Consider the following 144,179-nt stretch of genomic DNA (forward strand, 5'->3'; position numbering starts at 1 on the left):
CCTTTGATATTCGTTCGGAAGATGATATTGAAGACATCTGGGTCGATGTGCAGACGCCTCCAGTTCTACCATTATGTGAGTTTCTCAACCATATTTATGTCTTCGATATGAGATTATTTGAACCAGTTGAATAATTAATAGATCTCAATTTATATTGACAGCTTACTTCCAATCAAGCAAACATGTCCGACGCTTGGTAGACAGGACCGTCCACTGTCCCAGGGCTGAACTAAACTGCGAGGAGACAAGTCATTATGTTTCATGGCTTGAGGATCTTGATGCTGTCAAGACAAATTTTTTTCCTACACTTAGAAATGTTAGTACTCAAAACGTGCGACCAATAGTGTTTGTACCGAACTACGGTCACATATATTTAGGAAAGATGGTAAGATTTCTACTATTTCTCCTCAGTGCATCTTTTGCATACATTATTTTTTAATCTAAACTTCATTGCTAAGTATGTTACTATACAATGTTCTTCAACAGGGACTCCCGATGAATGTTGTGCCTGATTGGATCGAGACTAAAGGTACCATGAATATTGTTAGCTTATGGCCAAGATATCCTCTAATGCACTTTAGTGCATTCAGGATTTCTAATAGCGAGGAATGCTTAATAGTAAAAGGCTGGAGCAAAATTGTGAACGATCACAGAGAAGTACTAGGGGGAAGCATTCAGAAGCGCAACCCACGATTAGGAGACAGGTTCATCTGCATGCTCCAATATGTTGAATCAGGAAAGCTATACATGTTCTATGCTATTTTACCTGAGAGAGCAGCAAGAGTGATTAATTAGCTAGTTCATGCTCTTAGTACTTGTCCTCTCATGTCCGTGTTCTTTGTCCTGAACTTAATCTCAAAGAGTGATTTGCTTTTGTGGTGTTATGAACGCTTATAATATCATTACCATGTTGAACTCGATGATATCTTTGCTTCTGGTACAAGTGGATGTTTCTTCTTTAAGCTAGTGTTGGTGGTGATTAGATAGCGGTAATGACTATATGATGATTAAGTAGTGGTAATGAGACAACTATTATATGATGATTTTTAGCTAGCTATGAAAACTGTTGTTGGTGATGATATATATGATGCAAGAGTTTTTATATTAATATGATGATGATGATGATGATGATGATGATGAGTTATTATATCATTTATGAAAGAAACTGCATATTAGTTTCAACTGGATGGATTCTAGCTAAGTGATCAAGTATATTCCATATCCATATTACCTCGATCACTTAATTAGGTGATCAAGTATATATAATATGGATATGACATATACTTGATGACTTAGCTAGGATCCACATGCATCCAGTCAAACTAATCTGCGGTACACTCAACTAATGATTTAACAAATCATTATAATGTAAAACAATCACTAAATTAAATTGAAAACACAAAATTAAAGTAAAAATAAAAAATAAAACCAAAACACACCCAAACATTTAGTATCGGTTGGTGTTACGCGCCCACGGAGCTGGCTCGTGCCACGTGGTTGCCCTTTAGCACCGATTCGTGCTGAACCGGTACTAAAGAGGGGGGGCTTTAGTGCCCACACTTTAGTGCCGGTTACCGAACCGGCACTAAAGGGCCTTACGAACCGGTGCTATTGCCCGGTTCTGCACTAGTGGCAGGGCGTTGTCAACTTGGTCAACAAATGATTGTGTCATCCACAGCCATTGGATTTATATCCAACGGCGGACATGCACCTTCAATCTCTCGTCTTCTTCCTCCAGCGTCGCCGGGACCGCCTGGTCCGGCCTCCAGCGGCTAGCGGTTTCTGCTTAGCACGCATCGCTGCGAAGCGCCACCCCACCACCGGCCAGGCTATCCCTCCACCCCTCGACATCTCCTGTAATTCTCCACAGACTACAGCCCCACGCCGCAACAGAACCAGTTATAACCCTTCTCCTCCTCTCAATCTGCGACTCCACTGCCACGTTTTCCCATCTCCGAGTCGTTCCCGTCCGGGGCCTCGCCGTCGTCCACCGCCTCGCTGCGTTCGGTGCGGCGTGGTCAACAAACAAGAGTCATCGGAAGAGGACTTTACATGGAGAGCCTGATGGCTGGGACCCACGAGGTCCATGGTCGCACGCAAGGAAAGTTCCTCCTTATTAAGCTGAAAAATGTTTCCTCCACCTGACAGCTGGGACCCACCGGTTGTATCTTCGCACAGAAGGAAGTGCCTCCTTGTTTTGTGAAAAAATTTATTCATCCCGTTGACAGCTGGGACCCGTCAGATTTGGTGACTGACTTGTGGGCCTACTAAGCGGACGTGTACGCACGACTTTGTCAACTTAATCAACAAATGATTCTAGCAGCTGGACCGTTGGATGTTAATCCAACAGCCGTGCTCCTTCTTCAACCTTTGTTCTTGCTCCTGTCTCCCGTGGGCGGCACCACAGCTGTGCTGCCGCGCACCCGAACCAGTGAATTTTCCCACTCCTCTCCATCCGCGACTCCACTACAGCTTAATAAATAGTAACGTCTTCGGTTTTAGCCCGGTTTTCCGTAGATTAACCGGGCAATTCACTTCTTCTTAATTAATCGACGAGGCAATTCTTTTGGCCCCGTTTCGAAAAATAAATAAATAGTAACGTCTAACTGAGCCAGTTAGTTAGATGCGTACACTTGGTGTAGTAGGATCTTTATTTAGTTTGATGCATACACTTTTTCTTTTTTGGTAGCCCTTTTGTAATGATGGCTGATGTTTGGTTTGGAAAATAGATTTGCGTCTTCACTCTTCTGGCCTTCTTACTACTTCTGTTGCACCCCCAGCCCTGGTTGCTGATGCTGCTGTTTTCAATGTACAATCAGTAGTATATTTCGTCTGTTGGTTAAATAAATGTGTTATTAGAACGACAAACACAATGTTTTGGAAGTCGTTGCACGGTTCGATCCTTTAGTGCCCCGTACCGTACGTAGCGCTTACTATTTATCGTACGGAACACATTTTTTTTTGAAACTCGGAACACATTTTCCACTTATTGATAACATGCAACCCACTGCTGAAGGCCCAATAGAGAAGCCCATAATTAATTGGAAGGGAGGCTCTCACATGAATCCGGCCCAGGTACATGATCATGGTCCCCTAAACATAAATAAGTAAATAAATAAATAAATAAATAAATAAAGCTAAATGCTCATGCACCAGTTCTTTGGGAAAACAGGTAGCCCAGTATTTCTTTTTGAAGAATACCCAAGCTAGGCCTATTTGTTTTCTCCGAATTACTGGGCTGCAAATCTTTCAAGACGAGGAGGGATGCATTCCGGCCTGGCTTAAGAGTATGGTCAATGTCTGTTAAAAGTAATATCAAAAGGGGTTGAAAATTCCAAAAAAATATAGCAAATGGGATATAAGTTTCTTTTTTTGTTTTTGTTCTTCACTGATATCTTATGCGTATTTTATTGGATTTAACATGATATAGTACTAATTTATTTTTAAATTTGTTTTAGTATGGCTATTAATTTTTGGATTAAGAATATTTCGTTCCCCAGCAAAAATTTGCGAATTTTCAAAATTTCCCACATATTTAGTTAATTTTTTGACCCTGGTACTGACCAGAAAATAGCCAGCAATTCTAAAAATGGAAAACGGGCTGCAATAAATTCCATATGAATTAGAAAATGAGTAAAAATTATAAAAATAATAGCAAATGGGCTGTACACGCCACAGATTTCGAGGCTGACTTGTTTACGCAAGGCTTTGTTAGTGAACACATGATTCTAGCCGCAGTTAGTGTTGGATGTCCATCCAACGGCCGACGTGCTTCTTCAATCTCTGATCTTCCTGCTCCAGCCGCCTAAACTAGCGCCGGCGGGACTGCCTGCTCCCTCCTCTTGTGGCCCGCTGGCATGCCGCGCAGGCTTCCCCAGCCCACCCTACTCCCTCCGCTGGCCTGGCCGCACGCAATCAACTGCCTCCTTATTACGCGAAAAAATGATTCCTCCCACTGAAATCTGGGGCGCACCGGTTGGGAGGCTGACCCGTGGGCCTACTAAGTTGACGCGTACACAGGGCTTGTCAACTTAGTCAACAAACGATTCTAGCAGCAGTAACCGTTGGATTTGAATCGAACGGTCCTGCTGCTTCTTCAATCGCTGCTCTTCTTGCACCAGCCGCCCAAACCAGCGCCGGGGAGACCGCCTGCTCCTGCCTCCAGTGGCCGGATGTGCTGCCGATGAGGCCTCATCGCCCCCTACTACTCCCACCGCTAGCCAGGCCCTGCGGCAACGGCAGCCTCACACCGCAGCCGAACCAGTGAACCCTCGTACTCCTCTCCATGTGGGCATCCACTGCCACGTCTTCCCCGGCTCCGCACCGTCCCCTTCCTAGGCCTCGCCGTCGTCCACCGCCTTGGTGCTCTCGGCGCGGTGTGGTCAACATGGTCAACGACATTCCATCGGAAGAGTACTGTACGGGGAGAGGCTCACAGCTGGGTCCACGGCCACAGCCCAGTTTCATTTCGAGATTTGAAATTACATTAATTTTTATGCATGGAGAATTTGTTGGATTTTATATTGATATATATTTATTTTTAAAATCAGTTTGAATGTGAGTCGAAATTTCGGGATTAAAAACAGTTCGGACCGCACCGAAATATGCAAAATTTCGTATAATTTTTTAACCGTGGCCACAATATGGGTTGTAATGCTAACAAAAAGAATATGGGCTCCAAAAAAACCTTAATAATTAGCAAATGGGCTGTAAATTATTAGAAATAATGGCAGATGGGCTGTATGCTGTTTTCCACAGATTTGAGGCTTTCCTAAAAAAAGGTTGACGCACAAGCAGTGACTGTTGGATGGCCATCCAACGGCCGTCGTGCTTCTTCAATCTCTGCTCTTCCTGCTCCAGCCGCTCAAACAAGCGCCGGCGGGACTACCTGCTCCCTCCTCCCCGCGGCCGGCTCTGCTGCCGCGCAGGCCTCCCCGCCCCATAGTACTCCCATCGCTGGCCTAGCCATCCCTCTACTCAGCCACACCTGCTGTTATTCTCCGGCGATGGCAGACGAACCAGTAAACCCTCGTACAGTCGTACTCCCCTCCGTGTGGGAAACAACTGCCGAGTCTTCCCTGCCTCCGTGTCGTTCCGTTCCTAGGCCTCGTTGTCGTCCACCGCCCTGGTGCTCTCGGCGCGGCCTGCTCAACGTGGTCAACGACCGACATGCATCTGAAGTGGACTGTACGTGGAGGGGCCGACAGCTGGGTCCACAGCCGCACGCAAGGAAATGCCTCCTTATTACACGCAAAATAATGATTCCTCCACCTGACATCAGGGACCCACCGAAAGGGCCTCTATATTTCGTGAAAAAAACGTTACCGCCGCTGATAGCTCGGACCCACCAGCTATATCTTCGCATGCAAGGAAGTGCCTCCTTATTACGGACAAAAAAAACGAATACTCCCCTGTTAGCTGGGACCTAATATAGTGGCAGGCTGACTTGTGGGCCTACTAAGTTGACGAGGACGGAGGGCTTTGTCAACTTAGTCAATATGCACGATTCTAGCTCCAGTGACCGTACGATGTCCATCCAACGGCCGTAGTGCTTCTTCAACCTCTGGTCTTCTTGCTCCAGCCGCCCAAACCAGCGCCGGTCGTGCCTCGTGCTCCTGCCTCCCGTGGCCGGCTACGATGCGGCGGATGCCTCACCGCCCCCTACTACTCCCACCGCTGGCCAAGCCATCCCTCTACTCACCCACACCCCCTGTTATTCTGCGGCGACGGTAGCCTCACACCGCAGCGAACCAGTGAACCCTCGTACTCCTCTACGCGTGGGCATCCACTGCCGCGTCTTCCCCGGCTCCGCGTCGTGCCCTTCCTAGGCCTCACCGTCGTCCACCGCCTTGGTGCTCTCGGCGCGGCGTGGTCAACGTGGTTAAGGAACGACTTCCATCGGACGTGGACTATACGTGGAGAGGCTGACAGCTGGGTCCACGGCCGCAGCAAGGAAGTGCCTCCTTATTACGTGCAAAAAAAATATTCCTCCACCTGACAGCGGGGACCCACCGGACGGGCCACCGTATTTCGTCCCCCTGACTGCTGGGACCCACCAGCTACATCTTCACACGCAAGGAAGTGCCTGACAGTTGGCACCCACCTGGTCGAAGCGTATGTAGCATTGTCATTCTGGTCGCGAACGTGTACGTACATATATACTGGTCGATGTAGAGGCGCGCACGTGTCGTAGTAGAGGCGCGCACGTAACATGTACACGTACGTACAGCGGTCAGGTTGCAAGAAAGAAAATACGGCCACGTATGTGTACATACATGCGGGGTCTCGAATGCCTACTCGCGCATACATACGGCGAGGGCTCGTGTACATGGATGGGTCGGAACGGAGAAACAGCGTCGTCGTCGTGTTCATGGGGAGGCAACGGAATGCGTCGTGTTCATGGGAGTGACACATCTCCGTCGTACCTACTTTTCCAAACACTTTTGCCCTTGTTTTGGACTCTAACTTGTATGATTTGAATGGAACTAACCCGGACTGACGCTGTTTTCAGCAGAATTGCCATGGTGTTGTTTTATGTGCAGAAAACACATAATCTCAGAATGACCTGAAACTCCATGGAACGTCTTAGAAAAAATAATAAAAAATCCTCGCCAAAGAAGAAGACCAGGGGGCCCACACCCTTCTCACGAGGGTGGGGGCGCGCCCCCCCTAGGGCACGCCCCCTACCTCGTGGGCCTCCTGGAAACCCTCCGACGCCAACTCCAACTCTATATATAGCCGCCGCCAAGCCCTAAAACCTCTCGGGAGGGCTGATCTGGAGTCCGTTCGGGGCTCCGGAGAGGGGGATTCATCGCCGTCGTCATCATCAACCATCCTCCATCACCAATTTCATGATGCTCACCACCATGCGTGAGTAATTCCATCGTAGGCTTGCTGGACGGTGATGGGTTGGATGAGATTTATCATGTAATCGAGTTAGTTTTGTTAGGGTTTGATCCCTAGTATCCATTATGTTCTGAGATTGATGTTGCTATGAATTTGCTATGCTTAATGCTTGTCATTAGGGCCCGAGTGCCATGATTTCAGATCTGAACCTATTATGTTTTCATGAATATATGTGAGTTCTTGATCCTATCTTGCAAGTCTATAGTCACCTACTATGTGTTATGATCCGGCAACCCCGAAGTGACAATAATCGGGACCACTCCCGGTGATGACCATAGTTTGAGGAGTTCATGTATTCACTATGTGCGAATGCTTTGTTCCGGTTCTCTATTAAAAGGAGGCCTTAATATCCCTAAGTTTCCAATAGGACCCCGCTGCCACGGGAGGGTAGGACAAAATATGTCATGCAAGTTCTTTTCCATAAGCACGTATGACTATATGCGGAATACATGCCTACATTACATTGACGGATTGGAGCTAGTTCTGTGTCACCGTATGTTATGACTGTTACATGATGAACCGCATCCGGCATAATTATCCATCACTGATCCGGTGCCTACGAGTTTTGCATATACTGGTTTTCGCTTATTTACTTTCCCGCTGTTACTGTTACAATCACTACAAAATGCCAAAAACATTACTTTTGCTGTCTTTACTTTTGTTGCCGTTACCACTACTATCATATTACTATGCTACTAAACACTTTGCCGTAGATACTAAGTTTCCAGGTGTGGTTGAATTGACAACTCAGCTGCTAATACTTGAGAATATTCTTTGGCTCCCCTTGTGTCGAATCAATAAATTTGGGTTGAATACTCTACCCTCGAAAGATGTTGGGATCCCCTATACTTGTGGGTTATCAAGACTAATTTCTGGTGCCGTTGCCGGGGAACATAGCTCTATTCTTTGAGTCACTTGGGCTTTATATCTGTTTATCATTATGAAGAACTTGAGAGATCCAAAAACCAAGATCTATCCCTCAACTACGAGGGGAGGTAAGGAACTGTCATCTAGCTCTGCACTTGATTCACCTTCTGTTATGAGTAAGCTAGCGACACCTACACCTGCTTCTGCTATTCGTTCTGATATGTCGCATGTTATTGACGATGCCACTTCTGCTATGCATGATACTTATGATGAAACTGCTTCTATGCCTGATACTACCGTGCCCCTTGGTGAATTTCTTGATGAACAAATTGCTAGGGCTAGAGAAAAAGAAATTATTGAATCTGAATACGATGATGATAGTGATGATGAAAATATGCCTGTTATTCCTGAGGGCTATCTTTTTGATATGGGATCTTCTGTCGCTATTTTAGCTTGCAAAGATAGATATGAGCTTAAGAGGTTATTAATTAAATGGAACAAAGAATCACTTAGAGATAAAATGAAACCCGACCCTGCTTTTGCTACTTCACCTATATGTGTTCCTGATAAGGATTATGAATTCTCTGTTGATCCTGATATAATTACTTTGGTTGAATCTGATCCGTTTTATGGCTATGAATCTGAAACTGTTGTGGCACATCTTACTAAGTTAAATGATATAGTTGCCCTGTTCACTAATGATGAGAGATCGCGTTACTTTTATATACTCAAAATATTTCCGTTCTCATTAAAGGGTGATGCTAAGATATGGTTTAATTCTCTTGATCCTGGTTGTGTGCGTAGTCCCCAGGATATGATTTATTACTTCTCTGCTAAATATTTCCCTGCTCATAAGAAACAAGCTGCTTTGAGGGAAATATACAACTTTGTGCAAATTAAAGAAGAGAGTCTCCCACAAGCTTGGGGGAGGCTTCTCAAGTTACTTAATGCTTTGCCTGATCATCCTCTTAAGAAACCCGAAATACTTGATATCTTTTATAATGGACTAACTGATGCTTCCAGAGATTACTTGGATAGTTGTGCTGGTTCTCTTTTCAGGGAAAGAACACCGGATGAAGCTGAAATCTTATTGAATCAAATGTTGACAAATGAAAATAATTGGGCACCTCCTGAGCCAGCTCATGCTCCAATTGCTGAGTCTATTCCTAAACCAAATCCGAAGAAGAGAGGTGTTCTATTTCTAAGTCCCGAAGATATGCAAGAGGCAAAGAAATCTATGAAAGAGAAAGGTATTAAAGCTGAAGACGTTAAGAATTTACCTCCTATTGAAGAAATACATGGTCTTAATATACCGCCTGTTGAAGAAACATATGATCTCAATTCTTTATTTATTGAAGAACCTCCTAACCCCGATATCCCGACACAGGTAGTAAAGGTAAATTCTCTCTATAGATATGATAAAGCTGAAGTTCCTCCTGCTAAAATTGCCAGTCAGTGCTTGGATGAGTTTGATAACTTTATGTATAAACAAGACGACTTCAATGCTTATTTTGGTAGACAATTAAAAGAAAATGCTTATATGATTAGATGCTTGGGTGATTATATGGCTAATATTAAAGGTGGACTTAAACTTGTTAGCAAACATGCTTCTATGGTTACCACTCAAGTAGAACAAGTGCTTAAAGCTCAAAAAGAAGTGCTTGCTGAAATGAATAGTAAGAAAAATGATTATGCTATTAGAGTGGCTACTAGAACTAGTAGAATGACTCAGGAACCTTTGTATCGTGAAGGCCACCCTAAGAGAATCGAGCAAGATTCTCAGATAAATAATATTGATGTTCCTAGTTCTTCTAAAAAGAAGAAAAAGAAAAATGATAGAACTGTGCAAACTTCTAGTGAACCTATTGCTGAACCACCTGATAATCCAAATGATATCTCTATGTATGATGCTGAAACACAATCTGGTAATGAACATGAACCTAATGAAAATATTAATGATGATGTTCATGATGATGGTTAACCTAGTAATGACAATGATGTAGAAATTGAACCTGCTGTTGATCTTGATAACCCACAATCAAAGAATCAACATTATGATAAAAGAGACTTTGTTGCTAGGAAACATGGTAAAGAAAGGGACTTGGGTTCAGAAACCCATGCCTTTTCCTCCAAAACCATCCAAGAAAAAGGATGATGAGGATTTTGAGCACTTTGCTGAAATGATTAGGCCTATCTTTTTGCATATGCGATTAACTGATGTGCTCAAAACAAATCCTTATGCTAAATATATGAAAGATATCATTACTAATAAAAGAAAGATACATGAAGCTGAGATTTCCACCATGCTTGCTAATTATACTTTTAAGGGTGGAATACCAAAGAAACTTGGAGATCCCGGAGTCCCTACTATACCTTTCTCCATTAAAAGAAATTATATTAAAACTGCTTTATGTGATCTTGGAGCCGGTGTTAGTGTTATGCCTCTCTCTTTATATTGTAGACTTGACTTGAATAAGCTGACACCTACCGAAATATCCTTGCAAATGGCTGATAAATCAACTGCTATACTTGTCGGTATTTGTGAGGATGTGCCTGTTGTGGTTGCAAACGTTACTATTTTAACGGACTTTGTTATTCTTGATATTCCCGAGGATGATAGTATGTCTATTATTCTTGGAAGACCTTTTCTTAATACTGCAGGGGCTGTTATTGATTGCAACAAAGGCAATGTCACTTTTCATGTTAATGGTAATGAGCATACGGTACACTTTCCGAGGAAACAACCTCAAGTTCATAGTATCAATTCTATCGGAAAAATTCCATCGATTATATTTGGACGTTTTGAATTTCCTCTTCCTACTGTCAAGAAGAAATATGATATACTTATTATAGGGGATGTGCATATCCCCGTTGAGGTAACTTAGTGTTATTCGAAATTTCTCCGGTTTCATGTTAATCGGAATGAGTTTGTTAACAAGACTTGATCAACCTTGTTAGTGGATTCCTTTTGATGAGCATGAGATGGATGAAACTAGAAGCACAACCTTCTGTACCCTCTCTACATTTTCTGTTATTAGTAGAAATAAAATAAAAATAGTATTTTTCTGTTTGTTTCCTGACTTATCCGTGCAATATAAAAATATCCCAAAAATAAAAGTCCTTAGAATGACATGCCAATTTAATATGATTTTTTCGGGAATATTTGAGGATTTACTGTTCAAAAATTACCGCGGGAGGAGCTGCCACCTGGCCACGAGGGTTGTGGGTGCGCCCCCCCTCTAGGGCGCGCCCCCCTGCCTCGTGAGCCCACGGTGGCCCTCCTCCACTTATCCCAGCACCCATTTTCTTCCTCTGTCTCACACAAACTCGAAAAACCAACTCAAGCACGAGTTCCAGCCACTTTTGCTGTGATTTTCGATCTCCTTGCTCAAAGCACCTCTCGCAAAACTGCTTGGGGAGATTGTTCCTTGGTATGTGACTCCTCCATTGGTCCAATTAGTTTTTGTTCTAGTGCTTTATTCTTTGCAAATTTGTGCTGCATAGGTGACCATGTTCTTGAGCTTGCATGTCAAATTTATATGGTTCAAAGTAGTTCTAATGCTTGATATAGGCTCTAGGCACTTGTAGGAGTAGTTGCTATCAGTTTTATTGAAGTTGGTTCACCTTTGTTTGAAGTTACTAAAAAAATTCAGATTTTTTCAGAATATAATGAGGAGATTCTTGAGGGGCTCATTGAGCCAAAGCTCGAAGGAAAAGGCATCGAAGCCTAAGTATAATTTGCCGCGCACCGCGGAGATTCGTGCGTGTGAATGGCCTTCTGATGATTTCTTGAGAGCAGTCGGTATCTATGAAGATTTTCATGAATTTGCTCACAATGCAGGCCTCACCGCTTTCCTCCACGACCAATGCGATCAGTATCTCTTACTCATAAATACCTTTGTGCAAAACTTTCATTTTCATTCTAGGAACTCACCACCCACGGTGGAGTTTCATTTATATGATGAGCATAAGGAGATGTCACTTTATGATTTCTGTCAGATTTGTTTAGTCCCTTTTGAGGGCAAGACAAAAGAACCACATCATGATGATGTGGAGGGATTTATTAATAATATCACTGTAGGAGAAACCAGGAAGGTTTCCGATGCACGAATCACTAGCATACACTTTCCTGTTTTACGTTACTTTGCATTATTTGCTAGTCGTTGTTTAATTGGACATGGAAACTATGGAAACCATAGTATCCCTGATATAATTATTCTACTCCAAGGTTTATACAGTGATAACACTTTTAGTATGGGCGGTATTATTGCTAGAAGGTTAAATATGAACCGTACTAAGGGCCCCATCTGTGGAGGCATCTATGCTACACGCCTAGCCGCACATTTCAACATACCTATTAGGCATGCTGAGAAGGAAGAAAAGGTGCTGCCCCGTGTTTATCTAGATCATAAAAGTATGGTGGCACATGATTTTATTGTTAAGAATAGGGCAGGGGAGCTTAAATATCAATTGTTCTTTAATAAACATCATCCTGAGACTATTACCTTGCCTGCTCCTTCTTCGTTTGATTTGACTATAGGCACGTACCTTGTTCCGTTGACGACTATTCACGCCTACCGGAACCCTCCACCAGCCGAGGAGCCAGAACCAGAACCACAATTTGATCCTTCACGACAGTCTAACTATCAGTGGGATCCGGAGATGATTGCCAGCCAGTGGCAATCAGAACCTTCTTCTTCCTCATCGCAGTACGAACCCAACTATTATTATGGATATCCGCCAGGCCAGCCGTGGCCATAGACCAACTTAGGCCAAAAGCCTAAGCTTGGGGGAGTACGTATTTCTCACCGACATTACATTTATGTTCACACACACTCATTTCTAGATGTTGGTGCTCATACTTTTTCACTGTAATATCCATGCTAGTTTATTTTCTTTTTCCTGCTTTCTTCTTGTGTGTTTAATAAACCTTAAGAAAAACCAAAAAAATAGTAGTAGTTTATTATTCTGCTGTAGTAGTAATAATTAAAAAGAAAACCCAAAAATATTTCCCGTTCTTCTTTTGCTTGTTGGGAGCTTTCCCGTGTAAATAGTTTTATTTCTTTTCTTTTCCTTGGGGGTCAGTAGGAGAAGACCATAATTAAATTATTGAAGTGGCTCTTATATGCATTATTGTTGATTTAACCCAGAGCCCATATTGCCTTGTCTTCTCCTGTTTATTGAATGCTCGCAGATTCCAGCTTAGTCCAATGCACGTACACTCTTATTATTATTCACACCGTTTGGTCGTGCAAGTGAAAGGCAATTATGATGATATATGATGGACTGACTGAGATGAGAAAAGCTGGTATGAACTCGACCTCTTTTGTTTTTGTAAATATGATGAGTCCCTCGTTCTTGATTCAGCTTATTATGAATAAACATGTTTGCAATGACAATTAGAGATCGTAGTTGCTTGTGCCATGCTTGATTAGCAATGAGTTATAATGATTTACCTTGTGTGCCAACATGCTATTGAGATGATTATGATGTGGTATGATGGGGTGGTATCCTCCTTTGAATGATTTAAGTGACTTGACTTGGCACATGTTCACGCATGTAGTTGAAACAAATCAACATAGCCTTCACGATATTTATGTTCATGGTGGATTATATCCTACTCATGCTTGCATTCAATGTTTATTAATTTTAATGCATGTACATGGCTATTGTCGCTCTCTAGTTGGTCGCTTCCCAGTCTTTTCTAGCCTTCACTTGTACTAAGAGGGAATACTGCTTGTGCATCCAATCCCTTAAACCCCAAAGTTATTCCAGATGAGTACACTATACCTTCCTATATGCGGTATCTACCTGCCGTTCCAAGTAAATTTGTATGTGCCAAACTCTAAACCTTCAAATAAACATTCTATTTTGTATGCTCGTATAGCTCATGTATCAACCAAGGTTCTCCTTATCTTCCATGTTAGGCGGGTTATTCTCAAGAGGAGTTGACTCCGCTCCTCACTCACGAGAAAATGGCTGGTCACCGAGATGCCCAGTCCCATGCTTTATGCAAACTAAATCAAAATTAATTGCAAAACTTAACTCCCCCTGGGACCTGATGTATGTTGGAGGCACTCGTTGTTTTGAGCAAGCCATGGATTGATGTTTGTTGGTGGAGGGGGAGTATAAACTTTACCATTCTGTTTGGGAACCGCCTATAATGTGTTTAGCATGGAAGATATCGCCGTCTCTTAGTTGTTATGTTGACAATGAAAGTATACCGCTCAAAATACAATTTATCTCTATTGCCAAACCGAGCTCTGGCACCTCTACAAATCCCTGCTTCCCTCTGCGAAGGGCCTATCCATTTACTTTTATATTGAGTCATCACCCTCTTATTAAAAAGCACTAGCTGGAGAGCACAGCTGTCATTTGCATTCATCACTATTAATCTATGTTGGGTGTGACTATGATTGGATCTCTTTTACCATGAATTACAATGTCTAGTCAGTCCTTGATCTTTAAAGGTGCTCTGCATTTATATTTTGCGGTCTCAGAAAGGGCTAGCGAGATACCATCTTGTTATATCATATTATGATTGTTTTGAGAAAGTGTTGTCATCCGAGATTTATCATTATGACTTGCTAGTTGATTATGCTATTGATATGAGTAATTATGAGACCTGAGAATTATTGCAAATGTGGTTAGTTATGATCTATGCTGAAAACTTGAATGTTGGCTTGACATAGTTACAACAACCAGAGCAAACAGAGTTTGTAAAAGTTTTTCTTTATTTCTTTCAGTTTGTCAACTGAATTTCTTGAGGACAAGCAAGGGTTTAAGCTTGGGGGAGTTGATACGTCTCCGTCGTATCTACTTTTCCAAACACTTCTGCCCTTGTTTTGGACTCTAACTTGTATGATTTGAATGGAACTAACCCGGACTGACGCTCTTTTCAGCAGAATTGCCATGGTGTTGTTTTATGTGCAGAAAACAAATATTCTCGAAATGACCTGAAACTCCACGGAACATCTTAGAAAAAATAATAAAAAATCCTCACCAAAGATGAAGACCAGGGGGCCCACACCCTTCTCACGAGGGTGGGGGCGCGCCCCCTACCTCATGGGCCCCCTGGAAACACTCCGACGCCAACTCCAACTCTATATATTCGCTTTCGGAGAGAAAAAAATAGAAATAAGAAATCATCGCGTTTCACGATAGGGAGCGGCCGCCAAGCCCTAAAACCTCTCGGGAGGGCTGATCTGGAGTCCGTTCGGGGCTCCGAAGAGGGGGATTCGTCGCCGTCGTCATCATCAACCATCCTCCATCACCAATTTCATGATGCTCACCGCCGTGCGTGAGTAATTCCATCGTAGGCTTGCTGGACGGTGATGGGTTGGATGAGATTTATCATGTAATCGAGTTAGTTTTGTTAGGGTTTGATCCCTAGTATCCATTATGTTCTGAGATTGATGTTGCTATGACTTTGCTTTGCTTAATGCTTGTCACTAGGGCCCAAGTGCCATGATTTCAGATCTGAACCTATTATGTTTTCATGAATATATGTGAGTTCTTGATCCTATCTTGCAAGTTATAGTCACCTACTATGTGTTATGATCCGGCAACCCCGAAGTGACAATAATCGGGACCACTCCCAGTGATGACCATAGTTTGAGGAGTTCATGTATTCACTATGTGCTAATGCTTTGTTCCGGTTCTCTATTAAAAGGAGGCCTTAATATCCCTAAGTTTCCAATAGGACCCGCTGCCACGGGAGGGTAGGACAAAAGATGTCATGCAAGTTCTTTTCCATAAGCATGTATGACTATATGCGGAATACATGCCTACATTACATTGACGGATTGGAGCTAGTTCTGTGTCACCCTATGTTATGACTGATACATGATGAACCGCATCCGGCATAATTATCCATCACTAATCCGGTGCCTACGAGTTTTCCATATACTGGTTTACGCTTATACTGTTACAATCACTACAAAATACCAAAAACATTACTTTTGCTGTCTTTACTTTTGTTGCCGTTACCACTACTATCATATTACTATGCTACTAAACACTTTGCTGCAGATACTAAGTTTCCAGGTGTGGTTGAATTGACAACTCAGCTGATAATACTTGAGAATATTCTTTGGCTCCCCTTGTGTCGAATCAATAAATTTGGGTTGAATACTCTACCCTCGAAAGCGGTTGCGATCCCCTATACTTGTGGGTTATCAGGGAGGCAACGGAATGCGTCGTGTTCATGGGGACGCAACAGAATGCATCGTGTTCATCAGGAGGGCTTGGATGGAACAGGCGATGGAAACGAGTCCTGACGTATCGCAGAACGGAGGAAACGGCCTTGTGTTCGACCGGCCACGTTCGAAACGGGATCCTGTTCATCGGGAGGGGTGTCGCATGATACGTCTCCAACGTATCTATAATATTTGATTGCTCCATGCTATATTATCTACTGTTTTGGACTATATTGGGCTTTATTTTCCACTTTTATATTATTTTTGGGACTAACCTATTAACCGGAGGCCCAGCCCAGAATTGCTGTTTTTTTGCCTATTTCAATGTTTTGGATAAACAGAATATCAATCGGAGTCCAAACGGAATAAAATCTTCGAAAACGTGATTTTCTCACCGAACGTGATCCAGGAGACTTGGACCCTACTTCAAGGGATCAAAGAGGAGGTCACGAGGGTGGGGGCGTGCCCTAGGGTGGGGGGCACCCCCCTAGGGCGCACCCCCTGCCTCGTGGGCCCCTCGGTGCTCCACCGACGTACTCCTTCCTCCTATATATACACACGTACCCCCAAACGATCAGAACAGGAGCCAAAAACCTAATTCCACCGCCGCAACTTTCTGTATCCACGAGATCCCATCTTGGGGCCTGTTCCGGAGCTCTGCCGGAAGAGGGCCGTCATCATGGAGGGCTTCTACATCATCATAGCCTCTCCGATGAAGTGTGAGTAGTTTACCTCAGACCTTCGGGTCCATAGTTAGTAGCTGGATGGCTTCTTCTCTCTCTTTGAATCTCAATACAAAGTTCTCCCCCTCTCTTGTGGAGATCTATTCGATGTAATCTTCTTTTTGCGGTGTGTTTGTTGAGATCGATGAATTGTGGGTTTATGATCAAGTCTATCTATGAACAATATTTGAATCTTCTCTGAATTCTTTTATGCATGATTGGTTATGTTTGCAAGTCTCTTCGAATTATCCGTTTGGTTTGGCCAACTAGATTGGTAGTTCTTGCCATGGGAGAAGTGCTTAGCTTTGGGTTCAATCTTGCGGTGTCCTTGCCCAGTGACAGAAGGGGCAGCAAGGCACGTATTGTATTGTTGCCATCGAGGATAACAAGATGGGGTTTATTTCATATTGCATGAATTTATCTCTCTACATCATGTCATCTTGCTTAAAGCGTTACTCTGTTTTTAACTTAATACTCTAGATGCATGCTGGATAGCGGTCGATGAGTGGAGTAATAGTAGTAGATGCAAAATCGTTTCGATCTACTTGTCACGGACATGATGCCTATATACATGATCATGCCTAGATATTCTCATAATTATGCACAATTCTATCAATTGCTCAAAAGTAATTTGTTCACCCACCGTAGAAATACTTATGCTCTTGAGAGAAGCCACTAGTGAAACCTATGGCCCCCAGGTCTATTCTCATCATATCAATCCCCATCACTTTTATATTGTTTTGCTATTTACTTTGCTTTACGTTTTACTTTGCATCTTTATATCAAAAATACCAAAAATACTCTATCTATCAGATCTCACTCTCGTAAGTGACCATGAAGGGCTTGACAACCCCTAATCACGTTGGTTGCGAGTAGCTATCGCTTTGTGCAGGTACGAGGGACTTGAGCGTGGGCTCCTACTGGATTGATACCTTGGTTCTCAAAAAAATGAGGGAAATACTTACGCTACTCTGTTGCATCATCCCTTCCTCTTCGGGGAAAACCAACGCAAGCTCAAGACGTAGCAAGAAGGATTTCTGGCGCCGTTGTCGAGGAGTCTACGCAAAAAGTCAATATACCAAGTACCCATCACAATCCCTATCTCTCGCATTACATTATTTTCCATTTGCCTCTCATTTTCCTCTCCCCCCAGTTCACCCTTGCCGTTTTATTCGCCCTCTCTCTCTATCCTCCCTCTCTGTTTGCCTCTTTTTGTCCGCTTGCTTTTTGTTTGCTCATGTGTTAGATTGCTTGTTTGTCGCAATGGCTCAAGATACTACCAAATTGTGTGACTTCACCAATACCAATAATAATGATTTCCTTAGCACTCCGATTGCTCCTCTTACCGCTGCTGAATCTTGTGAAATTAATACTGCTTTGTTGAATCTTGTTATGAAAGATCAATTCGCCGGCCTTCCTAGCGAAGATGCCGCTACTCATCTGAATAGCTTTGTTGATTTATGTGATATGCAAAAGAAAAAAGATGTCAATAATGATGTCGTTAAATTGAAGCTATTTCCCTTTTCGCTTAGAGATCGTGCTAAAGCTTGGTTTTCGTCTTTGCCTAAGAATAGTATTGATTCATGGAACAAATGTGAAGATGCTTTTATCTCTAAGTATTTTCATCCCGCTAAGATCATCTCTCTTAGAAACGATATTATGAACTTTAAACAACTTGATCATGAACATGTTGGACAAGCTTGGGAGAGAATGAAATTAATGATACGTAATTGCCCTACTCATGGTTTGAATTTGTGGATGATTATACAAATTTTTTATGCCGGATTGAATTTTGCTTCTAGAAATCTTTTAGATTTGGCCGCGGAAGGCACTTTTATGGAAATCACTTTAGGAGATGCTACTAAACTCCTAGATAATATTATGGTTAATTATTCTCAATGGCATACTGAAAGAACTTCTAATAAAAAGGTGCATGCGATAGAAGAAATTGATGTGTTGAGTGGAAAGATGGATGAACTTATGAAATTATTTGCTACTAAGAGTGTTTCTTCTGATCCTAATGATATGCCTTTGTCTACTTTGATTGAGAATAATAATGAATCTATGGATGTGAATTTTGTTGGTAGGAATAATTTTGGTAACAACGCTTATAGAGGGAATTTTAATCCTAGGCCATATCCTAGTAGTCCTTCTAATAATTATGGGAATTCCTACAACAACTCTTATGGAAATTATAATAAGATGCCCTCTGATTTTGAATCTAATATTAAAGAATTTATTTCTTCGCAAAAGAATTTTAATGCTATGATTGAGGAAAAATTGCTTAAGATTGATGATTTGGCTAGGAACGTTGATAAAATTGCTCTTGACGTTGATTCTTTGAAACTTAGATCTATTCCACCTAAGCATGATATCAATGAGTCTCTTAAATCCATGAGAATTTCAATTGATGAGTGTAAAGAAAGAACTGCTAGGATGCGTGCTTCCAAAGATGCCTTTATTTAAGCGTGTTCTACCAATTCCTATGAAAGTAATGATGAAGATCTAAAAGTTATTGATGTGTCTCCCATTAAATCTTTATTTTGCAATATGAATGTTGATGAAACTGAATATGATCTCCCTTTACCTAAAAGGCGTTCTAAAAATTCGGAGTATTTAGATCTTAATGATGAAATTGATGAAAGCGGGATTGAAAGAAATAAAAATCTAGATGTTGCTAAACCCACTATATTGGATTTCAAGGAATTTAATTATGAAAATTTCTCTTTGATTGATTGTATTTCCTTGTTGCAATCCGTGCTAAATTCTCCACATGCTTATAGTCGAAATAAAGCCTTCACTGAACATATTGTTGATGCCTTGATGCAATCTTATGAAGAAAAACTTGAGTTGAAAGTTTCTATCCCTAGAAAACTTTATGATGAGTCGGAACCAACTATTAAAATTAAAATTAAAGATCATGAGTTTTATGCTTTGTGTGATTTGGGTGCTAGTGTCTCTACTATTCCCAAGACTTTGTGTGATTTACTATATTTCCGTAATTTTGATGATTGCTCTCTAAACTTGCATCTTGCGGATTCCACTATTAAAAAACCTATGGGAAGAATTAATGATGTTCTTATTGTTGCAAATAGGAATTATGTGCCCGTAGATTTCATTGTTCTTGATATAGATTGCAATCTTTCTTGCCCTATTATTCTTGGTAGACCTTTCCTTAGAACGGTTGGTGTGATTATTGATATGAAGGAAGGGAATATTAGATTTCAATTTCCATTAAAAAAGGGCATGGAACACTTTCCAAGAAATAAAATAAAATTACCATATGAAACTATCATGAGAGCCACTTATGGATTGCCTACCAACGATGGCAATACCTAGATCTATTCTTGCTTGTTATGCCTAGCTAGGGGCGTTAAATGATAGCGCTTGTTGGGAGGAAACCCAATTTTATTTTTATTCCTTGCTATTTGCTCCTGTTTAGTAATAAATAAATTATTTAGCCTCTGTTTAGGTTGTGTTTTTTGTGTTCAATTAGTGTTTGTTCCAAGTAGAACCGTTGGGAAGACTTGGGGAAAGTCTTGTTGAACTTGCTGTAAAAAACAGAAACTTTAGCGCTCACGAGAACTGCTGCCATTTTTATTTGAAGAGTGCTATTTAGTTTATTCTTTTTGAAGATGATTAATAGATAAATTCCTCACGTCCATAAATTTATTTTAGAATTTTTGGGGTTCCAGATCTTGCGCTAGCTACAGATTACTACAGACTGTTCTGTTTTTGACAGATTCTGTTTTTCGTGTGTTGTTTACTTATTTTGATGAATCTATGGCTAGTAAAATAGTTTATAATCCATAGAGAAGTTGGGATACAGTAGGTTTAACACCAATATAAATAAAGAATGAGTTCATTACAGTACCTTGAAGTGGTCTTTTGTTTTCTTTTGCTAACGGAGCTCACGAGTTTTCTATTTTTAGTTTTGTGTTGTGAAGTTTTCAAGTTTTGGGTGAATTCTTTTGATGGATCATGGAACAAGGAGTGGCAAGAGCCTAAGCTTGGGGATGCCCATGGAACCCCCAAGATAATCCAAGGACACCAAAAAGTTAAAGCTTGGGGATGCCCCGGAAGGCATCCCCTCTTTTCGTCCACTTCCATCGGTAATTTACTTGGAGCTATATTTTTATTCACCAACATGATATGTGTTTTGCTTGGAGCGTATTGTATTATTTGTGTCCTTCTTTGCTAGTATACCACAATCATCCTTGCTGTATACACCTTTTGAGAGAGCCATACATGAATTAAAATTTGATAGAATACTCTATGTGCTTCATTTATATCCTTTGAACTAGATAATTTTGCTCTATGTTCTTCACTTATATCTTTTGAGCTAGATAATTTTGCTCTATGTGCTTCACTTAGATCTTTTAGAGCACGGTGGTGGATTTGTTTTAAAGAAACTATTGATCTCTCATGCTTCACTTAAATTAAGTTGAGAGTCTCTTAATAGCATGGTAATTTTGCCTAATAATAATATGCTTGGTATTCTAGATTTGTGAAACTTTCTTTTGAGTGTGTTGAATACTAAGAAAAGATTAAAGCATGATAATTGTTTTGAGATATGGAGGTGATAATATTAAAGTCATGCTAGTTGAGTAGTTGTGAATTTAAAGAATACTTGTGTTGAAGTTTGTGATTCCCGTAGCATGCACGTATGGTGAACCGTTATGTGATGAAGTCGGAGCATGATTTATTTATTGATTGTCTTCCTTATGAGTGGCGGTCGGGGACGAGCGATGGTCTTTTCCTACCAATCTATCCCCCTAGGAGCAAGCGCGTAATACTTTGCTTTGATAACTTCTAAATTTTTGCAATAAGTATATGAGTTCTTTATGACTAATGTTGAGTCCATGGATTATACGCACTCTCACCCTTCCACCCTTGCTAGCCTCTCTAATACCGCGCACCTTTCGCCGGTATCATACACCTACCATATACCTTCCTCAAAACAACCACCATACCTACCTATTATGGCATTTCCATAGCCATTCCGAGATATATTGCCATGCAACTTTCCACCATCTAGTTCGTCATGACACATCCATCATTGTCATATTGCTTAGCATGATCATTTAGTTGACATAGTATTTGTGGCAAAGCCACCGTTCATAATTCTTTCATACTTGTCACTCTTGATTCATTGCATATCCCGGTACACCGCCAGAGGCATTCATATAGAGTCATACATTGTTTTAGTATCGAGTTGTAATCATTGAGTTGTAAATAAATAGAAGTGTGATGATCATCATTCAATAGAGCATTGTCCCAAAAAAAGAGAAAGGCCAAAGAAAAAAAAGTCCCAAAAAAAGGGGCATTGCTACTATCCTTTTTCCACACTTGTGCGTCAAAGTAGCGCCATGATATAGCGGGTCTCATATTTTGTGCTTCAAAGTAGCACTATGTTCTTCATATAGAGAGTCTCATATGTTGTCACTTTCATATACTAGTGGGAATTTCACGTTATAGAACTTGGCTTGTATATTCCAATGATGGGCTTCCTCAAATTGCCCTAGGTCTTCGTGAGCAAGCAAGTTGGATGCACACCCACTAGTTTCTTTTGTTGAGCTTTCATACATTTATAGCTCTAGTGCATCTGTTGCATGGCAATCCCTACTCGCTCACATTGATATCTATCGATGGGCATCTCCATAGCCCGTTGATACGCCTAGTTGATGTGAGACTATCTTCTCCTTTTTGTCTTCTCCACAACCACCATTCTATTCCACCTATAGTGCTATATCCATGGCTCACGCTCATGTATTGCGTGAAGATTGAAAAAGTTTTGAAAAAGTTAGGGTATGAAACAATTGCTTGGCTTGTCATGAGGGTTGTGCATGATTTAAATACTTTGTGTGGGGAAGATGGAGCATAGACAGACTATATGATTTTGTAGGGATAACTTTCTGTGGCCATGTTATTTTGAGAAGACATAATTGCTTTGTTAGTATGCTTGAAGTATTATTATTTTCTATGTCAAGATAAACTTTTGTCTTGAATCTTTCTAATCTGAATATTCATACCACAATTAAGAAGATTTGCATTGAAATTATGCCAAGTAGCACTCCGCATCAAAAATTCTCTTTTTATCATTTACCTACTCGAGGACGAGCAGGAATTAAGCTTGGGGATGCCTGATACGTCTCCAACGTATCTATAATTTTTGATTGCTCCCTGCTATATTATCTACTGTTTTCGACTATATTGGGCTTTATTTTCCACTTTTATATTATTTTTGGGACTAACCTATTAACCGGAGGCCCAGCCCAGAATTGCTGTTTTGTTGCCTCTTTCAGTGTTTCGGATAAACAGAATATCAAACGGAGTCCAAACGGAATAACATCTTCAGAAACGTGATTTTCTCACCGAACGTGATCCAGGAGACTTGGACACTACTGCAAGGGATCAAAGAGGATGTCACGAGGGTGGGGGGCGTGCCCCCCTGCCTCGTGGGCCCCTCGGTGCTCCACCGACATACTCCTTCCTCCTATATATACACACGTACCCCCAAACGATCAGAACAGGAGCCAAAAACCTAATTCCACCGCCGCAACTTTCTGTATCCACGAGATCCCATCTTGGGGCCTGTTCCGGAGCTCCGCCGGAAGAGGGCCGTCATCACGGAGGGCTTCTACATCATTATAGCCTCTCCGATGAAGTGTGAGTAGTTTACCTCAGACCTTCGGGTCCATAGTTAGTAGTTGGATGGCTTCTTCTCTCGCTTTGAATCTCAATACAAAGTTCTCCCCCTCTCTTGTGGAGATCTATTCGATGTAATCTTCTTTTTGCGGTGTGTTTGTTGAGACCGATGAATTGTGGGTTTATGATCAAGTCTATCTATGAAAAATATTTGAATCTTCTCTGAATTCTTTTATGCATGATTGGTTATCTTTGCAAGTCTCTTCGAATTATCCGTTTGGTTTGGCCAACTAGATTGGTAGTTCTTGCCATGGGAGAAGTGCTGAGCTTTGGGTTCAATCTTGCGGTGTCCTTACCCAGTGACAGAAGGGGCAGCAAGGCACGTATTGTATTGTTGCCATCGAGGATAACAAGATGGGGTTTATTTCATATTGCATGAATTTATCTCTCTACATCATGTCATCTTGCTTAAAGCGTTACTCTATTTTTAACTTAATACTCTAGATGCATGCTGGATAGCGGTCGATGAGTGGAGTAATAGTAGTAGATGCAGAATCGTTTCGATCTACTTGTCACGGACGTGATGCCTATATACATGATCATGCCTAGATATTCTCATAATTATGCACAATTCTATCAATTGCTCAACAGTAATTTGTTCACCCACCGTAGAATACTTATGCTCTTGAGAGAAGCCACTAGTGAAACCTATGGCCCCCGGGTCTATTCTCATCATATCAATCTCCATCTCTTTTATATTGTTTTGCTATTTACTTTGCTTTACTTTTTACTTTGCATCTTTATATCAAAAATACCAAAAATATTCTATCTATCAGATCTCACTTTGGTAAGTGACCGTGAAGGGCTTGACAACCCCTAATCGCGTTGGTTGCGAGTAGCTATCGCTTTGTGCACGTACGAGGGACTTGAGCGTGGGCTCCTACTGGATTGATACCTTGGTTCTCAAAAACTGAGGGAAATACTTACGCTACTCTGCTGCATCATCCCTTCCTCTTCGGGGAAAACCAACGCAAGCTCAAGACGTAGCATGGCGTACCACAAAACGGAGGAAACGGACCTCCTACGATCAAAATGGGGGTCCTGTTGATCGGGAGGGGTGTGGCGTACCGCAAAACGGATGAAACAGACTTGTGTTGGAGCGCTACGGTCGAAACGGGGGTCCTGTTCATTGGGAGGGGTGTGGCGTACCGCAAAACGGGACTCCACGGGATACTGATCATCTCCACTGTCGACCCCCTCCAGCCTCCATGAGCTACTGTTCATCCACCGTCGACCTCCTCCAGCCTCCACCTGCGACTGTTCATCCACGGGCTCCTGTTCATCCAGCCTCCACCGCGCGCTACTCCACCTGTTACTGTTCAACCAACCCTCTCCACGGGCTCCTGTTCAACCACCCCTCCACGGGCTACTGTTCATCCTGCCCTCCACCGTCTACTGTTCATCCTGCCCTCCACGGGGTGGTCCTGTTCAAACAGCCCTCCACGGGGTCCTGTTCATCCAGCCCCAAACTGCTCGATCGATCGGGGTCCTGTCCATCCAGAGGCAACACCACGGGGTCCTGTTCATCCACCCCCACCGGGAACTGTTCATCCAAACCCCCTCGCAATGCTCACTGTTCATCCAGAGGAAGCATCGACCGGCTTCAGTTAGCAACAGTAGCGAAGGAATCGCTTGATCGGGTTCAGTTAACAGCCATCGATCGATCGCTCGGGTTCAGTAACACGTAGCCTGCAGTGCAATCGCTTGGGTTCAGTTTGAGCCCAACGCCTCGCTCGGGTTCAGTTAGAGCCAACGCCTCGCACACTCGCACGTACGTCTACGAGAGAAGCACGCATCGCTCGGCCCCCGACCTCCCACCGTAACCGGGAACTCCCCAAAATTTTCCTTGCCCTCGCTTCTACCACGGTTTTTTCCGTCATGGACGGCCCAAAGAATGTCATGCAGCTGCGTCTCCGGCCCGCCCAGGAAGAAAAGCCCATTTTCTGTCATGATTTTTTGTCATAGAGGTAGGAGCCCACCACATCTATGACGATACCGGGTTTTGTCACAATTATCGTCATAGAAGTGTCATATGTATGACAGAAAAAAATTTCGTTCTTCCCAAAATGTCACGGATGTGTCTTTTTTTTGTAGTGTTGATACATCTCCAACGTATCTATAATTTTTGATTGCTCCATGCTATATTATGTACTATTTTGGACATTATTGGGCTTTATTATCCACTTTTATATTATTTTTGGGACTAACCTATTAACCGGTGGCCCAGCCCAGGATTGCTGTTTTTTTTGCCTATTTTAGGGTTTCGAAGAAAAGGAATATCAAACGGAGTCCAAACGGAATGAAACCTTCGGGAACGTGATTTTCAGAACAAACAAGATCCAGGAGACTTGGACCCTACGTCAAGCAACCAATAGGGAGGCCACGAGGTAGGGGGCGCGCCCTCCACCCTCGTGGGCCCCCTGTTGCTCCACCGACGTACTTCTTCCTCCTATATATACCTACATACTCCCAAACGATCAGATACGGAGCCAAAAACCTAATTCCACCGCCGCAACCTTCTGTATCCATGAGATCCCATCTTGGGGCCTGTTCCGGAGCTCCACCGGAGGGGCATCCATCACGGAGGGCTTCTACATCGACACCATAGCCTCTCCGATGAAGTGTGAGTAGTTTACCACAGACCTTCGGGTCCATAGTTATTAGCTAGATGGCTTCTTCTCTCTTTTTGGATCTCAATACAATGTTCTCCCCCTCTCTTGTGGAGATCTATTCATTGTAATCTTCGTTTTGTGGTGTGTTTGTTGAGACCGATGAATTGTGGGTTTATGATCAAGATTATCTATGGACAATATTTGAATCTTCTTTGAATTCTTTTATGTATGATTGGTTATCTTTGCAAGTCTCTTCGAATTATCAGTTTGGTTTGGCCTACTAGATTGATCTTTCTTGCAATGGGAGAAGTGCTTAGCTCTGGGTTCAATCTTGCGGTGTCCTTTCCCAGTGACAGTAGGGGCAACAATGAACGTATTGTATTGTTGCCATCGAGGATAACAAGATGGTTTTTTTTATCATATTGCATGAATTTATCCCTCTATATCATGTCATCTTGCTTAAGGCGTTACTCTGTTTTCATGAACTTAATACTCTAGATGAATGCTGGATAGCGGTCGATGAGTGGAGTAATAGTAGTAGATGCAGGCAGGAGTCGGTCTACTTGTCTCAGACGTGATGGCTATATACATGATCATACCTAGATATTCTCATAACTATGCTCAATTCTGTCAATTGCTCAGACAGTAATTCGTTCACCCACCGTAAAATACTTATGCTCTTGAGAGAAGCCACTAGTGAAACCTATGGCCCCCGGGTCTATCTTCATCATATTAATCTTCCAATACTTAGTTATTTCCTTTGCCTTTTTTACTTTGCTTTTATTTTACTTTGCATCTTTATCACAAAAATACCAAAAATATTATCCTATCAAATCTATCAGATCTCACTCTCGTAAGTGACCGTGAAGGGATTGACAACCCCTTATCGCGTTGGTTGCGAGGAGTTATTTGTCTTGTGCAGGTACGAGGGCCTCACGCGTAGCCTCCTACTGGATCGATACCTTGGTTCTCAAAAACTGAGGAAAATACTTACGCTACTTTGCTGCATCATCCTTTCCTCTTCAAGGAAATCCAACGCAGTGCTCAAGAGGTAGCATACGGCCCAAGCGTCGACCGTGGCTGATCTATCGCGCAAACTGGCCTCAGTTGCTGGCTCTCTACAGCGCTGGGGTCGCACCACTTTTGGTGCTGTCCGGGCGGAACTGTGGGCTGTACGCGCGTAGCTATAGGACTTGCGTGCTATGCCTAGCCGAGTCAGCCCGTCTGATGAAGAAAAAAGGGTCGAAGCCCGGATGACTGAGTTATGTCTGCGGGAGGAAATTATGTGGCGTCAACGAGCCCGTATTCAATGGCTGGAAGAAGGTGATAGTAATACCAAGTTCTTCCATCGCAAAGCTAGTGCAAGAAAGGTCCGAAATCGTATCACCGAACTACAGCGGGCGGATGGTTCTGTAAGCAAAGATGAGCATGAAATGGCTAGTATGGCCACGAACTTTTATAGCAACTTGTATGCTTCCGAGAATACGGTGGGGATAGAGGAAGTCCTGTCTCATATACCAAGAAAAGTGGATGATTGCATGAACAATATCCTGACGGCTTGTTACACTAACGCCGAGGTCAAGGAGGCTCTCTTTCAAATGTTTCCTACAAAGGCTCCAGGACCCGATGGCTTCCCTGCACATTTCTTTCAACGGCATTGGGATCTATGTGGTGAGGAGGTAACCGGTATGTGCTACCTCTTGAGCACTGCGTTGGTTTTCCCTTGAAGAGGAAAGGGTGATGCAGTAAACCAGCGTAAGTATTTCCCTCAGTTTTTGAGAACCAAGGTATTAATCCAGTAGGAGGCCACGCGCGAGTCCCTCGCACCTACACAAACAAATAAATCCTCGCAACGAACGCGATAAGGGGTTGCCAATCCCTACATGGTCACTTACGAGAGTGAGATCTGATAAATATGATAAGATAATATTTTTGGTATTTTTATGATAAAGATGCAAAGTAAAATAGAAAGCAATAAAAATTACAAAGTATTGGAAGATTGATATAATGGAGAATAGACCCGGGGGCCATAGGTTACACTAGTGGCTTCTCTCGAGAGCATAAGTATTACAGTGGGTGAACAAATTACTATTGAGCAATTGACAAAAATGAGCATAGTTATGAGAATACCTAGGCATGATCATGTATATAGGCATCACGTCCGAGACAAGTAGACCGACTCCTGCCTGCATCTACTACTATTACTCCACACATCGACCGCTATCCAACATGCATCTAGAGTATTAAGTTCATAAGAACAGAGTAACGCTTTAAGCAAGATGACATGATGTAGAGGGATAAACTCGTGCAATATGATATAAACCCCATCTTGTTATCCTCGATGGCAACAATTCAATACGTGCCTTGCTGCCCCTACTGTCACTGGGAAAGGACACCGCAAGATTGAACCCAAATCTAAGCACTTCTCCCATTGCAAGGAAGATCAATCTAGTAGGCCAAACCAAACTAATAATTCAAAGAGACTTGCAAATATAACCAATCATACATAAAAGAATTCAGAGAAGATTCAAATATTGTTCATAGATAAACTTGATCATAAACCCACAATTCATCGGTCTCAACAAACACACCGCAAAAGAAGATTACATCGAATAGATCTCCACGAGAGAGGGGGAGAACATTGTATTGAGATCCAAAAAGAGAGAAGAAGCCATCTAGCTAATAACTATGGACCCATAGGTCTGAAGTAAACTACTCACACATCATCAGAGAGGCTATGGTGTTGATGTAGAAGCCCTCCGTGATCGATGCCCCCTCCGACGGAGCTCCGGAACATGCCCCAAGATGGGATCTCACAGGTACAGAAGGTTGCGGCGGTGGAATTAGGTTTTTGGCTCCGTATCTGGTAGTTTGGGAGTACGTAGGTATATATAGGAGCAAGGAGTATGTCGGTGGAGCAATAGGGGGCCCACGAGGGTGGAGGGCGCGCCCCTACCTCGTGGCTTCCCTGTTGGTTGCTTGACGTAGGGTCCAAGTCTCCTGGATCATGTTCGTTCCGAAAATCACGTTCCCGAAGGTTTCATTCCGTTTGGACTCCGTTTGATATTCTTTTCTTGCGAAACCCTAAAATAGGCAAAAAAACAGCAATTCTGGGCTGGGCCTCTGGTTAATAGGTTAGTCCCAAAAATAATATAAAAGTGTATAATAAAGCCCAATAATGTTCAAAACATGATATACTATAGCATGGAACAATAAAAAATTATAGATACGTTGGAGACGTATCAAGCATCCCCAAGCTTAATTCATGCTCGTCCTCGAGTATGTAAATGATAAAAACAGAATTTTTGATGTGGAATGCTACTTGGCATAATTTCAATGTAATTCTCTTAATTGTGGTATGAATATTCAGATCCGAAAGATTCAAGACAAAAGTTTAATATTGACATAGAAATAATAATACTTCAAGCATACTAACTAAGCAATTATGTCTTCTCAAAATAACATGGCCAAAGAAAGTTATCCCTACAAAATCATATAGTCTGGCTATGCTCCATCTTCACTACACAAAGTATTTAAATCATGCACAACCCCAATGACAAGCCAAGAAATAGTTTCATACTTTTGGTGTTCTCAAACTTTTTCAATCTTCACGTAATACATGAGCGTGAGCCATGGACATAGCACTATAGGTGGAATAGAATGGTGGTTGCGGAGAAGACAAAAGGAAGGAGAAGATGGTCTCACATCAACTAGGCGTATCAACGGGCTATGGAGATGCCCATCAATAGATATCAATGTGAGTGAGTAGGGATTGACATGCAACAGATGCACTAGAGCTATAAGTGTATGAAAGCTCAACAAAATGAACTAAGTGGGTGTGCATCCAACTCGCTTGCTCACGAAGACCTAGGGCATTTTGAGGAAGCCCATCATTGGAATATACAAGCCAAGTTCTATAATGAAAAATTCCCACTAGTCTACGAAAGTGATAACATAGGAGACTCTCTATCATGAAGATCATGGTGCTTCTTTGAAGCACAAGTGTGGTAAAAGGATAGTAGCATTGCCCCTTCTCTATTTTTCTCTCATTTTTTATTTTTTATTTGGGCCTTTTCTCTATTTTATGGCCTCTTTTTTTTCGTTCGGAGTCTCATCCCGACTTGTTGGGGAATCATAGTCTCCCTCATCCTTTCCCCACTTGGGACAATGCTCTAAAAATGATGATCATCACACTTTTATTTACTTATAACTCAACAATTACAACTCAATACTTAGAACAAAATATGACTCTATGTGAATGCCTCCGGCGGTGTACCGGGATATGCAATGAATCAAGAGTGACATGTATGAAAGAATTATGAACGGTGGCTTTGCCACAAATACAATGTCAACTACATGATCATGCAAAGCAATATGACAATGAGGGAGCGTGTCATAGTAAACGGAACGGTGGAAAGTTGCATGGCAATATATCTCGGAATGGCTATGGAAATGCCATGATAGGTAGGTATGGTGGGTGTATGATACCGGCGAAAGGTGCGCGGTATTAGAGAGGCTAGCAACGGTGGAAGGGTGAGAGTGCGTATGATCCATGGACTCAACATTAGTTATAAAGAACTCATATACTTATTGCAAAAATCTACAAGTTATCAAAGCAAAGTATTACCCACATGCTCCTAGGGGGGTAGATTGGTAGGAAAAGACCATCGCTCGTCCCCGACCGCCACTCATAAGGAAGACAATCAATAAATAAATCATGCTCCGACTTCATCACATAACGGTTCACCATATGTGCATGCTACGGGAATCACAAACTTTAGCACAAGTATTTATCAAATTCACAACTACTCAACTAGCATGACTCTAATATCACCATCTCCATATCTCAAAACAATTATCAAGTTTCAAACTTCTCAAAGTATTCAACACACTCATAAGAAAATTTTATTATTAATCTTGAATGCCTAAAATAATTAAATAAAATTACCACGCTGTTTTGTAGGATTCTCAAAATAATCTAAGTGAAGCATGAGAGAACAATGGTTTCTAAAAAAGAAATCTACCAACGTGCTCTTCAAAATATAAGTGAAGCACCAGAGCAAAAACTATATAACTCAAAAGATATAAGTGAAGCACATAGAGTATTCTAACAATCTCCGAATCATGAGTGTCTCTCTCAAAAAGGTGTGTGCATCAAGGATGATTGTGGAAAACTAACAAATAAAGACTCAAATAATACAAGACGCTCCAAGCAAAACACATATCATGTGGTAAATAAAAATATAGCTCCAAGTAAAATTACCGATAGAAGTAGATGAAAGGGGGGATGCCTTCCGGGGCATCCCCAAGCTTTGGCTTTTAGGTGTCCTTAGATTATCTTGGTGGTGCCATAGTCATCCCCAAGCTTAGGCTCTTGCCACTCCTTGTTTCATAATCCATCAAATCTTTACCCAAAACTTGAAAACTTCACAACACAAAACTTAAAGTAGAAAATCTCATGAGCTCCGTTAGCGAAAGAAAACAAAACACCACTTCAAGGTACTGTAATGAACTCATTCTTAATTTATATTGGTGTTAAACCTACTGTATTCCAACTTCTCTATGGTCTATAAACTATTTTACTAGCCATAGATTCATCAAAATAAGGAAACAACACACGAAAAACAGAATCTGTCAAAAACAGAACAGTGTGTAGTAATCTGTAGCTAACGCAAGATCTGGAACCCCAAAAATTCTAAAATAAATTTCTGGACGTGAGGAATTTATCTATTAATAATCTGCAAAAATAATTAACTAAATAGCGCTTTCAAAATAAAAATGATAGAAGTTCTCGTGAGCGCTAAAGTTTCTGTTTTTTTTACAGCAAGATTAAAAAGACTTTCCCCAAGTCTTCCCAATGGTTCTACTTAGCACAAACACTAATTAAACACAAAAAACACAACCAAAACAGAGGCTAGATAAATTATTTATTACTAAACAGGAGCAAAAAGCAAGGAACAAAAATAAAATTGGGTTGCCTCCCAACAAGCGCTATCGTTTAACGCCCCTAGCTAGGCATAAAAATGAAGATAGATACAGGTGTTGCCATAGAACCAATATCCTTTTTCTTCTATGTGTTCCTAAGAGAAGTAATTTGTATTCATGTTTCGAGGTCTCAAGAAAGGGCATGGAAACAGATAGAAACTCTTGAATGGAAATTGAAAAGAAATGTAGCCCCAGTTCCTTCGAAAATGGTAAGATCTTTGGCGCAAGAAGAAGGGGCGACCCATATCATCTTGACTTGGTTTTGCTTCCCCTCTTTTTTTAAGAATACCGAGTCGGGTTCTTCTCCTACCAGTATCGAATAGAACATGCTGAACAAGATCTTCTTCATGGAAACCTGCTCAATTTAGATCGGGAAAATCGTACAGATTTTATGAAACCTAGGATAAATCATTAAAACTCATTTCATATCTCTACATTCGGTAGCAAGTTTTCTTTGAGGCAAGCAAAAGTAATCAAAAGGGCTAAATTTAATGGGAAAAAGTCCCCAAGATCAACTTTAGGGGGTATACGTTCCTCCTTCGGCCCATCGTATTGCACAATTAATTCATCATTATAAGCATTCTTTTGACAGAACTTTGTGAGCCTATACTCGAGAGAATATCCTAACTCATTATTTCGAATACCCAAATCATTATTAAGTTCAGAGATTCTATTAACTAGAACATTGGTAGGAACCCTTTTTCTAAGATCCTCATTGAAAGCAATAAAGTCTAGAGATTAAAAACACATTATTTCTTCTTGATCAAAAAGGATAGCCTCTATGGGAGGACGACCAGCGTCCACCCTATAATGCGCAAAGATTTCTTTGGCCTCTTTTATTATGAATCTAAACTCATGAGCCAAAAAGATAGTAGCGGCACGCTTAACAGAAGAATGCTCAAGATTAGAAAATTCTAGGAAAATCCTTTGTATGCAAGGATGCAAGTGCATAAATTGTCTTTCAAGTTCAACTACAAGCATGGCGATAGCGTCCGCAAGGCTACTGGTTTTATGAAGAATAGAACTACCCATAGAAGGCAAAGCACCGGCACAAGTAAAGAAATCTTGGATAACTCCTTTTCCAATAATATTACCATTACCAATACAGAATTTCTTTGTATGTAAGATAGGGGGTTCTTCAGTAGGAGCATCAAAATTTTCCATAATATTTTTTTTGTCCATAACAACAATAATTTCCCCAATTTTAGACATAACGGCAAAAAGTGCAAGGGGCAGAAAGATGCAAATAGAGAAAGAGAGGGAGGATAGAGAGAGAGGGCGAATAAAACGGCAAGGGTGAAGTGGGGGAGAGGAAAACGAGAGGCAAATGGCAAATAATGTAATGCGGGAGAGAAGGATTTGTGATGGGTACTTGGTATGTTGACTTTTGCGTAGACTCCCCGACAACGGCGCCAGAAATCCTTCTTGCTACCTCTTGAGCACTGCGTTGGTTTTCCCTTGAAGAGGAAAGGGTGATGCAGTAAAGCAGCGTAAGTATTTCCCTCAGTTTTCGAGAACCAAGGTATCGATCCAATAGGAGGCCACGCGCGAGTCCCTCGCCCTTACACAAACAAATAAATCCTCGCAACCAACGTGATAAGGGGTTGTCAATCCCTTCACGGTCACTTACGAGAGTGAGATCTGATAGATATGATAAGATAATATTTTTGGTACTTTTATGATAAAGATGCAAAGTAAAATAGAAAGCAATAAAAATAAGTAAGTATTGGAAGATTAATATGATGAAGATAGACCCGGGGGCCATAGGTTTCACTAGTGGCTTCTCTCAAGAGCATAAGTATTTTACGGTGGGTGAACGAATTACTGTTTGAGCAATTGACAGAATTGAGCATAGTTATGAGAATATCTAGGTAAGATCATGTATATAGGCATCACGTCCGAGACAAGTAGACCGACTCCTGCCTGCATCTACTACTATTACTCCACACATCGACCGCTATCCAGCATGCATCTAGAGTATTAAGTTCATAAGAACAAAGTAACGCTTTAAGCAAGATGACATGATGTAGAGGGATAAACTCATGCAATATGATATAAACCCCATCTTGTTATCCTTGATGGCAACTATACAATACGTGCCTTGCTGCCCCTACTGTCACTGGGAAAGGACACCGCAAGATTGAACCCAAAGCTAAGCACTTCTCCCATTGCAAGAAAGATCAATCTAGTAGGCCAAACCAAACTGATAATTCGAAGAGACTTGCAAATATAAGCAATCATACATAAAAGAATTCAGAGAAGATTAAAATATTGTTCATAGATAAACTTGATCATAAACCCACAATTCATCGGTCTCAACAAACACACCACAAAAGAAGATTACATTGAATATATCTCCACGAGAGAGGGGGAGAACATTGTATTGAGATCCAAAAAGGGAGAAGAAGCCATCTAGCTAATAACTATGGACCTGTAGGTCTGAAGTAAACTACTCACACATCATCGGAGAGGCCATGGTGTTGATGTAGAAGCCCTCCATGATCGATGCCCCCTCCGGCGGAGCTCTGGAACATGCCCCAAGATGGGATCTCACGGGTACAGAAGGTTGCAGCGGTGGAATTAGGTTTTTGGCTCCGTATCTGGTAGTTTGGGGTACGTAGGTATATATAGGAGGAAGGAGTACGTCGGTGGAGCAACAGGGGGCCCACGAGGGTGGAGGGTGCGCCTGGGGGGGGGGGGGGTAGGCGCGCCCCCTACCTCGTGGCTTCCCTGTTGGTTGCTTGACGTAGGGTCCAAGTCTCCTGGATCATGTTCGTTCTGAAAATCACGTTCCCGAAGGTTTCATTCCGTTTGGACTCCGTTTGATATTCTTTTCTTGTGAAACCCTAAAATAGGCAAAAAACAACAATTCTGGGCTGGGCCTCCGGTTAATAGGTTGGTCCCAAAAATAATATAAAAGTGTATAATAAAGCCCAATAATGTTCAAAACAGGATATAATATAGCATGGAACAATAAAAAATTATAGATATGTTGGAGACATATCAATATGGTGCTACGTGTTCTGAGTGGAGAGGATTCTTCGGAGGAGATAAACAAAACGTTCATCGTCTTAATACCCAAGATTGCAAGTCCAAAAAACTTAGGACAGTTTCGACCGACCATCCTTTGTAACATGATCTTCAAGATTGCATCAAAGGTCCTGGCCAATCGGCTCAAACTTATTCTCCCCGATATCATCTCAGAAGAACAGTCGGCATTTGTACCTGGTCGTCTAATCACCGACAACTTTATCTCAGCCTATGAGTGCCTACACTAGATGAAAACAAGGAAGCTCAAGGGAAACAGGTTCTGTGCTCTGAAACTCGATATGATGAAAGCCTATGATCGTTTAGAGTGGAATTATTTGGAGAAGGTTATGTTGAAATTGGGAATCAGCCCAAAGTTCACAGAGATTCTGATGCAGTGTGTCTCCTCAGTATCCTTTTCTGTTATCTTCAATGGAGGGAAACAAGAAGACTTCACGCCATCGCGCGGTTTGAGGCAGGGTATCCCATATCTCCATATCTCTTCCTACTGGCGGCTGAGGACCTTTCATGTTTGCTGAAATCGCTGCTTCCAACGGAGAGGATACAAGGCATTATGGTGGCAGCAGGTGCACCGGAGGTAAACCATCTTCTCTTTGCGGATGATAGCCTTCTTTTCTTTAATGCTACACCGGAGATGGCAAAACGGGTGGATGATCTTCTGCAAAGGTATTGTTCTGCCTCGGGTCAACGTATAAATAAAGATAAATCCTCCATCTTCTTTAGCAAGGGCTGTGCTGAATCTGTGAGATAGGAAATCAAGCAAGTTTTGAATGTTCCGAATGAGCAGCTCTCTGAGAAATACCTTGGTCTCCCCTCTGATGTTGGTCGGGCTAAAGAGGGTGCTTTCAAGTATTTGAAAGATAGAATCTGGAAGCATATTCAAGGTTGGATGGAGAAAACTTTGTCCGTTGGGGGCAAAGAGGTGCTTATTAAATCCGTTGCTCAAGCTATTCCTACCTACTCCATGGCCTGTTTCAAACTGCCTAGAGGATTATGCCAACACATTAATGGGTTGCTACGCAAGTTTTGGTGGGGCTCAAAAAAGGGAGAAAGAAAGACTGCCTGGGTCTCTTGGGAAGTCATGTCACAACCAAAGTTCATGGGAGGAATGGATTTCCGAGATATCGAGCTTTTCAACCTGGCATTACTGGCCAGGCATGCCTGGCGCCTCCTACAGGAACCCACCTCTTTGAGTGCGCGGATCCTAAAAGGTTGTTTACTACCCTTTTTCCACCATTCTTGATGCAGAAGTGGGCAATCATCCTTCACAAGTTTGGCGCTTCATAATTGAGGGCGGAGACACTTTGAAGCTTGGGCTTGTGAAACAGATTGGTTTGGGAGAGCACACAGACATATGGAATGACAATTGGATTCCACGTGATTTTAAGCTTCGGCCGGTTTGCCCAAAGTCTTTGAATCCTCCTCACAAGGTGTCGGACCTTATTGATCCAGTTAATATGACATGGGACTGAGATGTTCTTGATCAGCAGCTCTACCCCATGGACGTTGAAGCAATCATTAACATCCCGTTAAGTTGAAGAGTCCGTGATGATTTCTAGTCTTGGCATTATGAGAGAAGGGCTGTTTTCACAATTCGGTCTGCATATAGACTCTTGGCCTCCATAAAGCAACATCGGATGGACTGGCTAGAGCATAATGACGGCCACTCACGCCTCGAGTCTGATCGCCGATCTTGGACAAAGCTGTGGGGAGCATCGGTCCCTTCCAAAGTTAGAATTTTTGCATGGATATTGGCAAAATCTTCCATCCCTATGGGAGAAGTCTGCAAGAATAGGAGCATGGCTATAACATCAGAGTGCACCCTATGCAAGGTGGCGGTGGATACCTGGCATCACTCGTTTTTTGATTGCAAGATGGCTAGGTGCGTTTGGGCACTAGCTAATGAGGATCTCACGGAAACCATTGTCTTGAACCGGACGGACGATGCAAAGTTGTGGATGCTGTGGCTCATTGATACTCTTCCCTCGACGGAACTTCCGTGCGTCCTTGTGACGATGTGGCCAATTTGGTGGGCACGGCGTCGAGCTATCCACAATAATCAGTACCAAAGTCCGCTAAGCACGCATATATTCATTGAGAAATTTTTGTCAGAGCTGGAGGCGATCCCTGACGGGAAAGAGCGACCCAGGGACCGAAATGCAAAATCCAAGGACCTGCATGCAACACCTAGGGATGTGCATGTAATGCCCCAGGAGGAATCAGTGCAGGTTCGGACGGCCTGGCTCCCGCCAGCGAAGCATGACGTGAAGATTAATGTTGATGGTGGCCTTTCCAAGGTTGGAGACCGAGGAGCTTCGGCGGTGATCTGCAGGGATAGGCATGGCATGTTTCTTGGTGCTTCCGCGGTTATATCCGAGGGTTTGCTTGACCCCACTACACTCGAAGCCCAGGCGTGCAACGAGGTCCTTGCTCTTGCTGCCGACCTCCATGCTCAATCCGCGTGTGTTGCATTGGACTGTCTCGAGGTGATCACCAATATCCATACTGGTGCCCCATGCCGATATTTTGCTATTTTGGAGGAGATTAAGCATAGGAGGCGTTCAATCCAAGATATTCAGTTTGTGCACGAGAATAGAAAACATAATGAGGAAGCTCATGCCTTAGCTAAGGCGGCTGCTTCTCTCCCTCTCGGGCGCCATGTGTGGCTTACTACTCTGCCCGATATCATTTGTATCCCTATGTGTTTGAAAATTCAATAAAGGATACTTTTTCTGCTAAAAAACCAACATAGCCAAGCCAGCTAATAGTGTGTACTTATTTTTTTGAGAACTGATGATAGTGAGATTCTCTCACTGCCTTTTATATTAATAAAATAGGAGGGGGGGGGTAGAGTATCCAGACAGTTACATATTTACATTGGGGGGAGGGGGTAGAGCTAATAAATAACTAGATACAAGGAGTCACAGAGAGCTATCTAGTGATAGAATGTAAGGGCCATGCTCCTGCTTGGATCTATGAACCAGCATGGCGAAGTCCAGCTTGAATCTACTCCTCCACGAATCAAACGAGGGCTGGATCTCTCTGAAGTGTTTGTCATTTCTTTCCTTCCAGATCCCCAAGCTGTGTAACACCCACGATGCGGCTATATCTCCCACGTGTCGGGGCACGACTTAGAGGCATAACCGCATGGTAGGCTTGTCGCAAGAGGGGTAATCTTTACACATCCCATGTACTGAATAAGAAAGGGATAAAGAGTTGGCTTACAATCGCCACTTCACACAATACATAAATATATCATACATCATCCAGAATACAATCAAGGTCCGACTACGGTACCAAAATAAAGAAAGACAACCCCAAATGCTAGATCCCCGATCGTCCCAACTGGGCTCCACTACTGATCATCCGGAAAAGAAACATAGTAACAGATCGAATCCTCGTCGAATTCCCACTTGAGTTCGGCAGCGTCCCCTGCGCTGGCATCATCGGCACCTGCATCTGTTTTGGAAGTATCTGTGAGTCATGGGGACTCAACAATCTCACACCCCCGCGATCAAAACTATTTAAGCTTAAGGGTAGGAAAGGGTAGTGAGGTGGAGCTGCAGCAAGCACTAAGCATATATGGTGGCTAACATACGCTAATAAGAGCGAGAAGAGAAGCAACGCAATGGTGGTGAACTAGAAGTGATCAAGAAGTGATCCTGAAACTACTTACGATCAAACAAAACACTAGAACCGTGTTCATTTCCCGGACTCCGCCGGAAAGAGACCATCACGGCTACACACACGGTTGATACATTTTAATTAAGTTAAGTGTCAAGTTTCTACAACCGGACATTAACAAATTCCCATCTGCGCATAACCACGGGCACGGCTTTCAAAAGTTCAAACCCTGCAGGGGTGTCCCAACTTAGCCCATCACAAGCTCTCACGGTCAACGAAGGATATTCCTTCTCCTAGGAAGACCCGATCAGACTCGGAATCCCGGTTACAAGACATTTTGATAATGGTAAAACCAGACCAGCAAAGCCGCCCGAATGTGCCGACAAATCCCGATAGGAGCTGCACATATCTCGTTCTCAGGGCACACCGGATGAACACTACGTACAACTAAAACCAAATCTCAAGTTTCCCCCAGGTGGCGCTGCAAGTGGCTTTGTTTTGGACCAACACTCAGAGGAGCACTGGCCCGGGGGTTTAAAATAAAGATGACCGTTGAGTCCGCGGAACCCAAGGGAAAAAGGCTTAGGTGGCAAATGGTAAAACCAAGGTTGGGCCTTGCTGGAGGAGTTTTATTCAAGGTGAACTGTCAAGGGGTTCCCATTATCACCCAACCGCGTAAGGAACGCAAAATCAAGGAACATAACACTGGTATGACGGAAACTAGGGCGGCAAGAGTGGAACAAAACACCAGGCATAAGGCCGAGCCTTCCACCCTTTACCAAGTATATAGATGCATTAAAGTAAACAAGATATAGTAATGATATCCCAACAAAAACCATGTTCCAACAAGGAACAAACTCCATCTTCACCTGCAACTAGCAATGCTATAAGAGGGCTGAGCAAAGTGGTAACATAGCCAAACAACGATTTGCTAGGAAAGGTGGGTTAGAGGCTTGAAATGGTAGGCATGAAAAAGCAAGTGGTAGGTGTCGCGGAATAGCAATAGAGTGAACAACTAGCAAGCAAAGATAGAAGTGAATTCGAGGGTATGCTCATCTTGCCTGAGATCCCACAAGGAAGAAGAACGAGTCCATGAAGAAGACAAACAGATGAAGTTGAATGAAACCTCACCACTCCGAAATGAAACCGAAGCTAACGAGAGAAGCAACCCGGAAATAAGCAAACAACATAGTAAACAACCATCACATAAACATGGCATGATGCATAACCAAGTATGATGCATGTCCGGTTTAATGAGGCATGGCATGGCAAAGTGCACAAACAAAACTACAAGTTAAGTGGAGCTCAATATGCAACGAGTTGCATATTGACGAAACAACACATTCGATTATTTAGTTTGATCTCGTTTATGTACCCAACAATATTAAATGTTTTTTAGCATGGCAAGACGTGAAGCATATGAAAACTACCTATCTAGGCAAGTTTAAAAGAGGCCGAAACAACAAGCAACAAGTCCGGAGAAATCCTCATGAGCATATATTAGATTTGGTACTGTTCTGTCCTAAACCATATTTTAGAGTTGTTAAACATGCAAGATTAATGCACCATGTTAAACTAGGCATTTTTCTACCCCATTTACATATAAAGTTTGTTAGGTTTGGAGCTACGGTTATTTAGTTATGAATTAAAGCATTTTAACATGGCAATTAAGAAAATAAATGCAAACAGCAGTTTAAACATTTTAAACATGCATGAAAGTGGCATATTATGAAACTACACAGAATTCTAAGCATCTTTCATATATAATTTATTTTAATCCGATGCACGGTTTGAGAGTTATTAAATGCATGAATATTAAGGGGTTTTCTGAAAACTGCAGTTCTCTGATTAATTAACAAATTCCTTCATGGGAAAAAACAGTGACTCGGGCCGAACTCATTACGGGCCGAAACATTGGCAGGCTGCTCAGAGGGGGGCGCTAGAGTGCTCACCATGGGCCAAGGCCCAGTCGGTGGAAGAGGTAGCAGGCCGGCTGAGGAGTGTGCACTGACTGGGCCGGATCTGGAGGCAACGACGCGGTCAACGGGCGCGGGTGGAGCGAGCGGGACTTGTGCTCGAGACGAATAGAAGGACGCAGCGGCTCGAAGCAGAGGCTCAGCGGCAGCGGCTTGCGGAGGCGCTGGTGTTCGAGGTCGTCGGCGGGAAGGCGGATCTGGCGAGGAAGCAGCTTGGCGACGCCGGGCTTGAGATGAGGCCGTCGGCCACGGCATGGAGATCCACCGTTCGTGGCGGTCGTGCACGTGCAGGCGCGAGGAGGGCCTCGCCGGGTTCGTGCGGGAGGAGTGCAGGAGGCGCGCGAGGCTGGGGTGCTGCAGATGAGGACCGACGTCGGGGATGGCTTGCAGGAGCTCCAGCGGGAGAGACTTGAGGCGCAGTGGTGGCGGGCTCGAGCAAATCCGACGGGGACGGGGCACCGGAGAAGGAACGGCGATGGCTCGGCGAGGCGAAGCAGAGGTGGCTGGATCCGGACGAGAGGGCGGCGGGGACGGGACGTGTAGAACCTTGCACCGGCGACCATGGCAGCAGGGGCGAGCCCCGTACGTTTCCTGGCAGAGGAGAAAACAAACGAGGGAGGGAGAGATTTTAGAGAAGGTAGGGGAGGAAAACAGGGGAGAGGAAAAGGAGGACGACGGTGACTCATCTGCTGGGTCCGGTGCTCCGGCTAGCGGCGACTGAAGGTCGAAGAGGAGCTCCTCTCTTTGGGTTCGGGCGAGGCAGGGAGGAGGAATCGCTCGGGCAGGAGATGGCCAGGGATCGAGTAGAGGTGCGGGGAGTTGGATTTGGATCGGGGCGAGGTGGAGGCTGCCGGTTGGGGTGGTGCTGAAAACAAAGGAGGAAGTGGTGGCTAGCAGTGGATTGGATAAGATCCCGATGAGGGAGAGGACAACGGCAAAGACGACGGGACAAGAGGGCTAGGATCTAGGGTTTGACCCGATTTGGAATGAGGTAGCTTATATATAGGGAAAGGGGGAGGATGTGGATGAAGGAAATACGCCCTAGAGGCAATAATAAAGTTTTTATTTATTTCCTTATATCATGATAAATGTTTATTATTCATGCTAGAATTGTATTAACCGGAAACATAATACATGTGTGAATACATAGACAAACAGAGTGTCACTAGTATGCCTCTACTTGAATAGCTCGTTGATCAAAGATGGTTAAGTTTCCTAGCCATTGACATGGGTTGTCATTTGATTAACGGGATCACATCATTACGAGAACGATGTGATTGACTTGACCCATTCTGTTAGCTTAGCACCCGATCGTTTAGTATGTTGCTATTGCTTTCTTCATGACTTATACATGTTCCTATGACTATGAGATTATGCAACTCCCGTTTACCGGAGGAACACTTTGTGTGCTACCAAACGTCACAACGTAACTGGGTGATTATAAAGGTGCTCTACAGGTGTCTCCGAAGGTACTTGTTGGGTTGGCGTATTTTGAGATTAGGATTTTTCACTCCGATTGCCGTAGAGGTATCTCTGGGCCCTCTTGGTAATGCACATCACTTAAGCCTTGCAAGCATTGCAACTAATGAGTTAGTTGCGGGTTGATGTATTACAGAATGAGTAAAGAGACTTGCCGGTAACGAGATTGAACTAGGTATTGAGATACCGAAGATCGAATCTCGGGCAAGTAACATACCGATGACAAAGGGAACAACGTATGTTGTTATGCGGTCTGACCGATAAAGATATTCATAGAATATGTGGGAGCCAATATGAGCATCCAGGTTCCACTATTGGTTATTGACCGGAGACATGTCTCGGTCATGTCTACATAGTTCTCGAACCTGTAGGCTCCGCACGCTTAACATTTCGATGACAGTTATATTATGAGTTTACATGTTTTGATGTACCGAAGGTTGTTCGGAGTCCCGGATGTGATCACGGACATGACGAGGAGTCTCGAAATGTTCGAGACATGAAGATTGATATATTGGAAGCCTATGTTTGGATATCGGAAGTGTTCCGGGTGAAATCGGGATTTTACCGGAGTACCGGGAGGTTACCGGAACCCCCCGGGAAGTTAATGGGCCATAGTGGGCCTTAGTTGAAGAGAGGAGAGGCAGCCAGGGAAAGGGCCACGCGCCCCTCCCCCCTAGTCCGAATAGGAGAAGGAGAGGGGGGCGGCGCCCCCTTTCCTTCTTCTCCTCCACTTCTTTCCCCCCAAGTCCTAATCCAACTAGGAAAAGGGAGGGAGTCCTACTCCCGGTGGGAGTAGGACTCCTCATGGCGCGCCCCCTCTCCTGGCCGGCCGCACCCCCCTTGCTCCTTTATATACGGGGGCAAGGGGGCACCCTAGAGACACAACAATTGATCGTTTTATCTTTTAGGCATGTGCGGTGCCCCCCTCCACCATAGTCCACCTCGATAATACTGCAGCGGTGCTTAGGCGAAGCCCTGCGTCGGTAGAACATCATCATCGTCACCACGCCGTCGTGCTGGTGAAACTCTCCCTCAACACTCGGCTGGATCGGAGTTCGAGGGACATCATCGGGCTGAACGTGTGCTGAACTCGGAGGTGCCGTGCATTTGGTACTTGATCGGTCGAATCGTGAAGACGTACGACTACATCAATCGCGTTGTGCTTCCGCTTCCGCTTTCGGTCTACGAGGGTACGTGGACAACACTCTCCCCTCTCGTTGCTGTGCATCACCATGATCTTGCATGTGCGCAGGAATTTTTTTGAAATTACTACGTTTCCCAACAGTGGCATCCGAGCCAGGTTTTATGCGTAGATGTCATATGCACGAGTAGAACACAAGTGAGTTGTGGGCGATATAAGTCATACTTCTTACCATCATGTCATACTTCGGTTCGGCGGTATTGTTGGATGAAGCGGCCCGGACCGACATTATGTGTACGCTTACGCGAGACTGGTCCTACCGACGTGCTTTGCACATAGGTGGATCGCGGGTGTCAGTTTCTCCAACTTTAGTTGAACCGAGTGTGGCTATGCCCGGTCCTTGCGAAGGTTAAAATAGCACCAACTTGACAAAACTATCGTTGTGGTTTTGATGCGTAGGTAAGAACGATTCTTGCTAAGCCCGTATGGTTGTCGCTTTATTGTATGCAATGCAATCGCCCTGTAATGCATTTCTTTATCACTAAGCGGTAGCGATAGTCGTAGAAGCATAAGATTGGCGAGACGACAACGATGCTATGATGGAGATCAAGGTGTCGCGCCAGTGACAATGGTGATCATGATGGTGCTTCGGAGATGGAGATCACAAGCACAAGATGATGATGGCCATATCATATCACTTATATTGATTGCATGTGATGTTTATCTTTTATGCATCTTATCTTTCTTTGATTGACGGTAGCATTATAAGATGATCCCTCACTAAATTATCAAAGTATAAGTGTTCTCCCTGAGTATGCACCATTGCGAAAGTTCTTCGTGCTGAGACACCACGTGATGATCGGGTGTGATAGGCTCTACGTTCAAATACAATGGGTGCAAAACAGTTACACACGCGGAATACTTAGGTTAAACTTGACGAGCCCAGCATATAACAGATATGGCCTCGGAACACAGAGACCGAAAGGTCGAGCGTGAATCATATAGTAGATATGATCAACATAGTGATGTTCACCGTTGAAACTACTCCATCTCACGTGATGATCGGACATGGTTTAAGTTGATATGGATCACGTGATCACTTAGAGGATTAGAGGGATGTCTATCTAAGTGGGAGTTCTTAAGTAATATGATTAATTGAACTTAAATTTATCATGAACTTAGTACCTGATAGTATCTTGCTTGTCTATGTTGATTGTAGATAGATGGCCCATGCTGTTGTTCCGTTGAATTTTAATGCGTTCCTTGAGAAAGCAAAGTTGAAAGATGATGGTAGCAATTACACGGACTGGGTCCGTAACTTGAGGATTATCCTCATTGCTGGACAGAAAAGTTATGTTCTGGAAGCATCGCTAGGTGTACCACCTGTGCCAGCAACAGCAGACATTGTGAATGCCTGGTAGTCACGTGTTGATGACTACTCGATAGTTCAGTGTGCCATGCTTTACGGCTTAGAACCGGGACTTCAACGACGTTTTGAACGTCATGGAGCATATGAGATGTCCCAGGAGTTGAAGTTAATATTTCAAAAGAATGCCCGGATTGAGATTTCATCAGTCTCCAATAAGTTCTACGGGTGCAAGATGGAGGAGAATAGTTTTGTCAGTGAGCATATACTCAAGATGTCTGGGTACTGCAATCACTTGATTCAACTGGGAGTTAATCTTCCGGATGATAGCGTCATTGACAGAATTCTTCAATCACTGCCACCAAGCTACAAGAGCTTCGTGATGAACTATAACATGCAAGGGATGGATAAGTCGATTCTCGAGATCTTCGCAATGCTAAAGGCTGCGGAGGTAGAAATCAAAAAGGAGCATCAAGTGTTGATGGTCAATAAGACCACCAGTTTGAAGAAAAAGGGCAAAGGGAAGAAGAAGGGGAACTTCAAGAAGAACAACAAGCAAGTTGCTACTCAGGAGAAGAAACACAAGTCTGGACCTAAGCCTGATACTGAGTGCTTCTACTGTAAGCAGACTGGTCACTGGAAGCAGAACTGCCCCAAGTATTTGGCGGATAAGAAGGATGGCAAGGTGAACAAAGGTATATGTGATATACATGTTATTGATGTGTACCTTACTAATGCTCGCAGTAGCACCTGGGTATTTGATACTGGTTCTGTTGCTAATATTTGCAACTCGAAACAGGGGCTACGGATTAAGCGAAGATTGGCTAAGGACGAGGTGACGATGCACGTGTGAAATGGTTCCAAAGTCGATGTGATCGCAGTCGGCACGCTACCTCTACATCTACCTTCAGGATTAGTTTAGACCTAAAGAATTGTTATTTGGTGTCAGCGTTGAGCATGAACATTATATCCGGATCTTGTTTGATGCGCGACAGTTATTCATTTAAATTAGAGAATAATGGTTGTTCTATTTATATGAGTAATATCTTTTATGGTCGTGTACCCTTGAAGAGTGGTCTATTTTTGTTGAATCTCGATAGTAGTGATACACATATTCATAATATTGAGGCCAAAAGATGCAGAGTTGATAATGATAGTGCAACTTATTTGTGGCACTTCCGTTTAGGTCATATCGGTGTAAAGCACATGAAGAAGCTCCATACTGATGGACTTTTGGAATCACTTGGTACTTGCGAACCGTGCCTCATGGGCAAGATGACTAAAACACCGTTCTTCGAAACTATGGAGAGAGCAACAGATTTGTTAGAAATCATACATACAGATGTATGTGGTCCGATGAATGTTGAGGCTCGTGGCGGATATCGTTATTTTCTCTCCTTCACAGATGATTTAAGCAGACATGGGTATATCTACTTAATGAAACATAAGTCTGAAACGTTTGAAAAGTTCAAAGAATTTCAGAGTGAAGTTGAAAATCATCGTAACAAGAAAATAAAGTTTCTACGATCTGATCGTGGAGGAGAATATTTGAGTTATGAGTTTGATCTTCATTTGAAACAATGCGGAATAGTTTCGCAACTCACGCCACCCGGAACACCACAATGTAATGGTGTGTCCAAACATCGTAATCGTACTTTACTAGATTTGGTACGATCTATGATGTCTCTTACTGATTTACCGCTATCATTTTGGGGTTATGCTTTAGAGACGGCTGCATTCACGTTGAATAGGGCACCATCGAAATCTGTTGAGACGACGCCTTATGAACTGTGGTTTGGCAAGAAACCAAAGTTGTCGTTTCTGAAAGTTTGGGGCTGCGATGCTTATGTGAAAAAGCTTCAACCTGATAAGCTCGAACCCAAATCGGAGAAATGTGTCTTCATAGGATACCCAAAGGAAACTATTGGGTACACCTTCTATCATAGATCTGAAGGAAAGACTTCTTTTGCTAAATTCAGAGTTTTTCTAGAGAAGGTGTTCCTCTCGAAAGAAGTGAGTGGGAGGAAAGTAGAACTTGATGAGGTAACTGTACCTACTCCCTTATTGGAAAGTACTTCATCGCAGAAACCAGTTTCTGCGACACCTACACCAATTAGTGAGGAAGTTAATGATGATGATCATGAAACTTTAGATCAAGTTGTTACTGAACCTCGTAGGTCAACCAAAATAAGATCCGCACCAGAGTGGTACGGTAATCCTATTCTGGAAGTTATGTTACTAGACCATGATGAACCTACGAATTATGAAGAAGCGATGGTGAGCCCAGATTCCGCAAAATGGCTTGAGGCCATGAAATCTGAGATGGGATCCATGTATGAGAACAAAGTGTGGACTTTGGTTGACTTGCCCGGTGATCGGCAAGCAATTGAGAATAAATGGATCTTCAAGAAGAAGACTGACGCTGACGGTAATGTTACTGTCTATAAAGCTCGACCTGTGGCAAAAGGTTTTCGACAAGTTCAAGGGATTGACTATGATGAGACCTTCTCACCTGTAGCGATGCTTAAGTCTGTCCAAATCATGTTAGCAATTGCCGCATTTTATGATTATGAAATTTGGCAAATGGATGTCAAAACTGCATTCCTGAATGGATTTCTGGAGGAAGAGTTGTATATGATGCAACTGGAAGGTTTTGTTAATCCAAAGGGAGCTAACAAAGTATGCAAGCTCCATTGATCCATTTATGGACTGGTGCAAGCTTCTCGGAGTTGGAATAAACGCTTTGATAGTGTGATCAAAGCATTTGGTTTTGTACAGACTTTTGGAGAAGCCTGTATTTACAAGAAAGTGAGTGGGAGCTCTGTAGCATTTCTAATATTATATGTGGATGACATATTGCTGACTGGAAATGATATAGAATTTCTGGATAGCATAAAGGGATACTTGAATAAGAGTTTTTCAATGAAAGACCTCGGTGAAGCTGCTTATATATTGGGCATCAAGATCTATAGAGATAGATCGAGACACTTAATTGGACTTTCACAAAGCACATACCTTGACAAAGTTTTGAAGAAGTTCAAAATGGATCAAGCAAAGAAAGGGTTCTTGCCTGTGTTACAAGGTGTGAAGTTGAGTAAGACTCAATGCCCGACCACTAAGAAGATAGAGAAAAAATGAAAGACGTTCCCTATGCTTCAGCCATAGGCTCTATCATGTATGCAATGCTGTGTACCAGACCTGATGTGTGCCTTGCTATAAGTCTAGCAGGGAGGTACCAAAGTAATCCAGGAGTGGATCACTCGACATCGGTCAAGAACATCCTGAAATACCTGAAAAGGACTAAGGATATGTTTCTCGTTTATGGAGGTGACAAAGAGCTCATCGTAAATGGTTATGTTGATTCAAGCTTTGACACTGATCCGGACGATTCTAAACCGCAAACCGGATATGTATTTACATTGAACGGTGGAGCTGTTAGTTGGTGCAGTTCTAAATAAAGCGTCGTCGCAGGATCTACGTGTGAAGCGGAGTACATAGCTGCTTCGGAAGCAGCAAATGAAGGAGTCTGGATGAAGGAGTTCATATCCGATCTAGGTGTCATACCTAGTGCATCGGGTCCAATGAAAATCTTTTGTGACAATACTGGTGCAATTTCCTTGGCGAAGGAATCCAGATTTCACAAGAGAACCAAACACATCAAGAGACGCTTCAATTCCATCCGGGATTTAGTCCAGGTCGGAGACATAGAAATTTGCAAGATACATACGGATCTGAATGTTGCAGACCCGTTGACTAAGCCTCTTCCACGAGCAAAACATGATCGGCACCAAGGATCCATGGGTGTTAGAATCATTACTGTGTAATCTAGATTATTGACTCTAGTGCAAATGGGAGACTGAAGGAAATATGCCCTAGAGGCAATAATAAGGTTATTATTTATTTCCTTATATAATGGTAAATGTTTATTATTCATGCTAGAATTGTATTAACCAGAAACATAATACATGTGTGGATACATAGACAAACAGAGTGTCACTAGTATACCTCCACTTGACTAGCTCGTTGATCAAAGATGGTTAAGTTTCCTAGCCATTGACATGGGTTGTCATTTGATTAACGGGATCACATCATTAGGAGAATGATGTGATTGACTTGACCCATTCCGTTAGCTTAGCACCCGATCGTTTAGTATGTTGCTATTGCTTTCTTCATGACTTAGACATGTTCCTATGACTATGAGATTATGCAACTCCCATTTATCGGAGGAACACTTTGTGTGCTACCAACGTCACAACGTAACTGGGTGATTATAAAGGTGCTCTACAGGTGTCTCCGAAGGTACTTGTTGGGTTGGCGTATTTTGAGATTAGGATTTGTCACTCCCATTGTCGGAGAGGTATATCTGGGCCCTCTCGGTAATGCACATCACTTAACCCTTGCAAGCATTGCAACTAATGAGTTAGTTGCGGGATAATGTATTACAGAACGAGTAAAGAGACTTGCCGGTAACGAGATTGAACTAGGTATTGAGATACCGATGATCGAATCTCGGGCAAGTAATATACCAATGACAAAGGGAACAACGTATGTTGTTATGCGGTCTGACCGATAAAGATCTTCGTAGAATATGTGGGAGCCAATATGAGTATCCAGGTTCCGCTATTGGTTATTGACCGGAGACGTGTCTCGGTCATGTCTACATAGTTCTCGAACCCGTAGGGTCCGGACGCTTAACGTTTCGATGACAGTTATATTATGAGTTTATATGTTTTGATGTACCGAAGGTTGTTTGGAGTCCCGGATGTTATCACGGACATGACGAGGATTCTCGAAATGGTCGAGACATGAAGATTGATATGTTGGAAGCCTATGTTTGGATATCGGAAGTGTTCCGGGTGAAATCGGGATTTTACCGGAGTACCGGGAGGTTACCGGAACCCCCCGGGAAGTTAATGGGCCATAGTGGGCCTTAGTGGAAGAGAGGAGAGTTGGCCAGGGGAAGGGCCGCGCGCCCCTCCACCCTAGTCCGAATAGGACAAGGAGAGGGGGGCGGCGCCCCCCCTTTCCTTCTTCTCCACCACCTCTTTCCCCCCAAGTCCTAATCCAACTAGGAAAAGGGAGGGAGTCCTACTCCCAGAGGGAGTAGGACTCCTCCTGGCGCGCCCCCTCTCCTGGCCGGCCGCACCTCCCTTGCTCCTTTATATACGGGGGCGAGGGGGCACCCTAGAGACATAACAATTGATCGTTTGATCTTTTAGCCGTGTGTGGTGCCCCCCTCCACCATAGTCCACCTCGATAATACTGTAGCGGTGCTTAGGCGAAGCCCTGCGTCGGTAGAACATCATCATCGTCACCATGCCATCGTGCTGACGAAACTCTCCCTCAACACTCGGCTGGATCGGAGTTCGAGGGACGTCATCGGCACTACAAAAAAATACACTTCCGTGATGATACGTGTTTGTCACAGTAGGTCGCGTTTTTTGTCATGCATGTACATCCATGACGATTTTATGACAGAATCAAGATAGTCATACCTGTGCTGTCGTAGAAGTGTTCCACGACATTACCAAAATTATCATCACGAAAGTGTCCACTTCCATGACGATAAATCGCGCGTCACAGAAGTGCTTTTGTCAAGGGTGACCGACACGTGGCATCCACCGTAAAGGAACACCGTTAAGCTATCGGGTCGGGTTTTGGATCCGATAACCTGTTAACAGCCCCGACCAATGGAGATTTTCCATGTGTAAAATCATCATTGGCTGGAGGAAACACGTGTTGGCTCATCGTTGGGACAGATGTCATCCACTCATTGGACAGAAGGCCCCTATGATACGTCGACATGTGGCACGGCCCAACAGAGGCCCATTCTTGTGAAAAGGCCGGCCCGTTTGACTTGGTGAAAAGGTGGCAGGCCGGCCCATGGAAAGCCTGTTAACGGCATGTTCGCATATAGCCCATTTACAGCCCGCTAACCCAAGGCCCATTACGCCCTATCCAAATTAGGCCCAGTAGCGTCATCTGGGCCATCCAATATGATTCCAGCCCATTTTCACTTCTGGCGCATGTATGGCCCATGACGTCTTTCGGCCCATATGAGGCCCTATGTAACTCTTGGCCTATTAACGGCCTGTGGTGAAACTGGTCCGTAATGAACAGTGTATCACTTTACACCCATTAACGGCCCGTGGTGAAACTGGCCCGTAATGAACAGTGTATCACTTTATACCCATTAACGACCCATTATTCCATTGGGTCGTTTCCATCCCATGTTATCTTTCGGCCTTCTCAGAGCCCATTTATTCTTGGGCTCATTTCCAGCATTCGTTTACTTATGGCCCGTTACTGTCATTTTTTGCTTGTGGGCCAAATTCAGCCCGTGGTTACAGTCGGCCCGTTTGTGGTCCGTTAATACGTTGGGCCGTTTTCACAGCGTCACCAAATACGGCCTATTAACGATGGCCTATTATGGTCGGCCCATGAACGGACGATTCCAACTCTAGACCGTTTACGGCCATAATGCGGTCTGTTTGGCCCATGTTTGGCCAATCGATCATACAACCCGTATAAGGCCCATTGATGATACGACCCACAAAAGGACCATTGTTTCTACGGCCCGTAGAAGGCCCACTGTTTCTACGTAAGTAGGAGGCCCAGTGTCACTACAGTAAATATTAGCCCATGGTTATTGTGGCCTAGTTTTAAAAAATAGGTTATTGCAGCCACTAGCTAACCGCGGAAAAGAACTGCAATGACTACAAGCAAACAAATAAACAAGACAACAAGGAAATAAATAAGCAAGCAACTAATGTTAGGCTATCACGGCTATTACACATATTACATCCACTGGGCATCAAAGTTCGCCCCAACTGCAAATATAGGGAACAAAGCAGCATATCATATACACTGGTTGTCAAAGTTGGCGACCAGCGCAAATAAACGCCGAAGCAAAACAAATCCAGAACTGAAACCACTTCAGAAGATCTCAAGAAACAATATCCTGGGTACCCATAATGCTGGCAAGATGCTTAGAAAGCTTATTAACTTTCTCTTGTTTGGCGCTTAAATTCTCCAGCGCTTGCTGTTGCACCAGAAAATATGCATCTGAATTCTGCAGGGACTTCCTCAGTCCTTCAGCTTCCTGTCGCAGCACATCTGATCGATGTCTTTCAACTTGAAGTTGAGACTCAAGAAGACGAACTGATTCAGGCAGCGAGTTCGAAGAGCTTGTGCCAGTAGTAGTGGCCAGTAACTCGAACACTACATCAAGACAAGACTTTTGGGTTCCCTCACTGTCATCAAGATAGTTTTTATCAGCTTTCTTGGAGACCAACATGGATGTCTCACTATCTTGAACCTTATCTGCATTACTTCCTTTACCATTGGATAACGCGGTACTGTTCTCCAATATTTTGTCCGCATTCTAAAAGAGAAACAAGCAGACACATCACATGTTTACCATGTTGTATATGAAACTCATTTTGGTAAATGAGTTCAGTAGTAAAGTGGACATGATAACAACATGAAACAAACATATATCTATGTACCATGGTCACTTTATGGTCTATATCATTCTAGTTTTTGTTGCCAAATCAAGATAGGGACACAGTTCAAATAATATTTGTTCAAGACAAAGCAGAATAGACAGAATATAAGTGTGGGTAACTATAGAGCAATAACAACACTTGTAATGTGCATGACATGAGAACATAACTGTTTATTCAATTGAAACTGAAATCAACATAGAGAAGGTTACAACAGCAAACCAGTTAAAGAAACAGGTTTAAAACATACCTGTTGTGCCATTGGAGTTTCAATTCCATCCTTCAAATTTGAAAAATAGTTGGTATGAGTAAATACAGTAATGCATGAGCAAAGGAGTATGAACCATAGCTACAGAACCTAACCTGAGAACAAATCTTCTTCTCCTTTAAGCGTTGAGTTGGGATTCGGAGTGGTGGTCCTCGTGCTTTAGGCACTGCAATTCCCTTACTAACTGCTCGTGTTTGGGTGCTCTGTGGTGGAGACAGTGCTGTGTCAACTGGAACTGGGTTACTATCTGCCGGGGTTGGGGTTAGAAGGGGTGTAGCTGGTTCTCCGTCCAACTGGGTAGGGGTACAATCTGCGAGAGTATGGGTTATGTGTGGTGGATCCGGTCCTTGGGCAAGTACAACCATGGTTCTATCTGCATCAACTGGTAGCTGATACGTCTCAGTCGTATCTACTTTTCCAAACACTTTTGCCCTTGTTTTGGACTCTGACTTGTATGCTTTGAATGGAACTAACCCGGACTGACGTTGTTTTCAGCAGAATTTCGATGGTGTTGTTTTATGTGCAGAAAACAAATATTCTCGAAATGACCTGAAATTCCACAGAACGTCTTAGAAAAAATAATAAAAAATCCTCGCCAAAGATGAAGACCAGGGGGCCCACACCCTTCTCACGAGGGTGGGGGGCGGCCCCCCTAGGGTGCGCCCCTACCTCGTGGGCCCCCTGGAAACCCTCCAACGCCAACTCCAACTCTATATATTCGCTTTCGGAGAGAAAAAAATCAGGGAGAAGAAATCATCGCGTTTTACGATACAGAGCCGCCGCCAAGCCCTAAAACCTCTTGGGAGGGCTGATCTGGAGTCCGTTCAGGGCTCCGGAGAGGGGGATTCGTCGCCATCGTCATCATCAACCATTCTCCATCACCAATTTCATGATGCTCACCGCCGTGCGTGAGTAATTCCATCGTAGGCTTGCTGGACGGTGATGGGTTGGATGAGATTTATCATGTAATCGAGTTAGTTTTGTTAGGGTTTGATCCCTAGTATCCATTATGTTCTGAGATTGATGTTGCTATGACTTTGCTATGCTTAATGCTTGTCACTAGGGCCCGAGTGCCAAGATTTCAGATCTGAACCTAATATGTTTTCATGAATATATGTGAGTTCTTTATCCTATCTTGCAAGTATAGAGTCACCTACTAAGTGTTATGATCCGGCAACCCCGAAGTGACAATAATCGGGACCACTCCCGGTGATGACCGTGGTTTGAGGAGTTCATGTATTCACTATGTGCTAATGCTTTGCTCCGGTTCTCTATTAAAAGGAGGCCTTAATATCCCTAAGTTTCCAATAGGACCCCGCTGCCACGGGAGAGTAGGACAAAAGATGTCATGCAGGTTCTTTTCCATAAGCACGTATGACTATATACGGAATACATGCCTACATTACATTGATGAATTGGAGCTAGTTCTGTGTGTTATGACTGATACATGATGAACCGCATCCGGCATAATTATCCATCACTGATCCGGTGCCTACGAGTTTTCCATATACTGGTTTACGCTTATTTACTTTTCCGCTGCTACTGTTACAATCACTACAAAATACCAAAAACATTACTTTTGCTGTCTTTACTTTTGTTGCCGTTACCACTACTATCATATTACTGTGCTACTAAACACTTTTCTGCAGATACTAAGTTTCCAGGTGTGGTTGAATTGACAACTCAGCTGCTAATACTTGAGAATATTCTTTGGCTCCCCTTGTGTCGAATCAATAAATTTGGGTTGAATACTCTACCCTCAAAAGCTGTTGTGATCCCCTATACTTGTGGGTTATCAGTAGCACTATCTTTTCTGAAGACCGTGTTGTTACTCCCTTAGATACTGCCATCACGCTCTCCAATTCAAATGGCTGATAAACAAGAAAAGTAATTTAAAGTATAGACATTGTATGATAGACAAGTGCAATGGATTGTGGGGAATAAAAGAGGGCATGAAATAATTCATATTTATGTTGTCTAACCAAACAAGATAGCATGTCACAATTTCACATATATGATGGCTAACTAAACAGGATAGCATGACACAATTTCACATTATGATTGCTAACTAAAAAAGATGGAAAGACATAGTTCAAAATATGAGACTATGTAAACAGGATGACATGACATAACTATATAATGTGTTTATGAAATAGGTTGGCATGCCATAATTCACATACATTCACGGATAGAATGCCATAATTCAAAATATGATGACTGTAAACACTAAACAGGATGAGATGATATAATTATATGATGTCTTTATTAAATGGGTTGCCATGCCATAATTCAGATAGATGATGTGTATGTACTATGTAAACATGATGGCATGATATAATTCAAATATATGATTTATATAGTAAGCAAGTAAGCAGATGGCAATCCATATATGATGTAAAAACTAAGCAATGCAAGACAACATGCATGACATGGGTAATATAACCCTGCCAAGTTTGAGCATAGACCTCAGGGGAGAAATAGGACTGGTCATCAGTCTCTCAATCCTCCTCTGAGGAGCTCTCTGTAACCAGCAAGATGTCTGCTTCAGCAGGTTGCATTGTCTGCTCTGAATACCTTGTTTTCACTCCAGATACTTCGATCACCGCTTCAAATGGCTGATGCACAGGAAGAGTAGTTGAATATACAAACGTTGTCGACAAATGGAACACGTAATACAAAAAAATGATAGCATGATATAATTTACATACATGATGATTGGCTAAATAGCATGGCATTGCATAATTCACATATATAATGCCTTTGCAACAAGATAGCATTGTATAATTCACATATATAATGTCTTGCAACAAGATGGCAATGCATAATTCACATATATGGTAATTAGACACTGAACAGGTGGCATTCACACAAAGCATGTATAAACTAATCAAATGACATAGCAATGCGAGACACCATACGCACGATATGAGCAAAATAACCCTGCCAAGTTAGAGCATACACCTCGGGGGGGGGGGGATAGGACTGGTCATCTGTCTCTGAATCCTCCTCTGAGGAGCTATCCGTAACCAGCGAGATATGCACTTCGTCAGATAGCATAGTCTACTATGAAGACCTTGTTTTCACTCCAGAATTTGCCATCACCGTGTCAAATGGCTGATGCACACGAAGAGCAGTTGAATGTACTAACATTGTGGACAAATGTAATATGTAACGAAAAAAAGGATGGCCTGATATAATTTACATAGAAGATGACTGGCTAAGAAGGATGGCATTGCAAAATTCACATATATGATGCCTGGCTAAACAAGATGGCGTTGCATAATTCACATAAACGATGAATAAACTAAACAGATGGCATTCGCACAAAGGATGTCTAAACAAAGCAGATGACATATTTGATGTATAAAGTAAGCAATGCAAGACACCATATGCATGATATAACCAACATCAGCATTCCAAGTAAGAGCGAAGACCTCAGGGGGTAAATAGGAGTTGTCTTCTCCTTCTGAATCCCCCACAGAACAGATATCTTCCTCACGATTACAATCCGAAATGCATGGAGGGGGGATGCCTTTGCGCCTACCATGAAGCGACGTCTGCATGAAAATTTATTGCCACGCAAGGCTCGTCTCTTTTGCTCTACATGTTCAGTTCCATTGTTTATAATAACTGTCATGCATAGGAATAAAACATAGTGAGATTATGTAAGGAGTGCATGCAGAAATCCAGAGTGATGGTAGCAACCTGTGGATAGACCCAAAACCAATAATAGCAGGCGGATAATGGCTTCAGTTAAAAAATACAGATAATGGCTTCTTTACTGTTTGTTTCCCACCCAATATGAAACTCATAGTAGACACCGGAGATTAACCAGATAGTAGATAGATACTATTGATAGAGGCCCCGATATGTACCCCACAACCATTTAAAAACTCAAGTTTGACCATTAGTTTGGAGCTGACTCAGAGTCTAATAGGTGAACAGGACGATAAAGTAGCATGTAATATTAAGCGATGCATAACGTAAGCAGACACGAAAGAGTGCGACCTCTCTTGTGGACCAGTGTAGTACTCAAGGTCATCTGCTCGGTTGATGATGGTAATGCAGTTTTTATGGCTACCAGTGGCGGGGAAGAATATCTGAGGCGGCGAAAGACAGTCTGGAGGCCAGATCCCTACTGTGCTAGACCCTTCTGTCGTCGTCAGAGCAGTTGAGCTAGGGTGGACGATGGCGCAACAGGAGCGGGACAAACCACGCAAGGTTTTTTTTGAAAACTATCTGTAAGAGAAGTAATTCTGTAAGGGCTCGATTGAATTGGAGGATTCCAAAATGCAGGGATAGGAAATAGACAAGAATAGGATAGGAATGCACATGCAAAACAGAGAATTTAAAAACACAGGATTTCTGCCAATCTGGGTGTTTGATTCACAACAATTGGAAGATCACAGGATGCAAAGAAGCATGGTGATATTAAGTCAAACCACAAGAAAATGTACGGTTATAATGCTATTATGCTACTATCTCTTATTCTTGTGCTTCATGAATAGGAATTTGAAAAGGAGGACAAGTGAAAATTAAAATCCCTACGTTTTTTCTTTCAAGGAGACACTAAAGGAACAAATCCGTGTGCTCAGTGGACAATATATATACAAAATGTAGAGTAAAAAAGAGATGCAACAAGTGTACAACCTCTTTGGCGAAGCCATGTCGATCTCAGCGTGATTGGGTTGGCCGGTGAGGATGCTCCGGCTGACTTTGCTATCGGAGGAGGGGAACAAGATCTTAGGCGTCTGGAGATGGAGCCCGAGGTACTGCTCCGCTGTGATGGAGGGTTTCGTCGTTGGAGGAGCTCCGGTGAGTTGTACGACGCCGAGGCTGAAGCAGGACAAGAGAGACAACGAACAACGTTAACCTGAATGGAATTCTAATAGCATCTCTAATACATGACGTAAAATACATAACAACAAAATGCTAGATGTAAAATACATCAGCCGCTCATCTCTGAACTTAACTGTCGAAACTGAACTTAACTGTCGAAACTGAACTTAAGTGTCGAAACTGAATTTTGCTGTCGAAACTGAATTTTGCTGTCGAAACTGAATGCACTAGCAAGGTGAGGCTACACGTCGGTCGACTGACTTTTTCATCTCCGGTCAGTCGATTTTGCAGCCGTTGGATACGAAATCAAGGGCCTGCGGTTCATCTTCAACCTCCACCCCCTGAGTCGCCAGCCACCACCGGCCAAACAACATCCCCCCGCCGCCCGCGGCCGGCAGTGCGTCGCCCCGCCCACCCCGAAAACACTCCCCACCGCCGGTCCGCCGCCGCCCCGGCCATCCCTCTAGGCCCCCCCCCATGCTGAGCTTTTTCTCTGGCGATCCCCACGCCACCGCCCCGCCAATGCCCCGCCACAGCCGGCGACCACCGCCCCCATCCCGAACCCTAAGATAGATAGTGGGCTACCTCTCCGGCGAGCCCCCCTCCCCACTGCGGCTGGTTCTTCCTTCACCCCGGCGAGCCCCCCCACCCCCTGAAAATCGACTGACCCAAAAGTCGATTCAGTCGACTGAAGTGTAGCTAAATCGAAGCAGCATCGCAAGCAAGAGCAAGAGCGAGAGCAGAAGCGCGAGCAAGAGCAATAGCAAGAGCAGACCAGGCAGGGGACTTCTACCTCTTGAGCACTACGTTGGATTTCCCCGAAGAGGAAGGGATGATGCAGTAAAGTAGCGTAAGTACTTCCCTTAGTTTTTGAGAACCAAGGTATCAATCCAGTAGGAGGCTACGCTCGAGTCCCTCGTACCTACACAAAAACAATAGCTCAACGCAACCAACGCGCTTAGGGGTTGTCAATCCCTTCACGATCACTTACGAAAGTGAGATCTGATAGAGATGATAAATAATATTTTTGGTATTTTTGGTATAGAGATGCAAAGTAAATAAAGTAAAAGCAAAGTAAAAGCAAAGCAATAATAAAGTGATAGAGACTGATATGATAAGAAAGAGACCCGGGGGCCATAGGTATCACTAGTGGCTTCTCTCAAGAGCATAAGTATTCTATGGTGGGTGAACAAATTACTGTTGAACAATTGACATAATTGAGCATAGTTATGAGAATATCTAGGTAAGATCATGTATATAGGCATCATGTCCGAGACAAGTAGACCGAAACGATTCTGCATCAACTACTATTACTCCACTCATCGACCGCTATCCAGCATGCATCTAGAGTATTAAGTTAAAAACAGAGTAACGCCTTAAGCAAGATGACATGATGTAGAGGGATAGTTTCATGCAATGTGATAAAAACCGCATCTTGTTATCCTCGATGGCAACAATACAATATGTGCCTTGCCGCCCCTTTTGTCACTGGGAAAGGACACCGCAAGATCGAACCCAAAGCTAAGCACTTCTCCCATGGCAAGAACAACCAATCTAGTAGGCCAAACCAAACTGATAATTCGAAGAGACTTGCAAAGATAACCAATCATACATAAAAGAATTCAGAGAAGATTCAAATATTATTCATAGATAGACTTGATCATAAACCCACAATTCATCAGTCTCAACAAACACACCGCAAAAAGAATATTACATCGAATAGATCTCCACGAGAGAGGGGGAGAACATTGTATTGAGATCGAAAAAGAGAGAAGAAGCCATCTAGCTACTAGCTATGGCCCCGTAGGTCTGAAGTAAACTACTCATAGTTCATCGGAGGGGCTTGGATGATGATGTAGAAGCCCTCCGTGATCGATGCCCCCTCCGGTGGAGCTCCGGGACAGGCCCCAAGATGGGATCTCGTGGATACAGAAAGTTGCGGCGGTGGAATTAGGTTTTTGGCTCCATCCCCGATCGTTTGGGGGTACGTGGATATATATAGTAGGAAGAAGTACGTCGGTAAAGCTTCGAGGGGCCCACGAGGCAGGGGGGCGCGCCCTGGGGGGGCGCCCTCCCCCCTCGTGACCACCTCATGGCTTTCTTGACGGAGGGTCCAAGTCTCCTGGATCTTATCTGATGAGAAAATCACGTTTCCGAAGGTTTCATTCCGTTTGGACTCCGTTTGATATTCCTTTTCTTCGAAACCCTAAAACAGGCAAAAACAGCAATTCTAGGCTGGGCCTCCAGTTAATAGGTTAGTCCCAGAAATAATATAAAAGTGGAAAATAAAGCCCAATAATGTCTAAAACAGTAGATAATATATCATGGAGCAATCAAAAATTATAGATACGTTGGAGACATATCAAGCATCCCCAAGCTTAATTCCTGCTCGTCCTCGAGTAGGTAAATGATAAAAACAGAATTTTTTATGCGGAGTGCTACTTGGCATAATTTCAATGTAAATCTTCTTAATTGTGGTATGAATATTCAGATTCAAAAGATTTAAGACAAAAGTTCATGTTGACATAAAAATAATAATACTTCAAGCATACTAACAAAGCAATTATGTCTTCTCAAAATAACATGGCCAAAGAAAGCTATCCCTACAAAATCATATAGTCTAGCTATGCTCTATCTTCACCACACAAAGTATTTAAATCATGCGCAACCCCGATGACAAGCCAAGCAATTGTTTCATACTTTTGACATTTTCAAAACTTTTTCGATCTTCACGGAATACATGAGCGTGAGCCATGGATATAGCACTATATGTGGAATAGAATGGTGGTTGTAGAGAAGACAAAAAGGGAGAAGATAGTCTCACATCAACTAGGCGTATCAACTAGGCGTATCAACGGGCTATGGAGATGCCCATCAATAGATATCAATGTGAGTGAGTAGGGATTGCCATGCAACGGATGCACTAGAGCTATAAGTATATGAAAGCTCAAAAGAAACTAAGTGGGTGTGCATCCAACTCGCTTGCTCACGAAGACCTAGGGCATTTTGAGGAATTCCATCATTGGAATATACAAGCCAAGTTTTATAATGAAAAATTCCCACTAGTATATGAAAGTGACATAATGAGAGACTCTCTATCATGAAGATCATGGTGCTACTTTGAAGCACAAGTGTGGTAAAAGGATAGTAACATTGTCCCTTCTCTCTTTTTCTCTATTTTGTTGGGCCTTCTCTTTTTTTATGGCCTCTTTTTTTTCCGTCCGGAGTCTCATCCCGACTTGTGGGGGAATCATAGTCTCCATCATCCTTTCCTCACTTGGGACAATGCTCTAAAAATGATGATCATCACACTTTTACTTTTCTTACAACTCAACAATTACAACTCGATACTTAGAACAAAATATGACTCTATATGAATGCCTCCAGCGGTGTACCGGGATATGCAATGAATCAAGAGTGACATGTATGAAAGAATTATGAACGGTGGCTTTGCCACAAGTACGATGTCAACTTCATGATCATGCTAGCAATATGACAATGATGGAGCGTGTCATAATGAACGGAATGGTGGAAAGTTTCATGGAAATAAATCTCGGAATGGCTATGGAAATGCTATGATAAATAGGTATGGTGGCTGTTTTGAGGAAGGTATTTGGTGGGTGTATGATACCGGCGAAAAGTGCGCGGTATTAGAGAGGCTAGCAAAGGTGGAAGGGTGAGAGTGCGTATAATCCATGGACTCAACATTAGTCATAAAGAACTCATATACTTATTGCAAAAATCTAGAAGTTATCAAAGAAAAGTATTACACGCATGCTCCTAGGGGGATAGATTGGTAGGAGAAGACCATCGCTCGTCCCCGACCGCCACTCATACCGAAGACAATCAATAAATAAATCATGCTCCGACTTCATCACATAACGGTTCACCATACGTGCATGCTACAGGAATCAAAAAATTTAACACAAGCATTTCTCAAATTCACAACTACTCAACTAGCATGACTCTAATATCACCGTCCTCATATCTCAAAACAATTATCAAGCATCAATTTTTTTCTTAGTATTCAACACACTCAAAAGAAAGTTTTACAAATCTTGAATACCAAGCATATTATTATTAAGCAAATTACCATGCTATTAAGACTCTCAAAATAATCTAAGTGAAGCATGAGAGATCAATATTTTCTATAAAACAAATCCACCACCATGCTCTAAAAGATATAAGTGAAGCACTAGAGCAAAATTATATAACTCAAAAGATATAAGTGAAGCACATAGAGTATTCTATCAAATTCCAAATTATGTATGGCTCTCTCAAAAGGTGTGTACAGCAAGGATGATTGTGGTAAACTAATAAGCAAAGACTCAAATCATAAAAGACGCTCCAAGCAAAACACATATCATGTGGTGAATAAAAATATTGCTCCAAGTAAAGTTACCGATAGAAGTAGCTGAAAAAGACGGGATGCCTTTCGGGGCATCCCCAAGCTTTGACTTTTAGGTGCCCTTAGATTATATTGGGGGTGCCATGGGTATACCCAAGCTTAGGCTCTTGCCACTCCTTGTTCCATAATCCATCAAATCTTTACCCAAAACTTGAAAACTTCACAACACAACACATAAAGTAGAAAACTCGTGAGCTCCGTTAGCGAAAGAAAACAAAAGACCACTTCAAGGTACTGTAATGAACTCATTCTTTATTTATATTGGTGTTATACCTACTTTATTCCAACTTCTCTATGGATTATAAACTATTTTACTAGCCATAGATTCATCAAAATAAGCAAACAACACACGAAAAACAGAATCTGTCAAAAACAGAATAATCTGTAGTAATCTGTAGCTAGTGCAAGATCTGTAACCCCAAAAATTCTAAAATAAATTGCTGGACGTGAGGACTTTATCTATTAATAATCTTCAAAAATAATTAACTAAATAGCACTTTCCAAATAAAAATGACAGCAGTTCTCGTGAGCGCTAAAGTTCTGTTTTTTACAGCAAATTCAACAAGACTTTCCCCAAGTCTTCCCAACGGTTCTACTTGGCACAAACACTAATTAAACACAAAAAACACAACCAAAATAGGGTCTATATAACGAGAGGTAATTTAGTAACATGAAAATTTCTACAACCATATTTTCCTCTCTCATAGTAATTACATGTAGGAACATAAGAAAATTCAACAATATAGCTATCACATAAAATATTCTCAACATGATCCACATGCATGCAAAGTTGGCACTTTTCCGAAATAGTTGGATTAACATTAACTAAAGTCATGACCTTCCCAAACGCACTTTTATCAAAAACTTCATAAGATTGAACATTCTCTAAATATGTGGATGTAAAGTTGACATTCCAAACCCACTTTCAATATTATTGCAAACATTATAATCAATCTCATATTCATCATGGGGCTTAAATAAATTTTCAAGATCAAAAGAAGAATCACCCCAATCATGATCATTACAACAAGTAGTAGACATAGCAAAATTAGCATCCCAAAGCTTAGGGTTTTGCATATTATTAGCACAATTGACATCAATAGAATCTATAGTAAAATCATTGCAATCATGCTTTTTATTCAAAGATCAATCGTGAATCACTCCATAAAGTACTTCATCACAATTTTTAGATTCACGAATTTCAAGCAAAACTTCATAAAGATAATCTAGTGCACAAAACTCACTAGCAATTGGTTCATCATAATTGGATCTCTTAAAAAGATTAGCAAGCGGATGAGGATCCATAGATCTTAGGTTCTCTGTTTAGTAATAAATAAACAACTAATCCAACCATACTAGCAAACAAGAAAAGGGAAAAGAGGTAAATAGAGAGAGAGGATGGAGAAAGAGAGCGAATAAAACGACAAGGGTGAATTGGGGGGGGGGAGAGGAAAACGAGAGGCAAATGGCAAATAATGTAATGCGGGAGATAGGGATTGTGATGGGTACTTGGTATGTTGACTTTTGCGTAGACCTCCCCAAAAACGGCGCGAGAAATTCTTCTTGCTACCTCTTGAGCACTGCGTTGGATTTCCCCGAAGAGGAAGGGATGATGCAGCAAAGTAGTGTAAGTATTTCCCTCAGTTTTTGAGAACCAAGGTATCAATCCAGTAGGAGGCTACGCTCGAGTCCCTCGTACCTACACAAAAACAATAGCTCAACGCAACCAACGCGCTTAGGGGTTGTCAATCCCTTCATGGTCACTTACGAAAGTGAGATCTGATAGAGATGATAAATAATATTTTTGGTATTTTTGGTATAGAGATGCAAAGTAAATAAAGTAAAAGCAAAGTAAAAGCAAAGCAATAATAAAGTGATAGAGATTGATATGATAAGAAAGAGACCTGGGGGCCATAGGTATCACTAGTGGCTTCTCTCAAGAGCATAAGTATTCTATGGTGGGTGATCAAATTACTGTTGAACAATTGACATAATTGAGCATAGTTATGAGAATATCTAGGTATGATCATGTATATAGGCATCATGTCCGAGACAAGTAGACCGAAACGATTCTGCATCAACTACTATTACTCCACTCATCGACCACTATCCAGCATGCATCTAGAGTATTAAGTTAAAAATAGAGTAACGCCTTAAGCAAGATGACATGATGTAGAGGGATAGTTTCATGCAATGTGATAAAAACCGCATCTTGTTATCCTCGATGGCAACAATACAATACGTGCCTTGCTGCCCCTTCTGTCACTGGGAAAGGACACTGCAAGATCGAACCCAAAGCTAAGCACTTCTCCCATGGCAAGAGCAACCAATCTCGTAGGCCAAACCAAACTGATAATTCGAAGAGACTTGCAAAGATAACCAATCATACATAAAAGAATTCAGAGAAGATTCAAATATTATTCATAGATAGACTTGATCATAAACCCACAATTCATCGGTCTCAACAAACACACCGCAAAAAGAAGATTACATCGAATAGATCTCCAGGAGAGAGGGGGAGAACATTGTATTGAGATCCAAAAAGAGAGAATAAGCCATCTAGCTACTAGCTATGGACCCGTAGGTCTGAAGTAAACTACTCACACTTCATCGGAGGGGCTTGGATGATGATGTAGAAGCCCTCCGTGATCGATGCCCCCTCCGGCGGAGCTCCGGGACAGGCCCCAAGATGGGATCTCGTGGATACAGAAAGTTGCGGTGGTGGAATTAGGTTTTTGGCTCCGTCCCCAATCGTTTGGGGGTATGTGGATATATATAGGAGGAAGAAGTATGTCGGTGGAGCTTCGAGGGGCCCACGAGGCAGGGGGGCGCGCCCTCCACCCTCGTGACCACCTCATGGCTTTCTTGACGGAGGGTCCAAGTCTCTTGGATCTTATCTGATGAGAAAATAACGTTTCCGAAGGTTTCATTCCGTTTGATATTCCTTTTCTTCGAAACCCTAAAACAGGCAAAAAACAACAATTCTGGGCTGGGCCTCCGGGTAATAGGTTAGTCCCAAAAATAATATAAAAGTGGAAAATAAAGCCCAATAATGTCTAAAACAGGAGCAATCAAAAATTATAGATACGTTGGAGACGTATCGGGGACCGAGAGCAAGAGCAGAGCAGCAGCGCGAGCGAGAGCTAAAGCAGCAGCAGCTCCTACTGATGTGGACGTCGCCGCTGAGAGAGCGACGCCGTGGAGGAAGTGGCCGGCGACGCCGTCGTGGATGGAGCCACGCTGTGTCGGCTCGGGACCGAGCGCCGGCAGCACCGTGGGATCGAATCAAGAAGAAAATGCGGCGATTAGTGTACAACCTCTTTGGTGGCGCTGATTAGGCCGCAGCTTCATCCGAGGAAACGGTGATGATGATCCTCTTCCGGTGGTGCAGGTGAATATGACGGTGTGGGAATGGAGGTGGCGCAAAAGATGAGGGGAACGTTGGGGCAGCTCCTTGGAGGTGGAGGACGGGGTGGCTGAACCGGCAGGACGATGAGATCGACGACGGATCCACATCCGGTACGGTGGATGAGGGACGTCGAGGTGTTGCTGTGGACGATGTCGTCGGGGAAGAGGCTCCGGCTGGGTGGCGGAAGGAGCAGGGTGTGGGGTTTCGTCGCGAGTTTCCGCGGCCTCGGTGTATGTATGGGTGGGCGGATGGGATGGAAGTGGGGAACCATGGCTTAGAGACGCGCTTGTCCGAAATGTGGGGTAAGTTACGAAAGTACCCCCACCGATTTGAGGCAGTTCTTTCGGTTCAAGGGTACCACGGGCATTTCACGTGTTGGGATTTCACAGGAGGTGGGAGTTTTCGCGCGCGTTGTAATTTCGGAATAGCAAGGCGCGGATTGAGTTGGCAGGAGTTGTCGGAGCACAACGAGACAAAGATGTATCTTAAATATTTTGGGCTAACAAGGCGCGGGTTTAATTTTCCGGACAAGCCTAACGTGTACTGTACCAAATCAATGCGCACTACAAATGTCCTTCAAAACTTTGAATTCATGTTATGTTCAATTAAAATATTTTGCTACGTGTATAATGCATGCAACCTACTACTCAAATGAATGTTTTACTGCATTCCAAATGTATATACTACCGCTTAAATATGAACTAAATTTGAATTCGTTTCTCTATTTGAATAAGATCTACAGTAATGATTGTTGTGAAGTCAAAGCATTTGAATTCGTTTCTCTGTTTTAATAAGATCTACAATCATCATTATTGTCAAGTTAAACCATCGTTTGTGTATTATCTTCACAGCACACCACATGATTAGTCTCGAGTTACATATGAACTATGTGTACTATATGAACTCGAACTAGATTTTTTGAATCCACTTTATTTTGATTTCAAATCACATTACATTTCTAGCTCTAGCTAGATCTTCATAATCTAAACCATGTCTCATATGTATAATGTGTTTTATCACATTATGTATGGTGCCCCGCCCCCTATGCCTACAAGTATTTAGATGTGAGTTGCAAACACCACACATTACCACAAATTCAAATAAAATGTGAGAATGTTCGATATATAGTATTGTTTAGATTGTTCGATGTTTAGTTGTAAGCTGCAAATGCCACACATTATCACAAATTCAAATAAAATGTGAGATTGTTTGATGTATAGTATGGTTTAGATTGTTCGGCATTTAGCTGTGAGTTGCAAATGCCATGCATTATCACATTATGGTATAACATGTGCACAACACATGTATCACCGCTATATTCATGCATGCAATGTTTCAAACACTATGATCTCCTATTCAAATATATGAATCCGCTTTCATAGCAAATTATGATCTTTGTTAGTCTCTTACACCCACACAATCCTCTAACCTTTGTAGCTACCACTAACTTTCTCTCGTGCATGCACACGCCCTCCTCGCCCTCCCCCTCCCTCGGCATTCTATCCATCGGGCACATTCATTTTTTTTCTTTAGGTCGTTCTCCCAGAGTCTCCACAACTCCTTTCCGACCCACACCGATCGATAAACCTCTCCAGCGATGCCTGCCTACAACATACACACACACACCTTCAATCTCCTCCTTTATGTGTCCTTGCCTCGTGTCTCTCATACGGTCAGACACACGTGTAAACTCTCGCCCCTCTTTTCATCGATCTCACAACTGCACACTCCTCCCCCTATCTAGCTAGTAGTTGGGCCTCTCGCACCACCTCCTAGCTCCATTCTCTCTGTCTATCCATCTCGCTGGGCCTTATTTGCCTCTAACAAATGGACGTACACCGAACGATCTCTCGCTATACATATAGCTAGCTAGGTCCTTATAACTCGTTTTTACCCACACGTCAATCGATCTACCTCATTAGTTGTGTCTCTCCCTTCCTACAACTAACAGCAATTGATCTACCGATCTAGTTAGGTTTGCTTACCAAACACATGGTTCCCCTTCATCATCCATGGATGCGTCCCGACAGATCTATCACGCACAGGCAAACACATAAACACATCCCCACTCTTATTGATAACATTGCAGTTCCACCCTCAGTTTGTCTAGTAGGCCTCACCCACCATCTTCGAGAAGCAACTCCATCACCCATCCAGCACTCTACCCCTCCCCCTCCCTCTCCCTTCCTCCCTCTCCCTCCCTCCCTCTCTCCTCTCTCTCTGTCCCATCATATTTCCCGTCATTTAGTTATGTATGGATGTCGACCGATCTCCCTCAAGACATAGCTGGGTCTCTCCTTCTCAACACATATACGAGCACTAGTGCAGAACCGGGCAATAGCACTGGTTGGTAAGGCCCTTTAGTGCCAGTTCCATAACCGGCACTAAAGTGTGGTCACTAAAGGCCCCCCCTTTAGTACCGGTTCAGCATGAACCGGTGCTAAAGGGCAACCACGTGGCACGAGCCAGCTCCGGGGGCCGGGAGCCCTTTAGTACTGGTTGGTAACACCAACCGGTACTAAAATGTTTGGGGGTTTTTTGGTTTTATGATTTCTTTTTCATTTAATTTTGTGTTTTCCATTTTAATTCTTTTTCGTTTGCTGGTATTTTACGATACTACACATTGTACACGTTATGCATATATATATATATATAAATAGAATTTCTAGTAGAACCAATCATATATATATCATCAATGTCTCACAAACCACCATATTAATTCACACATACACACATGTATAGCTATATACAATTTCTCCTACATATGCATGTTAACTTCGGAGCCAGTGGCATTAGCCTAATTGGTGCCTTCGGAGCATGATGACAATTGGAAGTGGTTCATGACCTGGTCGATGGGGGCGGTAGCGGGTAATAGTATTCTCCATTCGGATTTATGACCTGGTCGAGCAAAAATCCTGCTATTTCCTCTTGAAGTGCTTCTACGCGCTCCATTTCTAGGAGCTTGTCCCGCACCTCTTTGAACTGTTAAGAAGGAGATCAATATGCATGTGTATTAGTTGTGTGACTAGATATCGATAATGGTGTAAAAATTGTGAATAGTGTTCTGACAAGCGTACCCATTCCTGTCTTTGAGATCTGCTCCTTTCGGACGCCATCATGCGAATGTTCTCGCAAACGCAGAATGCACACAGATCAGTCCCCTGTGCCTGCTTCAGGGCCTTTATTACGAGAATGGAATTTAATTTGATCAGATAATAATTAATCAAGCATGATAATTAAAGAGATGGCAGCTAGCTAGCTAGTACTACTTAATTACTTACCTTGGGTCGAAACCATTTCAGCTGTCGTTTCCATTCGCCTTCCGTGACGCTGATGAACCTTGCCCAAGCCCTACCCGCCGACAAAGAAAATGAATAAAGGGGTTATTAAATAGTTCATATCATGAAATGACGAACTAAATAGGCCGAGATATATAGTTAATAATGATTGAAATTACCTGTTGACTATCCCAGACAAGATGCTATAGTCACTATTTGCTTTGAGTAGTGAGTCCAGTATTTGAACTGTTCCGGCGTCAACTTTAATGATACACAAGATCCAGTGAAATCTGCATGCACACACGTTCGCATGTCTTAATTAAGCGGGCATATGTAAGCAAAAACATGTAGCTAGCTAGTAGGCAAAAACAGAGAATTTGTAGTACAAGAAAGTGTGACTCACTAGAAGTTGTAAGGAAGTAGTATATCTTCATTGTATTTGAGGTGCTTCAAGAACTCTAGCATGTTGTCCTCTACCTGCTTTTCATAATGCTTGTTTATTTTCCATGTGTATTCATTAACGGTGTTTGGGTCAATGAACCCAATGCAATAGCGTCCACCTTTTCTCATTTCATACATCTTCATCCTGCATAATACCACAGAAAAGAATATAGTGAGGATAATTACAGGTAATGATTGATCAAAAGGATCACTACAGCTAGCTTGAGACTTAAATTACAGAAAGAAATCACTAACAGACAATAGCAACTGACGATAGATTTGTCGAGTGCATCTTGATTGTATAACTGAAACAGTTCAGAATACTCAACGGTCACAGCATTCTCATGGTAGTAATGATCCTTCTTGACTTGCACCATGAGGGACTCTCGATCGGATCTCTTGGTAATGTCCATGTACCATTGATGCAATTCATACATTCTCGTTGGGAGCTTCTTGACATCTTCGTGCTTGACCAAAGGTTGGCCCCGGGCATATTTCCGTTTTATTTCCTCCTCTGTAAGCACGGGCATGTCCTCGATCTCGAGGAGTTGTCCAACAGTGATTTTGAGAGTTTCAGCCTGCATTATATGCTCCTGGGTTATTACCACATCGCCCACCTCGGGAACGTAAATTGTTTGCCCACAATAATATTGGGCGCGCGTACTGTCACGTGTTGTTCGTGGCACAACAAGCGGGGGGGGGGGGTCGATTGCGCCGCCTGTTCTCCCAGCTGGGCAACGGTTTTCCCGCATTTTTTGATAGCTGCTTGTTGTTTGCTCGAGCTCGAGCTCGCCTTCTTCTATAGACGTTGTCGATGTAACTTCCTGATGTGGCGCTCATAGTCTGTGTCAACAGGCTTAGGAGCTGGTGGTTGAGCCATACGAATGAAGTGGTCAACTACTTCCACAGGCACTTTCTCCCTTGGCGGCGCTGGCGGTTTCAGTCCAAAATGGGTGTCGACTTCTGCTCGCACTATGGCATTGGTTTGCTCCTCGGTCCTGTCGTAAGCCCTCTTAGGAAGAGGAGTAGTGAGGTTTGGACCATATTTATATCGCTTGCCTCCGCCTGTACTTCCTGTACTATGACCTCAACTCGTACCGCTACGCACCATAGCTGCGGGGTGTCTCTTCTGTGATTGCTAAGGCTGCAGAGACGGCTGACGGGGCTGAGCTGGACGAGGAGGAGTGGCCTAAAGCTGTGTCGGACTTGCAGTGTCCTGAGGTTGTGCAGGACTTCGAGGAGGAGTGGACGTCTGACGCTGTGTCGGACTTGGAGGAGGAGTGGCCTGACACTTTGCCGGACTTGGAGGAGGAGGAGTGGCCTCACGCATTGGTGGACTTGGAGGAGCGGGAGTATACTGACTCGGTGGCGGACTTCGACGAGGAGTCAGGTGACGCGGTGTCGGTGGCCTTCGAAAGATGATGCAATCCTTTCTCCATAGGATGATACGATGTTTGGCATCTCCGAGTGTGTGGTCCTCGTCACCTCCAGGAATGTCAAGCTCTAGCCCCGAATATTGGTCCACCACCTCATCAACCTCGACACGAGCATAGCCTGCTGGAATCGGGTTGCAATGGAAGGTTGCATCGGGGCAATTTGTATAAGCAACGCCGTCCGCCACCTTCAAGGATATGTTCTTAATTTTGAAGTGTAGCTCGGAGTTAGTGTTCTCCACGATATCATCCACGGGGTATCTATCCAGCATTGCGTCAAACGGGGCGGAACCCACGCTGCTTCTCGGCATGGATGGGGCAGTGGTATCCAATGCTGGATCATCCGCTAGCTGCTACAGCTGCTGAGACCCCCTTTGCTGGCTAAGTGAGTCGATCTGCTCCTGCTACCGCTGGAATTTGATTGCCAAGTCCGCGTGCGCTGATTCTAGGCCTTGAAGGCGTTCATAGTCGAGCTTCCTCTGCTCCTCCTCCATCTTCCTCTTCTTCTCCTCCGCAATCTTCTTTCTCGCACGGGTTCTGTAGTCGGCGTTCCAGTCCGAAAACCCCTCATACCACAGAATAGCGCCCATGCCTCGTGTTCTTCCTGGGTGTTCAGGATTTCCCAGGGCACACGTAAGGTCATCGTTCTCTCTGTTGGGCTCGAACAACCCGGATCGAGCCTCTTCTATTGCAACAAGTAGCTTATCTTCGGCTCCGTCCACACATGCCTTCTTGGAAACTTTGCCTGTCTTCGGGTCCAACTCCCCCTCATGCGCATAGAACCAAGTCCTGCACCTGGGGGGCCAGCTCAATGTTTCTGGAGTGACACTTGCATCCAGCATCTCTTTCTCAGACTTATCCCACTTAGGCATTCCCACCGCATAGCCACCTGGCCCCAGCTTATGGAACTTATCCTTTTTTGCGGCATTGGCCTTGTTTATTCTTGACCATTCCTTAGATAATTCTGAATCCTTGAATTTCATGAAATCGTCCCAATGAGCACTTTGATTCTCTAGTGTTCCCTCGAATACTGGAGTCTTCCTTCCTCCCTTGACGTACTTGTCCCATTCACGATTCTTGTGGTTCTTGGATGCAACCGCCATCTTCCTAAGAGCAGCGTCCTTGACTTTCTGCACATCTGCTTCTGTGAAATGATCTGGTAGGGTGAAATGTTCCATGAAAGTATCCCAAAGCAGACTTTTTTGTCTGTCGTCGACAAAAGTAAGATCTGGACGTGGCTTTGCTGGCTTTCTCCATTCTTGAAGGGAGATCGGGAGTTGGTCCTTCACAAGAACTGCGCACTGATGAACGAACTTGTCCGCAATCTTATTAGGAGCTAATGGTTCGCCATTAGGTTTGATTGCCTCGATATTATACTTTACGCCCTCCTTCAACTTTTTGTTCGGGCCTCGTTTCGTCCTGTTGCCTGAAGATTTGCTCGATCCGGATGGCTGAAAGAAGAAAGATCGATTCGTTAATATATCTTCAACTCATTTAAAACATGTGATGATCACCAGATGCCTGCTTATATAAATATATATACCTCTCCAGTGTTGTCATAATCGTAGTTCATGACTTCATCAATTCGGTCGTCGCGATCGAATATCATATCACCCTCTCCGGTGTTGTTTAGAAATTCGGAGCCGTCATAATCTTTTTCATTCTGATCATCATCTGGCCCGCGTATTATATCGAACATGGTCTGTTCTCCCTCTCTGTTGGTATTGTCCGCCATAGCTTTTATTTAACTATGCCAAAAGAAATATAAAATAATTTAGTATTCAAATTACATCGTCTCGAATAATAGATATAATCTCGAATACATCGTCTCGAATAATAGATATAATCTCGAATACATCGTCTCGAATAATAGATATAATCTCGAATACATCGTCTCGAATAATATATAATCTCGAATACATCCTCTTGAATATTATATATCGAGTACATCACTGGCTAGGTAGCTAATAAAGATCGAACTACAGAAGAATCTAGGACACTCGCGGTTCTTGTGGCGCGGGCGGTGGACACCCAAAGAGAAGGAACCCTCACAGGATCATAGCTGAAGTGAGATCCCTGAAGAAACTGCCAGGTATTGGAGAACCTGCCGCCCTCTAACGCAACCATGTAGCGATAGACGTGCTCGTCCTCCTCCCTGACATGGCGACATACCACCTCCGGCGGGGCCGGCTCCCTCCGCACCGAAACTGGCCCACGCGAACGCCACAAAATGAGATCAGGGTCGACGATGGGACCCGGGGCCAGGTTCCTCATCAAGCGGCGCGCCCCTCCAGGCAGCACCTCCCAGTGCCAGCCCGGCGGAGCCCAGTCCCAGGCATGGGTCAGTCGGACGTCGTCGCGGATGGGTCGACGGCGAGGATGCTGGCCGGGCATCGTCGAGAACAAATACTAGCTATATGCCCGCAAAAAGTAACATTTTTTTAATGATTGGATTTTGATAACTAAAATTTCTAACATTTCTATATAACTAACATTTCTAATATTTCTAGAACTAAAAAAAAGAAAAATTTCTAAATTTGTTATAACTATTTCTATAACTAAAAAACAGAAATATTTCTAACAATTCTAACATTTCTAACTATTCTAACAATTCTAACATTTCTAACTATTTCTAAAAAAAGAAAAATTTCTAACAATTTCTAAAAAACAGAAAAATTTCTAACAATTCTAACTTTTTTATAACTATTTCTATAACTAAAAAACAGAAAAATTTCTAACAATTCTAACATTTCTAACTATTCTAACAATTCTAACATTCCTAACTATTTCTAAAAACAGAAAAATTTCTAACAATTTCTAAAAAACAGAAAAATTTCTAACAATTCTAACTTTTTTATAACTATTTCTATAACTAAAAAACAGAAAAATTTCTAACAATTCTAACATTTCTAACTATTCTAACAATTCTAACATTTCTAACTATTCTAACAATTCTAACATTTCTAACTATTTCTAAAAAACAGAAAAATTTCTAACAATTTCTAAAAACAAAAAAATTTCTAACTATTTGTATAACTAAAAAAAAATGTATGTGTGTGTGTGCGCGCTCACCGGCGAGGCGAGATGCGACGGGGGGCGGCGACGGGGACGGCGACGGGGACGGCGACGGGTGCGGCGACGGGTGCGGCGACGACGGGGATGACGACGACGGGGACAGGGACGGGGCGCCGATGACGGGGACGGGGACGTACGGGCCGGGGCGGCGACGACGGGGACGTACGGGCCGGCGACGACGGGGACGGGGACGACGCGGGAAGGGCCGGGACGGGGCGGCGGTGACGACGGGGACGACGGGGACGGGGACGACGGGGTGGCAACGACGGGGACGGGGCGGCGACGGGGGCGGTGACGAGGGATGGAGACGTACGGGGGGCGCGGCGGGCGACGGTGCAGAGGAGAAGAAGCAGATGAGAAACTGAAATTTTCGTAAGTGTTGTTTATATAGGAGGGGCCTTTAGTACCGGTTGGAGCCACCAACCGGTACTAAAGGCCTGTTTTGGCCAGGCCAAGCGGCGAGAAGCGACCCCCTTTAGTACTGGGTGGTGGCTCCAACCGGTACTAAAGGCCCCCCCTTTAGTATCGTTTGGTGCCACGACCCGGTACTAAAGGGGGTGCGTTGGCGCAGGTGCGGTGCGGCAAGTTTAGTCCCACCTCGCTAGCCGAGGGGCGACCGCACTGCTTTATAAACCCCCGTGCGGTAGCTCTCTCGAGCTCCTCTCCAAAGCAGGCCTACTGGGCCTACATGTTCTGTGCTGCCCTGTTGGCCTACTGGGCCTTTGCGGGCCTGCATCCTGGCCAAACAACAGGTTTGGTTTCTAGTCGTATGCCGGCCGCTTTGGCCTAGTAGGCGGGCTTTTTTTATTTTTTTTGCTTTATTTATTTTTGAGTTGTTTTTTTGTGTATTTAGAGTTTCTTTGTGAATATTTTTGCTTTAGGTACAAAAAATTACAAACTTTCTGTTAGTGCCTGTAGTTTTCAAATTTGAATAGTTTAAATTTTGAATTATTTGAAATTAGTGTGAATCACTAGTTTGTGAATAACTTAACTTTAAAAATCAGTAAAGGCATGAAAGAATTTGTTTGCACATAAAATTTCATCGCGTTTCAAATGCCAAAACACATAATTAACTACCCTAACTATTACATAGATTCCCTTCTGGGTGTGAAACACAGAAGAAAGTGATGATAGTGAAGCCGATCACATCCCATATCTTTGGGTGTGAAACTTTTTCTTCGCGTGTGTCCCTTTGCGCCGTAACCATGGAAAATGTTCATCATTTAACGGGACGCTCGGGTCAATATTCACTGTTAATGGAGCAATTTCATCAAACTTTTCATAATCTTCTGACTTGTCTGTCTTGTCATCCACTCCCATGATGTTTCTCTTCCCAGAAAGAACTCTGTGCCGCTTTGGCTCATCGTACAATGCATTCGCTTCCTTATCTTTTCTTTTTCTTGGCTTGGTAGACATGTCCTTCACATAGAAAACCTGTGCCACATCATTGGCTAGGACGAATGGTTCGTCTGCATACGCAAGATTGTTGAGAACCACTGTTGTCATTCCATACTGCAGGTCTTCCGTTACCCCGCCTCGTGTCATATTGACCCATTTGCACCGAAACAAAGGGACCTTCAAACCACGTCGATAGTCGAGTTCCCATATGTCCTGTATATAACCATAATATGTTTCCTTCCCCGTCTTGGTTTCTGCATCAAAGCGGACACCACTGTTTTGGTTGGTGCTCTTCTTATCTTGGGCGATCATGTAAAATGTATTACCATTTATCTCGTACCCTTTGAAAGTCATTATATTCGAAGATGGTAACTGGGACAGCAAGTACAGGTCATCTTCAATAGAGGTGTCATGCATGGTACGTGTCTGCAACCAGCTGGCGAAACTCCTGCTTTGTTCACGTGTAATCCAGTCATCAGACCGCTCCGGGTGTTTGGAGCGTAGCAAATTCTTGTGTTCATCCATATACGGAGCCACCAAGGCGGAATTCTGTAGAACTGTGTAGTGTGCTTCAGTGAGAGAATGTCCGTCCATACATATTATTTGTTCCCCTCCTAGCGTGCCTTTTCCATCCAGTCTGCCTTTATGCCGCGATTTAGGAACACCAATCGGCTTAAGGTCAGGAATAAAGTCAATACAAAACTCAATGACCTCCTCATTTTGACGGCCCTTGGAGATGCTTCTTTCTGGCCTAGCACGGTTATGAACATATTTCTTTAAGACTCCCATGAACCTCTCAAAGGGGAACATATTGTGTAGAAATACAGGACCCAAAACGTTAATCTCTTCGCATAGGTGAACTAGGACGTGCGTCATGATGTTGAATAAGGATGGTGGGAACACCAACTCGAAACTGACAAGACATTGCACCAAATCATTCTCTAACCTTGGTATGATTTCTGGATCGATTACCTTCTGAGAGATTGCATTGAGAAATGCACATAGCTTCACAATGGCTAATCGAACGTTTTCCGGTAGAAGCCCCCTCAATGCAACCGGAAGCAGTTGCGTCATAATCACGTGGCAGTCATGAGACTTTAGGTTCTGGAATTTTTTCTCTGCCATGTTTATTATTCCCTTTATATTCGACGAGAAGCCAGATGGTACCTTAATACTGAGCAGGCATTCAAAGAAGATTTCCTTCTCTTCTTTGGTAAGAGCGTAGCTTGCATGACCCTGATGTATGCCGTCTTTTCCGTGCATACGTTGCTGGTCCTCTCGTGCGTCAGGTGTATCTTTTGTCTTCCCATACACGCCCAAGAAGCCAAGCAGGGTCACACACAGATTCTTCGTCATGTGCATCACGTCAATTGCGGAGCGGACCACTAGGTCTTTCCAATAGGGCAGGTCCCAAAATATAGATTTCTTCTTCCACATGGGTGCGCGTCCGTCAGCGTCATTCGGAACAGGTTGTCCACCAGGACCCTTTCCAAAGACCACCTTCAAATCCTTGACCATATCATGTACATCAACACCAGTACGGTGGCGAGGCTTCGTCCGGTGATCCTCCTCACCTTTGAAATGCTTGCCTTTCTTTCTTACGGGATGCCTTCTCGGAAGAAATCGACAATGTCCCAGGTACACATTCTTCTTACAATTAGCCAAATATATACTGTCGGTATCGTCCAAACAGTGCGTGCATGCGCGGTATCCCTTGTCTGTCTGTCCTGAAAGGTTACTGAGAGCAGGCCAATCATTGATGGTCACGAACAGCAACGCCTTTAGATCAAATTCTTCCCCCATGTGCTCATCCCACGCACGTACACCTGTTCCATTCCACAGTTCTAAGAGTTCTTCAACTAATGGCCTTAGGTACACATCAATGTCGTTGCCGGGTTGCTTAGGGCCTTGGATGAGCACTGGCATCATAATGATCTTCCGCTTCATGCACAACCAAGGAGGAAGGTTATACAAACATAGAGTCACAGGCCAGGTGCTATGGTTGCTGCTCTGCTCCCCAAAAGGATTAATGCCATCTGCGCTTAGACCAAACCATACGCTCCTTGCGTCATCTGCAAACTCCTTCCCGTACTTTCTTTCGATTTTTCTCCACTGCGACCCGTCAGCGGGTACTCTCAACTTTCCGTCTTTCTTACGGTCTTCTCTATGCCATCGCATCGCCTTGGCATGCTCTTTTGTTTTGGAACAAACGCTTCAACCATGGTATTATAGGAGCATACCACATCACCTTGGCAGGAATCTTCTTCCTGGGGCGCTCGCCCTCGACATCACCAGGGTCATCGCGGCTGATCTTATAGCGCAATGCACCACATACCGGGCAAGCGTTCAAATCCTCGTACTCACCGTGGTAGAGGATGCAATCATTAGGGCATGCATGTATCTTCTGCACCTCTAACCCTAGAGGGCAGACAGCCTTCTTTGCTTCGTACGTACTCTCGGGCAATTCGTTGTCCTTTGGAAGCATATCCTTTATCATTACCAACAACTTTCCAAATCCCTTGTCAAATACACCATTCTCTGCCTTCCATTGCAGCAATTCCAGTGTGGTGCCCAGCTTTTTCTTGTCACCTACGCAATTCGGGTACAACAATTTTTTGTGATCCTCTAACATGCGCTGCAACTTCTTCTCCAAATCACTTGCGCAGTTTCTCTTTGCATCGGCAATGGCCCGACCTAGATCATCAACGGGTTCATCTGATGCCTCTTCTTCAGCTTCTTCCCGCATTGCCGGCTCAGCTTCTTCCCGCATTACCGGCTCAGCTTCTTCCCCCATTGTTGTATCATCATATTCAGGGAACCCATGGCCAGGATAGCTGTCGTCGTCCTCTTCTTCTTCATTGTCTTCCATCATAACCCCTCTTTCTCCGTGCTTGGTCCAAACATTATAGTGGGGCATGAAACCAGACTTAAACAGGTGGACGTGAATGGTTCTTGACGTAGAGTAATTGTGACCATTCTTACAGCGAGCACATGGACAAGGCATAAAACCATCCGCCCGCTTGTTTTCCTCAGCCGCAAGCAGAAAAGTATGCACGCCCTCAACGAACTGGGGAGAGCATCGGTCATCGTACATCCATTGCCGGCTCATCTTCATTACACAACACCGAATAGACCAAATTAATACAAGTTCATACATAAAGTTCATACAACACTTAAATGCAACAAACAAATAACTCTCTAGCTAAAGCATTTAAATGCAACAACAAATACGATCAAGATCGCAACTAAGGTAACAATGGATCCAACAGCATAATGATACCAAGCCTCACTATCGATGGCATATTTTTTAATCTTTCTAATCTTCAAGCGCATTTTCTCCATCTTGATCTTGTGATCATCGACGACATTGGCAACATGCAACTCCAATTCCATCTTCCCCCCCCCCCTCAATTCTTTTCAATTTTTCTTTCAAGTACTTGTTTTGTCTTTCAACTAAATTTAACCTCTCGACAATAGGGTCGGTTGGAATTTCCGGTTCACATACCTCGTAGAAAAAATTTCTATGTCAACTTGATGGGCATAATTTGTCATAAACACGAAATGCAACTAGTTTTAAAAGAGAATATATATACCACATCCGAATCATAACAAGGACGAGGGCCGACGGGGACGGATATCAAAACCATGGCACTATATGTATAACAAACAACGTACGGGGTAAGATAATTATACGAGTAACTATATATCCAAATCACACAAACATCAATTTTTATATAAAATTTCATGAACAAGAGGCTCACCACAAGGTGGTGCCGGCGACGGGACGGTGCAGGCGATCGACGGTGGTTACGACGGAGATTTAGAAGGCACTAAGTAAACCACACCTACATATGCAAACTAAGTGTTATTTTTGACCTCAAATTGCATATAAATCAAATACTAGCACATATATATATATATATATCCTCCCAAATTACTAAACTCACAAATTAATCACTATATAAAGCATTGCAAGAGCTAATCTAGCAATGAGAGATGAAAGGACAAAGTTGCTAACCTTTGTGATCATTTGAATGGATGGGGGCCTTCAAATCTTGACAAATTTTGGGCAAAATGTGTGATGAGCTCGAGAGGAAGAGGGGAAGAACATAGAGGAGAGGGGAAAGGGGAAGAACAGAGCGAGCTCGGGTGGACGAAGGGTTTATGTGGACGACCTTTAGTACCGGTTCGTGCCAAGAACCGGTACTAAAGGGGCTGGAGGGGCCCTAGTCTGACAACATCCTGCCACCACTCTCATTAGTACCGGTTCGTGGCACGAACCGGTGCTAAAGGTTCGCCACGAACTGGTACTAATGAAAGCGGCCCGGCTAGCCGTTGGAACCGGCACTAATGTATACATTAGTGCCGGATCAAATACAAACCGGCACTAATGTGCTTCCCGTTTGACCCTTTTTCTACTAGTGGAGTCGTTCTACCTCTATAGTTAGGCCTCTGCCTACCCCTCCCCCACCCCCTCCCCCCCCACACACACACCGATACATCGAGCGCTCTAGTCATGTCTCCCTGCCACACACAAACTTGACATGTGCCCTCTAACATTCCGGTAGGCCAGTCGCCCTATATCTTTGACTTGCACACACACACAATTTCGATGGCTCTCTTCATCGATCTCGCACCCACCCACTTGATCCTCTCTTCGACTCTATCGATAGCCATGACCCCTCCCTCTCTTCTCGTGGATTACCCGACCCTCTATGTATGATAAGGATAGGCCTCCATTTCACACACATTGCATGCAAAATTTTGTTTGAGATGTCATCGACACATATTCCCACAAATAATTCACAAAATCAACCCCCCACCCCACCCCCACCCCAAAACAAAAAACACTCACGAACGCGGTTTGTATCTCTCACACACACCCACGTAGGTGGGGGCGTGCATGAAGAGAAGAGGTGCATGCACGGCGCACGTACTCCCGTCTCTTTCCCAACCACACCCGCGCGGGTACACAGTGGAGCTCATTTCTGTATGAAAAAGGCAGCCCACGTGGTAATTTGGCACGTGTACTGGTTGTCCACTTGGTGGAGGGAGGATCGTCTACCACGGGTGAACAAACAAATTGCAACTTGACGTGTTATGTTAAAAAAGAGGCAAACCATGTGGGGCCTACCTTAGAGGCAAGGCTCTATACACTGGAGTACTTTTGATGTGTCCCATCAACTCGTAGAACGAGGAGAAGCTTGCTTAGTACGCCGTCTCCCCCGCCCATGGGCGCGGTGGCTCGCAGGATGAGGTGAAGCTTGCTCCGCCTTACGCAGGCTCCCTCGCCCATGCACGTGGTGGCTCGAAGGCGAGGAGAAAAATTTACTACTCCCTCCGTTTACTCCTCGTCCCTACTACCTTGGTTATAGAGATTGTATCATATCGTTTGGAATATATATGTCCTTTAGTAGATTTCAATATGAACTACTAGTACATACTCCAAACACTGATGTATATAGACGTATTTTAGAGTGTAGATTCACTCATTTTGCTCCGTATGTAGCACTCTCCCTCGCCCCTCGACCCTCGCCCACGTGGCGGACGTGCAGCAATTCATTCGGTCTCATATAGCCAGAACGATATATACTACACCACCATTATTGCTCGACTTCCCGAAGAGGCGAAGAGCCAATCGCAAGGTTAATATTTTGGAGATGCCAAGCGCAAGGTTATAGGAGAACGAGTAGTAGGCGCCGCGTCATTTATAAATAAAGTTTTTTTTTCTCCAGTGGCACGTACGCAATATGATAGGTTCATATGGAGAGAAAAGGAAACTGCTCCACTATATACATAGCCAGGACGGGCCAGCCTACATGGTTGCTTGCTGTGGTTGCTCTCTTCACACTCTCTCGCACAAAACGACTGTGGCCACATCTCTAACATCCCGGCGGATCATGTCCGCTTGGCGAAGGGGTGGATGCTTTGTGTAGATGCGGTGGCCGTCGCCGACGGCGAAAACCCACTGTCGACACGTCCCGATCAGGGGTCCCCGCTGTTCTCTCTCACAAAGCCGGTGAGGTTGCCTTCGTCCCTTGCTCACTGCCGCGACGTGGGCACTTGCCGCGTCCCGCCGCCCTCCTCAAGGTTGAGCTACGCTCCTCAGGTACAACTCCCTTTACAGCCGGCTTGCACCACTGCTCCAGCTGCCCACATCACTCCCTGTGGATATTTCTCTACTTCTTTGCCCCGCACATACCTCTACTGGCTTCTACGTACTGTATTTGTGATGAGTTTATGTCTCATCAACTAGTCCCAGTAATCTTATTCTAATCACGCTTCTTCAATTTCTTTGCCACAGGGATGCTCATCTCGATTTTGGTGAAACTTCACAAAATGATCCGATGGTCAAAAGGTTGAAAGTTCATTTATTAGGAAGCTCGAACGTTGCCAGCAAATTGAAGCCTGGTCAGGGTTCATGGTTCAAGGGCTAGGGACTGCATGGATCATTTTTTTATTTAGCTGCCTCTGTTCCAAAGTAAGTGTCAACTTTAGTAGTAGTACAACTTTGTACTAAAGTTTGCACAAAGTTGGGCCACTTATTTTGGAACGGAGTGAGTACATATTTGCTATGATTTGTCAATCATTGAGATGCAATAGCATGCATGTTAGTCTCCTTTGTATCTGATGAAATGTTGCAACGGGCAACCTTGGACGCAAGATACATGTAACAAAAGCTGGAAGCTTCATAGCATTGTACAAATTTATCTCGCTGATAAATTACAGTACGTACTATACTAGTACTTCCTCCGTTCCTAAATATAAGTCTTTGTAGAGATTTCACCATGAACCACATGCGAATGTATATAGATGCATTTTAAGTGTAGATTCATTCATTTTGTTCCATATGTAGTGGAATCTCTACAAAGACTTATCTACTAGTAATAGCTAGCCCCCACTACTAGGAATTCTCTATCCTCTCCTTGAGCCACATCATCAAAATTGATGTAGCCGTTAGATGAAGTAAATCAGTCCATAATAACCGTCTGATCTAGACGTTGAGAGCCTCCGCACTAAGCCACATGCAAGCATGCAGAAATACCGTGGCACATGCATGTGAGTGGGTTTTAAATCACATCAACATGTCTGCATGCAAGCATGCACCGGCAGCATGCATGTGAGCTTTTAAGTCCCATTAACATGTCAAAAAGAAAAATATAATCCCATTATGCAGTAGGAGTTGGCTGATCTTTTTTCCTTATGTGGGATGATCTAAATGATGATGGGAGTTTATTTAGTTTGGCTACCACATTTGTCGTGCAGTAATAGAGTGCTTTTTAGTTCTATGAAATCGATAATTTTGCACAGAGAGATATACCGCTGTTCTGCGGCAACGCGCGGGGACTCATCTAGTAATATTTAGGAACTGAGGGAGTACTATGTAAAGAGTTAGGTGTCGCACGGTGATAGTGTGAGGTGGGCCATGTCATCACTGAGCCTATGTGTTTTCACTGCTCTTGCACGCCTCTGCTGTAAGAATGGAGAAAATTGTAATCTAGTAGTAGTACCTCCTTTCGCCGAAAGCGTGGGACATCCAGCAGTCCTACCACCTCAGTAATAAAGACCAATGAGCCGTCAAATCACATAGACCCAGCAGTAAGTTGGACGGACGAAGCAACCATCACTCTTGCGCCAGTGAGAGGTCGCGTCCGCCCTGCCCGGGCATGAATGCGGCACCGATTCTTTGGAGCGGTGCTGACCGTTTTGGGCGGGAAGCGCGCGCGGGCAATGGAGGGGCTTTAGGTGGGCCAGGCTGGTCAGGAGCGGGCGTGGCAGCTGTCCGCATGTCCCTACCGGACACGCCCGGAAATGAGAGGATGCACCAACTCTCGCGGCTAAAATCGTACACTACACAACATCTCTCTGTAGGAGTAGGTCGATCTGTCACTCTCTCTAACACACACATGCTGTTAAACACACACACACACACACACACACACACACACACCTTGGTCCCGTTGCACCTTCTAACATGACTTATTTCACCTAGACGGAGGGAGTAGTAAGTATACGAGATACTATGGCACACTGAGTTAAGTCGAATACAAGTGCCCAAAATTTGTGTGCATGTTATAATAAGGATTCACTTAAAATAGTACGTAAGCGAACAGAGGGATCAATTGGACAGTGTTCCGGAGCAGTAGCGAGATGTGTGAGGTAAGAAACACCGCTGGCGCTTTTAATTTTTCTTATTAATTTATTTGTTTCACCCTCTGACTGGTGGGACCCAACGTACTATGTGGAGACAGGTAAGGTGACTAAGGCTGCATTAATTCTGCACCACTGTGGATATTCTTACCACCAAAGCCACATGACACGATTATGATTGAAATCCCAATGACTCCCACACACGCAAAAAAACACGGCATGCTTGTCACACGAATGCAGGAATGTATAAAAGGTTATTTCCCTCTCGTTGAACATAACGGGAGGGTTGTGTAGCTGGTTAGCCTGTTCGCTCATCAAACTTGAGGTCTCGGGTTCGATAACTACACTTGAGCATAATTTGTGCCAGGAGGATTCTTTGACTGGTCAAAATGTTTTCTAGGGTTTGCATGCTTCACTCTCTCTCTCTCTCCAGTATATATATATACACGCTGGAGCCTCAGCGCTTGTAGTTGCTCTCTTCACACTCTCTCACCCTCTCCCGCTGGAGCCTCAGCGCTTGTAGTTTCTCTCTTCACACTCTCTCGCCCTCTCCAGATCTAAACAAGACTTCGTTGGCCTCTCTCTCCCCTCACTGCTACTCAAAGAGCCGGCAGGATCCGTCTGCCGGGAAGGGAAGGAGGCTTAACGCTGTCGCCATCGGCGAGGGACTACCGGCGCAACTGTTCACTTTCCACCCAGGGCGGCGCGGGAGGGCCTCCGACCCCTTCTTCTTCGCCGTCGTCCCGTCGCCTACCGAACCACGCCCCAAGAACCTTAAGGTATAAGTTACTTACTCCACATGCATTGCTCTAGCTGCATGTATACCATGAATCTAGGACGTGGTTCAAAGAGGAAAGGAGTGGGGGAAAGTAGTGGGGAAAGTTGTATATAGCATGAATCTAGGACGTGGTTCAAACAGGAAATGAAGGGGGAAAGTTGTGTAGCATGAATCTAGGACGTGGTTCAAAGAGGAAAGGAATGGGGGAAAGTAGTGGGGAAAGTTGTATCGCATAAATCTAGGACGTGGTTCAAAGAGGAAAGGAAGGGGCGAAAGTACTAGTTCAAAAAGGAAAGGAAGGGACAAGGCTGTAGAGTTTGAGCAGGACTAGATTTGCTGCGCTCACATAGGGAAAGGTGTCTAAAGATAACAAAACTGGGACCAACACAAATATGCTCCTTGGTTGTTTGTTCTTTGTTACAACAGACTATGCATGACCACAGTACATCGGTAGATGCACATGGTGCTGGTGCGTCCACTGTCCCGTGCAACTCATTAGCTGCTGTTAATCTAAGGCCCTGTTTGGTTAAAAACTCCCTAGTCCCTACCTGCTTGGTTCCAGGGACTAAACATGGACTAGAGGTTATTAAATGACATGCTAAAAGACCATTTTACCCCTAGTAATGAACTAATAGAGACAAGGTGCGATGCGTGGCAGGGGCAACTGTTGGAAAAAGTCCCAAAAAGAATCCCCCCGGGTCTTCTTTCTTTAGTCCCAAATGCCCACTTTTAATCCCTAAAAGTCCCTCCTATTTGGTTTACATGGGACTGACACGGAGTTTTTTTAGTCCCTGCACCAAAATGTCCCTGTAAACAAACACCCTCTAATAATGCCGCTGGAAAATTGATGCAATGCCACAGTTAAAAGCAAATTACATGTTTACCGAATTTTATTGTTAATATAATCTCTATGTTAATATTAATCAATGCCACCGTTTGAGAAATGCTATTATCTTGCTTTCTTTCCCATTTGGATAAGGTAGATGCTTCTTTTTGTTGGCTTCTGTGTCATCCACCGTTATTGACCACTAATTGTTTCCTTTGCACCTCTGTGTAAATAGGGTTATCTACTTCACCTCGTTGCCATTGTGACCTTTTGTTGCACTGCACAAAACACTTTTGTCTTAAGAGTGTTTTGTGGAGTTCAACCAAAATGTCACACCGACAACGTTGCTTGATTGCTTGATCTTAGTGGAACTGCACAAGAGGAGATCTTACTTCCTATCCGTTAAGGCGAATTTGGTTCAGATCTTCTTCTTGTCAGTTGTTTGAATTCCGTACATGAGAGGTCAGTCCTAGCCTACATGATTCTGCAGTGTGCTTTCATATGTTGTGCTACTTGTACGATAATGTTGCTTGATTTTAGGAACTGCACAAATGGAGACAATACTTCCAATCTCTATGCGCACTGTAATATCCCATTGAGGTAAGAGAAGGATATTTCACAACTGCTGGACTGTATTTTGCCACTTTCATCAGAAAATTAAGTTTAGTACTATACTTGTGCTCCCTAATTGACATGCCAAATCTTGCATTGAAGGCGAAGCTTGTCTGTTATTGAACCAAGTGATGAAGGGGAAGAACAAGCGGAAGAAAAACAAAAATCAACTCCCGGTGCTGTAATGAAGCACTGGAACTGTGATGACACAAGTAATGATATAGTTTTGCATCTTAATTTATTGCTATGGCTGGAACGAGCAATTGTTTTGCCACTGATTTGATGCCACTCTTAATGTAATATGTAATTATCTCTACTTGTGCAAAAAGGGATCTTCTTTGAAGATACCATATATTTTAGTGGAACTGCACAAGAAGATGTTGGAAACATTAAACTAATCGAGGAGTATATAGTAAGCATGGCCACCACCATAGATAGCAACAGATGGTTCCAGAGAAGTGCTTCATCTGTATGCTCTACACAATAAGCCTCCTGACAAAGGTTGGTACTCGCCCACTGATTTCATCCATATGATTGAGCTTTGTCATCTCTATTGGTGTTGTTCTATGGTTTAGATACTGTCACGAAAAAGTGGTATTGTCCTTGAGAAGTGCTTCATATGTGCTGTTTTAAATATTTCCTTTTCTTTTTTTTGAGCAAACAGGGATGCTATCATTTAGTAGTCCTCTTGTCTTTGCACAACAGGATCATCTTCCTCTGATGAAGAATATGGAGTACGTGAAGTGACTAGTTCCGATTATGCCAGGATGAAGAAGCCCTGTCTATCTTCTCTTCAGAAGGAGCAGTTGAAGGATGGTTACATTACTCCCCACAAGACCAAACTAACTTCAGCTCAGAAGGACTGACAAATTCTCCATTTTTTTGCTGTGATGCGCGAGTACAATGTTGTTCTAGGATTCTTTCTGGTGAGTTCCATTTTTCTAAAAGTGTGCTCTACATGGACCATGTATGTGCCTGTTGAAACTGTCAATTCATAGTACAGTTTGCTTTATACTAATCACTTTTTTGTATTTGTGCAAACAGGGCTGCTCAGCTTGATTTCAATGGGAACTGCACAAAATGTTCATGAATACATCGAATCATTCATTTCCACCACAAGAAAGGAGGTGCCGATAAGTTCAAGGCGTTGCAACATATAAGGGCGAAATCATACAAGCTACGCGCGAATTTGGTTGATTTTGGTGGAACTGCACAAAAAGAACAGCTGGTTTATTTAGCACGAGGTGCCATGTCAATGTCCGAACTGATGGCAAACCCTGCCCATTCCACAATCGTAGGCATTTGATATTTTGGAATGGGACAACCTTGTCAAATTTTGCTCATTGATTTTAGCAAGACATGCGTTTGATATTTCCGAATGGGACGCCCTTTGTTGTCAGCAGTGTCGATCAATTTTTTTCTTTATTCTTTAGTTGTGAAGTAAATATTGCCTCTGACATGTGAGTCGCTGAGATGCATAATCATCGATTGTTTTGAATGTTCTCTATGAATTGTCAGGCCTGTGTGTTTGATTGCAATGTACAGAAACACTAAAAAGCTGCTCAAACTTTGTACTCCTTCTGTTCCTTTTTACTTCTCACATTGTGAAAGTGCATACTTTTTTGTATAAGATTGGTCAAAGTAGAGATACTTTGACTGTAGACAAAACTTGTATGCAGACTAGAAAGGACCGGAGGGAGTACATGTGAAACTGCTGCAAACGAGGTGATCACCCTGGGAATAGTGCTAGTACGTATTGCTTTGCATGTTCATCCAATGCCAGTGATACAGGAATTCGAACTAATCGAAATAAATTCATTCATACACGGTCGGATTTCATATAAACATGCCGGATTTCATTACATTTCATACATTCTTCAACTAAAAAGGGGTACGCTGGAGGTATTTTAATTAACCGAAGCTACCCACCTGTGTCCCGCTGAGCCAAACAGAAGTTTCAGTGACTTAACTCCAGGGGCAGTTGCGTAACTGACATGTGGCATGTTGGGCCCACGTGGCAGTCAGCCAACTGCACCAGCAGTTAAGTAGAAGCAGCATTCTTCTCCAGCGCAGCTCTCCGACTCCACGTCGCCGCCAAGAAGCTAACCGTCCATCAATGGTCAACCCGCCTAGCTTGGCTTCAACAGGAGGGTAGAAGCGGTGGCCTTACTTGGACCCAAATGGCGGCGACCTACCGTGTTCTACTCTTCCTCATTTTCTATGTGGCGCAGCCTCATTGGCAGCGGGGCGGGGCCTCGGCGGAGCCGGCGATATCCTCTGTCTCGTTGCCGGCGGGCGGCACCTCAGCGGAGCGGTGGAAATCCTCTCCCACGTTGCCGGTAGGGTGGGGCCTTGGCTGAGCCGGTGATGTCCTCTGCCTCATTGTTGGCAGGGCGGGGCCTCGGCGGAGCCGGCGGTGTCCTCTGCCTCGTTGTTGGCACCGCGGGGCCTCGGCGGAGCAGGGCCTCGTCGACGCCAGCGGAGCGGGGACTCGTCGAAGCCAGCATTGTCATCTGCCTCGTCCTCGGTCTCGCCAAACAGCGCCTCGCCCGCTTCATCGCCCTCTTTGCTAGCCTCTTTGTATGCGGCCGCAGCCTCCGCCACCCGCATGCGGTACCGCCAGCGCTCGAGGCGGCCCTTGCGGGCGGAGCGGTACGAGTCAAGAAGCGCCTCCTGCTCCGCCCGCTCCGCGGCGATCTGCTCCTCCGCCTGTAGGTGCTCCTGGAGGAGATGGTGGTTGTAGGCGGCGTCGGCCTACGCCTCCCGGAACTGCTCCTCACGCATCTGCCTCACCCTGTCCATATATTGGGTACGGGCCTCGCCAATGGTCATGGTGCAATGCACCGGCGAGGATGGCGCGGAGGAGGGGGTTGGCGCCGGATCATCGACTACCATGTTCTCCATTGGGACGTCGTCGTCCTCCGGCTGCCTGCCGGCCAGCCGGTCGGCAGCAATGGCTGCCATCTCCTTGTGGTCTGTCGTCCGCCCGTCCCGAAGAGCACTGGAGCGCGAGGAAGCCATGGTGGGCTGTAGTGGTGTGGACAGGAGAAAGGGAGCGGATGCAGATGACTGCGGCTATGGCCGGCGCAGCAGTTTATAGAGCAATGGTGGGCGGGCGGAGGGACAGACGTGTGGCGCGGGAGTAGCCGCCTCGGCAACCGCGTATTATTAATGTGGATGGCAGATGGACGGACGGACGACACTTGTGTCGTTTGAAGGCGGAGCAATCGCCTGCACCGGGAAGCGGGGCGGGCGGCGTTGACTGTTTCGAGCGGAAAGCGCGCGCGGGCGAGCAGATGACTTTACTTGGAGAGGATGACAATGGGGACCCACGAGGTCCATAGCCTCACGTACACAAGTGCCCCCTTATATGAAACTATAATTTATTTTGCTTCCTCCTGGTTTCCTGACATCACGGTCCCACACCATTGTCAACTTATGTAGTAGTCAATAAACGGGAGAATTGCACAAGAAGCGGCCGACAGCTGGGACCAAGCAGCGCGAGCAGTATTTGTGTTTTTGAGGTGTGAGTACTGCAGAGTTTTTTGATGTTTAGCCCAGATATTAATTTTTCTCATCTGAACAACAACGAAAACATCGCTGCAGGTATTAACTGGGCGGGCTGTGGCCCGTCTAGCCCAGGCTAGATATCCAGCCCAGATATTAATTTTTTTCAAGCTAGAAATGGCTAGCCCAGCTATACTTTTTTAGGAATACCCAGGCAAGGTCAAGTTGTTATTGTCCGCCCCGCTGGGCTGCAAATCTTTTCTCGGAGGGATGCATTAGGCTTAACAAGAAAAATGGGCTTTAAGAAATAATAAATGGGATGTAATTATAAAAACTCGGCAGTAACTATAAAAAAATGCACCAAACATGTGATTACTTTATAAAATATTATTTTTGGATATTGAAAATTTTAATTTCATTAATTGTTGCGAGCGCAATGTTTCGTTGGATTTTTACGTAATATAAATTTATATTGAAATTGTATTTAATCTGACTAGAAATTTCGGGATAAAAATATTTCGGATCCCATCAAAATGTGGGAAATTTTATTAAATTCTTTTTTTAACGGTTGGTTGAAATGGGCTGTACTTTTAACAAACTGTAAATGGGCTCTAGTAAATTCCATTAGAATTCAAAAATGGGCTACACATTCTTACAAATCTCAAATGGGCTATAAGTTCTCTGCCACAAACTTCTGGCCTTACTAAGTTGACGCGTTCCCTAAAAAAACAGAGTTGACGCGTATGCAAGGCTTTGTCAACTTATAGTCAACACACGGTTCTAGCAGCAGTGGCCATTGGATGTCCATCCAACGGATGCCGTGCTTCTTCTTCAATCTCGGATATTCTAGCTTCACCCGCCCAAAAAATGATTCCTCCCCCTGATATCTGGTGTGCACCATTTCGGAAGCTGACCTGTGGGCCTACTAAGTTGACGTACCAAGGGCTTTGTCAACTTAGTCAATATAAACGATTCTAGCTGTAGTGACCGTACGATGTCCATCCAACGGTCATCGTGCTTCTTCAACCTCTGGTCTTCTTGCTCCAGCCGCCCAAAGCAGCGCCGGTCGTGCCGCCTGGTCCTGCCTCCCGTGGCCGGCTATGCTGCCGCGGAGGCCTCACCGTCCCCTACTACTCCACCGCTGGCCAGGCCATCCCTCCACTCACCCACACCCCCTGTTATTCTGCGGCGACGGCAGCGCAGCCGAACCAGTGAACCCTCGTACTCCTCTCCGCGTGTGCATCCACTGCCGCGTCTTCCCCGGCTCTGCGTCGTCCCCTTCCTAGGCCTCGTCGTCGTCCACCGCCCTGGTGCTCTCGGCGCGGCGTGGTCAACATGGTCAAGGAACGACATCCATCGGACGTGGACTGTACGTGGAGAGGCTGACAGCTGGGTCAACGGCAGGCGCAAGGAAGTGCCTCCTTATTACGCGCAAAATAATTATTCCTCCACCTGACAGCGGGGACCCACCGGATGGGCCACCGTATTTCGTGAAAAAATGATTCGCCCCCTGACTGCTGGCCCCATGAGCTACATCTTCGCACGCAAGGAAGTGCGTCCGAAAAAAACGATTCGCCCCCCTGACTGCTGGGACCCACCAGCTACATCTTCGCACGCAAGGAAGTGCATCTGAAAAAAACGATTCGCCCCCCGACTGATGGGACCCACCAGCTACACCTTCGCACGCAAGGAAGTGCGTCCGGGTAAAAAAACGATTCGCCCCCCTGACTGCTGGGACCCAGCAGCTACACCTTCGCACGCAAGGAAGTGCGTCCGGGCAAAAAACAAAACGATTCACACCCCTAACTGCTGGGACCCACCAGCTACATCTTCGCAGGCAAGGAAGTGCCTGACAGTCGGGACCCACCTGGTCGAAGCATACGTAGCGTTGTCATTCTAGTCGAGAACGTGTACGTACATACTGGTCGATGTAGAGGCACGCACGTGTCGTAGTAGAGGCGCGCACGTGTCGTAGTAGAGGCGCGCACGTAGCATGTACACATACGTACAGCGGCCAGGGTCCAAGAAAGAAAATACGGCCACGTATGTGTACATACGGGCAGGGTCTCTAACGCCTACTCGTGCATACGTACGGCCAGGGCTCGTGTACATGGCTGGGTCGGAACGGAGAAACAGCGTCGTCGTCGTGTTCATGGGGAGACAACGGAATGCGTCGTGTTCATGGGGAGGCAATGGAATGTGTCGTGTTCATGGGGAGGCAACAGAATGCGTCGTGTTCATAGGGAGGCAACGGAATGCGTCGTGTTCATCGGGAGGCAACGGAATGCGTCGTGTTCATCGGAAGGCAACGGAACGCGTGGGAGCCAACCGGCTAGGTCGGAACGGAATGCGTGGTCGTGTTCATCGGGAGGGCTTGGACGGAACAGGCGATGGGAACGAGGCCTGGCGTACCGCAGAACGGAGGAAACGGACCTCCTACGGTCGAAACGGGGGTCCTGTTGATCGGGAGGGGTGTGGCGTACCGCAAAACAGAGGAAACGGACCTCCTACGGTCGAAACGGGGGTCCTGTTGATCGGGAGGGGTGTGGCGTACCGCAAAACGGACGAAACGGACCTCCTACGGTCGAAACGGGGGTCCTGTTCATCGGGAGGGGTGTGGCGTACTGCAAAACGGGACTTCGCGGGATACTGTTCATCTCCACCGTCGACCTCCTCTAGCCTCCACGGGCTACCGTCGACGTCCTCCAGCCTCCACGGGCTCCTGTTCATCCAGCCTCCACCGCGCGCTACTCTACCGGCTACTGTTCAACCATCCCTCCACCATCTACTGTTCATCCAGCCCTCCACACCACGGGGTCCTGTTCAACCACCCCTCCACGGGCACCCCTCCACCGTCTACTGTTCATCCAGCCCTCCACACCACGGGGTCCTGTTCATCCAGAGGCAACGCCACCGCTCATTGTTCATCCAAAACCCCCCGCAACGCTCACTGTTCATCCCAGAGGTAGCATCGATCGGCTTCAGTTAGCAGCAGTAGCGAAGGAATTGCTCGATCGGGTTCAGTTAACAGCCATCGATCGATCGCTCGGGTTCAGTAATGCGTAGCCTGCAGTGCAATCGCTTGGGTTCAGTTAGAGCCCAACGCCTCGCTCAGGTTCAGTTAGAGCCAACGCCTCGCACACACGTGCGTACGTGTACGAGAGAAACGCGCATCGCTCGGCTCCCGACCTCCCACCGTAACCGAGAACTCCTCAAAATTTTCCTCGCCCTCGCTTCTACCATGGTTTTTTCTGTCATGGACGGCCCAAAGAATGTCATGCAGCTGCGTCTCCGGCCCGCCCAGGACGAAAAGCCCATTTTCTGTCATGATTTTTTGTCATAGAAGTAGGAGCCCACCACATCTATGATGATACCGGGTTTTGTCACAATTATCGTCATAGAAGTGTCATATGTATGACAGAATTTTTTTTCGTTCGGCCCAAAATGTCACGGATGTGTCTTTTTTTTTGTAGTGCGGGCTGAACGTGTGCTGAACTCGAAGGTGCCGTGCGTTCGGTACTTGATCGGTCGAATCGTGAAGACGTACGACTACATCAACCGCGTTGTGCTAACGCTTCTGCTTTCGGTCTACGAGGGTACGTGGACAACACTCTCCCCTCTCGTTGCTGTGCATCACCATGATCTTGCGTGTGCGTAGGAATTTTTTTGAAATTACTACGTTTCCCAACAGTGTATCAACCGATCGAAATCGGACGGTCTTAGAAAAATAGGATAGGAAGCCCAAATAAGAAACCGAAGATGCTTTAGGGGTGTTTGGGGATGATCCGAATCCAACGGTGACGACTGCCCGGGTCGGGTCTTGGACAGCTTTCGGATGCGCGCGCGAGGAGGGCCGCGGGCTGACGAGAGAGGTTAGGTTGGGCCTGGCGGTAGGTGATGGCCTGTGTAGGCGAACTAGGGAGGAAAGAGAGGGGAAAGCCCGACAACATTTTCGGAGACCGAAAACGTCCGATGATAGACCGGCTATTATTGCCGCTATATTTATTCGTTGGGGCATCAAACGAACTCCGAATGCGTTGAAACTTGGCAGGCGGCCTACTGACAACAAAACAACACCGCATGCCAACTTTCAACCCATCCCGAGAACATTTTTCTGGCCACGTATAAAAATACTATTTCGGACATGTCGCGGGCGCGTGCAAGCGTGATTGGGCTCAGAATGGACAACGGACGGAACTGGGGAACCCGGACGGATGCAAGTTTTGAAAACAAGATGATGCAAAGCACATGATGACATGAGAAGATGCAACACGCAAGCGAATGACATGGCAACAACAGCGAATAACTGGAAGACACCTGGCGCATCGGTCTTGGGGCGTCACAACACTCCACCACTACGAGAGGATCTTGTCCCGAGATCTAGGATGGCACCGGAGGGAAACGGAAGAGGAAGGGGAAGCGGTAAAACTAAGTTGCTTCTTTGACAAATGAGTGAAACCAAAGAACCTTGCGAGGTTGAACAAATTGAAAGAAAGAATACAACAAAGATGTACAAAGTTGAAAACACTCCGTTAGAAAAGAGGAACAAGGAACATCACGAGAACCCTATGGTTGAAAAACATGAGAAAAGGGTTGCAATGGGCAATAAGTACATGCAAGCACTCCGGATGAAACGAGATGTACAAGAAGTGATAAGGATCAATTACGACAACACTTTGGTTGGAAATGGAAGGAAACAATATGAACTTGGCCAAATGAAAGCACTTGAATGAGACTCTGGTTAGAAGAGGAATGATAGCCACAACACTCCGGTTAAAACAAGGTAGAGAAGGAATAAGAATGATGTAATTTGGGCAACACACCGACTGAAAATGGAAGGAATAGAACATGAACTTGACAAGATGAGAGGATACTTGAAGAGATCAACAACACACTGCCTCCGGAACTATTGAAAGAATGACACAAGGTGTAAGAAAGATTTCAGACGGCACTCCGATTGAGAAAGGAGGCAAAACTAGATAAGATGAGAGAGCTTGAATGAAAACACGGCACTCCGGTTAAATGGATAAGAAAAGGAAAGAACATGATCCTCACAATTCGAGATGAAGAGTGAAGAGAGCAACATCACAATGCCTCCGGAACAAAAGAATAGAAGCTAGATTGTTGGGATGAAGGGACAGAGAAGAAAATGCCAACTTTTGCCACAATTGACCTTGGGAAGTACCTTTCCAAGAAGGTTATAATGGAGTTGTTGGAAAACCACCAACGAAATGAAAAAGCTTGTAGTGGGCTTATGGAAATCATCCCAAAATTATGAGGTGAAATTCTGCCACTAACGGAAACAATTGCTTGCTTGAGAGCAACGAAGAGATGAAAACTTCTTTCATCGCGAGAATAGGAGGAAACTTGGATTATTGATAAGCACCACAATAGCAACATTCCTTAGGGAAGGCTTTAGGTGAAATCTATATCACGATAACTCCAAGGAAGAAAATGATGGGTTTAAATATCTCATTCCTAACGACTTACCACCCATGAAACATGAAGGAAACTGTCAAGGATGACATAACACCATCTCACAAGATAAGGTTGCACTTCATAATGCAAGATGAAGAATGCATGAACTCCTCAAAACAAGAAACGTGTGGAACACCATGTTTATTTTAGAGTATAGCTTGGCGTAACATAACTCTGATAGAAATCTTGAAGAACAAATCGAGAATGAAAGGAATCCTTGACGAACCACGATGTAGAGCCTCCATGAAGAACTCCGGTAATAAAAGGATGATCAAAAGAAGTGAAGGATGAAAGAATAAGATTGAAGCCTTGCAATGCTTGGATGGCGCTTTGCGACGAGATAAAGAGGAAAACTTGGAACTCCCGAAAAGAAAAGATGAAACAATTGAAACCGAGAATTGACTCATGGTGAACAAACTCCGAAAGAATGAATCCATCATTTGGATGAAGCAAGAATAAGAATTATGTTATGCATATCCTTCAGCAATTTAAATTGATGACAAGCAACGGATTTGGCAAACTACTTATTCTCGTAGAAAGGATAAGAGAGATATAGCGCAAACTTGAGAAGGACTTCAACGAATTACTGGTAGGATTGAAACAACAAATAAATTAATATGAGAACATAGGAAGAGGAATCTTGAACCGAACCACCGTAGGAATTGAAAATAAAAGAAGATACTTGAGAAGAATTTAGATACAAGTGAAACGAACAGATCATGAACTGAACAAAGAATACTTGAGCGAAGCACCGGTAAGATTTGGAGAACGAGAGCTGAAAGCTGGAATGAATAATTCTGAGATGATGGGCTCCAGAGGAACAAATTGAAAGACTCTTGAAATGCTTCGGATGGGTGAAAATAATTGTCACAATCGAAAACAATTATGAGAGGATGGCATCAAGCTTGAACTTCGCATCTTTGGAAGAACGGATAAGATTTGGAGGGAAAACTCTTCTTCGGTCTTCAGATGTTGAGAATGATGATTACATCCACCACCATAAATTTTTAGGTACTCCAGAATGAAGAATAGAAAGGTTGAGCTAATGATGAAAAGTATTTGACAGATCTTGGAGAAATACATATGACTGACGATAATTCATTCTTACGTCAAATTGGAGAAGAATTTGATAGTACCTCCGGAAAAATTAGAAGAGTTGGTAAGATCCTGGGAAAAGACCTATGGGTTAGGGCCCACTCAAAGATATACCGTTGAACGACTTGAAAGAGAGATTGCGATGGTTGAATTAAATGACTTGAATGAGATAACATCCTCAAAAGAACTTGAATGAATTGGGAATGGAAACTAGAATCTTCTGAGATATCTTCGACACTCCGGAACAAATGAATAGTGAGAGGTGAATGATAAGGGGGTGCACAGGCATGAAAAAGCATTTGAAACGAGGAAAAGGGATATGACCAACACCAAAAGCTTGAATTGAATCCACCGGAGAAGAAAAGGAGAACGAAGAATGATGAACTTGTAGCTTCCTTAGCATCTTCCTGAGAATCACCGGATAAGAAGATTGAAGCAAAATAATGAAGAGACGTCTCACAAATAAAACAATACATGATTAAGAAATCTGAATCCTTGAAGAAAAAGGGTGGGAGGGCGGGAAAAACAAAGACAACTTGGGGACAGATGAAACGAACAACGTTGGGAAAATCGTGAGGTGATCTCGAGGATGTTGAAATGATCGGATCCACTTGAAGAGAAACACACCGGTTGAAAATGATTGACATGACAATCTCAATTATCATGAAGGATTAGTATTCACATAGAAATGTGAGAACACCGTTTAGTAAAGATATGGAATCAACACTTGACATTGAAGCAACTCGAATACCACAATCAAAACAAAACAAAGGATTGGCTTGCAGAATAAGCCGAAACAAACATATGATAGAGATTTCATCCGAAGTTTTCATGGTGGGGCCCACACGGGCTCGATCGTACATCACCGTCATGTACAAGGTAGTGCACATGACATACGAAGCGTCCCCGAGTTAGCATAGCCAACGACTCTTTAAGACACAACGAGACCACTGTAAAACCAACCGTGGATAAGCGGACCACTAGACGTCGAACCCCAATCTCATATCATGCATCTATCGGAATGATATCCTAGGAGCTACTTGAATTCCCACTTATAAACTCCCGAAACTTTCTAGTTATGCAATCAGGTGTTGGGGATACAGGGGAAGCATAATATCTCACCCAAACTAACAATACCTACATCCAGTTGTATCCATCCTTCAACACATAACCAAGAAACCTTCGGAAATCATTTACCTCAACCTTCGAAAAGCATCCGTTATACGAGTTACGGCAATTCCCCGGAACTCCCGCCCCAGTACTGGGTGGCGTCGAGGTTATCTCACCAACAACTGCATAAAAGAGATTTTCGATGTCGGCGAACTCATTTATTCCAGAACTGCAACGATAAAATTGTGGCGACAACACCTCGGAGCTCAACTCCCCGGGACACTACCACAACCCCTAAATGTCAGGAGGCACCAAGAACGATGTTCTCGTCACAAAACCATTGGAACGATTCCAAGATACCCGCGTGATTCTAAAAAAATGGTGAAATTTGAGGAGAGAAAAGTCAAAACTTCTACGTCAGGAGGCCTCACCAGAGCGACGAAGAGACTGAGGAGTAAAAAGAATCCTACTCTCCGATATATATAATCCTAAGACTCAAAAAAATTTGTTGTAGACTCAACAACGTCAGCGATTCGATCAAGCAGGGGGCTCCTAAGTCGGGGATGGCTCTGATTACCAACTTGTAACACCCACGATGCGGTTATATCTCCCACGTGTCGGGGCACGACTTAGAGGCATAAACGCATGGTAGGCATGTCACAAGAGGGGTAATCTTTACACATCCCATGTACTAATAAGAAAGGGATAAGGAGTTGGCTTACAATTGCCACTTCACACAATACATAAATATATCATACATCATCCAGAATACAATCAAGGTCTGACTATGGTACCAAAATAAAGAAAGACAACCCCAAATGCTACATCCCCGATCGTCCTAACTGGGCTCCTCTACTGATCATCTGGAAAAGAAACATAGTAACGGCCTGAATCCTCGTTGAATTCCCACTTGAGTTCGGTACCGTCCCCTGCACTGGCATCATCGGCACCTGCATCTGTTTCGGAAGTATCTGTGAGTCACGGGGACTCAGCAATCTCACACCCTCGCGATCAAAACTATTTAAGCTTAAGGGTAGGAAAGGGTATTGAGGTGGAGCTGCAGCAAGCACTAAGCATATATGGTGGCTAACATACGCAAATAAGAGCGAGAAGAGAAGCAATGCAACGGTTATGAACTAGAAGTGATCAAGAAGTGATCCTGAAACTACTTACGGTCAAACAAAACACAAGAACCGTGTTCACTTCCCGGACTCTGCCGGAAAGAGACCATCACGGCTACACACGCGGTTGATACATCTATCTATCTATTATCTATCTATCTATCTATCTATCTATCTATCTATATCTATATACCTATATACCTATACTAATTCTAGACTTCCTAGAATTTCCCACGTTAATCAGAAATTAGGAACCGTTAATCTTGTGGGGCCGAATTATTACGGTGTAGATCAATCCTAAAAATCCCCACATTAATAAAAAAAACTCCTACAATTTACGTTACTCTTGCGCCCTTTTTTTCTTGGTCAATATTGTATGTCTCTGTCACGTATGTACGTCTAAAAATATGACCCAACCTCTCACGTTTCATCTATCCTTTTTTTTCCTGGATCAACCTGTGTACGTATCAAAGGTCTTTCCCTTCTCTTTTTTCCTGGTTGTATAAAACTGGCCGCTATCTATAGATCCATCTATAACCGTTAGATCAAGCAGGAGATCAACCAGATAATCCTAACGTACTCCCCTTTCCTTCATCCTCACGAAGTCAGGAATCACGATTCGCTCGAGAGCATATGCGAAGCCTATCATAGGTCTTTCCCTTCTCTTTTTTCCTGGTTGTATAAAACTGGCCGCTATCTATAGATCCATCTATAACCTTTAGATCAAGCAGGAGATCAACCAGATAATCCTAATGTACTCCCCTTTCCTTCATCCTCACGAAGTCAGGAATCACGATTCGCTCGAGAGCATATGCGAAGCTCATCTCATATGTGTCCCCCTCCTTAGTCCTCTGCGTCCCCATGACCTATGCGTTTCGATCTCGCTGGCATCCTGTTCCCCAATCCTTCAATTGATCTGCCTTGCTTCGGCCTCATGAGGATTGGCGGCATGTGCGCCCCCATAGCCTCTCCTCATTATATTTTGCTTCAGCTGCAGGAGGTGAGGGTGGCTTCTTCGTCCCTATGGCCTCTCCTGATCATAGGTTTTGTGTGCTTCCACCGCAGTTGTGGCAATGCCCGATGTGTTTGGGGCTGGTAGCACACCGCAGAATTGCATCAACAATACCCATCAATCTAACACACAAGGACGCAGCAGACAGTCGAGTATCAACTCACGTCACAATTATGTACTCCAGCAATGGTCAGGTGAAGAGCGAGAAAAAGGCACCCCTTTATATAGATGATATTTACTTAGATCTGAACACAGGTACAATTTCTTGAGTCTGTCCTAACTTGGTTATTGACATGGTACGAGACGCAGAATTTGGTGGTGGTTGGCAACAATGTTTTGCAGGTAGGCCGTTGCCACATAGATGAAGGCTTAGGTACGAGAGCAAGGTTGTCAGAATCGTCATTTTGAATCGAATCGGAGCTCTGATGGAAGGATCGCAAATCGTAGAATCTTCACTATCAGGATCGTAGAAACGTAGATTCCATGAACTAAAATCGTAGAATCAGAGCAGTAAGTTTGGATCGTAAAGTCGTAGAATCGTATAACAGAATCGCGATTCTGACAACCTTGTACGAGAGTATTCAAAACTTAGAGCGCTCAGCCATGAGAGGATCGTCCAATATCCAGGTTATTAGCAGACCGGCGTGCATGCTTTGGTTTTCGTTCTCTACATCAGCGATAGTTAGGAGCAGCCTATGATGTAGTAATAGAAAATCCCCAAAACAATTTCATGTACAGCCTGTGTTATTCTCTAATTGGAGGAAGAATACTGCCTTGAAAACTAAGAGCGCTCGGGATGGTATGAGATATTTTGGTACTCATGTTGTTATTCTTTTTTTTCTTAGTTTTCTCAAAGCTAATAAGTGCAGTATTCTGTTTTTTCCTTTTTAGAGGATAGTATATACACTATATAAAACAATTTACAGCCTGAGGACACCATAGGATGAAAACATCAGACAACCTGGGATTGTTCAATGCAGCGCTGCTGGACGCGTTTTTCCACAAGCCACACCTGCTTCGGTCAAGTTAAAAAGACCGTGAAAATCAGGCGCTTTATACATGCATGTTGAGGCATGCAATCATCTGTTACATGCAAATTATGTTCATAATTTAATAATTTATAGTGAAATTTCCACTATGCAATATCAGCACAGCTGCTAGTGTATATATAAGCGTGAACTGAATTATGTGTTTGTTGTTCTACGGAGGGTACACTATAAAGTATATACAGAAGGTGCATTTGTAAAAATATAATACAATTTATAGCTGCATTATCACAATGTTTCCTCTAAATTTACAAATTTTGTTCTCTATCCGGTAGTCCGTCCCCACCATCTATTGTCTCATCTCAATATCTCATTCCTTCTAGCTTTATCTTTGTGAGTTACAGGATCTCCATTTATCTTCTGCTGTGGTGGTTGCTGCATGTTTGAGCAGGAGTAGTCCCATCTTCCACAGTATGGGATGTGCGGTGGCCTATAAGCATCTTCAATTGCAACGATGGGCTCACATCAATGTGCGTAGCATAGACATCATGCACGTCTTTGATGCATGCATATATGTGTACAACAGTGAAATGTAATCAACGGTATATGATGTCTCACACCCATAGGTAATTATTGATTGGTGCAATTATACCTTTCTACTGATCTCATATCTTTCACCATGGCATTTAACTGCTACCACATATAAGTGAAATCCATGGAAAATCCGTGCAGTGATGATAATACGGAATTGAGTCGTGGAGGAGATGGATTTGAGGCATGATATAAAATCTAATATAGAAGAAAAAACTGAAAATGTAAAGCAGAATGTGCACATGATATGTTCTCCTTCAGAACTTCGTCTAATTTTAGGTTATTTCTTCTTCTCAGATTCCTGCTTCTCATGTGAAAGGTTTGAACCCACTAGAATTCTATGTAGTTTTCTTCTATGGCTACTAACCTATATAGTCGATTTGCCAGCATGATCTTGACCTGACCTTCTTTGAACTTGAGAAAGATGGAGCAAAGTTATACCAAAAGACGTAAAAGCGGTTGTTTCAAGCGTCCTGATCTGCACCTTTGTCATAGTCATGGTGCATGGAGTTATGCTTCAGAGTCCAGAGGAGTCTGTCCAATAGCCTACAACAGGTTTGATCTGGCGATCATTACATTTTGACAATTTTTTGTACTGGAGTTTTGAAAACCGGATTGATACAAGATACCAATAAATAGGACACATTTGAAGTTGTGTGTTGTTTTGTTTCTTATTGAAGATCCATTATGTGGTTATTGAACGATAAAACAAATGTTTCTCATCCTCGGCCAAATAGTACAAGTTTATAAATAGTAAACAAATTTATATTCTTACTTCATTAGGACCGTTGCACAGGATACCATGGTACATGGTTTTGAAAAAAAAATACAGCATAGGGAAGTTTGCACATTATAATTATGAGCAAGACTAGAATAAACAGAGATAGCAATTTTTGCAACAGCATGGTCTAATATTTAACAAGTGCGACATTTTTATGTTCAATTTTCCAATGCCTATTTGTTTGTATAATTTATGATATTACCAACAAATAATATTTTCTGTACCAATTTTACTATAATTTATGGAAGAAAGAGTAAAAGAATGGAGAAAAGTTTCTGTGCAGGCTACCTGATGAATTCAATTTGATTATATAGGACATAAAATTCTAATTAGAACTCATTTTTATTGGCTAGCCTGTGCGAGCGCACGGGTTGACGGCTAGTATAATTAAGACAAAAGCAAAACGAGCTTCCACGTTCGTCCACATATGTTAATATTATTTCCACCATCCGATCAAAGAAATAACGGGTGAGATTTAAAGTTTTTACGTAACATATAAATTCACAAGTGCATACCAACAGATTAAGTTGTCACGTTGTCAATGTAAAAAAAAGAAACTGTCACGTCTATGTGCATATAAGCATATAACGTATACATAGACATGTAGTCCAACTGAAAAAAATAGACACGTGGTAGTCATATAGATGTAACCGGTTCGCTGCAAGAAAAAGAGTCCAAGTAGGATTCTTTTTACGTCAAGAAGGTCATGTGCCTCTCTCCACGGCTTACCTCTGGCAGTTAGGGTTTCAATTCGCTGACGATGTCCAAACATTGGCTCACGCACACAGTTCTTGGAGACTAACAGGCCGGAGCCAGCTTCGGTGCCAGCGAAGCTGCTAAAGATCTCGGAGAAGCAGGACGAGGTGGTGTTGACCATCGAGTACCGCACCAAGGAGCACTATGTGGGTGGTGCCTCCTCAACACCCTGCTCATGGCCGCGGCCGCTGCCGCCCACGAGACCAGGCAGATATTAATCATGGAAGGTCCACGTCATGGCTCATATGTTTGATCATGGGTGAATCTTGATGACTGGGTTCATGGTGATGGATATGTTTTCGGGGGAGGAGTCGATCAGGGTGATCATGGGGACGTGGATGGCTTGGACAACAATGGGAGACCACACAAGCTGTGTCTCTACTCCGTCGCTAGAGGTAGTCTGTTTGGACTTTGTAGATGCCAAGACCGCGCCACCAGCTCACTATCTATGCGGCCGCTTTCTGCATATCAATCGTTGATGGTCTCTCTACCATCTGCCTTGTGCATGCCCTCTCACAGAACTACTGCTTCCCGGAGATGATGAATTGATGGAACCATGTTGCTGGCGGCAACGATGTCTAACACATCTGTCAACTAGGTCACCATGGGCAATGACGAATACGATGTGTGATGTTTACCGTGCTACAGCCTACAGCTCCTGAAGCATCTACGCTCTATCCAGACTCAGGTTTGGTCATCCTTTACTTACATATCTTTATCCCGTATAGTTCTAATAGATTTTACGGATGGAATTACTAGATGCTAGAACTAATGGACTAATCGTCGGGGGAGTTGGATTATGGATTACTGTGCCTAGATTGTATACAATTTGAAGTTTGACAGAACATGCAGACACCAGCATGTACGGTTCATAAGCTAGCTAATTCCTTTCCTTGCATCTTTTTGCAATTCAAGCTAGCCGATCTGCCAATGCATCATCCACTCATGTTCTCTATATATCCAGGTTAATCTTATTTTCACATCCATGGTAAATTATTTACACAACCATTTTAATAATTCAGTCAATACACCAGTATGTATCAAAGGAAACATTAGTTTGTATATATGCCATACAGTTTATTCCAGAGAATCCCACCTTTTGGTAAAGGGGATAGAAGAAAACACCTAGAATGAATACGCGTGGCATGTCAGAGCAATAGTTGGGGCCAAATTATCAGAATTGTGGAGAAATATTAAATATGAAAACTTCACACATCTTTACCTCCACATCGTCCAGCATGATCTTGAGCTACTAATGGTACTGCATTTGCATGTCACAGATACCACCTAGCTCGACTGCTCGAGTGTGAGCATCACCTCCTGCCGATAAGACATTTTGCCGTGCCACTAGCGCCACCATCACCTGTCCGTGCTGCCTTGTTTCCATAAGTATTTTTCCAATATGTTTGTTCTTTATTAGATCCTGCTGTTAAATTATCATCTATGTGAGAATCATGACGGAATCGACCTGGGTTTTTTCTGTTGTACTCCTTATACTGTATAAGGCGTGATGTATTTCTGATCCACTGTTCCACTGCACCGTATACAGTTGTATCGTTGAGTTCAGGCCAAGTAGGGACGCAAGTTGGAGGGAGCATCCAATTACTTAACGTTGCACTCATTATGAGGAACAGCTCATGGAGTCTCCCATATAATATGTCTCTACATTTTTAGGGAGAGAACATACCAACTAATACTAATAGCGACAAAGCGCAATCAACAATTGTGAAAGGTAACAAGTGTTCCCCCCTAAAAAGTCAAATAAAGCAGGGGGAGATTTGCACGTATTGTACATACTTGCACGTGTCAATTAAAAGCAAGCGTACGTGTACATAGTTGCACCTATTGAATATTCGTGCTGCCTCAATTGGTTCTTCGTTTGTTATGGGAAAAATTGAAAACTCTTCAGAATGAGTCTAATTAATCTGTATGGTACCTGTAAATATGTGATGTTCTTTATTCCCAGTTTTGTATACGGCTTCCCTTTTTCTATAGTATGTCAACACGTTCAAACCAGTGTTTTATCTATTCATAATATATGCTATTTTCTAGGTCAGAGGAAACATACAAGTAAATAATTTGACATACCTATGGACTTTTGTGGTCGTAGTATCTATACATGGCAATATAAAGATAGATAAAAACATAGGATTTTTTAATTGTAAAATGGTTAGTAAGGTGGGCATCTTGGTCAAGATGACCCATATAAAGTAGAAGGAAGTTTGGACATTCTAGAGCTTGCAAATCATGAGTTCTAATAGCAGTCTATTTCTTATGGACTTTTATCTAATCTCGAGTCATTGTTATGATCACCACTAGATGTAAGAGAACCAAATTGACCACCCCACACTGGTATTATATTTTAGATTCCTCTTAATGGGCCAACTAAAACATTCTTCTGAAGAGAACCTCAGAGACTTTCATATGCACTACTGTTCATGGAAGAAGCTACTATTATACATGGAAGAGCACATATATCCACAACTCTATGTAATAAGTGCAGCTAATTTATGTTTGTGGCACTCCAAGTCTGTCTTTTCTTCAAGATTTTTAGTATATGTTGACACTTATGAAGCAAGAAACAGAAGATACATGTGTGTGTTGACAAGGTAATGCCATCTACTGTTTTCAAATATACACTTCTTTTTTTCATTTATAGCTGCTTGAATGTTCCTGTCAAGTCAAAGTATGGTCGATTGAGTTTTACGGTGCTCCACTATTTATGTTACCAGCAAAGTCGCCTATCTGTCATGCAAAAAAATTACCTGCTCATTTTCCTACTTCTAATGTGAAGGATTATTGCCTACTTAACAAGGCTCATCAAGTACACCAAAGTTGACAACCTCACATGGAAAATTACTCATTACTATGTTGGCTAGACTAGAGGCAAATAAGTACTTTGTTTTCAAGCGAAACAAATAAATGGCTTTGTTTACTGAATCTGGTAAACAAAATATATATTCATGTTTGGTCTAGCCGCGCAAATGCGCGGGTCACACCGCTAGTTAAAATTAAAACCAGAAAAATTAGAAAATGAATTAAAACTTTAAAAATTGATATAAAATAATCCGTAACTCGGATGAAAATATTTTGTACATGAAAGTTGCTTAGAACGACGAGACGAATCGGGATACGCAGCCCGTTCGTCCGCCACACCTTCCTAGCATAGTGAACATGCAACTTTCCCCCTCCGGTTCATTTGTCCGAAAACGCGAAACACCGGAGATACTTTCCTGATTGTTTTCCCCCTTCGCCGGTATCCCCTAGTACTGCGTTAGGCCACCCCTAGCACCGTGTATTGCCATGGTATGCTTTGTGATGCTTTGTTTGCTCCGTATTTACTGTTTCTTCCCCCTCTTTTTCTCCGGTGGACCCCGAGACCAGCGCTGATGCCATTGAGTACGACTACACCGAAGACCCTTCTTCCTGTGCAACAAAGCTTCCAGGAAAGCCCCCCTTGATCACCAGATATCGCCTATTCCTTTTCTCTACTGCTTGCATTAGTGTAGCATGTTACTGTTTTCGGTTAATCCTATTATGATGCATAGCCTGTCCTTGCTACTATTGTTGTTACCTTTACCTGCAATCCTAAATGCTTAGTATAGGATGCTAGTATTTCATCACTGGCCCTACATTCTTGTCCGTCTGCCATGCTATACTACCGGGCCGTGATCACTTGGGAACTAATCACGGGCATATACTTACATGCATATTATATGATACTTGTAGTGACTAAAGTTGGCTCGGCTCGTAGAGTACCCGCAAGTGATTCCGATGTGAGGGCTGAAGGGGCATATGGTTCCATCGAGGTAGTGGTGGGCCTGGGTTCCCGACGGCCCCCGACTGTTACTTTGTGGCGGAGCGACAGGGCAGGTTGAGACCACCTAGGAGAGAGGTGGGCCTGGCCCTGGTCGGCATTTGCGGTTATTTTAAAATAACACGCTTAACAAGATCTTGGTATTTGAATTGAGTCTGACCACTGGCCTATATGCACTAACAAACTACCCGGGAACGGTTATGGGCACTCGACATCGTGGTATCAGCTGAAGCCTTTGTGACGTCAGCGACTGAGCGGCGCTCGCCGGATTGGACCGTAAGCGTGCACTTGTATTAAGGGGGCTAGGTCTGCTTCCGGCCGTGTACGCAACGTGCAGGTGTGAAATGGGCGATGGGCCTAGACTCCTGCGTGCATAGGATTAACACGCTTAACGAGATCTTGGTATTTGATTCGAGTCTGGCTACTGGCCTATATGCACTAACCAACTACCCGGGAACAGTTATGGGCACTCGACGTCTTGGTATCAGCTGAAGCCTTCGTGACGTCAGCGACTGAGCGGCGCTCGCCGGATTGGACCGTAAGCCTGCGCTTGTATTAAGGGGGCTAGGTCTGCTTCCGGCCACGTACGCAACGTGCAGGTGTGCAATGGGCGATGGGCCTAGACCCCTGCGCGCATAGGATTTATACCGGTGTGCTGACCTCTCTGTTGTGCCTAGGTAGGGCTGCGACGTGTTGATCTTCTGAGGCTGGGCATGACCCAGGAAAGTGTGTCCGGCCAAAGGGGATCGAGCGTGTTGGGAAATGTGGTGCACCCCTGCAGGGAAGTTTATCTATTCAAATAGCCGCGTCCCTCGGTAAAAGGACGACCCAGAGTTGTACCTTGACCTTATGACAACTAGAACCGGATACTTAATAAAACACACCCTTTTCAACTACCAGATACAATCCGGTGACCGCTCTCTCACAGGGCGACGAGGAGAGGATCGCCGGGTAGGATTATGCTATGCGATGATACTTGGTCAACTTACCATCTACTCTCCTCTACTGCTTCAAGATGGAGGCTGCCAGAAGTGTAGTCTACGATAGGACTAGCTATCCCTCACTTATTCTGGCATTCTGCAGTTCAGTCCACATATAATACCCCTTTCATTGATACCAATGCATATGTAGTGTAGTTCCTTGCTTGCGAGTACTTTGGATGAGTACTCACGGTTGCTTTGCTCCCCCTTCCCCCCTTTTCTATACATGGTTGTTGCGACCAGATGTTGGAGCTCAGGAGCCAGACGCCACCATCAACGACGACTCCTACTATGCTGGAGGTGCCTACTACTACGTGCAGGCCGCTTACGACGACCAGGAGTAGTTTAGGAGGACCCCAGGCAGGAGGCCTGCGCCTCTTTCGATCTATATCCCAGTTTGTGCTAGCCATCTTATGGCAACTTGTTTAACTTATGTCTATACTCAGATATTGTTGCTTCCGCTGACTCGTCTATGATCAAGCTCTTGTATTCGAGCCCTCGAGGCCCCTGTCTTGTAATATGATGCTTGTATGACTTATTTTATTTTTAGAGTTGTGTTGTGATATCTTCCCGTGAGTCCCTGATCTTGATCGTACACGTTTGCCCGTATGATTAGTGTACGATTGAATCGGGGCCGTCACACCCTCTCGACATATATATAGGTGGGAGGGGAGGGGAGGCAGCCAGGCGCGCCCTAGGGCTGGCCGCCGGCCCCTAGGGCTCATGCCTTGCCCTGTGCCCCCCTTTCCTTGTATAAACAAGGGGGGCGGAATGAGGGGGGAGAGGGAAGGAACGGGGAGTCCTACTCCACACTTTCCTTGCCCTCCCCTCTTTCCTTCTCCTCCTCATAGGATTGGCTTGTATAGGGGCGCACTAGCCCCTTGTGGGCTGGTGTGTTCCCTCTCTTGGCCCATAAGGCTCATATCTTTGCCGGGGGTGCCCGAAACTCCTTTTCGGTGACCCGATAAATACCCCGTACCCTCCGGAACACTTCCGTGTCCTAATACCATCGTCCTATATATCGATCTTCACCTTTGGACCATTTCAAGACTCCTCGTCATGTCCATGATCTCATCCGGGACTTCGAACAACAGTCGGTCACCGAATCACATAACTCAGATAATACTATAGTGTCAACGAATGTTAAGCATGCAGATGCTACGGGTTCGAGAACTATGTAGACATGATCGAGACACCTCTCCGGTCAATAACCAATAGCGGAACCTGGATGCCCATATGGGCTCCTACATATTCTACGAAGATCTTTCATCTTTATCGGTCGAACCGTTATGACAACATACGTAATTCCCTTTGTCTATCGGTATGTTACTTGCCCGACATTCGATCGTCGGTATCTTCCTACCTAGTTCAATCTCGTTACCGGCAGCTCTCTTTACTCGTTCCGTAATACATCACCTCACGAATAACTCCTTGGTCATATGTTTGCAAGCTTATGATGTGTATTATCGAGAGGTCCCAGAGATACCTCTCCGATACTCGGAGTGACAAATCCTAATATTTATAATCACCCAGTTACGTTGTGAAGTTTGATAGCACTCAAGGCATTCCTCCGGTATCCGGGAGTTGCATAATCTCATAGTCGAAGGAATATGTATTTGACATGAAGAAAGCAATAGCAATAAAGTGAACGATAATAATGCTAAGCTAACATATGGGTCTTGTCCATCACATCATTCTCCTAATGATGTGATCTCGTTATCAAATGACAACACATGTCCATGGTTAGGAAACCTTAACCATCTTTGATCAACGAGCTAGTCTAGTAGAGGCTTACTAGGGACATGGTATTTGTTTATGTATTCACACATGTATTTAGGTTTCTGATCAATAAAATTCTAGCATGAATAATAAACATTTATCACGAATAAGGGAATATAAAATAACAACTTTATCATTGCCTCTAGGGCATATTTCCTTTCGTCTCCCACTTACACTAGATTCAGTAATCTAGTTCACATCGCCATGTGACTAACACCCGAAGAGTTTACTAGAGTCAATAATCTAGTTCACATCGCCATGTGATTAACACCCAAAGAGTACTAAGGTGTGATCATGTTTTGCTTGTGAGAGAGCTAGGTTTAGTCAATGGGTCTGCCACATTTAGATCCGTGTGTATTTTGCAATTTTCTATGTACAATGCTTTGCATGGAGCTACTCTAGCTAATTGCTCCCACTTTCAATATGTATCCAAATTGAGACTTAGAATCATCCGGATCAGTGTCAAAGCTTGCATCAACGTAACCCTTCACGACGAACTCTTTGTCACCTCCATAATCAAGAAACATTTCCTTAGTCCTCTTTAGGTACCTAAGGATAATTTTGACTGTTGTCCAATGATCTACTCCTGGATCACTATTGTACCCCTTGCCAAACTCATGGCAAGGTACACAATTGGTCTGATACACGGCATGGCATGCTTTATAGAACCTATGGCTGAGGCATAGGGAATGACTTCCACTCTCTCCCTATCTTCTGCTGTGGTCGGGTTTTGAGTCTTACTCAATTTCACACCTTGCAACATGGGCAAGAACCCTTTCTTTGACTGATCTATTTTGAACTTCTTCAAAAAAATTCCAAGGTGTGTACTTTGTGAAAGTCCTATTAAGTGTCTCGATCTATCCCTATAGATCTTGATGCCCAATAAGTAGCTTCACTGAGGTCTTTCATTGAAAAATTCTTATTCAGGTATCCTTTTATGCTATCCAGAAATTTTATATCATTTCCAATCAACAATATGTCATCTACATATAATATCAGAAATGCTACAGAGCTCCCACTCACTTTATTATAAATACAGGCTTCACCGTAAGTCCGTATATTCCAACTCCGAGATGCTTGCACCAGTCCATAGATGGATCCCTGGAGCTTGCTCACTCTGTCAGCACCTTTAGGATTGACAAAATCTTCTAGTTGCATCATATACAACTCTTCTTTAAGATATCCACTAAGGAATGCAGTTTTTGACATCCATTTGCCATATTTCATAATCATAAAATGCGGCAATTGCTAACATGATTTGGACAGACTTAAGCATCGCTACAGGTGAGAAAATCTCATCATAGTCAACCCCTTTGAACTTGTCGAAAACCTTTTGCGACAAGTCGAGCTTTGTAGATAGTAACATTACCATCAGCGTCAGTCTTCTTCTTGAAGATCCATTTATTCTCTATAGCTTGCCGATCATTGGGCAAATCCACCAAAGCCCACACTTTGTTCTCATACATGGATCCTATCTCAGATTTCATGGCCTCAAGCCATCTGTCGGAATCTGGGCTCATCATAGTTTCTTCATAGTTAGTAGGTTCACCTTGGTCTAGTAACATGACTTCAAGAATAGGATTACCGTACCACTCTGGTACGAATCGAGCTTTGGTTAACCTACGAAGTTCAGTAGTACGTAACTTGATCTGAAGTTTCATGATCATCATCATTAGCTTCCTCTCTAGTTGGTGTAGGCATCACGGGAACGCTTTCTTGTGATGAGCTACTTTCCAATTTGAGAGAAGGTACAATTACCTCATCAAGTTCTACTTTCCTCTCACTCACTTCTTTCAAGAGAAACTCCTTCTCTAGAAAGGACCCATTCTTAGCCACAAAGATATTTCCTTCGGATCTGTGGTAGAAGGTGTACCCAATTGTTTCCTTAGGGTATCCTATGAAGACGCACTTCTCCGATTTGGGTTTGAGCTTATCAGGCTGAAGCCTTTTGACATAAGTGTCGCAACCCCAAACTTTAAGAAATGATAGCTTAGGTTTCTTGCCAAACCATAGTTCATACGGTGCCGTCTCAATGGATTTAGATGGTGCTCTATTTAATGTGAATGCACATGTCTCTAATGCATAACCCCAAAACGATAGTGGTAAATCGATAAGAGACATCATAAATCGCACCATATCTAATAAAGCATAGTTACGATGTTTAGACACACCATTACACTATGGTGTTCCAGGTGGCATGAGTTGTGAAACTATTCCACATTGTTTTAAATGAAGGCCAAACTCGTAACTCAAATATTCGCCTCTGCGATCAGATCATAGAAACTTTATTTTCTTCTTACGATGATTCTCCACTTCACCCTGAAATTCGTTGAACTTTTCAAATGTTTGAGACTTGTGTTTCATCAAGTAGATATACCCATACCTACTTAAATTATCTATGAAGGTTAGAAAATAGGGATACCCGCCGCATGCTTCAACAGTCATCGGACCACATACATCGTTGTGTATTATTTCCAATAAGTCATTAGCTCGCTCCATTGTTCGGGAGAATGGAGTATTAGTCATCTTGCCAATAAGGAATGATTCGCAAGCATCAAATGATTCATAATCAAGTGATTCCAAAAGCCCATCTGCATGGAGTTTCTTCATGCACTTTACACCAATATGACCTAAACGACAGTGCCACAAATATGTTGCACTATCATTATCAACTTTGCATATTTTGGCATCATTATTATGAATATGTGCATCACTACGATCGAGATTCAATAAACCATTTACATTGGGTGTATGACCATAGAAGGTTTTATTCATGTAAATAGAACAACAATTATTCTTTGATTTAAATGAATAATAGTATTGCAATAAACATGATCAACGCAAACACCAAATAACATTTATTTAGGTTCAAAACTAATCCCGAATGTAGAGGGAGTGTGCGATGGTGATCGTATCAACCTTGGAATCACTTCCAACACACATCGTCACCTCGTCCTTAAACTAGTATCTGTTCATTGTGCAACTCCTGTTTCGAGTTACTAATCTTAGCAACTGAACTAGTATCAAATACCCAGGGGTTGCTATGAACACTAGTAAGGTACACATCAATAACCTATATATCAAATATACCTTTGTTCACTTTGTCATCCTTCTTATCCGCCAAGTATTTGGGCCAGTTCTGCTTCCAGCGACCATTCCCTTTGCAGTAGAAGCACTTAGTTTCAGGCTTGGGTCCAGCTCTGGGCTTCTTCCCGGGAGTGGCAACTTGCTTACCATTCTTTTGAAGTTCCCTTTCTTTCCCTTGCCCTTTTTCTTGAAACTAGTGGTCTTATTAACCATCAACACTTTGATGCTCTTTCTTGATTTCTACCTTCGTCGATTTCAGCATCGCGAAGAGCTTGGGAATTGTTTTCGTCATCCCTTGCATATTATAGTTCATCACTACGTTCTAGTAGCTTGGTGATAGTGACTAGAGAACTCTGTCAATCACTATCTTATCTGGAAGATTAACTCCCACTTGATTCAAGTGATTGTAGTACCCACACATTCTGAGTACATGCTCAATGGCTGAGCTATTCTCCTCCATTTTGTAGGCAAAGTACTTGTCAGAGGTCTCATACCTCTCGACATGGGCATGAGTCTGAAATACCAATTTCAACTCTTGGAACATCGCATATGCTCCGTGGTGTTCAAAACGTTTTTGAAGTCCCGGTTCTAAGCCGTAAAGCATGGTGCACTAAACTATTAAGTAGTCATCATACCGAGCTTGTCAAACGTTCATAACGTCTGCATCTGCTCCTGCAATAGGTGTGTCACCTAGCGGTGCATCAAGGACATAATTCTTCTGTGCAGTAATGAGGATAATCCTTAGATCACGGACTCAGTCCGCATCATTGCTACTATAATCTTTCAACTTTTCTCTAGGAACATATCAAAAATATATAGGAGGTATATCGCGAGCTACTGATCTACAACATAGATATGCAAATACTACCAGGGCTAAGTTCATGATAAATTAAGTTAAATTAGTCAAATTACTTAAGAACTCTCACTTAAATAGACATCCCTCAAGTCATCTAAGTGATACGTGATCCAAATCAACTAACCTATGTCCGATCATCAGTGAGATGGGGTAGTCATCAATGGTGAACATCTCTATGTTGATCATATCTACTATATGATTCATGTTTGACCTTTCGGTCTCCAGTGTTCCGAGGCTATGTCTGTACATGCTAGGCTTGTCAAGTTTAACCCAAGTATTCCGCATGTGCAAAACTGTCTTGCACCCGTTGTATGTGAACGTAGAGTCTATCACACCCGATCATCACGTGGTGTCTCCACACGACGAACTGTAGCAATGGTGCATACTCAGGGAGAACACTTTTACCTTGAAATTTAGTTAAGGGATCACCTTATCATGCTATAGCCGTACTAAGCAAAATAAGATGAATAAAACATAAACATCACATGCAATCAAAATATGTGACATGATATGGACATCATCATCTTGTACGTTTGATCTCCATCACCAAAGCATCGTCATGATGTCCATCGTCACCGGCTCGACACCTTGATCTCAATCGTTGCGTCGTGGTCGTCTCACCAACTATTGCTTCTACAACTATCGCTAACGCATAGTGATAAAGTAAAACAGTTACATGGCGTTTGCATTTCATACAATAAAGAGACAACCATAAGGCTCCTGCCGGTTGCCGATAACTTTTACAAAACATGATCATATCATACAATAACGTATATCACATCATGTCTTGACCATATCACATCACAACATGCCCTACAAAAACAAGTTAGACGTCCTCTACTTTGTTGTTGCAAGTTTTACGTGTCTGCTAGCAAGAATCGTTCTTACCAACGCATAAAACCACAACGGTGTTTCGTCAAGTTTGTTGTTTTAACCTTCTTCAAGGACCGGCCGCAGTCAAATTCAATTCAACTAAAGTAGGAGAAACAGACACCCACCAGCCACCTTTATGCAAAACTAGTTGCATGTCAGTCGGTGGAACCGGTCTCATGTGCTTGGACATGTAAGGTTGGCACGGGCCGCTTCATCCCACAATATCGGCAAATCAAATAAGACGTTGGTGGTTAGCAGTACGACTATCACCGCCCACAACTCTTTGTGTTCTACTTGTGCATATCTTCTACGCATAGACCTGACTCTGGTATCACTGTTGGGAATCGTTGCATGGTGTAAGTGCATCTAGTGCCACCCCTAGTTGGTTTTGGAGTATTGACGACAAACCTAGTTGAGGGACTAATGTGTTTGTGAGAATTGCAGGATAACACAGGTAGAAGTCCCTCATTGATTCGGTTTTCTTACCAGAGATGACCCCTAAAATTGTATGAAGACATTGATGTCAAAGGTGGTATATGAAGATATTCACATTGAAGACTATGACAAGAGAAGACATCGCATGAAGCCTATGGAGCTCGAAGACTTAGATCTTTCGTAGCTCTTTTTCCTCTTCCTTGTTAAGTCATAGGAACCACCATACTGTTAAATGGGGTCCAAGAGAACCATTCAGAATGACTGAAGTGATGCTTAAACAAAACCTATGTCTTCGAGTGAAGACTATGAGAGCGAATCTTGTCCAGAGTCGGACAAGTCAGCTTTTCTTGTAGCCCAGGTAAAGTTGCCGTGTGAGTTTGAAATCTGACCGTTGGAACACGTGTCAGTTCCTTAGTGACCCAGGGTCATTTCGGACAAATCAGGTCGGGTTGCCTAGTGGCTATAAATAGCCCACCCCCTACAACCTTAAACGGTTAGCTGCTCAGAGTTAGTGTACGGCTTTTGTCGTTTGAGAGCAACCCACCTCGAAGCCTTTGAGAGAGAATTCCTTGCGAGGATAAAGCCCTAACCACCCAGAGCCAAAGAGAATTAGGCATCACTTAAGTCTTCGTGTCTGTGTGATCTGAAGACTTATTACACTTGAGGACTGTGCATCCTCCAGCCGGTTAGGCGTCGCGTTCTGAGCATCCAAGAGACATTGTGGATTGCCGGTGAACGAAGTCTGAAGGTTTGGGAGTCTACCTTGAAGACTTACCAGAGTGATTGGGCGAGGTCTGTGTGACCTTAGCTCAAGGGGAATACGGTGAGGACTGGGTGTCCTGAGCTGCGTGTTCAGGACTGGGTGTCCAGGACTGTGTGTCCTCAGGTTTAAATACCTAGCCGCCCTAACCAGACGTACAGTTGTCACAGCAACTGGAACTGGTCCAATAAATCATTGTCTTCAACGAGTCATTGGTTTCATCCTTCCCGTCCCTCTACTTACTGTTACTCCTTGTGAAGTCATTGTATGATTGCACTATCTTTTGTCTTCACTAAGTGACTGCGTGTTCTGTTTGGCTTCATAATATCTTCCTACCTGATCCTTACTGCATTGGTGCTATTAGTCATTGTGCTCTCACTTGAATACTTGACTATGGCTTGCCTAGTGTAGTCTACCTTCCGCTGCATGGTAATAGGTTTATTTCTATCGTTTGTCTTCGAAACTTCCACGTTTTGAAGACTTCCATAAAAATCGCCTATTCACCCCCCCCCCCCTCTAGTCGATATAACGCACTTTCACATGGAAAACAAAACAAAATTCTATGCACACGCAATGATCTATCCATAGAGATGCATAGCAACGAGGGGGAGAGTGTGTCTACATACGCTCGTAGACCGTAAGCGGAAGTGTTTAACAACACGGTTGATGTAGTCGAACTTCTTCGCGCTTCAATGGGGTTGGTCGGAGATAGAATAAGTTTGACTACATCAACCGCATTGTCAAACGCTTTCGCTTACGGTCTACGAGGGTACGTAGACACACTCTCCCCCTCGTTGCTCTGCATCTTCATGGATAGATCATTGCGTGTGCGTAGAATTTTTTTGGTTTTCCATGCAATGTTTCCCAACATGCCCGCCTAGCCGTTGGAACCGGCACTAATGGTCACATTAGTGCCAGTCCGTTTTCAAACCGGGACTAATGTATCTCACGTAAAGTAGTTTTTCTACTAGTGTCTGTACCGTACTCATGTGGTCATATTTTCCTATATCGTCAAACACATGTATGTTGATGTCACAAAAAAATATTTGCATGATGATAATAGTGAGGCATTCCAGGTTAACATTTGACATCCCTGGCTACATATTGCATGATTCAGTTACCCAACTATTTTTACGTCTACTTATCCAACTAAAGAAATCGCTTTTTTAGCAGTCGCGCAATGCCATGTGTTGCTACAAAAGCGATAAAAATACAAGGAGTTCGACCAGCGGCTTAGGAGACCGTAAAAATACGTTGGCTCCTTGTGGTCGTTATGTGATTCAAAATTAAGAAGAAAGCAGAAATATAACGAAATATCATATGTTGCACTGGTTGGATAATCTTAAGTAGCCATAGTAGGTTATGTGCAAGATTTCTAGTGATATGATCTTTTGAATTTTAAAACATAGGACACTGGGATTACAGTTTGTTCACCCTCTTATGCTATGACATAGAACATAAACAATTGGTTGGGAAGAAAACTCCATATCATGATTTTGAGTTGGAGTCGCAAGCTTGTATTTTTTTTTTGTACTTGTACTTTTACAAGAGTGTTATTCTCACAGTGTAATTGTTTATTTCGGTTTAATTTGACACGTGAGTAAAAGTGCATTTTTTTTACTTATGCTTCTTGGAGAGTTGTTCGTCTCACATGTGGGTAGAAGTATATTTTTTCATTTGTGCGGTCTCACATGTAATCCATCTTGTCCTATAATACTTGATAGGCCTTTCCTACGAGCCATAGGTGCTATTACTGATATGAATGAAGAAAACATAAGGTTCCAATTTCCATTAAAGAAAGGAATGGAACACTTCCCTAAAATGAGAATTAAGCCACCATATGAATCGATTATGAGGGCCACCTATGGGTTTAAGACTAAGGATGATAATTAATACTTGAAACTATGCATTGCGCCTAACTAGGGGCGTAAAACAAATACCACTTGTTGGGAGACAACCCAATAGTTATCTTATTTTTTGTTTTCTTTTCTAGTTTTTTGTGTCCACACAATTATGCTACTGTTATGATTGTGTTTTTATGTCTTAGTTGGTGTTTGTGCCAAGTAAAGCCTTTGAGATGATTTGGTTGATAGTTGACTTGATTATGTGAAAAATAGAAAGTGTTGCTCCTAGTACGTGAATTTTCATAAATCATTGGAGCTGCACATGATTGATATACAAATTGCCCATGTTATCCTAATTTTTCAGAATTTTTTGAGTTATAGAAGTATTGCGTTTGTTCGGATCATTACAGACTGTTTTTTTACATATTCTGTTTTCGTTGCATAGTTTGCCTGTTTTAATGACGTTATGGATTATATCGGGGGTGAGTGTGGGGAATAAGTCATGGAGAATTTAAGAATACAATAGGTATTATGCAATAATAAAATATTAATGGATTTACAACAATACCTAAAGCTTATGATTTGCTTGTTATACTAACGGATCTCACGAGGTTCCTATGGAGTTTTGTGTGCTGAAGTTCTCAAGTTTTGGCTGAGATCACGATGGATGAAGGAATAAGGAGCGGGAAGACCCTAAGCTTGGGGATGCCCAAGGCACCCCAAGGTAATATTCAAGGACCACCAAGCATCTAAGCTTGGGGATGGCCTAGATGTCATCTCCTCTTTCGTCTACAATCCATCGGTATATTATTTGGGGCTACGTTTTTATTCATCACATGATATGAGTTTTGCTTCGAGCGTCTTGTATGATAGTGGTGTTTTCTTTTTTTTTTCTGATTTTTAGTTTTCGACAATCATTGTTTGTTGGACACCTTTTGAGGGGGACACGCATGTATTCATGATTTGTTAGAATACTCTATGTGCTTCACTTATATCTTTTGAGCTAGGCAGTTGCTCTAGTGCTTCATTTATATCTTTTAGAGCATGACGATGGTTATATTTTTAAAGAAATAGTTGCACTCTCATGCTTCATTTATCTTTTTCGGAGTATAATAAATAGTAATGGCAACATGTATGGGTTACGAAATTGGTCCTGATACGATAGCTATTCAAGAGGGATATAATAAAAATTTCATGTAGATCACTGAATATGATAAGTTTGATTCCTTGCAATAGTTTTTCCATATAGAGATGGTAATATGTGGGTTGCACTAGCGAATAATTGTGGTTTAGTAAGAATATTGGTGTTAAGGTTTGTGATTTCCAAAGCATGCACATATGGTCTTTAGTTATGCTAAGAAGTTGGAGCACGAATTATTATTGACTATCTTGCTTTGCGTGAAGGCCGGGGGTGCGTGATGGTTAACTCCTACCAACCTCTCTCCGAAGGGCATGATGACCCACAAGGACCTTGCATTGCCCTTTCTCACCTCGAGAGTCGGTGCAAACTTTTTGCCGGTGCATCCAAACCCCGTGATATGATACACTATATCGCACATAAGCCTTCTTATATCTTGCTCAAAACAACCACCATACCTATCTATCATGTCATTTCCATAGTCATCCCGAGATATATCGCCGTGCAACCTCCACCGTTCCGTTATTATGACACACATCTTCATTGTCATATTGCTTTGCATGATCATATAGCTGACATAGTATTTGTGGCTCAGCCACCGTTCATCATTATCATACATGTTACACTAGTATCATAGCAATTCCTGGTACACTGCCAGAGGCATTGATATAGAGTCATATGTTTTAGTTTCATCGAGTTGTAAGTAAATAGAAGTGTGATGATCATCATTATTAGAGCATTGTCCTACTGAGGACATAAAAAAAGAAAAAAAAGAGCCCACCAAAATAGAGAAAAAGAGAGAAGGGGGCAATGTTACTATCCCTTTCCACACTTGTGCTTCAAAGTAGGACCATGTTTTTCATATAGAGAGTCTCCTATATTGTCAGTTTCATATATTAGTGGGAATTTTTCATTGTAGAACTTGGCTTGTATATTCCGATGATGGGCTTCATCAAATGCCCGAGGTCTTCATGAGCAAGCAAGTTGGATGCACACCCACTTATTTTTTAGTTTGAGCTTTCATATACTTATAGCTCTTAATGCATTTGTTGCATGGCAATACCTACTCCTCTCATTGACATCAATTGATGGGCATCGCCATAGTCCGTTGATTAGTCGTGTCAGAATGAGACTATCTTCCTTTTTGTCTTCCCCTTATTAATCTCTACCACCACATTCTATTCCACACATAGTGTTATGTCCATGGCTTGCGTTCATGTATTGCATGGGGGTTGAAAAAGCTGACGCGTGTTAAAAAGTATGGACCAATTGCTTGGCTGAAATCAGGGTTATACATGATTTATATTTTGTGTTAAGACGATGGAGCATGACAAGGCTATATGATTTTGTAGGTATAGTGTTCTTTAGCATTTTTATTTTGAAAGGCATGGTTGTTTGTTGCTATGCCTGAGTATTGATGTCTTTATGTCAAATTATGGACTACTGGTTTGAATCATTCAGATATTAAATATTCATATCATAAAAGAAAGATTACATGATAAGCATGTTAGGTAGCATTTCACATCAAAATTTATATTTTTATCATTTACCTACTCTTGGACGAGAAGGAATTAAGCTTGGGGATGCTTGATACGTATCCAACGTATCTATAACTTTTTATTGTTCCATGCTATTATAGTATCAATCTTGGATGTTTTATATGCAATTATATGGTATTTGATATCATTTTTTGGGACTAACCTATTAACCCAGTGCCTAGTGCCAATTGCTGTTTTTCTTGCCTGTTTTTGGGTTTCCAGGAAATCAGTACCAAACGGAGTCGAAACGCTATGAAACTTTTTGAAGATTTTTTCTGGACAAGAGAGACCATAGAAGCTTTGGGAGGAGACCAGAAGGCAAACGAGGATACGACAAGGAAACATTGTGTGCCTAGGGGTTAGGCGCGCCCTGATGCCTTGTGGACCCCTCGTGGCTCCGTCTGTTCTAATTCCACCTCTATAATTCTCTACAATAGGAAAACCAACAGAGAGCCACCCGAAACACTTTTTCGCTGCCGCAAGTTTTTGTTCTTCCGTGATCCCATCTGGAGGCCTTTTCTTGTACTCTGTCAGAGGGGAAATCAATCACGGAGGGCTTCTACATTATCCTTCGTGCCTTCAGATGATGCGTGAGTAGTTCACGACAAACCTACGGGTCCATAGCTAGTAGCTAGATGGCTTCTTCTCTCTTTGATCTTTAATACAATGTTCTCCTTGATGTTCTTGGAGTTCTATCCGATGTAATCTTCTTTTGCGGTGTGTTTGTTGGGATCCGATGAATTGTGGGTTTATGATCTGAATATTTATGAATATTAATTGAGTCTTCTCTGAACTCTTTTACGCATGATTTTTATAGCTTTGTATTTCTCTTCGGTTTATCCATTTAGTTTGACCAACTAGATTGATTTATGTTGCAATGGGAGAGGTGCTTTGTAATGGGTTCAATCTTGACATGTTCTATATCCCAGTGACAGCAAGGGGCAAGACACGTATTGGTATTGTTGTCATTAAGGAGAAAATGGTGGGGTTTATTCATATTGATTGGGTTTACTTTGTCTACATCATGTCATCTTGCTTAAGACGTTATTCCGGTTTATACTTAATACCATATATGCATGTTGGATAGCGGTCGATTGGTGGAGTAATAGCAGTAGATGAAGGCAGGAGTCGGTCTACATGTCTTGGACGTGATGACTATATACATGATCACTGCCTTGAATATCGTCATAACTATGCACTTGACCAACCATAATTTGTTCACCCACTGTATGTTATGCACTCAAGAGAGAAGTCTCTAGTGAAAACTATGGCCGTCGGGTCTACTTTTATCATATATAAAAACACAAAAATACCTTGCTGCAATTTTATTTCTTCTCTATTGTTTTGCAATTTATTTTGTTACCTACCACTATGAGATTTAATCCTTGTAAATAACCGCCAAGGGGATTGACAACCCTCTTGTTTGTGTTGGGTGCAAGTATTTGCTTTTGTGCGTGCAGGTATTGTTTGCGAGGCCTTGTGTGATTCTCCTACTAGATTGATAACCTTGGTTCTTAACTGAGGAAAATATTTATCTCTACTGTACTACATCATCCTTTCCTCTTCGATGAAATCCCAACACATCTCACAAGTAGCAGGCGTGCAGCAGGTGGCACCCTTGGCCGGCGCGCCGCTTCAATGGGCAATGAGAGGTCGCGTCCGCCCTGAGCCGTCTTCAATGTGGAGCGTTGCGCTCTATAGCAGCATAAATGCGGGCAGCTGGTGCTAGAAGGGAATGCGCGCGGATGAGGGAGGAGGGGTTCGGGTAGGCCATGGAGGTCAGAAGTGGGCGTGGGTGGTGTCCAGATACCCGCAAAGCCCCCCCCCCCCCCACCATGTTTTTATCCGATTTGTGGGAGAAAGTATGTCTAAATCGCGTCGCAGATCGATACAGGCTCGCGTTGGATGGATTTCGTTGCCCGAACAACGTGATCCGGACGTATGCAGACGGTTTGAGAGTCAGCGTTGGAGATGCCCTTCGATGGTGATTGATAAATGTTTTTGGCACCTATCAATGCTGTTGCACTGATGACTCTACCTAGAAACCCTTAGGTGGTGATTGATAAATGTTTTTGGTCTTCTTGTCCATGACGAATCCAACTAATTCGGGAAATCCACCTAAATCCCCATGTGTAATGGATCCCGTGATCACCCCAAATCCTAATTGTTACTATCTTGACATAAATTCTACTTTAGTGATTCTAAAAAATTACTCCGTCTCCTGCCAATGTCCGAGAAGTATATCATACTGGAAAAATCAGTTAAATTCAATAATGTAAACCTATAATACATAAATCATGTAACCGCACAACTAACACTAATGTGTTTAGTCCCCAACAACACTAAATTGTTTAACCCTAACCCTAACACCCTAAACCCTAACCCCTAACACAAACTATTAACCCTATAACCCTAAACATAAAACCTAAACCCTCTAACCCTAAAGCAAAATAAATTAATTTTGTTAATGTAAGACCATAGTAAAAATTGGTGTAGTTAAGTTCTATAGATCAGGGATGTAGTTTTTAATAAGTTTGGTAGTTCAGAAAATTGGTTTTAACCAAGTTTTGTTCTACGGGAACAAACACTTTGCCATGTTTCATACTATGGGACTAAGGTTCGACATATTTTAAATTGCACAAATTTAAATTTTAAACTAAGTATTTGATGATCACCCCCTAATCATCACAATAGTGACCTGACTTAAATTCTACTTGATGATTTAGAGAACGTCCCCGTTCTCTACTGCCGCTACCATGTTGATGGCGACTCTGCCTCGAGATCCTAACCATTAGAATATTCGTCGTCTGAAAATGGCTTCGTCATTTTATCGTCATTACCATGTCGAGGTTGACTCCGCCTCCATAACCTAATCGCTATGCAGAAGACTTTTTGTCACATGTCAGAGCTACAACGTCTAAATCAACTTTGGCACGATATCCTAACTTGTACAACATTTGCAATAAAAAATGACTATGATGCATATTGTCGCTCTCACGTCGACGATGAACGGACCTAATCCAGTCAAATCTTTGTAAACACTTCTGCATAACGGATCCGACACTCAACCCTAACCGTGATCGCCTTTCCCAAAGTAATTAACTTTTGATAGCGCAATAAGCTTTTAGCATATTCTTACATTACAAAACATGTTCATGGTAATAAGAAAGCACTCTTCTTATGTTATTGTATTTAAAAACCATTATGGCACACACATATCACATTGTCAAGATATATTGTTTAGATTTCCCCCTCATTATTTTTGAACTCTTGGTTTCCCCTCTCTGAGATTGACAGCTAGGTCGTGGCATTTTGGCTGCGGTCAGAGGGAACTAAGCACTTGCTTAGGCAGGAATGGATCTACAAAATTTGTTGGGCTCATCGTATTGCCAATGTAGTGGCACATCGTCTAGCTAGGGAAAGTTGCATTAGTAAGTGTTATAAAACATGGTTGCATGTACCTCCATGATTGATTTTATACATGTTCATTAGAAAGTTCTTCAGCGAACTATAACATTGGCAAGGAAAGTTTATGGAATTTAGTGTGGAAGGCAAAAGTTCCTCACAAAATTGGTAATTTTGCTTGGAGAACAACCGCCTAGTCTTTGCCCACAAAAAAAAGAAGCACAAAAGAACACTTGAGCTGGACGGAGTCTGCATATATGTGGAGATGCTATAGAAAATGCGCACCATGCTACAATGGACTGTACTAAACAAAGAGCACCCAGAGAAGAAATGAGAAAATACTAGAAACTGTCGGATGAAAATCCCCTTTGCCTCATTCTCTTGATTGGTTGTAGCAGAACTTAAGTTTGTGCTCAGGAGATGTTAGTAGTCTGTAGTTAGCCCACTCTCTCCCACTCTCTCTCGCTCGTCATGCATGATCACACGATCTCCACGCACATCGCCCGCGCTCTCATGCGCTCTCTGTACATGTACCTATATAAGCAAGTGCAATACAGCGGCAGCACCCAAGGTGCCATAGCCATTCATTTTCCCCAAATCACATGGTATCAGACGCCGGTTACCTTCCCCGTCTGTGACCCTCCCTTCCGCTGCACTCCTCCCTCTCCCCACCTCGCCATGGCTGCACCTCAACTCCCTCCACCCCCACCTCCTCCACCCCCTCCACGTCCCAACCCTGGCGGCCCCGGCACTGGCTCACCGGCGACGCCGGCCCGCCCTCAGCAGACACAGTCGCTGCTCACGCCCTCCGCCTTCGCTCGCACCGGTCCTCTCCTCCTTCCGGACTTCAGCGCCTCGTCCTCGGCGGCTCCCACTTTCTCACCTCTCTCCGGCGTTTTCATCAACCAGCATGTGCCCTTGGTTCTCTCCCTCAACCCACCAAACTTCTCCCAGTGACGCACTCTGTTTGAGGTGATGTTTCAGAAGTACGCCATCACTGACCACCTTGCCGGACCACCTCGCCCAGCTGATCCCGTCTGGCTCCAAGATGATGCGCACGTCGTCAGTTGGCTCTACAACCGCGTCAACGCGGAGATCTTCGGCCTCATTCATCAGCGCGGCGCCACCGCCGCCGACGTCTGGGCGTCCATCTGCTCGCTGTTCCTAGAGAATCGCGAGCACCAGAAGGTGCTTCTCTCCACGGAGTTTCGCCGGATCGAGCAGGGCTCTTCCTCGATCATCGCCTACTTCGCCCGGCTCAAGGAGTGTGCCGATCGCCTTGCCGACCTCGGCGCACCGGTCGGCGACCGCGATCAGGTTCTGAACATGCTCCATGGTCTTCATCCACGCTATCGCTATGCTGTGCCCATCCTCACCATGCAGACTCCATTTCCCTCGTTCCTCCGTTGTCGCGCCTTTCTCCTCATCGAGGAGAGCCGGCAATCCGACGAACGCTCCACTGAGACAGCACTCCACGTCAGCCGTGCGCCTGCCAACTCCAACAACGGCGGTGGCGACCGCAACTCCCGTGGAGGCAGGCGCAACAAGGGCAAGGGCAAGGCCTCTGGTGGCGGTGGCGGACAGACCTGGCACAACGGCGGGGGGAGCTCGTCGCACACCGGCGAGGTGGCCGCGCCCCGTCCACTCGCTCCTGCGCCGGCCCCGTGGACGGGAATGGTGCATGCATGGCCTATGCCGTGGCGCCCACATGCCCCCGGCGCCGGCATCCTCGGCGCGCCATCACCATTCGCTGGGGTGGCCACTCACCACGCTGGCGCACCTCCCCCACACCCCTACGGGCCGCCCACCGTCTGGCAGCCCGGCGTCGTGCCGCCCCATCCTCTCTACGAGGCACCTCCCGTTGGCGGCCCCAGCTCCAACACGCCGGCGTGGGACCAGAGCGCGCTTGTGCACGCCCTCAACGCCATGACCCTGCTGCAGCAGCAGCAGCCCACGGCGCCGAGCTCCACCTGGTACCTCGACAGTGGTGCCACCTCGCACATGGCGTCCTCTTCCGGTATGCTCTCCTCCTCCCGCCCTTGTCATTTCACTAACATTGTAGTAGGCGATGGCTCCTCACTCCCTGCCACACACACTGGCCACACCAGCATTCCTACCACCACATCATCTCTCTCCCTCAACAATGTACTCGTCTCCCCGAACCTCATCAAAAACCTCATTTCCGTCAAAAAGCTTACACGTGATAACCCTGTAAATGTGGAGTTTGATGACTTTGGCTTTTCTGTCAAGGATCGAAGAACGAGGAGGGTGATCCTCCGATGTAACTCCGACGACGACAAGCTCTTCCCGCTGTCCCCGTCGTCCCCCACACGCACTCATCATGCTCTCACCGCCGCGGCCTCTCGCGATCTGTGGCATCAACGTCTTGGTCACCTCGGCGACGAAGCTCTGGAACGCACACTCCGGTCGTCCTCGCTCGCCCACACCAGCACATCTTCCAGTTTCTGTTCGTCGTGTCAGTAAGGCAAAAGTGTTCGTCTACCCTTTAGCTTGTCAGAACATGTATCGTACTTTCCATTTCAGCTTGTTCACTATGATGTATGGACATCTCCGGTCGCTAGCATTTCAGGTTATCAGTACTACCTTGTGTTGCTTGATGATTATAGCCATTTTACTTGGACATTCCCACTACGTCACAAATCCGAGGTTTTGCCTACACTGCGCACGTTCTCTGCCTTTGTGCAGAATCACTTTCACCTCCCCATCCTAACTATCCAATCTGACAACGGTAGAGAATCTGACAACAATGCCTCGAGGCAGTTCTTCGTGTCCCTCGGCATCACCTTGCGCATGTCCTGCCCATACACTTCACCCCAGAACGGGCGCGCCGAACGTGTGCTCCGCACATTGAACGACATCTCACGCTCACTTCTCATTCATGCCCATATGCCTCTTCCGTATTGGGTTGAGGCTCTCCAAACAGCTACCTTCCTGCTGAACCGCAGGCCCTGTCGTCCTCGCCACGATCAGACCCCCTTCCTCCTACTCCACGGCGTGCACCCTAGCGTTGCGCGTCTTCGGCTGCTCATGCTTTCCCAACCTCGCCGCAACAGCCCCTCACAAACTAGCGCCCAGGTCTGCGCAGTGTGTTTTTCTTGGGTATTCTACTGACCACAAAGGATACCGTTGTTTAAACCGCACCACGGGCCGTGTCATTATCTCACGGCATGTCATCTTCGACGAGCAAACCTTCCCCTTTCGCAACGACAAACAGGACACACCTCCCATCGACGATCTCGCTGACGACCTACCACCCATTTCCCCACAGCCACACCTCCGCCCAACTCCTCGTGTCAGCGCAGCTACACCAGCTGCCATGGCAGACCAAACGCCTCCCGCCTTCCCTTCCACCCAAAACACTGGTGTGACCACCGATTCCTCTCCTGCGAGGTCTGCACTGTCGCCTACCAGCGAGATCAGCTCCCCCACGATCGTCTCGCCCCCCCAGCAACCGAGCCCCGCACACCAGGTCGTTGCCTCCCCTCCACGACGTCCTCCACCACCCGCCCCCACCCACTCCATGCGCACACGCGGCCAAGCTGGCAAGTTCTTCCCAAACCCTAAATATGAGCAGAACCTCTCCGCCTCCACTACCACGCCAATCTCACCCATTCCAAAAAGTGTGCGTTCGGCTTTGCGGGATCCATGTTGGCTTGCTGCAATGCAGGTGGAATACAGGGCGCTCATGGAGAATCGGACGTGGACACTCGTGCCGCGCCCTTGGAACGCCAATATCGTCACCGGCAAATGGTTGTTCCGCCACAAGCTCAACTCCGACGGCAGCCTGGAGCGCTACAAGGCCCGCTGGGTGCTTCAAGGTTTCTCTCAACGTCCCGGCGTGGACTTCGATGAAACCTTCTCGCCCGTTGTCAAGGCCGCCACGATCCAGGTCGTCCTCACGATCGCCGCCTCGCGCCAGTGGCCTGTCCACCAGATGGACGTGAACAATGCCTTCCTCCACGGCCGTCTCACCGAGCAGGTGTACTGCCAACAGCCTGCTGGCTTCGTCGATGCTGACCACCCTGATCATGTGTGCCTCCTCGACAAGTCGCTATACGGACTAAAACAAGCCCCGCGCGCTTGGTTCACGCGGTTCGCCACGTTCGTCTGCAACATCGGCTTCCGCAGCTCTCAGGCGGACCCGTCGCTCTTCATCTTCTCCACCAGCGCCGGGACCGCCTACCTCCTACCGTACGTGAACGACATCGTCCTCGCAGCGTCGTCGACCACGCTACTTCGCCACCTCCAACAGCTCCTGTTCGCCGAGTTCTCCATGAAAGATCTCGACCCGCTACACTACTTCCTCGGCATCGCCGTCACTCGCACCGCGGACGGCTTCTTCCTCTCTCAGACCAAGTACGCGGAGGAGCTCCTCGAACGAGCCAACATGCAGACATGCAAGCCGGCGACGACGCCGGTGGACTCGCGCTCCAAGCTGTCGGCCAACGACGGCGCCCCCGTCTCCGACGCCTCCGAGTACAGAAGCATCGTCGGCGCGCTCCAGTACATGACCATGACACGCCCCGACATCGCTTATGCAGTCCAGCAGTGTTGCCTCGTCATGCACGACCCGCGCACATCCCACCTCGTGCTGGCCAAGCGTGTCCTACGATACCTCCGTGGCACCTCAACACATGGTCTCCATCTACGCCGCTCACCCATGCTGGACCTTGTCGCCTACTCCGACGCGGACTGGGCGGGCTGCCCCGACATGCGCCGTTCGACGTCCGGCTACGCAGTCTTCCTCGGCGATTCCCTCGTCTCCTGGTCGTCCAAATGACAGGTCACGGTGTCCCGGTCTAGCGCGGAGGCTGAGTACCGCGCGGTCGCCAATGTGGTTGCTGAGAGCTGCTGGCTTCGACAACTCCTCGGCGAGCTCTCCATCACACTCCCTCGCGCCACCGTGGTCTTCTGCGACAACATCTCCTCCGTGTACATGGCGGCCAATCCCGTCCATCATCGCCGGACGAAACACATCGAGCTCGACATACATTTCGTCCGTGAGAAGGTGGCTCTCGGGCAGCTGCGCGTGTTGCATGTCCCTACGGCCCAGCAGTTCGCGGACGTGCTCACCAAGGGGTTGCCTACGGCGGCGTTCGAAGAATTCCGATCCAGTTTATGCGTCCGTCCACCAGACGCTCCAACTGCGGCGGGGTGTTAGTAGTCTGTAGTTAGCCCACTCTCTCCCACTCTCTCTCGCACGTCATGCATGATCACACGATCTCCACGCACATCGCCCGCGCTCTCATGCGCTCTCTGTACATGTACCTATATAAGCAAGTGCAATACAGCGGCAGCACCCAAGGTGCCATAGCCATTCATTTTCCCCAAATCACAATATGAGAGAAAAACTCCTACTAGTAATGTGGAGGCTGGCACCTAAGGGATGATGCCACCCATAATAAAGGGGAAGCTTCTTTCCGAGACTCGGTGTTGTTCCTAAAGAATTATCGGGAGTGTTTATCCTCTGAAGCACCAGCTGAAAACGATGTCAAAGGCAAACAAAGTATGTATGAATTAAATGTGCAAGCTCCGAGCCGCCCTCATCCTTCCATGGGTTGGACAAAACCTTATGAGAATCATGGTAAAATCAATGTTGACTTGTTGAGCATCCTTCGTGCTTTCCTTGGGATTGACTGCGGTGGGCTCCATTGGCAGAGACAGTACGTGTGCCATGATTTTCTCAGCAGGATATCATATTCAGGGTTGCGAGGATGTGGAAGAATCAAAAGTTCATGCAATATATTTTGGCCCAAGACAGGCTCGCAGTCTGTCGCTGAACTGTGTGCTGTTGGAGACGGACTGCGCTGCTATCGTGTCTGCAGTATCTAATTGCAACACCCGTTGGTGGGCATGCTAGGAGGAGACTAAGAGAGTGATGAAATTTTTATGAGTCTTGTAGGGGCATCTCTAGCCGATCCCTAAATAATAGTGGAGTAAACCGCCAAGTAAACTTACGACGAGTACAATTTTACTCCTCTAATGGTGGCCGTGTTGGGGAACGTTGCAGAAAACAAAAAATTTCCTACGGTTTCACCAAGATCCATCTAGGAGTTCATCTAGCAACGAGTGGTTGGATTGCATCTACATACCTTTGTAGATCACGCGCGGAAGCGTTCAAAGAACGGGGATGGGGAAGGCGTACTCGACGTGATCCAAATCACCGGAGATCCTAGCACCGAACGGACGGCACCTCCGCGTTCAACACACGTACGGTCAGCGTAACGTCTCCTTCTTCTTGATCCAGCAAGGGGAAGGAGAGGTTGAGGAAGATGGCTCCAGCAGCAGCACGACGGCGTGGTGTTGATGGAGCTGCAGTACTCCAGCAGGGCTTCGCCAAGCACTATGGAGGAGGAGGATGTGTTGGAGAGGGAGAGGGAGGCACCAAAGATGTGTTCTGAGAGGCCCTCCTTCCCCCACTATATATAGGGAGTCCAAGGGGGGGGGGCGCCGGCCCTAGGAGATCCAATCTCCTAGGGGGGCGGCGGCCAAGGGAGGAGTCCCTCCCCCCCCCCCCCCCCCCAAGGCACCTAGGGGTGCCTTCCCCTTTTGGGACTCTTCCCTTCTTGAACCCTAGGCGCATGGGCCTCTTGGGGCTGGTGCCCTTGGCCCATGTAGGCCAAGGCGCACCCCCTACAGCCCATGTGGCCCCCCGGGGCAGGTGGCCCCACCCGGTGGACCCCCGGGACCCTTTCGGTGGTCCCGGTACAATACCGGTGACCCCGAAACTTGTCCTGATGCCCGAAATAGCACATCCTATATATATAATTCTTTACCTCCGGACCATTCCGGAACTCCTCGTGACGTCCGGGATCTCATCCGGGACTCCGAACAACATTCGGGTTACTGCATATACATATCCCTACAACCCTAGCGTCACCGAACCTTAAGTGTGTAGACCCTACGGGTTCGGGAGACATGTAGACATGACCGAGACGACTCTCCGATCAATAACCAACAGCGGGATCTGGATACCCATGTAGGCTCCCACATGCTCCTCGATGATCTCATCGGATGAACCACGATGTCGAGGATTCAAGTAACCCCGTATACAATTCCCTTTGTCAATCGGTATGTTACTTGCCCGAGATTCGATCGTCGGTATCCCAATACCTCATTCAATCTCGTTACCGGCAAGTCACTTTACTCGTACCGTAATGCATGATCCCGTGACCAGACACTTGGTCACTTTGAGCTCATTATGATGATGCATTACCGAGTGGGCCCAGTGATACCTCTCCGTCATACGGAGTGACAAATCCCAGTCTTGATCCGTATCAACCCAACAGACACTTTCGGAGACACCCGTAGTATACCTTTATAGTCACCCAGTTACGTTGTGACGTTTGGTACACCCAAAGCACTCCTACGGTATCCGGGAGTTACACGATCTCATGGTCTAAGGAAAGGATACTTGACATTGGAAAACTCTAGCAGACGAACTACACGATCTTGTGCTATGTTTAGGATTGGGTCTTGTCCATCACATCATTCTCCTAATGATGTGATCTCGTTATCAATGACATCCAATGTCCATAGTCAGGAAATCATGACTATCTGTTGATCAACGAGCTAGTCAACTAGAGGCTTACTAGGGACATGTTGGTGTCTATTATTCACACATGTATTACGATTTCCGAATAACACAATTATAGCATGAATAAAGACAATTATCATGAACAAGGAAATATAATAATAATGCTTTTATTATTGCCTCTAGGGCATATTTCCAACAGTCTCCCACTTGCACTAGAGTCAATAATCTAGTTAGATTGTGATGAATCGAACACCCATGGAATTCTGGTGTTGATCATGTTTTGCTCTAGGGAGAGGTTTAGTCAACGGATCTGCTACATTCAGGTCAGTATGTACTTTACAAATATCTATGTCTCCATTTTGAACATTTTCACGAATGGAGTTGAAGCGACGCTTGATGTGCCTTGTCTTCTTGTGAAACCTGGGCTCCTTGGCAAGAGCAATAGCTCCAGTGTTGTCACAGAAGAGCTTGATCGGCCCCGGCGCATTGGGTATGACTCCTAGGTCGGTGATGAACTCCTTCACCCAAATTGCTTCATGTGATGCCTCCGAGGCTGCCATGTACTCCGCTTCACATGTAGATCCCGCCACGACGCTCTGCTTGCAACTGCACCAGCTTACTGCCCCACCATTCAAAATATACACGTATCCGGTTTGTGACTTAGAGTCATCCAGATCTGTGTCGAAGCTAGCGTCGACGTAACCCTTTACGACGAGCTCTTCGTCACCTCCATAAACGAGAAACATTTCCTTAGTCCTTTTCAGGTACTTCAGGATATTCTTGACCGCTGTCCAGTGTTCCTTGCCGGGATTACTTTGGTACCTTCCTACCAAACTCACGGCAAGGTTTACATCAGGTTTGGTACACAGCATGGCATACATAATAGAACCTATGGCTGAGGCATAGGGGATGACACTCATCTCTTCTATATCTTCTGCCGTGGTCGGACATTGAGCTGAGCTCAATTTCACACCTTGCAACACAGGCAAGAACCCCTTCTTAGACTGATCCATATTGAACCTTTTCAATATCTTATCAAGGTATATGCTTTGTGAAAGACCTATGAGGCGTCTTGATCTATCTCTATAGATCTTGATGCCTAATATATATGCAGCTTCTCCAAGGTCCTTCATTGAAAAACTCTTATTCAAGTCGGCCTTAGTGATGTCCAAGAGTTCTATATCATTTCCCATCAAAAGTATGTCATCTACATATAATATGAGAAATGCTACAGAGATCCCACTCACTTTCTTGTAAACACAGGCTTCTCCATAAGTCTGCGTAAACCCAAACGCTTTGATCATCTCATCAAAGCGAATGTTCCAACTCCGAGATGCTTGCACCAGCCCATAAATCGAGCGTTGGAGCTTGCACACCTTGTCAGCATTCTTAGAATCGACAAAACCTTCCGGCTGCATCATATACAATTCTTCCTTAAGGAAACCATTAAGGAATGCCGTTTTGACGTCCATTTGCCATATTTCATAATCATAGAATGCGGCAATCGCTAACATGATTCGGACGGACTTCAGCTTCGCTACCGGTGAGAAAGTCTCATGTAGTCAACCCCTTGAACTTGTCGATAACCCTTAGCGACAAGCCGAGCTTTATAGATGGTCACATTACCATCCGCGTCTGTCTTCTTCTTAAAGATCCATTTATTTTCTATGGCTCGCCGCTCAACGGGCAAGTCAGTCAAAGTCCATACTTCGTTTTCATACATGGATCCTATCTCGGATTTCATGGCTTCTAGCCATTTGTCGGAATCCGGGCCCGCCATCGCTTCTTCATAGTTCGAAGGTTCACCGTTGTCTAACAACATGATTTCCAAGACAGGGTTGCCGTACCACTCTGGTGCGGAACGTGTCCTTGTGGACCTTTGAATTTCAGTAGGAGCTTGATCAGAAGTATCTTGATCATCATCATTAACTTCCTCTCTAGTCGGTGCGGGCACCTCGGGAACATTTTCTTGAGTTGCGCCATTTTCCGGTTCAAGAGGTAATACTTCATCAAGTTCTACTTTCCTCCCACTTACTTCTTTCGAGAGAAACTCTTTCTCTAGAAAGGACCCATTCTTGGCAACAAAGATCTTGCCTTCGGATCTGAGGTAGAAGGTATACCCAATAGTTTCTTTAGGGTATCCTATGAAGACGCATTTTTCCGACTTGGGTTCGAGCTTTTCAGGTTGAAGTTTCCTGACATAAGCATCGCATCCCCAAACCTTTAGAAATGGCAGCTTAGGTTTCTTCCCAAACCATAATTCAAACGGTGTCGTCTCAACGGATTTCGACGGAGCCCTATTTAAAGTGAATGTGGCAGTCTCTAAAGCATACCCCCAAAAAGATAGCGGTAAATCGGCAAGAGACATCATAGATCGCACCATATCTAATAGAGTGCGATTACGACGTTCGGACACACCATTACGCTGAGGTGTTCCAGGCGGCGTGAGCTGTGAAACTATTCCACATTTTCTTAAGTGTGTGCCAAACTCATGACTCAAGTATTCTCCTCCACGATCTGATCGCAGGAACTTGATTTTCCTGTCACGTTGATTCTCAACCTCACTCTAAAATTTCTTGAACTTTTCAAAGGTCTTAGACTTGTGTTTCATTAAGTAGACATACCCATATCTACTCAAGTCATCGGTGAGGGTGAGAACTTAACGATAGCCACCGCGAGCCTCAACACTCATTGGACCGCACACATCAGTATGTATGATTTCCAATAAGTTGGTTGCTCGCTCCATTGTTCCTGAGAACGGAGTCTTGGTCATTTTACCCATGAGGCATGGTTCGCATGTGTCAAATGATTCGTAATCAAGAGACTCTAAAAGTCCATCAGCATGGAGCTTCTTCATGCGTTTGACACCTATGTGACCAAGGCGGCAGTGCCACAAGTATGTGGGACTATCATTATCAACCTTGCATCTTTTGGTACTCACACTATGAATATGTGTAGCATTACGCTCGAGATTCATTAAGAATAAACCATTTACCATCGGAGCATGACCATAAAACATATCTCTCATATAAATAGAACAACCATTATTCTCGGATTTAAATGAGTAGCCATCTCGAATTAAACGAGATCCTGATACAATGTTCATGCTCAAACTTGGCACTAAATAACAATTATTGAGGTTTAAAACTAATCCCGTAGGTAAATGAAGAGGCAGCGTGCCGACGGTGATCACATCGACCTTGGAACCATTCCCGACGCGCATCGTCACCTCGTCCTTCGCCAGTCTCCGCTTATTCCGCAGCTCCTATTTTGAGTTACAAATGTGAGCAACCGCACCGGTATCAAATAACCAGGAGCTACTACGAGTACTGGTAAGGTACACATCAATTACATGTATATCACATATACCTTTCGTTTTGCCGGCCTTCTTGTCCGCTAAGTATTTGGGGCAGTTCCGCTTCCAGTGACCACTTTCCTTGCAATAAAAACACTCAGTCTCGGGCTTGGGTCCATTCTTTGGCTTCTTCCTGGCAGCTTGCTTGCCGGGCGCGGCAACTCCCTTGTCGTCTTTCTTGAAGGTTTTCTTACCCTTGCCTTTCTTGAACTTAGTGGTTTTATTCACCATCAACACTTGATGTTCCTTTTTGACTTCTACCTCTGCTGATTTCAGCATTGCAAATACTTCAGGAATGATCTTTTCCATCCCCTGCATATTGAAGTTCATCACAAAGCTCTTGTAGCTCGGTGGAAGCGACTGAAGGATTCTGTCAATGACCGCGTCATCCGGGAGATTAACTCCCAGCTGAGTCAAGCGGTTATGTAACCCAGACATTGTGAGTATGTGCTCACTGACAGAACTATTTTCCTCCATCTTATAGCTGAAGAATTTGTCGGAGACTTCATATCTCTCGACCCGGGCATGAGCTTGGAAAACCATTTTCAGCTCTTCGAACATCTCATATGCTCCGTGTCTCTCAAAACACTTTTGGAGCCCCGGCTCTAAGCTGTAAAGCATGCCGCACTGAACAAGGGAGTAGTCATCGGTACGTGCCTGCCAAGCGTTCATAACGTCTTGTTCTGCAGGGAGAACAGGTGCATCACCTAGCGGTGCTTGTAGGACATAATCTTTCTTGGCAGCTATGAGGATGATCCTCAGGTTCCGGACCCAGTCCGTGTAGTTGCTGCCATCGTCTTTCAGCTTGGTTTTCTCTAGGAACGCGTTGAAGTTGAGGACTATGTTGGCCATTTGATCTACAAGACATATTGTAAATATTTTAGACTAAGTTCATGATAATTAAGTTCATCTAATCAAATTATTCAATGAACTCCCACTTAGATAGACATCCCTCCTGTAATCTAAGTATAACATGATCCGAGTTAACTAGGCCGTGTCCGATCATCACGTGAGACGGACTAGTCAACATCGGTGAACATCTTCATGTTGATCGTATCTTCTATACGACTCATGCTCGACCTTTCGGTCTTCTGTGTTCCGAGGCCATGTCTGTACATGCTAGGCTCGTCAAGTCAACCTAAGTGTTTGCATGTGTAAATCTGTCTTACACCCGTTGTATGTGAACGTTAGAATCTATCACACCCGATCATCACGTGGTGCTTCGAAACAACGAACTGTCGCAACGGTGCACAGTTAGGGGGAATACTTTCTTGAAATTATTATGAGGGATCATCTTATTTACTACCGTCGTTCTAAGTAAACAAGATGCAAAAACATGATAAACATCACATGCAATCAAATAATAGAAGTGACATGATATGGCCAATATCACATAGCTCCTTTGATCTCCATCTTGGGGCTCCATGATCATCTTGTCACCGGCATGACACCATGATCTCCATCATCATGATCTCCATCATCGTGTCTCCATGAAGTTGCTCGCCAACTATTACTTCTACTACTATGGCTAACACGTTTAGCAATAAAGTAAATTAATTTACATGGCGTTTCTCAATGACACGCAGGTCATACAAAAAATAAAGACAACTCCTATGGCTCCTGCCGGTTGTCATACTCATCAACATGCAAGTCGTGATTCCTATTACAATAGCATGAACTCATACATCACATATATATCATTCATCATTCATCACAACTTTGGCCATATCATATCACAAAGCACTTGCTGCAAAAACAAGTTAGACGTCCTCTAATTGTTGTTGCAAGTTTTACGTGGCTGAAGTAGGGTTCTAGCAAGAACGTTTTCTTACCTACGTGAAAGCCACAACGTGATTTGTCAACTTCTATTTACCCTTCATAAGGACCCTTTCCATCGAATCCGCTCCAACTAAAGTGGGAGAGACAGACACCCGCCAGCCACCTTATGCAACTAGTGCATGTTAGTCGGTGGAACCGGTCTCACATAAGCGTACGTGTAAGGTTGGTCCGGGCCGCTTCATCCCACAATACCATTGAAGCAAGATAAGACTAGTAGCGGCAAGAAAGTTGACAACATCAACGCCCACAACAAATTGTGTTCTACTCGTGCAAGAGAACTACGCATAGACCTAGCTCATCATGCCACTGTTGGGGAACATTGCAGAAAACAAAAATTTTCCTACGGTTTCACCAAGATCCATCTAGGAGTTCATCTAGCAACGAGTGGTTGGATTGCATCTACATACCTTTGTAGATCACGCGCGGAAGCGTTCAAAGAACGGGGATGGGGAAGGCGTACTCGACGTGATCCAAATCACCGGAGATCCTAGCACCGAACGGACGGCACCTCCGCGTTCAACACACGTACGGTCAGCGTAACGTCTCCTTCTTCTTGATCCAGCAAGGGGAAGGAGAGGTTGAGGAAGATGGCTCCAGCAGCAGCACGACGGCGTGGTGTTGATGGAGCTGCAGTACTCCGGCAGGGCTTCGCCAAGCACTATGGAGGAGGAGGATGTGTTGGAGAGGGAGAGGGAGGCACCAAAGATGTGTTCTGAGAGGCCCTCCTTCCCCCACTATATATAGGGAGTCCAAGGGGGGGGCGCCGGCCCTAGGAGATCCAATCTCCTAGGGGGGCGGCGGCCAAGGGAGGAGTCCCTCCCCCCCCCCCCAAGGCACCTAGGGGTGCCTTCCCCTTTTGGGACTCTTCCCTTCTTGAACCCTAGGCGCATGGGCCTCTTGGGGCTGGTGCCCTTGGCCCATGTAGGCCAAGGCGCACCCCCTACAGCCCATGTGGCCCCCCGGGGCAGGTGGACCCCCGGGACCCTTCCGGTGGTCCCGGTACAATACCAGTGACCCCGAAACTTGTCCCGATGCCCGAAATAGCACTTCCTATATATATAATTCTTTACCTCCGGACCATTCCGGAACTCCTCGTGACGTCCGGGATCTCATCCGGGACTCCGAACAACATTCGGGTTACTGCATATACATATCCCTACAACCCTAGCGTCACCGAACCTTAAGTGTGTAGACCCTACGGGTTCGGGAGACATATAGACATGACCGAGACGACTCTCCGGTCAATAACCAACAGCGGGATCTGGATACCCATGTAGGCTCCCACATGCTCCTCGATGATCTCATCGGATGAACCACGATGTCGAGGATTCAAGTAACCCCGTATACAATTCCCTTTGTCAATCGGTATGTTACTTGCCCGAGATTCGATCGTCGGTATCCCAATACCTCGTTCAATCTCGTTACCGGCAAGTCACTTTACTCGTACCGTAATGCATGATCCCGTGACCAGACACTTGGTCACTTTGAGCTCATTATGATGATGCATTACCGAGTGGGCCCAGTGATACCTCTCCGTCATACGGAGTGACAAATCCCAGTCTTGATCCGTATCAACCCAACAGACACTTTCGGAGACACCCGTAGTATACCTTTATAGTCACCCAGTTACGTTGTGACGTTTGGTACACCCAAAGCACTCCTACGGTATCCGGGAGTTACACGATCTCATGGTCTAAGGAAAGGATACTTGACATTGGAAAACTCTAGCAGACGAACTACACGATCTTGTGCTATGTTTAGGATTGGGTCTTGTCCATCACATCATTCTCCTAATGATGTGATCTCGTTATCAATGACATCCAGTCAACTAGAGGCTTACTAGGGACATGTTGGTGTCTATTATTCACACATGTATTACGATTTCCGGATAACACAATTATAGCATGAATAAAGACAATTATCATGAACAAGGAAATATAATAATAATGCTTTTATTATTGCCTCTAGGGCATATTTCCAACAGGCCGGACCTAGCCGATCCCCTAAATTTGGTGGAGTAAATATTTTTTCTCAATTCTTTTAGCCTAGCCACATGAAGTACAAACTATTAAACAATATATCATTTATCATTCAAATATTGGAAGATAAACATGCATAACATATAAGCCGTTAACAAAATAAAGTTTCACGGATCGAGCATCGAGGTATTCAAATTAAAACACGCGTAGTTCATCCAAAGGCCATCACATCATTGACAAAGTTTGATCCAAAATCACCACAATATAGCATGTTTTATGATGCGTATCGAGGCCAACCAATGGCATGCACAAACTCAAAATACCGTTCTTGTCAAAGAAATCACCACTACCACCACCATAGACATGGCCACCCCCGTCACAACCATCCTCTCGACCACCACTACTAGTGAGCTCCCAAAACTCTTTTGCAGTATGATTCGTTGTAGTTGGATTCATGAACATGGTAACACGGTCTTTGACTTCCTTTGCATTCCGAAGCTACTCCTCCTCAAGTGGAACCTACGCCCCACCGCCTTCAACTTCCTCTCTTCGATTGCCAACTTAGATTTCCATTTCTTGTCCTCCAACATCTTGAGTGCATTCCATCGAGCACTTGGTGGCCGTGGCCCTTGTTGCCGGCCGCGGCGGCCGGACACGCCAGAGCACTGGCTGTAGGGGTGGCTAGAGACACCACACGAGCCACCGCCGCTGGAGATGTAGTGGCCATCCCTCCGACCTTGCGACCGACGGTAGTTGCCGTTGTGGTGGACCAGACAACATTTTTTGTCCCCAACCTTTTCTTTGGTGCGGCGATGGTGCAGGGGTGGTTTGCGGCGGTGGCCGGCGGGGTGGCAGAAGGGTCTTGGCTACCATTACGACCGGAACAACGGTCAGCGGTGGCGACGGCAGCGCATGGGGGAGGCGGCGGCGAGAACAGTGGCGCTATGCAGGAGAGAGAAGAGGTGAGAAATTTTACTAGCCTCGCCGGGGTCAAGTGTTTTTAGGCGCCGTGGGCCAACTTTTTGGCCGAGGAGTAAGAAAATAAAAATTAGTAAAGAAAAAGTAAAAATTTTACTCCTCTAACTGGTTTAGGAATTCGATTAGGTCCGGCTTAGAGGAGTAAACTCAAAATTTTATACTCCTCTATACCATTTTAGGATATCGGCTAGAGATGCCCTAATGTGAGCAAATCTATAGGGAGTGTGATGTGGCCACACTTAGTCTTGAGCCATGTTATCATATCTGATTGTAATCCCGGATAAATGAAGTAGTTGAACAACGGAGTGATGACCAAGGATCAACAGCTCCGACGACGATCACTCCAGGAAGACACGACACCAGAAAGCCAGCATATTACACCAAGTAAAAATTTTGGATCACTAAATCTCATATAGCATTCTTTGATGACAAAGTGATATTGACATAAAAATAATTTACAATATAATTTGCAACAACATTGATATATTTTATTCAATACCTAAAATATTTAACGTATTTGGTGAATGTAAATACCTACAACATTTTTATATTTATTCGATACATAAAACATTTTGTATTCAAAAAACCTATTCGATGCCTGAAATTGTCTATTCTATTACTAATTTTTTTACTGAAAATTTTCTATACTTTACTAATTTTTTACTGAAAATTTTCTATTCTATTACAAGTTTTTTTTATGTGACATATGAAAGAATATTGTCCATTGCATTCTTATATATTTGCTAATATATATTTTCTATTTATGTAGTAAAAGTGCTCATGAATATTGTCCCAAGGAGGAGGGAGGGGGCGGCAGTGGAGGGAGGAGGGAGGAGGGCGGCGGGAGGAGGGAGGAGGCTTACCAAGGTCCGCGACGGCGGCAAAGACGAGAGGGGAGCCGCGGCAACGACGGGAGGAGGAGCGGCGGCGACGACGGGAGGAGGAGGAAGAGACGGTGAGGAGAGGAAGAGTGAGGGACGGGCAGTAGGGAGATGATAAGAGTGCCTTGGCAGTAGAGCGGGGCATGTGGCCAGCGTTACTGCTAACCCCACTAGCTGTAGCGTCGGGTGCTTACCCCCACGTTGTTTCTAGGCGGGGCTGGGAGTTGGGCCCGTGTATCCATAGTAGCAGCGCGGGGTGCAGGGCCGTGCTACTGCTATGGTATTAGTTGCAGCGGGTTTCAAACCCCGCGCTTCTACTCTAGCCAGCCCCGGGGCGCACAGTGGGGACCACTTAGTAGTAGTGCTGGGTAGCTAGACCCGTGCTGCTACTACGCGGTACCAGTACCGCTGGTCTTGTCCTCGCGCTGTTACTATTTAATAGTAGCGTGGGATCCCTACCCCGCGCTACTATTAAGCATCTGCCTATATGCTTTTCCCTAGTAGTGGATCACGGTCCCGATATCTAGATAACGGGTGCTAGTGGTGTAAGAAAGCAGGGAATTAGAGGAACAGAGTCAGAGGGATGCCGCTGGAACGGGAAAACCCTCTCGATCACCCTTTTATTACGCATTATCCACAGAGTCCACGACATCACCACAAATATAAGCCAGAATAGACGGCGATGCCGCCCGATCTGGTTAGCTGTGGCTTCTAGCAACTCCACAAGGTCAAGGGCCTCCCAATCTGGCCCGAGAGCCTCGCAAACAAAGCTTCAGAGGGCACGCGCTGCAGTGCACGAGAATATAATGTGGGACCCGGTCTCCGGGACATCACAAAGGGGGCACAAGCCATTACCCAGCCCGTGCCGCTTAAGGACCTCCGTCCCAGAGGGGAGGCGGTCCTGCGGCAATTGCCACACAAAGATCTTGACTTTCAGGGGCACGGGGCCTTCCGCAAAGGAGCCGTCCACGGAATGATGGGCCTACGGCATAGCGCGTGGTACGCCGAGCTCACCGAGAATACACCCGAAGGTGAAAGACTCCAAGAGATGTAAGAATTAAATGTGCAAGAGACCCGAAGCTGAAAACAATGTCAAAGGCAAACAAAAGATGTATGAATCAAATCTGCAAGCTCCGTTGATGGGTTGGACAAAACCTCCCAAGAATCATGTTAAAATCAATGCTGACGCGTCCTTCGTACCTTCCTCGGGATTGGCTGCAGTGGGCACCATTGGAGAGACAATATATGTGTCGTGATTTTCTCCGTAGGCTTTCACATTCAGGGTTGCAAAGATGCAGAGGCATTAGAAGCTCAGGCACTATATTTTGGCCTGAGAGACAGGCTCGCAGTGTGTCGCTGGACCGTGTGCTGTTGGAGACGGACTGCGCTATGCAGTATCTGATTGCAACACTAGTAGATTTTTTTTTGAACTCTAGATTTTTTTTACCCCTAAAAAAATCTAGTTTTTTTTTCCACTCGTCTTCTTTTGAACTCTTGATTTCTCCCACCAACCACAGCTCATTGTCCCCGAACCAGTAACTGCCGGAGCCCGACCAAGATCTGATCGATCTGCGGCGACGGCCTGGACCAAAGGAGTTCGCCCGTGCTCCGCCGAGAGGAAGGAGGAAGCTCCCCGTAAGTCCCTCCCTCTCGCGCACAACACCAGGTTTGCCGCCCGTCACCGGTGACGCCGCCGCTTGATTTCTCTGGCCGCTACTTGACTCTCCACTGCCGCAGTTTTGCAGGGATCTCACGGTCATGGCAGGCATGAAGAAGGGGAAGGGGAAGGGGAGGGGGAAGGAGGAGCGACGGGTGACCTTTGCACCGGAATCCGGGGAGCGACGGGTGAGGATTGCTCAATCTTTTGTTAAATTCTGCAGGATTTTCAGCCGTGTTTGATTGATATTTTTCTTGAGAAAGAGGTGGCCTTGGGATTGAGTTATATCTATCCAGTCTGGTCCGTATCAACAGTAGTTTCTGCTATTGGCTTGAGTTGCCGACCTCGGGATAGCAACTTGGTGTATGTCAGAAAGTTATCGATCGATTTTCATATGAGATCGATGTATGTCTGAAGCTATCACTCTCTAATAGAAGATTAGATTGGATGCCACAGAGCAACACTAATTGCCCAGATCAGGACTTGTGCCGGCAAGTGCTTTGGCCCGTGGAATGCTGTGCTAGTATATTTTTTTACGGGCGCAAGTTTTACTCCTCACATACCGGATTACAGTCAGCTAGTACAGCCTGTGCATCGACAGGAGGATCAACCATTAGTTCTACCAGTGGGGATTGTTGCCGAAAATGCAACCAATAGCTGTGTTTTTAAGCTTCCTCAAGTCCTTGGGCCGTCATGCCAAAATTTAGATAGCACAACAAAAAGTGGTTTAGTGTGAATATATATAGATTATAACAGTTGTACACTTGATGTTTTCTGTGAATATATATAGATTATATCTTTGCTTTCATTTTTGGCTTAGTATGCTTGTAACATTGACGGATGCGTGCTTCTATTCACTAATAAGATAAAAATGATGATAAAACTGTTTATTACATGTTCTCTTTTGTTCATTCCAAACTCAGGCACCCTTTATTACAAGGTAGAATGCTCCTTATATTTCATTCATAATAATGAGCACACATGGACATGGGTATAGTTACTGTAACTTGAATAGCTAGGGTTACTAATTAACCTACCAGAAGAGCAGCCCGCCAATGGGATGCATGTGATATGGTATCCAGATAATCTCAATGATTTCCTGAAGTAAATCAGGGGTTTTTATGGAATTAAAAAGAGTTTGGCTCTTTTCTTATCATTGCCTCTTTGATCTCTTGACCGATACCAAAGTAGAGGGACGGCTTCGGAACTTACTTCAATCTTGGTGTTAAGTGGACTGTACTAATGATCTGCTGAACCAATTCCCCAAAATATAATGGTCTATAGATGGGTATTATTTGGTACTTGTTAAGGATAAGAGAAAAAAGCCTGAAGCTTTTGTTCGCACTTGTAAGGTGTCAGCAACAAGTCAAAAGAGGAACATGAATGCAGCTGACTCGTCAGAAAAATTAGTGAGTCTTGGAAATAGAACCTCAAGGAAGCGGATTAGAGAAATTGATGCAGATGGCCCTGGAGCTTACAAGTCAGCGCCAAGAAACCTTAAAAGTACTAAAGGTAAAAACCTCCTTTAAATTAAAATTGGTATCTATTTGGACCTGTTCAGAATTGAGTTTATGTACAATGCCTTTATTTAAATTGTTAGCGACAAGCCGGCAATATGATGTTGCATAAATAACTTTCCCCATTCTTTCAGTTGTAGTACATTACATTACTTATATTCTTGATTGGTTGCCATGCATGGTCATAATTTAAGAGGCCTCCTCCATACATGGTATTAATTGGTGTAGAAAACACCAATCTCTAAGCGCTACCTAGGTGCAGCAAAAATTTTGTCCATTACTGTTGTACGTAGTATGTGTATTAAAAATCCTATGGATTCGTATGATTTCCCTCCAAATTTACTTTTCGTGTCACAGATTCTCATTCCTCAAACCACATGTCCTCAAAGTTTGTACCGCTGGCAGGAATTCCCGCACACAAAACCAGGTTTGTCCGCCAGTCGCCAGGGACACCGCTTCCTGACTCGGCTTGCGCCTGACATCAGGCCGCCTCCTCATCCACTTTTTCTGTCTCCCACCACCGATTTTTTCTGGCCACTGCTTGACTCTTAACGCCCAATTCTGCAGGAACCTTACGGACATGGCTGTGAGGGTGAAAGGGGACGTGGAGGAGGGGCGAGTAATGAAGTTTGGGCAGAAATTCATCAGGGTATTCTCCACTCCAGAATACGGGGAGCGATTGGTGAGACCACATTGCATCTTGGTTAAACTAGAAGGGGAAACTATTTATTTGTTTCTGAATCATCTAGAAATATTATTCCCTGTAGACCAAGACTGTCGTATAGCATTCGAAACACACTATTGTTGTTATGAAGGTTGAAAATATGAACTTCGAACATCTAGTTTCCATGTAGATTCATTGATAAGTTCTAAGATTATTTAAATTTTGGAGTACCTAGAATGAATTAGAAAGCTAATACGATGTGTCACATTCCTAGTCTTTAATGCGTAGACAGAGCTCCTGCCATTTCGTTTCAAAAAAATACGATGCGTTGATGACTTGATGCGTGGTCTGAATATAAGAAAATAATTATCTACTATATTTCTGGGTTAACCAACACGTGGAGTACATTTCTTCGCTCAATCTTTCTCGTTCATATTATTCATCTGTATCTGTAGCATATTCCTTAATTGTCTGATTTGGTTTCTCAAAATAGCTGCATTGTGGCATAGCCCTTTTTCTTGGTATGTGTGACATATCCAGATATGTTGCCTTCGCAGCAATGTCTCTGCCGTCATTCAAGGTTGCAATCCTAACAGCAATTACGAGTCTTGTCGACGTCGTCTCCAAGTCCAATGCGACTTTGTACCATATTCCTTCATTGTGCCAGCTAACCCGATTTTGTGTATTTGGCAAGGAATTGGTTTCTAAGGATAGCTGCATTGCGGCAGCCTAGCCCTTTTTTCTAGGCATGTTACAACAAAACACCCCATGTACAAATGATTTGAACGATAGATGTATAATTCATGGCTATACCTGATAGGTGAAAATACCATACCCCCTTTAGATTTTCACCACACCAATTCACTGAGGCCAATAGAAACACTACTACAAAAAACTGAATCTAGTTATATGAAAGTATGAAACAAACGAAATGAAAGACCATGGCCGGGAATAACCGACCACATGTATGTTTTTTTTGCAACTGGAAAGAGAGCTTTATTAATTAAGGAATAGTTGTACAATCACCTGCTAGATAGCACCTAAGAGCATCAGGAGGCCCCCGCAACCACAAGTCGGTGTGTTGCTCCACTCTTGATAGATTAGCAAGGCAATCTGCAGTTCTATTCTGCAAACGACCAATGTGCCTACATACAAACTCCCTTTCTCTCAACAGCTCCTTAGTCTCATTTACCAGATGACCCACACACGACCTATCTGTCTCTGGACTGTCCAAAACCTTTACCAGTGATACACAATCAGTCTGAATAACAAGAGGCAGTGTTGACTACAAGAGCGCCGTAGTAATGTCTTCCCGAGCGGCCACACACTCCGCTTCGTAGGCACTCGAGCAGTGTGGTATAAACCAACACGCCGACATGATGTATTCTCCTCTACTGTTTCTCGCCACCATAGCCGCTCCCGCCGTGTGTGATTCCGCATCAAAGGAGCCGTCTACGGATACTGCAATCCATCCCTCAGGGGGTGGCGGCCATGGGGCTAGCTCCTGGATACTCTTTTCGCGTTGTGGCCGAGCTTCTGACCCCTCCTGTCTTATGACTTCTTTTCCTTTCAGCATTTCATAGCCTTTACTGAGTTTTATCTGATTTAGTGAGACCATATAGCTTTGCAAAAATCCCTGGACACCTTGACCGGAGGCACCGTCTTGTCATGCATGGAATCATTACGAAGCTGTCAGTTTCTCCAAACTATCATCAGAACTTTAGCACGTTCCTCTTCCCGGAGGGATAC

The 144,179-nt window shown here is 44.3% G+C and overlaps 2 protein-coding genes and 2 pseudogenes across 2 annotated transcripts in view; all 4 read left to right on the forward strand.

Moving 5' to 3' along the window:
* The first annotated feature begins 36,683 nt into the window (after window positions 1–36,683).
* Window positions 36,684–37,766, forward strand: LOC147963363 (uncharacterized). Its single transcript, XM_087529554.1, has one exon. It carries the CDS (start codon window positions 36,684–36,686, stop codon window positions 37,764–37,766), a length of 1,083 nt encoding a protein of 360 aa, XP_087385680.1.
* A 6,723-nt stretch (window positions 37,767–44,489) lies between these two features.
* LOC147963364 (uncharacterized) lies at window positions 44,490–101,708 on the forward strand (annotated as a pseudogene).
* Window positions 101,709–122,680: 20,972 nt separating this feature from the next.
* LOC147963365 (uncharacterized) lies at window positions 122,681–124,287 on the forward strand (annotated as a pseudogene).
* Window positions 124,288–140,051: 15,764 nt separating this feature from the next.
* LOC147963366 (B3 domain-containing protein Os11g0197600-like) overlaps window positions 140,052–144,179 on the forward strand; it is an 11,433-nt gene continuing 7,305 nt past the window's right edge. Inside the window, exons 1-4 of the mRNA XM_087527871.1 lie at window positions 140,052–140,437; window positions 141,602–141,761; window positions 142,124–142,193; window positions 142,334–142,448. Of these exons, the coding sequence (XP_087383997.1) occupies window positions 140,351–140,437; window positions 141,602–141,761; window positions 142,124–142,193; window positions 142,334–142,448 (432 nt within the window). The 5' untranslated portion in view covers window positions 140,052–140,350. The remainder of the gene's footprint in view (window positions 140,438–141,601; window positions 141,762–142,123; window positions 142,194–142,333; window positions 142,449–144,179) is intronic.

This window comes from Triticum urartu, chromosome 6A (assembly GCF_056163025.1).
Source record: "Triticum urartu cultivar PI428250 chromosome 6A, HENAU_Tu73, whole genome shotgun sequence".
Taxonomy (NCBI): Eukaryota; Viridiplantae; Streptophyta; class Magnoliopsida; order Poales; family Poaceae; genus Triticum; species Triticum urartu.

Bases quoted from the DNA above. Each gene is read 5' to 3' on its own strand.
- LOC147963363 (XM_087529554.1), top strand. From the start codon at position 36,684: ATGGACTGGCTAGAGCATAATGACGGCCACTCACGCCTCGAGTCTGAT.